General features: G+C 46.0%; 9 protein-coding genes across 23 annotated transcripts in view; all 9 read right to left on the bottom strand.

The window, feature by feature from the left end:
- Positions 1 to 62493: 62493 nt before the first annotated feature.
- On the bottom strand, positions 62494 to 67193 carry HOXA1 (homeobox A1). Of its 3 annotated transcripts, XM_065939321.1 has the most exons (4): positions 66255 to 67193; positions 63794 to 64200; positions 63499 to 63593; positions 62861 to 62985 (listed from the first exon to the last, which is right to left on the bottom strand). In XM_065939321.1, the coding sequence occupies exons 2-3, from the start codon at positions 64142 to 64144 to the stop codon at positions 63534 to 63536; spliced, it is 411 nt and encodes a 136-aa protein (XP_065795393.1). In that variant the 5' UTR covers positions 64145 to 64200; positions 66255 to 67193; the 3' UTR covers positions 62861 to 62985; positions 63499 to 63533. The 3 variants fall into 3 exon arrangements, with proteins under 3 accessions (XP_065795391.1, XP_065795392.1, XP_065795393.1); XM_065939319.1 differs by having other exon boundaries at positions 62494 to 62985; positions 63499 to 64200; XM_065939320.1 differs by lacking the exon at positions 66255 to 67193 and adding an exon at positions 64817 to 65371 and having other exon boundaries at positions 62494 to 62985; positions 63499 to 64204.
- A 1555-nt stretch (positions 67194 to 68748) lies between these two features.
- Positions 68749 to 71563, bottom strand: HOXA2 (homeobox A2). Its single transcript, XM_065939316.1, has 2 exons — positions 70306 to 71563; positions 68749 to 69670 (listed from the first exon to the last, which is right to left on the bottom strand). The coding sequence occupies exons 1-2, from the start codon at positions 70793 to 70795 to the stop codon at positions 68931 to 68933; spliced, it is 1230 nt and encodes a 409-aa protein (XP_065795388.1). The 5' UTR covers positions 70796 to 71563; the 3' UTR covers positions 68749 to 68930.
- Positions 71564 to 75493: 3930 nt separating this feature from the next.
- On the bottom strand, positions 75494 to 90191 carry HOXA3 (homeobox A3). Of its 4 annotated transcripts, none has more exons than XM_065939313.1 (3): positions 90074 to 90191; positions 78339 to 78984; positions 75494 to 76922 (listed from the first exon to the last, which is right to left on the bottom strand). In XM_065939313.1, the coding sequence occupies exons 2-3, from the start codon at positions 78862 to 78864 to the stop codon at positions 76117 to 76119; spliced, it is 1332 nt and encodes a 443-aa protein (XP_065795385.1). In that variant the 5' UTR covers positions 78865 to 78984; positions 90074 to 90191; the 3' UTR covers positions 75494 to 76116. The 4 variants fall into 4 exon arrangements, with proteins under 4 accessions (XP_065795385.1, XP_065795387.1, XP_065795386.1 ...); XM_065939315.1 differs by lacking the exon at positions 90074 to 90191 and adding an exon at positions 86820 to 89386; XM_065939314.1 differs by lacking the exon at positions 90074 to 90191 and adding an exon at positions 86049 to 86805.
- Positions 90192 to 94412: 4221 nt separating this feature from the next.
- On the bottom strand, positions 94413 to 111415 carry HOXA5 (homeobox A5). Of its 5 annotated transcripts, none has more exons than XR_010663690.1 (4): positions 110521 to 111415; positions 109211 to 109522; positions 107508 to 107611; positions 94413 to 94541 (listed from the first exon to the last, which is right to left on the bottom strand). XR_010663690.1 is itself a non-coding variant. In XM_065939318.1 (2 exons), the coding sequence occupies exons 1-2, from the start codon at positions 111413 to 111415 to the stop codon at positions 109272 to 109274; spliced, it is 1146 nt and encodes a 381-aa protein (XP_065795390.1). In that variant the 3' UTR covers positions 108484 to 109271. The 5 variants fall into 5 exon arrangements, 1 of the variants encoding a protein (XP_065795390.1); XR_010663689.1 differs by lacking the exon at positions 94413 to 94541 and adding an exon at positions 98457 to 98917; XR_010663691.1 differs by lacking the exon at positions 94413 to 94541 and adding an exon at positions 98458 to 98772.
- Positions 95988 to 98261, bottom strand: HOXA4 (homeobox A4). The gene is made up of 2 exons (XM_065939322.1): positions 97582 to 98261; positions 95988 to 97028 (listed from the first exon to the last, which is right to left on the bottom strand). The coding sequence occupies exons 1-2, from the start codon at positions 98192 to 98194 to the stop codon at positions 96682 to 96684; spliced, it is 960 nt and encodes a 319-aa protein (XP_065795394.1). The 5' UTR covers positions 98195 to 98261; the 3' UTR covers positions 95988 to 96681.
- A 1703-nt stretch (positions 111416 to 113118) lies between the features above and the next one.
- Positions 113119 to 119765, bottom strand: HOXA6 (homeobox A6). The gene is made up of 2 exons (XM_065939323.1): positions 114745 to 119765; positions 113119 to 113386 (listed from the first exon to the last, which is right to left on the bottom strand). Exons 1-2 carry the CDS (start codon positions 115184 to 115186, stop codon positions 113127 to 113129), a joined length of 702 nt encoding a protein of 233 aa, XP_065795395.1. The 5' UTR covers positions 115187 to 119765; the 3' UTR covers positions 113119 to 113126.
- A 1330-nt stretch (positions 119766 to 121095) lies between these two features.
- Positions 121096 to 128377, bottom strand: HOXA7 (homeobox A7). 4 transcript variants are annotated; one of them, XM_065939748.1, is made up of 4 exons: positions 127801 to 128377; positions 124424 to 124711; positions 123592 to 124179; positions 121096 to 122619 (listed from the first exon to the last, which is right to left on the bottom strand). In XM_065939748.1, the coding sequence occupies exons 3-4, from the start codon at positions 123968 to 123970 to the stop codon at positions 122282 to 122284; spliced, it is 717 nt and encodes a 238-aa protein (XP_065795820.1). In that variant the 5' UTR covers positions 123971 to 124179; positions 124424 to 124711; positions 127801 to 128377; the 3' UTR covers positions 121096 to 122281. The 4 variants fall into 4 exon arrangements, with proteins under 4 accessions (XP_065795820.1, XP_065795822.1, XP_065795823.1 ...); XM_065939750.1 differs by having other exon boundaries at positions 124424 to 124699; XM_065939751.1 differs by lacking the exon at positions 124424 to 124711.
- A 1406-nt stretch (positions 128378 to 129783) lies between these two features.
- HOXA9 (homeobox A9) lies at positions 129784 to 134447 on the bottom strand. Of its 3 annotated transcripts, none has more exons than XM_065938973.1 (2): positions 132244 to 134447; positions 129784 to 131160 (listed from the first exon to the last, which is right to left on the bottom strand). In XM_065938973.1, the coding sequence occupies exons 1-2, from the start codon at positions 132821 to 132823 to the stop codon at positions 130922 to 130924; spliced, it is 819 nt and encodes a 272-aa protein (XP_065795045.1). In that variant the 5' UTR covers positions 132824 to 134447; the 3' UTR covers positions 129784 to 130921. The 3 variants fall into 3 exon arrangements, 2 of the variants coding, with proteins under 2 accessions (XP_065795045.1, XP_065795044.1); XR_010663658.1 differs by having other exon boundaries at positions 131024 to 131160; positions 131584 to 134447; XM_065938972.1 differs by having other exon boundaries at positions 131024 to 132333; positions 132511 to 134447.
- Positions 134448 to 139267: 4820 nt separating this feature from the next.
- The window catches only part of HOXA10 (homeobox A10), a 2533-nt gene continuing 1670 nt past the window's right edge, over positions 139268 to 140130 (bottom strand). The window contains exon 2 of the mRNA XM_065938970.1: positions 139268 to 139553. Within this exon, the coding sequence (XP_065795042.1) occupies positions 139279 to 139553 (275 nt within the window). The 3' untranslated portion in view covers positions 139268 to 139278. The remainder of the gene's footprint in view (positions 139554 to 140130) is intronic.

Genomic DNA, 140130 nt, shown 5'->3' with positions numbered 1-140130 from the left:
AAGCTGAAACTCCAATACTGTGACCACCTGATGTGAAGAACTGACTCATTGGAAAAGATCCTGATGCTGGGAAAGATTGAAAGCGGGAGGAGAAGGGGGCGACAGAGGATGAGATGGTTGGATGGCATCACCGACTCAATGGACAGGAGTGTGAGGAAGCTCCAGGAGTTGGTGATGGACAGGGAAGCCTGGTGTGCTGCAGTTCATGGGGTCACAAAGAATCGGACAGGACTGAGCGACTGAACTGAACTGAACATTCAAACTGACAAAGAAGGAAGTTAAAAAGAGAGAGAAAGATAAGTTAACGGATATACACAGGAAAAAATTTACCAGAGCCAGCAATTTTCCCCATTACTTTCTTTTTATATTCACTGTGACTATAGTCATAGATTAAACCAAACTGTTGTCTGACTAAGTTGTTTGACAATCCCATTTCTGTTGCAGTGTCCTCCTTAAGAGGAAGCATATAATTTTCCCTATTAATTTGCTCTTAGAATTGAGTTTTTTTCCCTTCTCTTAATGTTGGTATTTTAACTTCCCTGGCAGCCCAGTGGTTAAGATTCCACCCTTCCAATGCAGGGAGTATGGATTCAATCCCTGGTCAGGAAACTAAGAGCCCACATGCTGCATGATGTGGTCAAAAAATATCAAGCTAATATTTGTATTTCAACAAAAATTTGCTTTACTCAATTATGAACATCTGTTCATGTCTAAAAATGCACTTTTATCATGGTAAAAATACTTAATGTAAAAGTTATCATTTTAACCATTTTTAAGTAGACAGGTTCAGTGGCACTCACATAGCTGTAAAACCAGCACTACCATTCATCTTGAGAACTCTTTCCGTCTTCCTAACTGAAATTCTTCAATCCTCCCTCCCCTCCAGCCCCTGGCAACCACCACTCTACTTTCTATCTCTGTGAATCAACAACTTTAGTCACCTCATATAAATGGAATCTTACAGTATTTGTCTTTTTGAGATGTCACCGGCTTATAATAATCTCCTCAAAGATCATCCATGTTATGTAGCATATGTAAAAATGTCCTTCCTTTTTAAGGCTGGATACTATTCCATTGGATATATACACCACACTTTGTTTATCCATTCATCTGTCCATGGATACTTGGGTTGCTTTTGGCTCCTGCGAATGATTGCTATGAACATGGGTGCACAAATAGTTGTGCAAGTCCCTGCTTTTTCTTTAGGGTATACACCCTGAAGTGGAATTGTTGGATCATATAGTAATTCTGCGCTTCTCTTCTGGCTCAGTGTAAGAATCCACCTGCCAAGGCAGAAGACACAAATTCAGTCCCTGAGTTGGGAAAATCCCCTGGAGAAGGAAATGGCAACCTACTCCAGTATTCTTGCCTGAGCAATCCCATGGCCAGAGGAGCCTAGTAGACTACAGTCCACAGCATCACAAAGGAGTTGGACACAACTTAGCAACTAAACAACAATGGCAATTCTATGTTCAATTATTTTTTTGAAACATCATACCGTTTTCCATAGTGAATGCATCATGTTACATTTCCACCAGCAAATGCACAAGGGTTTCAATCTTTCCACAACCTCATGAATACTTGTCATGAGTTTTTTTTCCTCTTTTAAAATAAGTCACCCTAATAGTGTGAAGTGGTATCTTATTGTTGCATTTCCCTAATGATTATTGATATAGAGCATCTGTCTCTTCATGTACTTAGTGGCCATTTATATATCTTCTTCAGAGAACTATCTGTTCAAGTTCTTTGCCCACTTTTCAATCAGATTGGTTTTGTTGTTGTTATGGTGGAGTGTAGAAGTTTTTCATATATTCTGGTCAGATGCATGATTTGTAAATATTTTCTCCCATTCTGTATGTTGCCTTTTCATTCTGTTGATGGTGCCCATATTATAGCTTTAAGTTTTAATATTCTAATGCTACAAATTTTTGTTATTTGAAAGTTTAATTATTCTAATTTTTAGACTTAATTAGTTTTATAAATTTTGAGTAACAAATCTTTAATTTTATGTTTTTCTTTTGATCTCTCTGAAGACATAAAACAAAAAATATTATTAAAATTCACAAGATTAAATAAATATGGACTCAAGTAAATGTTTAAAGTGATATTTTTATAAGTTAATAGCATTTTGCTTCTAAAATTATGAAAGCATAAAATAGCACTAAGACTTTTAGAACACTTTAATTTTAATTGGAGAATCTAAGTAGTGAGTATATGGGTAAACTATACAATTCTTTTGAGTCTTTTGCATGTTTGGATATTTTCACAGAAACTATTGGAAAAAAATGGGTCAAGAGATATCATTTAACTATGGTAAATTAACATATATATTAAAAGCTAAGCATTCTTTTGAAAAATGTCTATTCAGACATGCAGATGACAACAGGCACATGAAAAGATCCTCAACATTGCTACTCATCAGGGGATGCAAATCAGAACCATGAGATATCACCTCACACCTGTTAGAATGGCTATCACCAAAAAGAACACAGATAACAAATGTTGGTGAGGATGAGGAAAAAAGGGAACCCTCCTACACGGTTGGTGGGAATGTAAATTGGTATAGCCACAGTGGAAAACAGTATATACATTTCTCAAAAAACTAATAATAAAACTACCATATGACCCAGCAACACTACTCCTGCATACATATCTGAAAAAAAACAACACTAATTTGAAAAGATAAATGACTTTATTTTTTAACATGAATACATTACAATAATCACAACTAAAGAGCCAAAGTGAACCTAATGTAGTTGGTTCACACTTTCAGAAAAACTGGACTGCTAGCCTGTGGAAGAGTAATAAGTCAGTGTTCAAGTAGACTGCCTAGGAAGACATAACTTGATTTATTTCATCATGGATACGAAATCTTTAGGTTCAAGAATAATAAAAGCAGATTAGAGAACGGACTTGCGGACACAGGGGACGAATTGAGAGAGTAGCATTGACATATATGACTACCGTATGTAAAATAGACGGTGGTAAGCTGCTGCATAGCATGGGGAACTCAGCTCGGTGCTCTGCAATGACCTAGAGGGTGGGAGTGAGGCTCAAGAAGGAGCAGATATACATAGATATACATAGCTGATTCACGCTGTTGTAAAACAGAAACTAACACAACATTCTAAAGCAATTATACTCCAATTAAAAAAATTAAACATTTTAAAAATAAGACATTCACTTATGTTTCTGAAAATGGCACCCTCAAATATTCAAATTTTTTTCAAAATCTATAATATTATTAAACATATTTGAACTTCAAATATTTTTCCAGGGTTGTTGGTAAAATTTTTAAAAGAAAAAAACTTTGCATTGGTAAATAACATTTTTTAACCTTATCAGTCTTCATAGAGGAGAAAATAAGTTAGCTGACTTCCTTTCCTCCAGACTTAGTTAGATTTCACAGTTACTTAGAACTTTAAAATATTTTTCTCAGTTAAATTCAGAAAACTTTCCCAAAGAATACAAAAAGAACCCTGATAAACTCCTTACAATTTCATTAACTCCAGATATTAAAGAATCTTGCTATTTCTAATCATTATATCCATAGAACACACCTTCTGAAGAGGATTCTATAGAAAATCAAAGCTAACGAAATCTGACTGCATGAGATCTGTTTCCCAAGCAGAGTCTGAACTCAGACCATATAAGTAAAAGCACTGGATCCTAATCACTGAACCACCAGGGAACTCCACCTTAACCTTTTTTTCACATCTACCTTATTAATATCCTCACTCAGGACCAATATTTATAAATCTGAAGCCAATATGTCTTTGATATTCCTCTCTTTTCATCTGGCTCTTTAACAACAAAAGAACATAAACAGCCATAAAATAAAATAAATAAGCCATAAAAATAAGCCATAAAATAAAATAAGAAAGGAAAGAAAAAGAACCTTTTGAGTTTATATCTGAACATCAACATTAGTAATTTTATGTTTTCTTCCTTAAACATGCAATTCTGAAAATTATTTGTAACAATATGAGTTAATTGTTATCTTCCATTTAATTATCAATCCATATAGCTGCATCTCTGTAACACTGGTATAAATTACACTTGTGCATTTTCAGGTATATTCCATTTTTTTAAGTTCAGTGATAATTGGTAATATCAGTTTACAAGCTAGTCTTTAATAACAGAGGTTAACCATGAATCCACATCAAAACTAAGACATAAAATCCCACATATATGATTATTAACCTTAGACAGTCTAAGATTAAATTGCTTCTTGATCTTGTCATCAAAATAAGCATTTAATAAGCTCCTAAATTTATGTTTAAGATACATCATTTCTATTTTAAATATTTTACCTCTTACTGAGATTTTTTATTTGACATGTGTCCAAGGTACAAAGATAAATCTTCCCTCTTGCTCCTTGATAAGATGTCAGAGCTTACTTAAAACTTAAAGGTTTATGAAGAAAGCTATTAGACTAATTTTTTTTCTATTGCAAGTTACTTATGAGAACTGGTAGCAGCCTGTTGAAAGAACTTTACCTGCGGATAATAGTCCTTATCTCACCTCTATCTATCATGCTATCAATTTCTTTTTTATAGGAGTTCACCTTTGGACAGCTCATGCACCAGCTGTCAATCTGTCCTCACCCTGAGACTTTGCAGCAAACTAAGCTCAGGTGTATTGAAGCTTTACAAGAATCAATTGTTTTCCTTTGTTCTCCAACTAGGACAGGTGTATCAGTATGCAAGCCTCTGGCACTCCAGATGTGCTCCATCACAGTGCAGAGCCAGAACTTTTTTACTCCTGTCTCCTAGGTCACGATTCTTCATCTGGAGATTTCCTAGACTTTACTTCTTGTCCAAGTTTTACATTTGTGAGGGCACTCCTCCTCCCTAAAGGCAATTAAAATGGCAGCTTTGAAAGGACTGAAACAATTCAAATATCCATCAATAGTGGACTGATTAAATAGATTATTTATAGTACTCCAAAAAATGACATAATAGGTTGACCAAAAAGTTCATTTGGGCTTTTCGGTAAGATGTTATGCAAAACCTCAAACTTTTTGGCCAATCCAATACTATGTGTTGTTGAAAGAAAGAAAGAATGTTCTCAAGGGACTAATATGGAGAGATTTCCAGGACATATTAAATCAATAAAGGAAGACACAGAACAGTATCACCTTTTGCATTAAAGAAGAGAAAAACATTGATAATTGCTTCTATATTCATAAAGAAACTCTGAAAAGACACATTAAAAACAAGTCATTGGTTCCTGGGGTTGGGGGTGTGTGGGAACCGGACATGATGAAAAGAGAGTGTGAAGAAAACTTTTCATGATATACCTTCCTATACTTTATTTTTTAATTATATGACTGTATTGCTTATTCAAAAATTTAAATAAAAAAGAAATAGTAGCTTTATTCACTATAAGGAAGCTGAAAGAAAGAAGGAAAATATTAAGAAAGCTTCATTCTTAGACTATTAGGACAACAGTTTGGTGAAGAGAAAATAATAATTATCAGGGAAAAGAAAAATAAAATTTAGAAAAGCATCAGTGAAAGAAGTTAGAATTGCTTTGGCTGAAGAACAGGCTAAAAGATCTCTGAAATTGTCTACTAATTGATTTGCATCTATGTTTTTTTTTTGTTTGTTTGTTTGTTTTTATTTATTTATTGGCTGCAGCATGCAGCATGTGGGATCTTAGTTCCCTGACCAGGAATCAAACTTGTGCCCCCTGCATTGGAAGGTGGAGCCTTAACCACTAGACTGCCAGGGAAGTCCCCTGCATCTATGTTTTAAAAGTGAGCAAAATGCATTTTGAAGAAGAATTACATGATAGTAGGGTCGAATGCTATCTCCTTAAGCATTTTCTTCTATTTTCTGAAAGACAGCCCATACACTGCCTCTTTCACACCTCTGATTCCAAAGGCAGCCAGTGAAATGGGAAGGCCTGAGCCCCAGAGTAAAGCTTAGGAGCCTAATGCCATCTCCACGGCTGTGTGGCTGAGCCCATTACTTAACTGCATGGTACCTTGTTTCCCCATCTGGGCAGTGGGGATAAGAATAGAATCCACCTCATAAGATCACTGTGAGGATTACTTTACACACAAAAGGCACATAGAACAGTGCCTGGCTCTCCTTAAGAGCTGTGTAAATGTTTGCTTTTTTATCTCTTCTTCAACTGCTTTGCTGCTTATCTTTCTTTAAAAGTGTTGCCTCCCTGGCCTAATACATACTCTTTCCATTAACCCTTTGTTCTTTTTTACCCTGCTTGCCTCCCTTTCTTCTTTTTTAATAAAAGGATGCAGTCACTAAAATTTTCCCATTGAGTTTCTGGGACAAGATCATCCCAAAGAAAGTCATTCATAAAGGAAACAGAAAGTACAGTGTTGGCCAGGGAAATTCAGGCTTAAAACAGTGGCATAAAGTCAATTCCTTACATTTCTATACTGCTCTGTAAAACTATATGTTAACTCATTTGATCCTCACAACAACCCTCTGAGAGCATCAGGGCAGATAAAGAATAAAGAGCAAAGGAGGTTAAAAGGCTTGCCCGAGGCTAAAGTACACATCACAAGTTATAGAGGATGTCTGACTAACTCAGTTCAGCAATTTATTGAACACCTGCTAGAGTCTGGGTACTATGCTGACCTCCACATTCCAAAACGCTCTGCGCTTCAAAGAGTTTCTGTGACATAAAGCATCTCTCAAGACGATCATACTACTTAAAAGCTACCACTATACTATTGCAAAAGATCTTGGGCTTTGGATATCTGGCAAACAACTTAACTACTCTATTCTCATCTCCAAATGTGTGCACAATACCACCAGTGGATTGTAAGGATTAAATGAGAAACTAAATATAAAAGAAGTCTGTAAACTGTAAAGTTCCATAGCAGATAAAAGTTACTGTTATCTGATTTAGCAGTGGAAAGCAAGATCAAACCTAGGTGGGGGAAAAAAAAAAAAAAAAAGAAGGTCTGAGAGCAAAACATCCTTAAGTCTCCAGCCCTTAAAAGACCTCCCAGGGAGAGTAGCAAGATTACAAAAACTCACACTGTCTCCCCTGCAGAGGGTACCCACTGAGCCGACAGGGTAGACTGCCGATTCTAGCAAAATGTATTCCTCTCCATTTGCTCCAGTTGGTGGCAGGAATGGAAGAGGGGCAAACCAGACAGCTGGTGCGACATGAAACAGAAAGATCTACATTTTACCTTTTAAAAAAACCTGTGGGAAATAGTGGGAGAAGGAAAGAAGCAGGCGAGTGCTTGGGGCATTTCAGCTGATAAGTGAGAGAGAGAGAAGCTACTCTAAGACAGATGCAGTCCACACCCTCCATCTGTAATCACAGAGAGGCTCACATGTCAGAAAAAGTTTGTCCTCCCTCAGGGGAATTGTGAAAGCTGTCAATGTTCTAACCATGAGAAAACAAAAAATCTATATAGAACATCCCAACATGTGGAGGCCTGATACAGAGCTCAGAGAGATGTTCTGTGGGAGTCTGACTCTTGCAGGCTTCTCACTTGGACTGGGAATGTAGGCATGAGGCATGCTCCACCGGGGAGGGCAAAAGATGTCTGAACCTGCTAGGAGACAGGCCTGCTGCTTATGATTTAGGAAGGCAACAGAGCGAGGCACTTAAGTAAGCCGATTGTCCATCAAACCACCTGGGTTCAAAGCCCAGTTCCTCTGCTTATGTACTTAACCTGCATGAATTTTCAGTTGCTTAACTTTTGCTGCAAAATTATTTAATTTTGCTAAATTTCAGTTTCCTGCTCTATAAAATGGGAGACAATAATAGTACCTTCCTCAGGATGCTGCAATGATTAAGTAGTATGTTTATAAAGCAATTAGGAAGTGTGCACTTAGTAAGCAGCCAATAAATGTTGGCTATTGTTTCAAAAGGCCAGTTTACTAGTTAATCTTGGTTCCTGTGGCTTCAGTTCAGTTTTCAGTCGCTCAGTCGTGTCCGACTCTTTGTGACCCCATGAATCGCAGCACACCAAGCCTCCCTGTCCATTACCTGTGGCTTAGAGAACAGTAAATTAGAGTGAAAGAAAGTAAAAACTTTTCTGTAGCATCAAACAAAAGAAACATAAGAGAACTTGCATATTCACTGGTGACTGAGAAAAGTTTCAAATGTTTCTGTTTTCTGAGCTGAGATAACAAATGGAACATCCGCACAGAAAGGCAGCAAATCCCAGTGTCCAAATACCTAAAGTCAGCACTGGGTTTGTATTCCAGCTCCACTTCTCCACCTTGAACAAGTCATGTATGTGTCAAGTCTCTATTCCATATTTGTGGATGATAGCAAATAAAATGAAATAGTATCTACCTCATAATGTTGGAGAGATGATAAAATGGACAATGCATGTCTTAGTACATTCCTCAGTACAGCCCCTGGCACATGAAAAGTGCTTATTAATTAACAAGTATTATTACTTCCTTCGTTGCAAAAGAAGAATCAGAGGGTTGTAGATTAAATTTAAAGCCCACCTCTTTGAGTAGAGAAAGCAAAATATACTGCTTATTGGGAATCATTTCTTACTTTATCAGAAGTAACTTTCTCTTGTAAGACAAATTTATCTAACAATCTCTCCTAGGAAGAAGTAATTTACCCGGGGTATCAGCATACTTTCAGTTTGATTCACCATATGGTCTTGCTCTCTTCATTATGCTTTAAGTAAACTAAGCAGAAAATTTATATGAGATAATTGAAAATTTTGAATTTTCTCCGAGAGCTATGATTAATATTCTGCTCATATGTATGTATTGCTATTTTATAATTGAATCATAGTCCTAAAAGCAATAAGACAAGTGTATCAAAAATTCTAGCAAAAATAGGGAAATCCCTCGTGGTCCAGTCTGCGCTCCAAGGAGTCTTCGCTCTTACTGCCAAGGGTGTGGGCTCAAACCCTGGGAGGAGAACTAAGATCCTGCAAGCTGTTTGGCATGACCAAAACCAATAAATAAATGAAGAAAAATTCTAGCAAAAATAAAACAAAACACATTTGATTAAAGGCTTTAAAAAAAATTCAGCTTTACAAAAATTCATTCTGCATTGTTTTAAAGTTTACAAGTTGAGTAATGTACAGTAGCAGCAAAATTTTTAAGTGTATATTAAACACATCAGAAAACACAAATACAGTTGATAAGTTCCTGAATGCCTACTACATCAGACACGCCCATCTGTTTTAAATATATTCATTCACTCTTACAAAATTCTTTCATTTATCATCATCTACATTTCACTCAAATTTTCCCATGATCTGATATTGCAACCTGATTGAATCAGTTAAAATATTAAAACCTCTGTTAGTCTAAGAATCTGTAACGTTTTCCATCAACAATCCTCTCTAGTTTTATGTACTCGATCTGTGCTGTGGGATGTAGTAAAAATTATCTGCCTTCAGCAAAACGAACAGAAGAAGTGCCCTGTCGCCTGACAGCGCTTGTTAGGCCATGATCTGCTGTGAGCACACACTATACTAATGATTGCCTTTCAGCTGCCTCAAAGAAAGCCTTTAAGTGGTTCAAAACATAGGAGTTTTGTCATGTTATTGCTGTTCAGTCGCTAAGTCCTGTCCGACTCTCTGTGACCCCATGGACTGCAGCACGCTAGGCCTCCCTGTTCCTCACTGTCTCCCAGAGTTTGGTCATCCAGTACCCCAAATGAGCCCAATATTTTAGCACCATGCTTGGGGCTTAATTTATAAATATGGTGAAAACAATCCTACAATGTTTATTTTTAAAGAAGAGTACCATTACAAATTAATGCTCTACTAAAAGCCAACAACAAGATAGAATGAACAATTCTATTTTTTTAACAAAATCTTTCTAATAGAGCCTGAGAAGAGGGCATATATTTAAAACAAACAAACAAAAAAACACCCCACAAAATCATTGTTTACTTAACTAAAATTTATTGTTCAAATTATCTCCTCTTGCAGTAGCCCCATATCCATGTGCTTGCTCTATCTGAAAAACCCTACCTCACCCCTTCTCCCCCTGCCTCTGTTTCCACACCGTGCCTTCTAAAACTCCTTTCCAGCCTTGCACAGCCTACTCAGGTGTTCTCCTCTCCCACCTCCCCACCCAAAACCACCCCCTGGCTGGAAGAAATCTCAGCACTACAAAATCTTTGGGAAACAATTTGACAATATTCATCAAGGGTTTTAAATGTTTTAATTTTTTCATAATCACTAGATCTAGTTATCAACCCTAAGGAAAAAAAGGGAATAATTTTTTTAAAAAGGAATGTAAACATGGAATAATTGTTTTTGGTCATGGGGTGGGATCTTAGTGCCCCAACCAGGGACTGAACCCCCAACTCTTGGCAGTGAAAGCATGGAGTCTTAACCACTGCACTGTCAGGGAATTCCCTACATAGAATAATTTTGAAACACTGTTGAAATACTATTTATAATAATTCAAAGTGCTAAATAATTTAGACATCCAACAAAGGAGAATGGCTAAGTAAATTATATTTGACAATAAAATATTATACACAAATTTTAAATCATAATTATTTCAGATGTCACAACAGACAGGAAAAATGTTTAATATGTAGTATTAAAAGCAAAAATGACTACCAAATTGTACATGTGATTTAATAAATATGTAAAAGAAAAATATCTACTCACACACAAAAAATTGATTAGAAGGAAGTACTCTAAAACATTAATAATGGTTATTTGGGAGTAAGAAGATAATGAGTACTTTTTTTCCTTCTTTATATTATTTTGTATTTTCCAAACATTGTACAATAAGTACATATCATTTGGAAAAGAAAAATAAACTTTGAACAGTATTTAGAAAGCTACATAAACACAAGCTATTAATATTGTGCCCTTAGATCACATTACTTCATTGCTGTATTAATATGTAGGTTCTGGGATTGGTCATTTTCTTAAATAAATATTTTCTTAAATAACTAAATAAATAAAAACAAAGGAATTAAATTAGGCTATGCCCACTCCAGTTTTCTTGCCTGGAGAATGTCATGGACAGAGAAGCCTGGTGGGCTACAGTTCACAGCATGGCGAAGAGTTGGACAAGACAGACATGCACCAAGGCTAGTGTAAACAACCAAGAAAAAAAATTCAACCTGTACTCAAAAATAATCTGGATAAGTTTAACCAGTGAATATAAAAGGTCATTCGTCCCCTTTTTGTTACTCAGATATCTTGTCAACCAGTTTAAGGACCTGTCTTCCTGTTCATAAATGTTCATGTTATCTTCAGAGTATTTTAGAATCCAAAGCTACCTTTTACTTTCTCTTCTGAACCTTATCCTTCTTTAAAAAGTTGTTCTGTTTGAAAGAATCATCTTTGCCCATTGTTTGGCAAATTTAAGTGCTTTTCTGGGTTACCATCAAATGCCAAGGTTAATAAGATTTTCCAAAGTAATGTAGGCTACTAAATGTTTCCACGCTGGGGAAAACAGTTTTTAAAGGAGAAGAAGAAGAAGAAGAAAAGAAAATGCCCACTTTCTTTGCTCAGAAATCTCATTCCATAAAGTCATTATTTTGAATGTGATTTTATGTTACTTTAAATATAAAACTCAAAATATTCTCCTCTCATTTTCAGGGACTTTTCATGCACCTTTTTTTTTCTTTTTTTTTTCATGCACTTTTAAAAGCATATCTCTTAGTGAAGGTCTTTCAACAGGAAGCAACAGTTAGGACTGGACATGGAACAATAGACCAGTTCCAAATAGGAAAAGGAGTATGTAAAGGCTGTATACTGTCCCCTGCTTATTTAACTTATATGCAGAGCAGTCCATGGGATCGCTAAGAGTCGGACACAACTGAGCAACTTCACTTTCACTTTTCACTTTCATGCATTGGAGAAGGAAATGGAAACCCACTCCAGTGTTCTTGGCTGGAGAATCCCAGGGACGGCGGAGCCTGGTGGGCTGCCGTCTATGGGGTCCCACAGAGTCGGACACGACTGAAGCAACTTAGCAGCAGCAGAGTACATCATGAGAAACACTGGGCTGTAAGAAGCACAAGGTGGAATCAAGCTTGCCGGGAGAAATATTAATAACCTCAGATACGCAGACGATACCGCCCTTATGGCAAAAAGTGAAGAGGAACTAAAAAGCCTCTTGATGAAAGTGAAGGAGGAGAGTGAAAAAGTTGTCGTAAAGCTCAACATTCAGAAAACTAAGATCATGGCATCTGGTCCCATCACTTCATGGGAAATAGATGGGGAAACAGTGGAAACAGTGTCAGACTTTATTTTGGGGGGGCTCCAAAATCATGGCAGATGGTGATTGCAGCCATGAAATTAAAAGACACTTACTCTTTGGAAGGAAAGTTATGACCAACCTAGATAGCACATTTAAAAGCAGAGACATTACTTTGCCAACAAAGGTCCATCTAGTCAAGGCTATGGTTTTTCCAGTAGTCATGTATGGATGTGAGAGTTGGACTGTGAAGAAAGCTGGGCACTGAAGAATTTATGCTTTTGAACTGTGGTGTTGGAGAAGACTCTTGAGAGTCCCTTGGACTGCAAGAAGATCCAGCCAGTCCATCCTAAAGGAGATCAGTCCTGGGTGTTCATTGGAAGGACTGATGTTGAAGCTGAAACTCCAATACTTTGGCCACCTCATGCAAAGAATTGACTCATTGGAAAAGACCCTAATGCTGGGAAGAATTGGGGGCAGGAGGAGAAGGGGACAACAGAGGATGAGATGGCTGGATGGCATCACCAACTCAATGGACATGAGTTTGAGTAAACTCCGGGAGTTGGTGATGGACAGGGAGGCCTGGTGTGCTGTGATTCATGGGGTCGAAAAGAGTTGGACATGACTGAACGACTGAACTGAACTGAACTTTCAAGTAATATCTATAACTGATTTAATTTACTTAGAGAACAGTTTTCACTGAAGAAAAAAGAAATTTAGCCTCGAATTTATTCCAAGTCTAAATCTTCCTTTTAGAGCACCTGAAAAAGAGAACTACTTTATTTGATGATGCCATTGTTCCTTCCCAAGTTAATTTTATTAACCTGCTTTTTCATTGAATTTGTCCACTCATATCTAACTGACCCAAATGCCTTATCATGTGCCCAAATCAGGTCAAGGATAACAGCTGCTAGTGATGCTATTTTTAAGAGGAAACAAAATGCACTGAAGCTAGACCAGCTCCTATTCTGTCAAAATGCACCGTTTCTTTGGCATACACAAGTTATGGTTCACCAATAGGAGAAATGGTGAAAAGTTAACAAACTAGCTCATACTTGGAGACTAGTCTGGCTATTTTGTCTGTGAATATGCACTGAAAACTTTTTAAACAAAAACATGGTTAATGTGGGCTTCCCAGGTGGTGCTAGTGGTAAAGAATACGCCTGTCAATGAAGGAAGAAGACTAAGAGACTCCGGTTTCATCTCTGGATTGGGAAGATCCCCTGGAGAAGGCCATGGTAACCCTACTCCAGTATTCCTGGCTGGAGAATCCCATGGACAGAGGAGCCTGGCAGGCTATAATCCATAGGGTCACAAAGAGTTGGATGTGACTGAAGTGACTTAGTATGCATGCAGGCATGGTTAACATATGAAACTGTATATTTTGATTCACAACTAGGGGCTTTAAAAATTACATGCTAGCTATAGATAGTCATCTATTTCTTTTAAGGACAATGAGTGTGTATTTTTTACTCCTTAAATCCAGTATCTAGCATACTGCCTGTATATAGTAGGTACTCAATAAATATTTGTTAAACTTGTGACACAATGACATAATTAACTTAACTGAAGAGCAACTGCCGAGTTGCATCATCTTGCAATAGTGTGTGTGTGTGTGTGTGTGTGTGTGTGTGTGTGTGTGCGCGCGCGCACACACACACACACATGTGCTCAGTCGTTCAGTCCTGTCCAACTCTTTGCCGTCCCAAGGACTGTGGCCCACTAGGCTCCTACGCCAGTGGGATTTTCCACACAAGAAGCCTGGAGTGGAGGAGCTCTGTCTCTCCAAGTAAAGAGCTGAGGTCAAGGGCTCAGTCCCCAAAAAGGTCTTTGGTCTTGTCCTAGTCGCAGTTTCATATCTTCTTACAGCCAGTCATCTCCCTCACAATGCATGAAGAATCAGACAAGCAGAGAAACAGAGAAATAGTTTTTGACACAGTTTATCACTATTATAAAATAGATAATTTATATGAAGTGTTGATTTAGAAATTAAACTGATCCTTAAACTAATACAAACTAATATTTGACCCCTGTCTCATTTCATTATAACTGAAATAATTTGTCACACAGTTCTATTTCCGAGGACAATAATGTTCTTATGATTACTATGAAAAATCATTTAACTCAAAACATTTCACTAATTAAGGGACTTATATTTTTTAGACAAAGGAATTTCAACAATATGCTTTACAAAATAAGTAATATAAACATATACAAGACATATAGCCTAAAAATAGGACTGCCAAATAAACTTCTATCACAAATGGAGCCTGTTTCAGAAGTTTGAATACTGAAGAGTTTTAATTTGCATTAAGATCTCACTAGCTTTGATTCAATAAAGCCAACCAGCTTTCTGTCTGTACATTTTCTCACTGTGCAAGTGGAGATAATGCTACTTACTGCTTTATAGGAGTGCTATGCAAATTAATTGGTTAATGTTCTTAAAGCACAATGTGCCAAATGTTATCATTAGTTTGCATTGTATATCTCTTTGCAATTATCTGCCACCTTAAAATTCTATGGCTTCAAGGGTTCCTCACTCTTAGAATACTTTAAAAAGGGTTAAGGAAAGTTCAAGAAGGAAAAAAAAATACATTTGGGCTAAGTTAGGATGAAAGAAAGAGAAATTTGGAATCTGGCATATTTTATTGCATACTTCTACTTACATCAAGTTACATGCTTCTTAGAAGAAAAACTATTTTAAATGGGTAAATTGCATGGTATGTAATGATACCTCAATAAAGCTGTTAAAAAATAATAATAAGGCCAACTCCATCATTATACCAAAAAAAGTTATATACTCCTTGAAAGTGTAGATCATTATTCTAGAAGAAAAATTTCTATCTATACACATCTTGAGATAAAATGCTATACAGTTTTAGGAAATCGATTTCAATAGAACAAAGCAGTTAAATTACAGTGACATCATTTATCTCTAATAATTTAATTATTAATTATAATCAGTCAGTCAGTTCAGTCGCTCAGTCCTGTCCGACTCTTTGTGACCCCATGGACTGCAGCATGCCAGGCTTCCCTGTCTACCACCAACTTCCGGAGCTTGCTCAGACTCATGTCCATCGAGTCAGTGATGCCATCCAACCATCTCATCCTCTATCATCCCCTTCTCCTCCTGCCTTCAATCTTTCTCAGAACAGGGTCTTTTCCAATGAGTCGGCTTTTCACATCAGGTGGCCAAAGTACTGGAGCTTCAGCTTCAATTTCAATCCTTCCAATGAATATTCAGGATTGATTTCCTTGAGGGTTGGTTGGTTTGATCTCTGTGCAGTCCAAGGGATTCTCAAGAGTCTCCTCCAGTTTCATCCATCTCATTAGAACTGATTCAAATGAATTCTTTTTAACGGCTGAGTAATATTCCATGGTGTATATGTACCACAGCTTCCTTATCCATTCATCTGCTGATGGGCATCTAGGTTGCTTCCATGTCCTGGCTATTATAAACAGTGCTGCGATGAACATTGGGGTGCACGTGTCTCTTTCAGATCTGGATTCCAGTTCTAATGAGATGGATGAAACTGGAGCCCATTATACAGAGTGAAGTAAGTCAGAAAGATAAAGAACATTACAGTATACTAACACATATATACGGAATTTAGATAGATGGTGGCGATAACCCTATATGCAAAACAGAAAAAGAGACACAGAAATACAGAACAGACTTTTGAACTCTGGGGGAGAACGTGAGGGTGGGATGTTTTGAAAGAACAGCATGTATATTATCTATGGTGAAACGGACCACCAGCCCAGGTGGGATGCATGAGTCAAGTGCTCGGGCCTGGTGCACTGGGAGGACCCTGAGGAGTCGGGTGGGGAGGGAGGTGGGAGGGGGGATCGGGATGGGGAATACATGTAATTATATGGCTGATTCATGTCAATGTATGACAAAACCCACTGAAATGTTGTAAAGTGATTGGCCTCCAACTAATAAAATAATATTAAAAAAAAAAAAAAAAAAAAAAGAGTCTCCTCCAACACCACAGTTCAAAAGCATCAATTATTCGGCACTCAGATTTCTTTACGTCCAGCTCTCACATCCATACATGACTACCGGAAAAACCACAGTTTTGACTAGACAGATCTTTGTTGGCAAAGTAATGTCTCTGCTTTTTAATACACAGCCTAGGTTGGTCTTAACTTTTCTTTCAAGGAACAAGCATCTTTTAATTTCATGGCTACAGTCACCATCTGCAGTGATTTTGGAGACAAAGAAAATAAAGTTGCTCACTGTTTCCATTGTTTCCCCATCTATTTGCCATGAAGTGATGGGACCAGATACCAAGATCTTCATTTTTTGAATGTTGAGTTTTAAACCAGGTTTTCATTCTCCTTTTTCACTTTCATCAAGAGGCTCTTTAGTTCCTCTTCTTTCTGCCATAGGGTGGTGTCATCTGCATATCTGAGGTTATTGATGTTTCTCTCAGCAATCTTGATTCCAGCTTGTGCTTCATCCAGCCTGGTATTACACATAATGTACTCTGCATATAAGTTAAATAAGCAGGGTGACAATATACAGCCTTGATGTACTCCTTTCCCAATTTTGAACCAGTCCTTTGTTCCAATTAATTATAACAGTTACATATTTAATCTGATTGACTGAAAGAAGACTGAGTCTATCTTGACACAAATGAGCCCAGATTCAATAATGCCTATCTCTGCTTTTGCTTTTCCTCTTTGAAGAGAAATTCTTACATGAACAGAATGAAATTTCAGCCAAGTTAATAATGACAATGGTAGTAGTAGTAGTAATACATTTTATACAGCGATTTAGCCAGTGATTTACAATTTATACAATTATATATAATAGTTACATTTATACAGTGTTTAACAGTCGAACCAGGTAGCAAGAAATGTAAAGGATCTGACACTTCACCCATTTTGCACAATAACAAGTCAGCCCGCCATAGCTTCGTGCTTGCTGGCAGAAGACACAAACTCATGGATCAGAGACAAAAGCCAATTTACTAACTGCAGAATAGCAGTAGCCAGAGCATTATTTTCTTGTGTCCGTTCTCCTAGCCCCAATCCCCACAACAAGATACAACAAGGGCTATGAGACATCTGGGCACACAGTGGGTTCTGCTAAAAGACGGGCACCTTGAGCTTCGAAAACCCCAATCTTTTCCTTCTTCAAAAAGAGATGCTCTCTCTTCCCAGGCTGTTTACTATAGCACCATTCTTAAAAAAATAATCCTAAACAAAAGGTTGGCAGTGATTATAAGACATGCAGAAATTTTAGAGAACCAAGGAGAATCACATGCTAACACCATGTAGTAGGGTGACCATGTATTTTGGTTTGCTTGGGACAAGCCTGGCTAGTACCTATTGTCCAAATTTAATTATATTTAATTATTAATAACAACCTCTTTCACACTCACTAGTGACCCAGTTTAGATAAGAAATTATATGGTCACCACAAATTAAAATTCTGAAGGAATTCCTCTGCCTGGTCAGACCTCTGATGATCTCACAGTTAAGGTTTAGGTCAACCAAATAAGAATGGAGGTCAACACCATATAAAAAAAATTAACTCAGATCTTGAACATAAGCCTTGAAACCATAAAACTCCTGGAAGAAAATATAGGCAGTAAGCCTCTGATATTGGTCTTGGCAATGTTTTTTTGGGGGGAGAGGGGGTGAGAATCTGACACCAAAAGCAAAGGCAATGAAAGCAAAAATATACAAGTGAGACTACATCAAATGAAAAAGCTTCTTCACAGCAAAGGAAACCATCAATGAAACAAAAAGGCAACCTAATGAATGGGAGAAAATATTTGCAAATCATATATGTGGTAAGGTAAAAATATCCAAAATATATAAAGAACTCATATAACTCAATAGCAAAAAGACAACAAACCAATTTTAAAATGGGCAGAAGATCTGAACAGACATTTTTCCAAAAGAGACATGCAGATGGCCAGAAGTACATGAAAAACTGCCCAGCATCACTCATCTTGAAGGAAATGAAAATCAAAATCACAATGAGGAATCACCCCACGCCTGTTAGAATGGCTATCATCAAAAAGATAAAGTGCTGGTGAGGATGCAGAGAAAAGGGAAGCCTAGTAAACTGTTGGTGGAAATGTAAACTGGTGTAGCCACTATAGAAAACAGTATGAAGATTCCTCAAAAAATGAAAAAAAGAAGTACCATATGATCCAACAATTCCACTTCTGAGCATTCTCTGAAGGACAAAAACTAACTTGAAAAGATATACACACTTCCATGTTCAAAGCAACATTATTTATAACAGCCAACACATAAAAGCAACTTAAGTGTCCATCAATAAATGAACGGATAAAGACATCATGGTTTATATATGCAATGGAATGTTAATTTGGCCTTAAGAAAGAAGGAAATTTTGCTATTCCTTACAACATTGATAGACCCTGAAGGCCCTATGCTAAATAAAATAAGTCAGACAGAGAAAGACAAATACTCTATGATCTCATTTCTAGGTGGAATCTTTTAAAACAAAACAAAAAATTCATAGATAAAGAGAATAGACTGGTGTTTGCCAGAGATAGTGGGAGTGGTAGGAGAAATGGATGAAGATACTCAAAAAATATGAAATTCCAGTTATAATAAGTCCTGGGGAATGTAAATAATGAATAATACTGTATTTTATATTTGAAAGTTGCTAAGAGAATAAATCTTAACAGTTCTCATCACAAGAAAAAATCATAACTATGTGTAGGGTGAACATTAGTAGACTTAATGTAGTTATCATTTTGCAAATCATGTTGTATACCTAAAACTAATATAATGTTACATGTCAGTTAATCTCAATTTTTAAAAAAAGAATGGAGGCCAAAAAGGCAAAAGTCAAATCATGTACATCACTTTAAAAATCACTACATGAAAGGGACTTCAAGTACTTACCTAGAAAGAAAGATTATTTCAGGAAAAATTAAAAGCTGGTTTGAACAGTAAGTCAAGCTACTAAAAGTGGCAACTAAAGCTTTCACATAGCGCATATAACAATTATTTTGCCTGACTTCTTGTACATCATCAATGAAAAATGTCAGGTGACATTTTTCCTGAAACTGAGAAATAATTTTCTGACCTTCCATTTCATCTAGTGTATTTCAGCCACATCCTTTCAATCTGCTCTTGCCAGGTTTCCCTTCCTCTCTCACCCTTCCAGTAGCTCAAGCTGTTTGACTTCAACTACATCCCACTCTTCTTCTCATCCCTTTTTTCCTACTCCCTCTTGGGCTCAACTCTGACCCCCGTCTCTACAATCAATCCTGACCTCAGACAATAATGATTTAATGAGTTTAACTCAATACTATGGAACCACGTTCAACTTTCTTCTTCTGACTAGTCGAACTAGCAAAGTTTTGTCAATTGCACTTTGGTCTTCATCTAAAAGATGGTGTCCATCAAGAGCTCCATTGATGTTGAGCGAATCCTGGATGGTCTCATTCCCTGAATTTGAGTTGGCATGTCAGTTCCTGGGGGCTGTTACCCAGCCAGGCTCTTGTCAGGTGCCTGTCAGGGAAGAGAATCCGAAGTCCTGAAGAAAGTGTTCAGATACCACAGGCTACTGGATTCTCTGTACCTGTGCTTTCATGCTTGTTGAAGACCACCATTATCCCCACATGAGACTTTCAAGACACATATAATTTTACTGGTAAGTCTTCTACCTCATATACCGTGGAGTGCCCATCAGCCTGGCCTTCCTCTCTAGACTCTCCCAAAGTCTCACAATAATGACCATTTCAAAAACCTCAGTTCAATGAGTTTTGCTCCTTTCCTACCTTGCCATTTCTACCCCAGGTGGCCTGTTCATGCCTGACTATTCTAAAACATTATTGAGAATTTCTGCATTGCTGTTCTCCTTTTCCAATTATATCTAAGGAATTAATTACATGATTCTAGTGGGTTCTCAGTATGAAGTCAAGAAGGTTTAACAAAATAGTCTGTACTTCAATATAATATCAGTATGTGAGAGGTTATTAGAATGCTTGGACTCTGTTTATGAGTTCATGAATTTTCAATTCATATGGTCCTTAGGGAATTACTAAAATCTCAGTGTAAAATAAAATTTGAAAAAATCTGCAATAAAAATTATATGTATATTATGATTGCAATTATGTAAAAAAATTATGATGTGAGCAAAGCCTGAAAGACAATCTACAAACAGCAATGCCCTTTAATATTATTTTTTGCATTACTAATGTATTTTATTTTCTTGAAGGTGAAGAGATGTTTATAAAGAATTGCTTTTAAATTAAAGTAACAGATTTGAACAAAATAGTATTTGTGAGCAATGCACTTTATACACAAGTGAATAGTTCAGTCAGAGTAATGTGATTATGGAATTATTTTCTCTTAAAAAATCCATTTTCACACTTTGATAAGGAAATGGAAATTATAATATTTATTTATCATAAGACAATACTTTGCAATATGTTGAAATAACTCAGTGAAAAATATTGTAGCTATCCAAGCTTCCTTTTTAATGAGCTCTTCCTGAATCAAATTTTGTTTAGCTGTGTATTGATTTAAAACATGTCCCCTTTCATATGCACATGTGTTTTCCAGAGATTCCAAAAGGTTAACAACTGTTATATATCATTATATACTAACAGTGTAGTCTAATGGATAAGAACTGAATCAGCAATCTTAGTATCTTCCTCTTAACACTATGACCCTGGCAAGCCATTAACATCTATCACCCCAGTTTCTTTTTCAAAACGAATAATAGTAATTGTTGAATTAGGAAAATATCTATAAAGTTTATTAAGAGCCTTTAGTGAAAAACGAGAAATGAATGTAAATGAGTATACTATGAAGACACAGTTCAGTCCGTCTACTTTTCTAATACATGAAATCTTAATTTGATAGAAATGTGTTCTTGGATTATAACTAAGATTATTGGCTGGAATGTAAATTAGACTGTTAGTACATTAAAAACATATTAATAAATATCAGAATAATATTTTGACATAAATTTTCAATGAGAGACATAGGATGACATGTAAATATATATAATTCTTTGCATGGCCCAAAGATAGGATTTACAATTGTAAAGAAAAAAAGAAAAAAGAAAAAAAATTGTAATTAAAAGAATTAATTGGTAACTGCTGCTGCTAAGTCGCTTCAGTCGTGTCCAACTCTGTGCAGCCCCATAGATGGCAGCCCACCAGGTTCCCCTGTCCCTGGGATTCTCCAGGCAAGAACACTGGAGTGGGTTGCCATTTCCCTCTCCAATGCATGAAAGTGAAAAGTGAAAGTGAAGTCGCCCAGTCATCTCTAACTCTTAGCGACCCCATGGACTGTAGCCCACCAGGCCCCTCCGTCCATGGGATTTTCCAGGCATGAGTACTGGAGTGGGTTGCCAAGTCCTTCTCCAATTAATTGGTAAAGATGACTGTAATTAGCAAATGGCAATCTCAAACTAAAAATTTTAAACTTCCTTTCAAATGTATAGTAATAATTCCACAGATTCACATATCACTGTGATGATACTTTTACAAAATTCCTACTTTTCCACAAGTAATTGAACAAGTATTGCAGCAAAGATTAATTACCATTCTATTGTCTAAAAGTGTACCTTCAAGCTGTTAAATGAGTGAACAGAGATCTATTATGACTTTAACAAGAACGTTACTCTCCATGGGGATTACTGCCATTAACAGTAGGAAATGTATCATTTAAAGACATTAAAATTAAATGGAAATGTTTTTACCCATTTAAATAAAAGTCCTTAATCTTTACTTCACAATAAAACTTGCTTTCACTAGTTTCTTCATTGTAGGAGTTTATTCAAAATTTTCCTGGTCAAGCCATGTCAGATGGCTTTTATACTTATTAATCTCTATATTCCACTTTCTCCCATCTCCTCATTTTTTAAAAGGTAAAATTTCCTTGCAATTCCCAACCAAATGATTTTTTATGGTTATAAAAATACTCCATTCTCACTATAAAATGTTTAGAAATTACTGAAAATTATTAAGAACCAGAAAAAAATCACCTACAATCTCCTCAATCTAGAAACTACCCCTACTATTTTTTTGACACAGTTCCTTTTGATCTTTTTTAAAAATTCACTTTCCTATCTGCATTCACATTTAGATTATAAAACGCAGGCAGCTTAACTTTATTATTATTTTCAATTGAAGTACAGTCAATTTACAGTGTTGTGTTAGTTTCTGGTATACAGCAAAGCGATTCAATTATACATATACATCACTTTTCATATTCTTATCTATTATGGTTTATTACAGGATATTGAATATCCTTGTGCTATACAGTAGTACCTAGTTGTTTATCTATTTTATATATAGTAGTTTGAATCTGCTAGGCCCATACTCCTAATTTACCCTAGAGCATATGCTTCAGAAGAGAAACGACCACAATAAGAAGCCGATGCACTGCAACTAGAGAAAAGCCCATGCAGCCAATGAAGCCCCAGGACAGTCATAAATAAATAAAAACTTTTAAAAAAAGATATGATATATATACTACAATGGAATACTACTTAGCCATAAAAAGAATGAAATAGTGTAGCAACATGGGTGGATCTAGAAATTATCATACTAAGTGAAGGAAGTCAGACAGAGAAGGAAAAACACCACATGATATCACTTATATATGGGACCTAAAATATGACACTATTGAACTAATTTTAAATCAGAAACAAACTCACAGGGTTGGGGGAAGGATAAATTAGGACTATGGGGTTAGCAGATACAATACTATACACAAAATAGATAAACAACTAGGTACTACTGTATAGTACAAGGATATTCAAAATTCTGTAATAAACCATAATAGAAAAGAATATGAAAAGTAATGTATATGTATAATTGAATTGCTTTGCTGTATACCAGAAACTGACACATTGTACATTGACTATACTCAATTAAAAATAATAATAAAGTTAAGTTGCATGTGTTTTATAATCTAAATGTGAATGCAGATAGGAAAGTGAATTTTTTAAAAAAAGATCTGTGGGAAAAAAAAAAAAAAGATCTGTGTCAAAAAAACAGTAGGAGTAGTTTCTAGATTGAGGAGATTGTAGGTGATTTTTTTCTGGCTCTTAATAATTATCAGTGCTTTCTAAACATTTTATAGTGAGAATGGAGTATTTTTATAACCATAAAAAAATCATTGAGTTGGGAATTGCAGGCAAATTTTACCTTTTAAAAAATGAGGAGGTGAAAGAAAATTCTTCATATATGGTCAAATAGAAAAAACAAACTATTTAATAGTAGATGTACATTGGTTCTATTTTTGCTTTTGCTTTTTTATAACAAATCCATAGAAACAGAAAGTAAAATGGTAGTTACTGAGGGGAGGGAGAATTGGGGAGTTGTTATGTAGGTATAGAGTCTCTGTTTTGCTAGATGAAAAGTTCTGGAAATCTGCTATACAATGTGAATATACATAATACTATTGAACTGTACACTTAAAAATAGTTAAAATGGTAAATCTATGTTACCAGTTTTTACCACAACTTTTAAAAGCATAATTAGATGAAAATTGATATGTGTATGAGTGTACATCACAATAAAATACCAAATTGTTAGCAAGAGTTTTCCCTTAGTAGTAGGGAAAGGGGATGATCAGGAGGGAACTTTTACTTTAAATATTTCTTTGTAATTTGAATATTTTCAGTCAGCCAATACTACTTTTACATCTGTTTTTTCTTAATTTGGGGTAAAACCTAAATCCATTTGTCGTTTCTTGATCCTAATTGCTATAACTTTCAGTGATAGAGTAGTGAGCTAAATCACTTGTATCCAGTTTAGCAGTCAATAGAAGCATGCAGCCTGCAGATCAAAGCAAGACTGGGAAACATCTAAATACATGTATTTTTTCCCTCAGAAGTTGTCTGAACTTTTACACCAACTTTCCAAAGTATTGCATAAAGAAATGATTACAGTACTTAAGGGATAGAATGGAATAAGTGAAAGATATAAAAACTACTGGACTTAATATCCAACATATATAAATAGCTCACAACAAAGTAAGTCAACATCAACCCACATGATTCAAAAATGGGCAGAAGAACTGAATAGACATTTTTCAAAAGAGGAAATGCTGATGGCATTTTAAATATTTCCTGGGCACCACCTGTGTAGTTAGCACTGTGCTAAGCATGGTGGCAATTATTACAGAGGAATGTGGAAAGGCCACTATTACCTCCATACAATTCGCTTTTAAAATAGAACTTTAAAACTAGAAGGAGTATCAAAGCAGTCATTTCTTACTTTTTCGGCGTGTGTGTGCTTAGTCATTCAGTCGTGTTTGACTCTTTGTAACCCCATGGACTACAGCCCACTAGGCCCCTCTGTCCATGGGGATTCTCCAGGCAAGAATACTGGAGTGGGCTGCCATGCTCTCCTCCAGGGGATCTTCCCAACCCAGGGGTCGAACCCAGGTCTCTCTCATCGCAGGGAGGTTCTTTACTGACTGAGAGCAACCAGGGAAGCCCAAGAATATTCCAGTATTCCTTCCCCAGAGGATCTTCTGGACCCAGGAAGCAAACTGGCATCTCCTGCATTGCAGGCAGATTCTTTACCAGCTAAGTTACAACAATATTTAATGAACTGATGATTCTATTAGATGGTATTTATTTTTCTTAAAGCCTTAGTTAGGAAAATAATACATTTGAGACCATCTGAGTTCTCTTATTTTAAACTTTTACAAGTGTATGAAATCAAAAAGTTTAGAAATAATTGTCCTAAAGGTAATCTAGAGAAAACATATGTTTAATTCCATAAGCATCTGGAATGATCTGTAAGTAACAGAATGGTAAGATTGGAGCAGTATAATTGTGACAGATCAGAGGCTCATTATTTGTTGACAACTCCTTACTGGATTTTAGCAAAGGCAATTTAGTGAAATGTAAAAAGCTAAAAATATATAAAAAGGAGAACCTATTGCATAGAAAAATTTAAAACAGAAAATATGAAAGACAAATATAATGACTTGAATATGTTTCAATGGTTCAAATCATTTCTAAACACACCCACATGCACATACACACTCATATTCAGTGGCAATATTGACATTTCAAAATCAACTCAATACATTACGTATATACCCTGTTCAGCAGTGCTGCTCACTAAGCCTAAGGAAAACAGTAAGTCTCGAGGTGTTGCCTCTAATTTTTTCAAGTCAGTGAGATATTATTTGTTTAATATTTTTGTAAATGGAGTTAGTAGTGTCCCAATTTTAATTTTCGATGATGACACTGACCCAAATATAATTTGTCACTGCCTTGGCTTTCTCAGAATAGGCAGTAAGAGAAAAAAGGAAGACTGATAAACTCTCTTACTTATTTTGGATGAAAGTACCAGGAGCAGTCCTACAAATAATGGGATGAATCACTGGATTGCAGAAGACAGCATCTGCCAAAGTTCCATTTTAAAAAGTTAATATTTCTATAGCTCCCTTTGTTCTTCCTTTGCTGTAGGGCAGATGTCTCACACTATTTGGAACATCAAATAGTGGCTGAACATCAGGACTCAATAATTTGACTGTCAAATTGACAGCTTCATTTTTATTTCTGTTCTAAAATATGTACGTTACCTTTGATTTTCTTCTTGCATCATTTTTCTATTGAAAAGCTGCTCTTTTAATTTTTTTCTCTTTACACAAGACTCATCAAGTTATCTGCTCTGGGCTTTGTGATTATACCCTGAACACATCTGTTTATAAACACGAATTTCTGGATATTATATTAATATAAACTATTTGATTCCAGCCTTGATCTTCAAGGAAACTTTCCAGGGCTTGTGATTTCTTGTGTGAACCTGCCTGGAAACTACCAACATTTGCCCACTGGAACCAAGCCTTTGTCCCCAGCAGTAGTTCACAATCTTGATGGCATTAGAATCACCCACGTGGCTACTTTGGAGGAGGAAATGGCAACCTACTCCAGTACAGTACTCTTGCCTGGAGAATTCCATGGACAGAGGAGCCTGGAGGGCTACAGTCCATGGAGTCACAAAGAGTTGAACACAATTGAGTAACTGAGCATTTATGCTCAGTCTTAAACACATGGCTTCTTAAACACATGGAGCCCAACTTCAACCCAGTTCCATTAAGATGAGAAATTCTGGCGATGGCACCCAGGCATATGGATTAACAGTTTCTAACTTTCTCTACTTTGCCTGAACTGAGAAACACTAAAAAAAGAGGTAGATATTAACTAGTATTTCCAAAGTTATCTCATTGAAATGTCATTATTTCTTTGTATGTCTGTCTCCTCTGTTAGAGTTTGAGTCCCTTGAAGATAGTATTTGGTATAGCAGATTTTCAATAATTTAATCAAAAAAATTCCAAACTCTTTACCATGGCCTACAGGGCCTGATGTGATCTGCTTCCTGACTGTCCACCTCATAAGCGCCACCCTCACCCCTGAGTTTCTTGTAAACATTCCAAATTTATTCTTACTTCCTGGCCTTTGCATTTACTACCCACTGCCCAACCCCAACTAGAAACACTCTTCTCCCAGTCCTTTAATTATATGGCTCTATTTCATCATAAAGCTCTCTGATTTGTCTTTAGGAAGTCCTTTCCTGACCAACCTATACAAAATAACCACTCTCCCCACAGTTTCTATCATCTCTCACCCTTATTTCCTTCATGTTACTCACCTCTAAAAAAATTAACATTCTTATTTATTATGTTCTTATTTACTATTTCTACACATTCATTCCATTCACCCCCATACTGGATTCCAAATTTTCTAAGAGTCAGAACTTTGACTTCTTTGCCATTAAAACCCCAGAGCTTACTTATTGGGCTTGGATTGGATAATAAAATAATAAATATTTTTGAATGAACACTGAATAAGCATAGAAGTGTGTAGGGCCAACCAAGTCAGACAGGTCATGGTGGAGAGTTCTGATAAAACGTGGTCCACTGGAGAAGGGAATGGCAAACCACTTTGGTATTCTTGCCTTGAGAATCCCATGAACATGATGAAAAGGCAAAAAGGTAGGACACTGAAAGATGAATTCCCCGGGTCAGTAGGTGCCCAATATGCTACTGGAGATCAGTGGAGAACTCATTCCAGAAAGAAGAGATGGAGCCAAAGCAAAAACAACACCCAGTTGTGAATGTGACTGGTGATGGAAGTAAAGTCTGATACTGTAAAGAATAATATTGCATAGGAACCTAGAATGTTAGGTCCATGAATCAAGGCAAATTGGAAGTACTCAAACAGGAGATGGCAAGAGTGAATATTGACATTTTAGGAATCAGCGAACTAAAATGGACTGGAATGAGTGAATTTAACTCAGATGACCATTATATCTACTACTGTGGGCAAGAATCCCTTAGAAGAAATGGAGTAGCCATCATAGTCAACAAGAGTCTGAAATGCAGAACTTGGATGCAATCTCAAAAACAACAGAATGATCTCTATTCGTTTCCAAGGCAAACCATTCAATATCACACAGTAATCCAACTCTATGCCCCGATTTGTAATGCTGAAGAAGCAGAAGGTCAATGGTTCTATGAAGACCTACACGACCTTCTAGAACTAACACCCCAAACAGATGTCCTTTTCATTATAGGGGACTGGAATGCAAAAGCAGGAAGTCAAGAAACACCTGGAGTAACAGGCAAATTTGGCCTTGGAGTACAGAATGAAGCAGGGCAAAGGCTAACAGTTTTGCCAAGAAAACACACTGGTTATAGCAAACATCCTCTTCTAACAACACAAGAGAAGACTCTACACATGGATTTTACAAGATAGTAAATACTGAAATCAGATTGATTATATTCTTTGCAGCCAAAAAAGAAGAATCTCTATACAGTCAGCAAAAACAAGACCGGGAGCTGACTGTGGCTCAAATCATGAACTCCTTATTGCCAAATTCAGACCTAAATTGAAGAAAGCAGGAAAAACCACTAGACCATTGAGGTATGACCTAAATCAAATCCCTTATGATTATTTAGTGGAAGTGACAAATAGATTCAAGGGATTAGATCTGTTTAGACAGAGTGCCTGAAGAACTATGGATGGAGGTTCATGACATTTTACAGGAGGCAGTGATCAAGACCATCCCTAAGAAAAAGAAATGCAAAAAGGCAAAATGGTTGTCTGAGGAGGCCTTACAAATAGCTGTGAAAAGAAGAGAAGTGAAAGGCAAAGGAGAAAAGGAAAGATATACCTATTTGAATGCAGAGTTCCAAAGAATAGCAAGGAGAGATAAGAAAGAATTCCTCAATGATCAATCCAGAGAAATAGAGGAAAACAATAGAATGGGAAAGACTAGAGATCTCTCCAAGAAAATTAGAGATACCAAGGGAACATTTCATGCAAAGATGGGCACAATAAAGGACAGAAATATGGAGAAGGAAATGGCAACCCACTCCAGTATTCTTGCTTGGAAAAGTCCATGGACAGAGGAGCCTGGCCCAGGCTGCAGTCCATGGGGCTACATCACTGAGCATGTGTGCATGAAGGTGGAGGGAGATGAGTTGGTAGCAATAAATTGGTAGAACTAATTAAATACATAAATAAAGGACAGAAATGGTATGGACCTAACAGAAGCAGAAGATATTAAGAAGAGGTGGCAAGAATACACAGAAGAACTATACAAAAGAGATCTTCATGACCCAGATAATCATGATGGTGCAATCACTCACCTAGAGCCAGACATCCTGGAATGTGAAGTCAAGTGGGCCTTAGGAAGCATCACGACAAACAAAGCCAGTGGAGGTGATGGAATTCCAGTTGAGCTATTTTAAATCCTAAAAGATGATGCTTTTAAAGTGTTGTGCTTAACATGCCAGCAAATTTCAAAAACTCAGCAGTGGCCACAAGACTGGAAAAGCTCAGTTTTCACTCCAATCCCAAAGAAAGGCAATGCCAAAGAATGTTCAAACTACTGCACAATTGCACTCATCTCACACATTAGCAAAGTAATGTTCAAAATTCTCCAAACCAGGCTTCAACAGTACGTGAACCATGAACTTCCAGATGTTCAAGCTGGATTTAGAAAAGGCAGAGCAACCAGAGATCAAATTGCTAACATTCTCTGGATCATCGAAAAAGCAAGAGTTCCAGAAAAACATCTACTTCTGCTTTATTGACTATGCCAAAGCCTTTGACTATGTGAATCACAACAAACTGTTAAAAATTCTTCAAGATATGGGAAACCAGACCACCTGACCTGCCTCCTAAGAAATCTGTATGCAGGTCAAGAAGCAACAGTTAGAACTGGACATGGAATAAAAGACTGGTTCCAAATCAGGAAAGAAGAACATCAAGGCTATATAGTGTCACCCTGCTTATTTAACTTATATGCAGAGTACATCATGAGAAATGTTGGACTGGATGAAGCACAAGTTGGAATCAAGATTGCTGGGGAAATTATCAATAACCTCAGATATGCAGATGACACCACCCTTATGGCAAAAAGCGAAGAACTGAAGAGCCTCTTGATGAAAGTGAAAGAGGAGAGTGGAAAAAGTTGGCTTAAAACACAACATTCAGAAAGCTAAGATCATGGCATCCAGTCCCATCCCTTCATGGTAAATAGATGGGGAAACAGTGGAAACAGTGAGAGATTTTATTTTGGGGGGTTCCAAAATTAAAAGATGCTTGCTCCTTGGAAGAAAAGTTATGACCAACCTAGACAGCATACTAAAAAGCAAAGACATTACTTTGCCAACAAAGGTCTGTCTAGTCAAAGCTATGGTTTCTCCATTAGTCACATATGGTTGTGAGAGTTGGGCTATAAAGAAATCTGAGCACTGAAGAATTGATGCTTTTGAACTGTGGTGTTGAAGAAGACTTGAGAGTCCCCTGGATGTCGAGGAGATCCAACCAGTCCATCCTAAAGGAAATCAGTCCTGAATATTCATTGGAAGAACTGATGTTGAAGCTGAAACTCCAACACTTTGGCCACCTGATGCGATGAACTGACTCATTTGAAAAGATCCTGATGCTGGGAAAGATTGAAGGCAGGAGGAGAAGAGGACGACAGAGGATGAGATGGTTGGATGATATCACCGACTCAATGGACATGAGTTTGAGTAAACTCTGGGAGTTGGTGATGTATAGAGAGGTCTGTCGTGCTGCAGTTCATGGGGTAGCAAAGAGTCAGACACGACTGAGCTACTGAACTGAACTGAACTGAATAAGCATTTGAATGAATGAAAGCATCAACCCAGCAGACTGTTCAAAAGTCATGACTTCTTGGCCTATGTTTTAGTAATATCTTTTTGATGTTACTTTCTTATCACTCTGTTTCCCTTCGAAAAAGTGTCAATAAGTGTATTATTCCAATTATAAGCATTCTTTATTTTAAATCATTGCATTAGATTTTTCTGCAACTTCCTCCCTTTTTTGCCCAGATTAACTTCTGTTTCCTGAAGTCATCAAGAAACACAATATGGAAAACCACATGGCATCCTGCTGTAGATTATTGAGATCTGGAGGCTGACTAATTATTAAGATTATTTTTCTGCTGTACTATAGTCAATCAAGTCATTGGCATCTTTCTAGAATTACCTTTATTTCATTGTCTTAAAAATAGAAATAATCCTAACTTATTTAAATTTATATATTAAGTATACATAAATGTGCATATTAAACTTGAATTCAATTATTATATTTTCATTTCCCTTCAACAGATGTTTGAAAGTTAAAATTTCAAATCTTAAAGACAACAGTGCTTTCAGAAGGATCAATTTCTAATTCTATAGTGAGATTTGGTATGGAAAGCACTTAAAATGTAAAAATTCACTTTATAGAGGAAAGAATTCATTTTGTCCATAAAGCAAACTTTAGCTAAATAGCTCATGTAAGAAACAAGATAGGAAAAAATATTAACAAACTATAGTCCGAGTAAATGTATCATCATGTGGTATCTAGTACTATTTACTATTCTGTAACATAATACTCTGGAGAAGTCAATGACACCCCATTCCAGTACCCTTGCCTGGAAAATCCCATGGATGGAGGAGCCTGGTAGGCTGCAGTCCATGGGGTCACACAGAGTCACACACGACCGAGTGACTTCACTTTCCCTTTTCACTTTCATGCATTGGAGAAGGAAATGGCAACCCACTCCAGTGTTCTTGCCTGGAGAATCCCAGGGACAGGGGAGCCTGGTGGGCTGCCGTCTATGGGGTTGCACAGAGTCGGACATGACTGAAATGACTTAGGAGCAGCAGCAACGTAACACTCAACTATTTTTTTGCAGTTGCTTATATTTTTGATCACGCACATCAACCCTGATCAAATGATCATGGAGGACCTTTCAAACAATGGTAACAAAGTTCAAATTTTATTTTAAGAGCAATGCAGTGCCATTGAGGGGTTGGTTCTTAAGCAAGGAGAATATCATCAGGTTGGTGTCTTAGAAATTTCACTCCACTGGATGGTGAATGGAATAGAAGAGATCAGAACTAAAGGCGGGAAGAACTATTGATCTAGAATTTGATAGTGACAACATGTGTGTGTGTGTAAGTTGCTCAGTCGTATCCAACTCTGCATCCCCTATGGACCATATAGTCCATGGAATTCTTCAGTCTATAATACTGGAATAGGTACCCTTTCTCTTCTCCACGGGATCTTCCCAACCCAGGGATCGAACCCAGCTGCCCACACTGCAGGGTGATTCTCTACCAGCTAAGCCACAAGGGAAGCCCAACAGTGACAATAAACATGAGGAAAAACAAACAGATTCAAGACAGATTTAAGGGGATAAAACAGAAATTAATAATTGCCATTTACTATATCATGTCCCCTTTTATTTATACTTTTTGTGTATTTTACATAAGGGGAGGGTGTTCAAAGTTTGTGAATTAAAGTTATTTTACATTAAAGACTGATGGAAGCAATATCTTATTTTGCTCCCTGTTCATCCCCAAATCTTGGAAGAGTTGCAGAAGCAAAGCTATAACCGATTCACAGGGTATTGATCAGATAAAGCATCAGAATATTTGACATGTAATTTCTTTTGTTCTTTTTACAATGTCCTTGTTACGAATTTTACATAAGTTATTTTTCGAGGAATTTCTAGAAAAGAAAACAATCATGTCAAAACCTTGAAAAAGCAAACTTAAATCCCATAATAAAAAGACTGAAAATGATCAGACCTACACATGTGGCAGCTATGGTATAAGTTGTACCTAGTGCATAAGTAACATATAAGACACAAGTTGACAAGCAGCAATACCCTTGTTTGTCTGTACAACCAAAGGATCATGGCAGGAGCCTCCCTAGGCTCCTCTGTAAAAGATAAAAGGTTCATAATGGTCTTCAGGCCCTTTATTTTCTTTCCTGCCCAAGACTGCCTGACCAAATCCAAAATATACCCCCAGCTCATTTTAAATGCCATCTCTCCGCCCTGCAGCTGTCTCAGATCCCAGAATCTGCAAGTAACAAATCTTTTCCCCTACAGCATTCCCATACTTCTTTTATGACACTTCATGTACTACTTTGTGTAAAGCTCTTTTCTAATGTAGACTATAAGCTACCTGTAACCAGGGTCTTTACCATCTCTCCTACGCCAGGTACTTAGCATAGTGCCTGGCATGTAACAAAATATCCATACATATTTGTCAAATGAATAAATCAATAGCTATTTCCAGCTGCTCTTTCCACGGCTGCCTTGTTTCACCTAGATCAATAGCAATGGAAATGCTGCCAAAGATCAAAGCCTCATGGGATCTTCTGAATTATAGGTTCAGCAAACAAGGTTCACTGGCAACTTTGTACAAACTATATCAGCTATTTAACTTAAAATGATGCTGCTAAACCACCTCTAAACTTTTACTTATAGTCTCTCAGACAACAATCCCAACCAAATATTTTAGCATAAAAATTCTAACCACAAGTTTCTCTTCTCTGGTGGCTCAGATGGTAAAGCGTCTGCCTGTAATGCAGGAGGCCAGGGTTTAATCCCTGGGTTGGGAAGACCCCCTGGAGGAGGAAATGGCAACCCACTCCAGTATTCTTGCCTGGAGAATCCCATGGACAGAGGAGCCTGGCGGGCTACAGTCCATGGGGTGGCAAAGAGTTGGACACAACTGAGCAACTAATACTTTCTACTTTCTTTCAATTCCCACATATCAAACTACACATAAGAAAATGGCTCAGTATAACCAGACTGGGGTGTCTGTATTGAAACCCAAGTGACTATTAACATTAAAGTAAACTTTGAGCTTCACATTTATTTTATAAGTGGTTTCCTAAGGAAAGCAATTTCTAGAAAGGAAAACAATCACATCAAAAACCTCAAAAAAGAAAACTTCCATCCTATAATAAAAAGAATGAAGATGATGAGACCCACACATGTGGTATCTTTCAGATGTCTAGCCTGCTTCAACAGGAAGCTAGCCAAAGTCCTGCCCATGTAGGCCTAGAACATATCTATTTTTTAAATTCCTTTCTTATTGTATGGAATGCTGCAATCTTTCAGTATTATGAATATTCTGTAGGCCTGGTACTGAGTTAGAGGTGTATTTGGCTTCTGTGGTTTTAGGAGAAAGGAGTTTAAGATCCTTAAACCCCAGAATACTTGGGTTTATAGCTGAATCATTTCTATTTGCATTAAATAACAATAACAAAACAAGGCTATTAAAGAGGGGGCATTTGATACTGAAGTATTTAGGGATAAAATGGCATGAATTCAGGATCTCTAAAATATTTCAGCAAAGGGGAAAAGGAGATAATAGATGAAGAAAATTACAAAATCTAGATGGTGATTTAATTTGGGTAGTGAGTTTACAGGGATTCATAACACCACCTTTCTACATTTGTGTATGTTTGAACTTTTAAGTATTACATTATTATAAAAACAATTTTAAATTAAAAACTAAAATCCAGACAAATTGTGCCCAGAGTCCTGAATCATCCTTGAGAACTGCAGGGTGTGTTGCATTATGGGTCACCTCAATATGATTCTAGACTCATGTCTTTAAAGCTGACTCTCAGCTTTGATATCATTTGTTTCATGGGGAAAAAGAGAAAAATAAAGTGCTTTCAGAGAGCCAATTGGACCTGTGGCCCAGAACACTGAAACATAGCCAGAATTTCAGGACAGTTCTTGACTTCATATCTCCCCCTAGATAACTGGGAGTCTCTGTGACATCCAGGATGGGGCTAGAGGAATAGGAGTAGACATTTTCTTAAGATTTCCTCTGGCATGTGACCCTAGAACAAGGAAGATAATTTCCAGAATGAAAGCTGACACCAAGCAACACAATCCCACCAAAGCAATAAATTGAGGGGGACGGGCACAGAGTGAGACAAAAACAAATGGGAGCTGATGGAGAAATCAGGAGCAACTGGGTTGGAACAGAAGATGGAAGATGGAAAGCCTCCGAGACCCAGGTTTTCACACCTGGAGAAGGACTATGAAGGTACTAAGCTGTCTCAGATGAACAGTAAGAAAAATATTGTAGAATCATCATTATTTTAACTATGCTAGTGAAAAAATGTTCATTTGTCAAAATGAAAATCAATTGACATCAGAAAGAGAAAAAGATCACATGGATTTTCTATCCTGTTACACCTTTTTTGCTTCTTCAGACCATGAGGTGAAAAAGGTGGATTAGCAATCAACATCTACCCCAGTTCCTCTCTAGCGTGCCTTCCAGTTGTGCAGAGACTAGAAAACTCAAAAGCATATCTCCCTACATTCCCTTGTAGCAAGAGTTCTGGAATCAGGACCCACCAAACAGATGCAACTGTGTGAGATTTGGAAGGTGGAGGGAGATGAGAGCAATCACTCTGCTCTTGCTTTGCTAGCTGCTGACAAGTAGGATTGGGGGGTTGGAGGGGGGGTGGTCATAGGGGGGACATATTGGGTTTTTCTGCAGCGTAATCCCAGTGTGCAGTCACAAGATCTGTGAAGCTGTTATAGGGTGTTCTTGAATCCACAGTTCCATACTGATTCCCCATCTTCCTGATCAAACAGCAGCTAAAATTTCACGCCAGTTCAGCAGTTCTGGGAGTCACTCCTGCAGGCCCAGCAATGTGCTCACAACTCCAAACTTAAAAAAACAAAATACCTTATATTTACATCTCTCCTTAAAAGAGCAAAATGGTTTCTGTTTCCTGAAATTGAACCATGAAATAGTCTACTTCTTAAAGCATTACAGGTTTGGATGATAAACAAGTCAAGTCAAATATGAATCCCACTTACAGGGAGGGGTTATTTGGACACAAATGATAATACTCATAAAAGAAAAAGCACTGGGGTGTATGCAAATGAGCAAAGCAGCAAAACATACATATCTCTGCAGCAGCTGATAGGGTCTTACTCTTCTATCTTTGTCCTCAAGTAAAGGGTTTCCATGAGGCAAACTTCCTAATGCCAAGCCATCCGTTTAGAAGTGTTAGCCAAGTTAATGAGGTTACTGGTCCTCACTTGTCATTTCCCCATTGTAGGCACTTAGACCCAACGTGGAATATTAATAAATTGAATAGGTTACCAAATACACTGGTCTCATCAAGACGGAGTTGTTTGTAAAAGGTTATGAATCAGATTAAAATCCTCATTTGTCAAAGAGCCAAGGAAGTAATACTCTTCCCTTAGCCACAGATCCCGCCACACTTTTCAGAAAACTAATTATATAAACGCAGATTACAATATTAGTAGAAAACATTGCCAGTTGGAGTATGCAGATCACTACCTGTTTCTCTCATTAAGAGCACAGCAGGGAATAATAACCATGAAATATCCTGGGAAAAGCACAGGCTTGAAAGTAAATACAGCAGTTGAATTTGGAGTCCTGTCATGGCCCTGGAGGGAAAGTAATTCAGCTAAAACTTGGTATTTGTGAAGATCTGACTCAAAACCTATACCATTTTTTAGCACTGCAAGTAGGACACAGAGGGCTTTTTTCTTTTTTCCAGTGGCATCAGATGGGAGCTCCGGCTCTGTCCTGTGTTTAGCACTGGCTCAGAGTCAAGGACCTCTAAAAGACCTGGGAGTCCAGTCCCTACAGTGCTGCTGCAGTGGAATTTTCAAAGTGACTCTGGCAAATTCTAAAAGCAGGGTCAATTTGGGAGCTGCATGGTCTTTGAAAAGCTAAAAATGAGAGAAACTTCAGAGAAACAGAGGATTTTTATGATTATTTTTTGTGTGTGACTAGGGCTTCCCTCACAGCTCAGTCGGTAAAGAATCTGCCTGCAATGCAGGAGACCCAGTTTCAACTCCTGAGTCAGGAAGATCCCCTGGAGAAGGAAACAGCAACCCACTCCAGTATTCTTGCCTGGAGAATCCCATGGACAGAGGATCCTGGCAGGTTATAGTCCTTGGGGTCGCAAGAGTTGGACACGACTTAGTGACTAACCCATCACCACAATTTTTTGTGAATAATTGTTAAGTGCATTTTACACCTGGAAGAGATTGTACATATATGATATTTGTATTTTTACCAATTGATTGTAAACATTTTAGTCATTATGCATATACTAATAATTTATCTTTTTTTTAAGGTGTTGTTGCTGTTCAGTTGCTAAGTCGTGTCCCACTCTTTGCAACCCCACGGATTGCAGCACACCAGGCTTCCCTGTCCTTCACTATCTCACGGAGTTTGCTCAAACTCATGTCCATTGAGTTGGTATAATGCCATCCAATCTTCTCATCTCATTTTTTAAGGTAAGTGTATCTATTTTTCATCCATGAGAATCTGAGGGGAAAAGTATTACAAGAGAAAACAACAGAAAACTCTCCACTTTAGTCATTGAAAGCTAATGCAGTAACCTACATTCCTGTTGCTTAGCTCCTCCAAATGTCTATCCTCTTACTAACAATTGTGCTTTATGAAAATAACTGTTTCACATGGCATTTCTATAGCAGGGGAGCATGACAGTCAAGCCTAAATCCATATTCTGCAGTCCTTGGTATGCTGGCTATGCTTCCCCTAAACTATCATTTTTAACCAGGCTATAAAGATTTAAGCAAGAAATTTAAAATGCAAGCAACTTTGAGGGATAAAGAGCTACCAAAAACAAAACAAAGGCTAAATTTTACCATAAAATGCCATTTGTAATTTTAAGCACCTTAGAATATGTTGTTCCACCACTGTAAAATTAACTCTTGATATATGTATGTGTAAAATATATACACACTCAAGTACAAGTATTTGAAGACATGGTTAAATTAGAATATTTTAAATACACTAAAAACTTATTAATTGTTCCTCTATGAATCTTAACTTTACAAAGCAGGGAGCATCTAAAGTCAACATTAAACCCTCAGAAATTTATTTCATGGAGTTGGCATCCTTATCACCTATGTGTATATCAGGCCTTGCAAGTGATTCTGCAGTTGCCTCACAATGGGGCCCTCCAAGTCTGTTAGATATCTGATTCCTGTGCTCTGAGACACATCTAGCTCCTGCATCCCGCAGAGCTCAGGGTCATTCTTAGGTCACAGTGGTTAAAGATGGCTGTCAATTCACTGCATGGGCAGCGTTCCAAGTCTCCTTTATCTCTGTCATATTGATGATTCCTAGTGATATCTTGGGAACTTAACCACACCATCAATATGCATCTTAATGGTGTGTTTTGTAGCAACAAAGTGAGTGTATTTAAAGCATAGTGTGCTGTATTTGAGCCTGTTACCCTTTGAAAGCTAAGAACTGGAACAAACACACACTTTTGTCTGAATAAACCGTATGGTTCTATGCTGCCTTGCAAATTTTTTAAAGGGGGAGGGTTGTAATAAAACAAGTTGAAACTAGCTGATTTTGCCTTTTCTCAGTACAAAAGTAATTATTATTCAGTCAAAAATATGCAGTGAAAAGAATAATTGCATAAGAGGACCTTGTGTTTTTATTTTGATGAATACCCTTTTGGGTCCTTAGGCCTGCACAACTTAATGGTTGTCACAATTCTCTATGACTAAGGAGAAAGATGAGCTTTAATTGTAAATTTGCACATGCTTTATTGCCAATGCAATGGCATGAACACATTTAATACGATTGTCATTCCATTTAATTACTCCAATTTTGACATGGACCTACCACAGATAAAATTGATGACATGGGTTATGAGCACCATAAAAAATCACTGCTTTCTCCTCAAGGGGTGAGTATTAAGGTGTTCTTCCATATTTTTTACAGCTATCTGCATTAAGAGAAGGGAAAATAAAGCATGGTAATAGGATACCCATCCTCAAACTTCTTCCTTCCAAACTGACCTATGACTGTGACATGACAACGATGCCTGGGTGAGGTCTGTGACAGACATAGAAAAACAAATAAATAAAGGGTCAGTGGACAAAACTGGAAAAAAGTTTTCTGCCAAATGAATCCTATGCTTAATTTCTGACATATTTGCTATTCTTCAGCTTTTTCTCAACAATATTTAATGATACTCCTTATACTTTTGCCTGAAAAAGTGAATAAATATCTCAGGAACTAGGCACTAAGCTTCAGATGTGTACAGATGAACAGGAGGTGTGACATGGCTATGGTAACAGTCATCGCCATAAATTTTAAACTGACAACAAGAGGACATCAGCAGCTCTATTCAAGAGAGAGTGGTGGTGAGGCGCCTGGCATCTTGGCACATGTAGCCAAGTGGAAAGGTGCCAGATACTGGCTGGAGGAGCATAAAGAGCTGGCTTTCCCTTCCACCAGTTGAGGGAAGGGCTTTAGCAGCAAAACATCAATGTTTTATTTGGCCACATTAAACTGTCTGCTACTTGAGTTCACATTCTAGTTTATGACTCACTAAAAATAGGAGCTAGTGTCTTCTTAAATGTCTCCATAAGCCTCCTTCCTCAGCCCATGGAGAAAATCTAAGTTTCTAAGTAAATCTATAAATCGATTACTCAAATAGATGATGAATCAAAGCATTTTTTTTGGTCTTTTAAACTTGAAACTGTCATTGAAAATAAGCTCATATTTATTTGGCTATTGATCAAGTAGAAATCTTCAATAAAAATATTCTGCCATTTGGTTTCATCCCAAGCTTCCTTTGTCTTTCAATTAAGAAATGGTTTTATGCTACACCCATAGAATGAGATATTCAGAGAATTAAATCAATAGACTATAAATTATATGTAAAAGAAAACATCAGGTCATTGCCCTGACACAACAGATTTATTATTAAAGTAGGCAACTCCATGGCAATTCACTACATTAGTTTTTATAAAGTAAGAGACAGGGAAAGATCAATGATATCTCTGGCTTACTGTAGCTTTTAATGGTTCATTTATAATAGCTACTTATCTCCTATTATTTTAGCTTGCTATAATAATGTCAAGCCATGAAAAAAAAAAAAGATAATCACCATTATGGGAATATATATTTAATTCACATCTGACTGACTATTCCTCAATCTGATTCATGTATTTGTAGAGTAGCCAGAAATACACTAAAATGCATAGTGATTCTTAGGTACACATAAAAACTCCATTATACCAGTTACATTAGGTTTAGAGTACAAAAAATCAGGCAGTTTTGGGTGTACTTTCATAGGTATGTTATTAGATGAACAATCACATTGCAAGGCCCACCCACAGCCCACAAACTCAAATCTACCGTGCTAGCAACATCAAGAATAATAGCTGATGGGGACTTACCTGGTGGTCCAGTGGTTAAGAATCTGCATTCCAATGCAGGGGATGTGGGAATTCAATTCCTGCTCAGGGAACTAAGATCCCACATGCAGCAGGGCAACTAAGTCAGCATGTTGCAACTACAGAAGCTACATGTCACAACTAGAGAGAAGACTGCACACCCACAACGAAGACCCAATGCAGCCAAAAATAAACATATAAATACAAAACTTAAAAAAAAAAAAAAGAGTTAACTGCTGAATCCTAAAAGGATCCTTCAGATTCACTATGTTTCTTGGAAAACTATTATCATTGACAATATAAAGCAAATTTTTGCTGCAGACATGCATATGGACCCATACTCCATTTGTGGATTCTCTACCTTTGCTTTGCCATTCTTGAATAATTATTACTCTGATTTCAGTGGAGGTTTGATACAGGCTTCTAAAGACCATCTCAAATGAAGGAGGAATAAACTCATCTATTTCTTTTGATAAGGCTGAAAGAGGGGGATCCCTAGTAAATAACCAACTGCCCAGATATTTTCCCCCAGGGTAAATGGGATTAAATAAATATTAAAAGGGATGAAGTATGATTGAATCAGGGAGGCAAGGCTCACTACCACCACTGTTACTTCTTAGTTACACAAAAATGATAAAAAAAAAAAAAAACCCGGGTCTTCTCGGCACACATGGTAGCTCCACCACGGCTTACCCTTGCCGGTTGTCTTACTACTGATCACTCCAGATTCTCCACATGTCTGAATTGCACTACTGGTGTTGCACATGCAATTTAACTCTATTTAAAAGTAATTGTAACTAATATCCAGATTATAGAGAATTGCTAAAACTCAACAATGAAAAACAATTCAAAAATGAGCAAAGGACTTGGCACACATTTCTACAAAGAAGATATACAAATTACCAATAAGTACATGAAAAGATGCTCAATATCACTAATCGTCAGGGAAATTCAAATCAAAACTACAATGATGGAAGCAACCAAGATGTCCATCAATAGATTAATGGATAAGAAAGCTGTGGTACATATACATAATGTAATATTACCCAGCTATTAAAAAGAACACATTTGAATCAGTTCTAATGAGGTGGATGAAACTGGAGCCTATTATACAGAGTGAAGTAAGTCAGAAAGAAAAGCACCAATATAGTATATTAATGCATATATATGGAATTTAGAAAGATGGTAACAATAGCCCTATATACAAGACAGCAAAAGAGACAGAGATGTAAAGAACAGACTTTTGGACTCTGTGGGAGAAGGTGAGGGTGGGATAATTTAAGAGAATAGCATTGAAACATGTATATTACCATATATGAAATAGATCACCAGTCCAAGTTCGATGCATGAAACAGGGCATTCAAAGCCAGTGCACCGGGACAATCCTGAGGGATGGGATGGGGAGGGAGGTGGGAGGGGGGTTCAGGATGGGGGACATGTGTACACCCATGGCTTATTCATGTCAATGTATGGCAAAAACCACCACAATATTGTAAAGTAATTAGCCTCCAATTAAAATACATTAATTAATTTAAAAAAAACTACAATGAGATACCACCTCACACTCCTTAGGATGACTACTATTTAAAAGTCTCAAAAAAATAAATAAATAAATAAATAAAAATAAAAATAAAAGTCTCAGAAAATAAGTATTGACAAGGATATGGAAAAATTAGAAATCTTGTGCACTGTTGGTGGGAATGTAAAATGGGCCTTTGTGGAAAATAGTATGGCAGTTCCTCAAAAAAATTAAAAATAGAATTATCATATAATCCAGCAATTCCATTTCTGGGTATATACTCAAAGGAAGTGAAAGCAAGGACTCAAAGGAAGTGAAAGCAAGGTCTCAAAGAGATATCTGTATGTCTATGTTTATTTTTAGCAGTATTGCTCATAAAAGCTAAAACATAGAAGTAACACAAGTGTCCAATGATAAATGAATTAATAAGCAAAACATGCTAAATACATATAATAAATACTACTTAGCCCTAAAAAAGAAGATACATGGGTGAAACTTGAGGACATTATGCAAGTAAAATAAGCCAATCATAAAAAAACAAAGACTGTATGATCTCATTTATATGAGAACAGTCAAAATTATAGGGACGGAAAGGAGCATGGTGGTTGCCAGGAGCTGGAGAGAAGACAGGAATGGGAGTTACTGTTCAGTGGGCATAGAGTTTCAGTTTTATAAGATGAAAAGTTCTAGAGATGGATGGTGGTGATGGTAACACAACATTATGAATGTATTAAAACCACAGAACTTTATACTCAAAACCTGTTAAGACAGTAAATTCTATGTTATGTGTATTTTGACACAATATAAAAATTGGGGGAAAAAAGGGTAGTGGTACTCTAATCTACAACTCTGTATAAAGGCTAAAGCATAACTGACAATTCCAAGTGTTGGCAAGAATGTGGAGTAATTATACTCTCATACATTGATGAAGAGAGTGTAAATTGGTACAATCACTTTAGAAAAGTATTTGGCAACATACATTAAAACTAAATATATACCTAGCCCATGATCCAGCAATTCCACTCTTAAGAAAATATCAAAGCGCTATGAGTGTACATTTTCACAAAAGACATCAGCAAGAATGCTCAGCTTTCCTCAAATTAGCCAAATGTTAGAAACAACCCAAATGCCATCACAGTAGGATGGATGAATGAAATGTGGTATACAATGGAATACTATACAGTGATTTTTTAAATAAAAAACTATTATTATTAGTTATAACATGAGGGAATCTTATAAGTATTACATTAGGCAAAAAAAAAAGCCATTATACTACTGTACAATTCTATTTATATTAAAGACAAGACAGATAAAACTAATACACTGGTAGAAGTCGGAATAGTGAGAGGAGGGTACTGACTGGAAAAGCACCGAAGAGAAGCTTTTGGGGTGCTCAGACGGTATTAGATCTTGATCTAGGTGGAAACTATACAAGTATGTGATGAATCTTAGAAGCATTATGGAAAAAAGTCAGACAGAAAAGTCTACATAGGATATGATTCCACTTACACAACATTTTGGAAAGGGCGAAACTATAGGGATAGAAAACAGATCAGTGGTTTCCAGGAACGTAGGGTGGGAGGAGGTGACTGACTTGCAAAGGGACACAAAGGAACTTGTGGGGTTGATGGAAATAGCCTATATTTTGACAATGGTGGTGCTACATGACAGAATACAGCTATCAAATTTCATCAAACTATATATTTTAAAAGGTTGAATCTTCTTATAGCTGCTGAAATAACTTTCTAGGCCCAAGATGGAGCCACTCCTGCCTGGGATGCTGTGTCAGCAAACCAGAACTTAGATAACTTTTGTGTCCGTGTGACTGCTCCACTTGACCAGAAGCTTAGCATACCCAGTCAGCCAACTCCCAAGGGCCAAGCCAACTCTTGGCCTTTTCATCCCAAACAAGGTTGACTATGTGGCCCCAGCCAATCATATAATTTCTATTTGTCTCTTCCTTGTTCTTAATTCTTTACCCTGTTAAAAGATCCATTTTGCAGTTCTCGGAAAGGAGAATATTCACTTCTTGAACTGTTAAATAAGTTTATTTGTACAACTTGAGTTGTCTTTTTAAATTATTTTCTAACATAACTAAATTGTAATTCAATACCTACTTTAAAAATATTGAACAATCTGTACACTTCAGATTAGTGCAACTTATACACTTACTATACTAAGTATATTTTATATTTCAATAAAAAATAGAAAATTAAAAAATTTTTAAGTAGAGGTTAAGTGGATCCTAAGACCTATGTTCCAGTCCAAACTCTGATACCAGTTTGCTGTGTCAAACATTCTAGTTGTTGCAACTGAGTAGAAACAGAATTATGTATGAAATGAGCCTTGAGATTCACACAGGCTCACATCACCCCAGAGAGGAGAAGTGACCTGTGGTGTACCACCCAGCTACTCCGCGTGGAGCCAGAAACTAAAAACTAAGACATCTGACTCTCAAACTGATACTCCAGTTCAATTCCAGTTAAACGGAGATTTTAAAAAGAAAAGAAAGAAAAGTCAAACTGATTATCTGGCACTGCATAAGCTGCACATTTTCAACCAATTGTATAGCACTGGGTCTCTGTTGGCACATATTTGCGCTCCACTTCCAAAGATACTAAGAGAAGCAATCAGAAGTTTGCAAAGTGCCTTGAGCTATTTAAGCAGCTCTACCTGAATAATCTGAGGTATCAGAGATCCTTTGATAACAGCAATTTACCATAAAAATGTACAGGATGGCAGTCCCCATTTAGGGAGCTTCAACTCAAAATCCAGTCTTGGCATATCCCCTACGTGTCCAGGGCCATCTCCAAAACCACTCAGTCAGTCACGCAAAGTACACAAACTGCTCTACTCCTCAGAGAGTTATTTTAGGGTATAATCTAGGTTGTATGAACCTTGATCAACTCCTATGAAAACGTAATTCCTCTGCAACAAAGTCAACTTGTTTACATACACACATGCATACACATACAGACCTTAACAAATCTTAGAAAGCAGTGTTCACATACCCCATAGGGTCCGACACTGTCCTAACAAAAGCACAAACATGCGTAGCCATGCCATGCTTCTCTCTAAAGCTGAGACATTAAGGAAGTGCTCAGTCAGTGACCCCTAGTTCCACTTTCTGTGCTGTGCTTCTACCTAGATGACCCTTTGACCTCCCACCCTTTCCTGCCACCTCTAAGGCCAGAGCGCCAACTTCTAACTTCCACTCCATCCCCGCCCCCACCTTCCTCACCCCCCAATCCCTGTCAAAACAGAAAAGGCTCTAGTATCAGTTATTTACACTTTTTGACTGATTGGTTACACTTTAGCTTCAATGAGTTTTGCTGAGTATGTTAATTCAAGCAGCATTTACACTTAAACCATTTCACATTTCATTGTATAATGAAGCATGAAAGTATTCTGAACTTCTATTTAACTTTAGTAAGCAAGTAAGAAAGTACTTTGGAAGCATGGAAGAACTTGAGATCACACTCTGTGGACTCAGCCTTGGTAAGCCATGAGCCACATTAGAATAGTTGAGAGGCTATAGAAAGAACACAAAGAATTTTTCCCTCACCCACTCACTCATTCACCCATTCATTCATTCAGCAAATATTTATCAAGTGTCTACTGTGTGCCAGGGATTGTACAAGGCAGAGAGAATGATTAATAAGATATGGTCTTTGTCTTGCAGTAATTTATAGAGAAGAGTAACAGACTGGTTAAAAGAATTTAATGCCCAAAAGTAAGAAGTGCTCTAACAAATAAAATGCTGAAGGAGGATGATTCACTCTTTCTGGGGCAGGTTTCACAGAAGACAGACCCATGAGCTCAGATGGAAGGAGTTTGACAGGTCACAAGGCAGAAAGGGGGTAAAATGGGTTCCCTAAATCTTTTAGCCAAATATATTGGGGAGATGGGAGGGGAATGGTAACCTTTTTTTGTGCAAGGAGCATTGAAGGCAGGAAGGGTCTCCTGCAGCCACAAACAAAGAGGACTTGGGCTGTGGCAGCAGCTGGGCCCCTTCCTTTCATCTCTAGTCACCTGACCAGGCCAGTTGATGATAAGCCAAGATGCCTTGAGTCACTCAAAGTGAAGGACAGGTGCAAGGACTGTCATACAGCTCCACACTCAAGCCACACTTGTAAAAATGTGATTTCTCTATCAGGACACAATATTGAAACATAAATTTTATCCATATTCTTTAAAATAATTACTATTTGGGGGCTTCCCTGGTGGCTCAGTGGTAAAGAATGCACATGCCAATGCAAGAGACATGGGCTTGATCCCTGATCCAGGAAGATCCCACATGAAATTAACAGAGCAACTAAGCCTACACGCCACAACTATTGAGCCTGTGCTCCAGAGCCTGGAAGCCCCACCTACTGAGCCCACGAGCCTACAACCCACGCTCCCCAACAAGAGAGGTCGCCACAGTGAGAAGCCCGCACACTACAACTAAAGAGCAGCCATCACCAGTGAAGACACAAACACTCAAAAATGAATAAAATCATTTTAAAACATAGTTACTGTTTTGTTTAGCTCTATTTTGGTCCTTAGAAATTGAAAGCCTTTGTTAGAGTCAAGTCTAAGTTAACAAAGAGAAAAAGTTGGTAATCAAGTAATGCCCTTGCTTCAAACTACTTCCTTTCTGATCAGGGAGTGTTAGTCACTCAGTCTTGTTTGACCTTTTGTGACCCCATGGACTGTAGCCCACCAGGCTCCTCTGTCCATGGAATTCTCCAGGCAAGAATACCGGAGTGGGTTGCCATTCCCTTCTCCAGGGACTCTTCCCAATTCAGGGATTGAACCCAGGTCTCCTACATTGCAGGAGGATTCTTTTACTGTCTGTGCCACAGGGAAGCTCCCTTCTGGTCCCTAACTATAGCAGCTAAAAGTGTGTTTCCGGGCGCTTGCTGAAGACAGAGAATTCATCCCCCAACTGGAACAAAGTCAGGTGCACACCCACGATACACAGAGCTCCCCATGCTCTCTCTGCTCGATTTCTTGGCCTGAACAAATTTCTTAGGCCTTTAAACTCCCTTGTTCCAAAATTTGCAGGTGAATAGGTTGGGTCATGAAACCTATTTGATGTTATCTTAGTCTGTATCTAATGTTTTTGTATCACAAATATTTTTCTAGAGTTCTAAAACATAGCCCTCAAACCCTTATGTTATTCCAACTCTGATAATGTAAGAATGAATATTCATTCTTTCAACATTTAGCCAACAGTGATGCAAATGATTAGTTATTCCCCCAATGCCCATTCTCTTTTTCTTCCATTTTAGATGGCTATGGGCACCAGCCAAAGACAGCATTTTCCAGTATCCTTTGCAGCTAGGTGTGGCCCTGTGACTAAGTTCATCACAATAAAATGTGCCACTTACAAGTCACTTGTAAGTGACTTGAAATTATGTATGCCACTTACAAGTCACTTACTTCGTAGGAAATTGCTTGTCTTCCCCTTTCCCTCTATTACTCTTGCTAAAAACTGAAATGTGAAGGTAACACAGCTTCAACTATGCAGGAAAGACCTAAGGAATGTAGGAACAGCACAGTGGAGGAAACCCAGCTTGTGAATGGCTTCATGAAACTAAAGCACGCCAGCAGTCTGAGCTCTTACATTTTTCTGAAAATGTACATACAACAGAATTAAATTTAGCCACATTTAAACCACTGTATTTTTAGATTTCTTTGTAACAGCAACTTAGCTAGACCATAGTTGATATAAACATTCAATGTCCATTGAGCATTTACTATATGACAAGAACAGTATGCTGAGGAATATAAAGTAATGAATGGATAGAAAAGCTCTCTGTGCATAGGTCACCATGGTCTCGAAGAAGAGACGTGTGTGTGTGTGTGTGTGTGTGGGTGTGTGTGTGTGTGTGTGTGTGTATCCATGGGGTTGCAAAGAGTTAGATATGACTAGCACTAATTAAATATATATATTTAGTTATAAATATATTTTTATTTTATTTAGATGGGCTTCCCTGGTGGCTCAGACAGTAAAGAATCTGCCTGCAATGCAGAAGACCTGGGTTCGATCCCTGGGTCAGGAACACCCTCTGGAGAAGGGAATGGCAACCCACTCCAGTGGGCAGAGAAGCCTGCTGGGCTACAGCCCCTGGGATCACAAAGAGTCAGACACAACTGAGTGCCTAACACTTTCACTTTCATACTTACTAAACATAAATATATTTTTTATTTATATGTTTATTTTGCTACATATATATTTTTAGCTAAGGCCTCAAGATCTTAGGAAAAAATGGGACAATCTTGATTCCAGGTTGCAAGCCCCTGAGACAAGAAAGACATTGGCTCTTTGCACAGAATTCAAGGCAAGTGAACAATGTGAGTAGTGTGGCATCAGAAGGAAAGGTTTTCCTAAAGAGATACCCACATATATGTATTGCTGCATAGATATATTAAATTATCTTGCTTTTAGAGTTGTTCCTAACTCTATGTTCTTTTTTTAAAGCAGGTTTTTTTTTTTAAACTTCCTCTAGTCACTCACATATTTCAGCACTGGATCACCTTGAAACCACAAGAATCCTGTCTTACTCGGTAGCATCCCTAGATTCTATCTATAGAATCTTCCCCAAATTAAATCCTCTTTTTCCTAAGCACACAACTTCACCAGGATCAGTTCCATCTATCTCATCCTCCATTTTCATCCTTTCTAACTCACAAAACCCTAAAACCCCCAAGTTTATACAACTCTGACCCTCTCCTCTTCCCATTCCCTTGGTTGTCACAGTCAAATAGGGGCATGAAGCTTATGTTGACATTTCCCCAACATCTTGTCTTCTCCGGCAAAGGTCATCATAAAACCTTAGCATTTGACCCAAATGACATGTTGATCACAGTCCCAACCAGAATTAAAGGCTTGCTCTCAAGTTACACATTTTGGGGAGATATGAATGTCACCAGCTATTACTCTATGAGACTTTTACAATAAAATCCTAAAAGTTTAAACATATAACTAAATTCTAATAAAAATGTTAATTTAAAATGTTATATAACATAAATCAGGTTATACACTTCATTATGATTTGTAAACTCCTTGAAAGGAGATGGCATCTTCTCTCTGAACTTTTGCATCATCTCTGAATAAACATTTTAATTAGTGAAAGAGCAGACTCATAAGACAGGATTCAAACAGAAGGCAGCAAGAAAGAAACCAGATGACAAGACAGCAGAAGTTCCACGTGGGGGGAGGGATGGAGGTCAGGAAGAGGTGAAGCCAGAGGAATTCCTGGAGCCAGGAGAGCAAAACCAGAGGTATTCTCAAGAGCACCTGAAACTCATAGGTACTGAATCACTCTCCTCCCACAATTATAGATGCTCAGTTAGAGACTGCATAGGATGCCTGTGTGTCATTCTCAAATAAGAAAGAAAAAATTAGAGGATGAGAAAGAGGAAAAGTAAGAAAAAGAACAACTGGATGAGTCAAGCAAGTCAGGAGAAATAGTATATACAATGTTATTAAGAATCCTCAGGAATCAGACTGCAAAGTTGAAAAATAAGTGCTATTTGGTTTTCTAGCTGGGTGACCCCTCCTCTTAGTTTTTCCTTCTTTAAAGCAGGATGGGGTCTAGTATCTACATCTCATAATGTGGAGAGGAGTTTAGGGAGACAATCCAGGTAAACTGCTTAGCCCAGTGCCTAGCAAAACGTAAGCTATCAATATATGTCAGCTACTCTCCTACATATAGGCTCAGCCTCAGAATAACCACTCGAGGTGATAAGATAGGAAAGCTGTAAAATAAAATAGGAAATAAGTTCTGCTCTAGAACTCAATTAGGTAAATTTCTGTTTTCTTGGTGGACAAACAAAGGGCCAACTTTGGCTCTTTTCGTGTACTTGTTCAGATTTCACAAGGTGAAAAGGAAGTGTGAAAAGAGTCCAAAGCTGGGGAAGGAGAGAAAATGGGATTAAAAGAAGTTGTCATCTGGCCTTCTTACATAGATACTCTCTAAACCATTTAGTCCAACTTCCCTCCCACAATCCCAGGCCATAGGTCACCATCTCTAAAAAATTCAAAGCACCATTATTTGCTATGTCACATGGCACAGTATCAGGATTCTTCTTTATAAGCAACAGAAACTAACTATTGATTATTTAATTGGAAAAGGGACACATGAATAGCTCGGAAAATTGCTAGGAAGACTGGAAATCAAACTTCAAAAATGGAATATTTGGCAGCCAGAGCCATAGCTAAACATCCACACAACCAGTCTGGTGAGGAGACAACTACCCTCACCACAAACTCTGATGCCACCAAGCCACTAGGCCTGACTGCTGCTGGATACAATCTCCTGCACCTTCACCATGGCTATGTTGGAAATAGGAGAGGAAATGGAGAAAGTAAGGATACGGCCTTTTCTGGCTCATAGTGAAAAATTCCCTAAACATAAAAGGTTCACAAGCTTGGCCAATCCTACTCAAAAAAAAAAAAAAGGGAGGAGAGGGAGGAAGGAAAAGAAAGAAAAATATCTTATATAATAAGTAATGATACTTCCATTGTTTTACCTAAACATCAAATAAAAATTATACTGCATAAACACAGATGTTTATGATATAACATAAGAGGGGGAAAGTGGGCTTCCCTGATAGCTCAGTTGGTAAAGAATCTGCCTGCAATGCAGGAGACCTGGGTTCGATCCCTGGGTTGGGAAGATCCCCTGGAGAAGGGAATACCCACTCCAGTATTCTGGCCTGGAGAATTCCATGGGGTTGCAAAGAGTCGGACATGACTGAGCGACTTTTACTTTACTTCACTTCAAGAGGGGAAAAAGCAGCATTCAAAATTGTGACACACAATAATTGTCTTTGAGTATGTGCCACGCTTAACTGCTCAGTCACGTCCAGCTCTTTGCGGCCCTATGGGCTGTAACCCGCCAGGCTCCTCTGTCCATGGGGATTCTCCAGGCAAGAAGACTGGAGTGGGTCGCCATGCCCTCCTCCAGAGGATCTTCCCAACCCAGGGATCGAACTCAGGTCTCCTGCATTGCAGGTGGATCCTTTACTGTCTGGGCACCAGGGTAGCCCAAGGAAAGTATGGGATAAGGTCAAACAGTGAACTACAGAAAAAAAGATATATTTGGAGGAATGTGATGGTAACTGGGTTGTTTTCTTTATTAACAATTGTATCTATATGCTATTATAGAACCATGCTATTTCTTTACTAGGCTATGAGCATTACAAGCAAATCATTATTATTCTGACAGCTTTAATAAAACTGTCTGACAGGAATAAAACCCCAAATAGAAAAATTAACTTTTCTCTGTGCATGTGCATAATTATATATTTTTAACAGAAGATCATTCATTGTGTACATATAGACTTATAACAATCTGACACTAGTCTTCTAAAATATAAACATCTTATATCTGAAATTAATTTCAAGGTTAGTCTTTTTTTTTCCCAAGGTTAGTCTTAATTACATTATTACTGTCACATATGAGAGTAATATGAGGCTTCAACACATGAGAATTAAATACATGGGCTGTAAATTTCAGCTTTACTGATCACTCACTATGTAATGGAGAAAAATGTAGAGAACTTCTCTAAGCTTCAGTTTCTTGATCTGTGTGTGTGTTAGTCACTCAGTCATGTCCCACTCTTTGCAAGGCCATGACTATAGCCTGACAGGCTCCTCTGTCCATGGAATTCTCCAGGCAAGGATATGGGAGTGGGCTGCCATTGCCTTCTCCGGCGGATCTTCCCAACCCTAGGACTAAAGCCTGGTCTCCTATATTGCAGACAAATTCTTTACCGTCTGAGTAACCAGGAAAGCCTGTTCTCTATCTGTAAATGGGTATAATAAAATGGATATCATGACAGCCAATAAAGACATGAAAAGATGCTCAACAAAGAGAAAGATGATAATCATAGAAAAACGTAGATCAAAACTACAAAGGAAAAAAAACACAAAAAGAAAAAAAAAGAGGAAAAAAAAACTACAAAGAAGTATCACCTCACACTAGTCAGAATGACCATCATATATGTGTGTGTGTGTGTGTGTGTGTGTGTGTATACCTACAAACAATAAATGCTGAAGAGGACGTGTACAAAAGGTAACCCTCTTGCACTGATGGTGGGAATGTAAATTGATACAGTCACTATGGAGAACAATATAGTGATTCCTTTAAAAACCAGGAATAAAACTACCACATGACCCAGCAATCGCACTACTGGGCATATACCCTGAAAAAAGCATAATTGAAAAAGGAATATATACCCCAGTGTTTATAGTAGCACTGTTTACAATAGCTAAGACATGGAAGAAACCTAGATATTCATCAACAGATAAATATATAAAGAAGATACGGTACATATATACAGTAGAATATTACTCAGCTATAAAAAAGAACAAAAATTTGTCAGTCCTAGTGAGGTAGAGCCTGTTATACAGAGTGAAGTCAGAAAGGGAAAAACAAATACAGTATATTAATGCATATATATGGAATCTAGAAAAATGGTATTGATGAACATATTTACAAGGAAGGAATGGAGATGCAGATATAGAGAATGGATTTGTGGACACAATGAGGGAAGGAAAGAGTGGGACAAATGAAGAAAGTAGCATTGACATATATATCATGTGTAAAACAGATAGCTGGTGAGAAGTTGCTATATAACACAGGGAGCCCAGCCTGGCTCTCCATGATGACCTAGAGGGGTGGGGTGGAGGGAGGAGATGGAGGGGAGGGAGGCTCGAGAGGGAGGGAATATATATATAATTACTGCTGATTTGCATTGTTGTACAGCAGAAACCAATACAACACTGTAAAGCAATTTTTCTTCCATTAAAAAGAAATTTTAAAAACCCACATCACAAGGCTGTTATGAAGACTAACTTAGATATAGTAAAAATAAAATCCTTAGCTCAGCATCTGGTACTAAGAAAATGAGTAATAAATATTAACATAAAAAGAATAAGTTCTCACAACTTGCTAAAGTCTAGATCTCTCTCATAGAAGGACTGTATATGTATTAATAAGATAATGAGTTGCAAATGAAGTCCTTATGGTTCATAGGAACCAGAATGCACTCAACTTCCATGGTGCCTGAATTAGGGAACAACCAAGGAGTTAATGTGCCATCTGAGTGGCTTGGGCAGGGGAATTAGAAGCCTGATCTTTTCTTGATTTGTCTCTGTTTCAATAAAAAAATTTCTGAAATGGAAAAAATAAAATGGATCAGCCAGTTCTTTATCCGTGGGATAGGAAGAATCTAAGCAGTCACCTTTTCTGTAGGATTCTAGGAAGTAAGTAGGAAGGAAGAAACCCTCTGGCCATATATCTAGTTATCCAAACCTACTTATTCTTAACAACTTTTGGATCTTCAGCATTTTGAAATTAATTACTATAATTACAGTACTTAACATAGTAATTATTAATGTTATTAATATATCTAGCTTGAGATTAACTTTTGCCTGCCAGTTTTAATACCCACTTAAGTACATATTAAAGATATATATATATATATATATATTTTTTTTTTTTTTTTTTCTTACCACTAGCGCTGCTAGCACCTTTCTGGGCCTTGGGTTCTTCACCTGTAAAGTGGAGAAATCAAGTTAGGTAGCAACCCACTCCAGTACTCTTGCCTGGAAAACCCCATGGACAGAGGAGTCTGGTAGACTACAGTCCATGGGGTCGCAAAGAGTCAGACACAACTGAGCGACTTTACTCACTTCACTTAATGTCTCTTCTTACCTTATATTCTATGATTCAAAACTAAATAACATCAGTAACATTGTAATGTTTGTCATTATATGCCAAGTCACTGTTCACTTATGGAAGTGAGAAAAGTAAGAGGAAGTAGATTGTAGCAAATGTAGCACTTTTCTACCTACAACTCAGCCTGACTGGCTCTCTTTAGGCAGCGGACACAGGACTGGAAAAGGTCAGTTTTCATTCCAATCCCAAAGAAAGGCAATACCAAAGAATGCTCAAACTACTGCACAATTGCACTCATCTCACATGCTAATAAAGTAATGCTCAAAATTCTCCAAGCCCGGCATCAGCAATACGTGAACCATGAACTTCCAGATGTTCAAGTTGGTTTTAGAAAAGGCAGAGGAACCAGAGATCAAATTGCCAACATCCTCTGGATCATCAAAAAAAACAAGAGTTCCAGAAAAGCATCTATTTCTGCTTTATTGACTATGCCAAAGTCTTTGACTGTGTGGATCACAATAAACTGTGGAAAATTCTGAAAGAGATGGGAATACCAGACCACCTGACCTGCCTCTTGATTAACCTATATGCAGGTCAGGAAGCAAGAGTTAGAACTGGATATGGAACAACAGACTGGTTCCAAATAGGAAAAGGAGTGCGTCAAGGCTGTATCTTGTCACTCTGCTTATTTAACTTGTATGCAGAGTACATCATGAGAAATGCTGGGCTGAAGGAAGCACAAGCTGGAATCAAGATTGCTGGGAAAAATATCAATAACCTCAGATATATATAGATGACACCACCCTTATGGCAGAAAGTGAAGAGGAACTAAAAAGCCTCTTGATGAAAGTGAAAGAGGAGAGTGAAAAGTTGGCTTAAAGCTCAACATTCAGAAAACTAAGATCATGGCATCTGGTCCCATCACCTCATGGGAAACAGATGGGGAAACAGTGGAAACAGTGGCTGACTTTATTTCTTTGGGATTCAAAATCACTGCAGATGGTGATTGCAGCCATGAAATTAAAAGATGCTTACTCCTTGGAAGGAAAGTTATGACCAATCTAGATAGCGTATTAAAAAGAAGAAAGATTACTTTGCCAACAAAGGTCCATCTAGTCAAGGATATGGTTTTTCCAGTAGTCATGTATGGATGTGAGTGTTGGACTGTGAAGAAAGCTGAGTGCCGAAGAATTGATGTTTTTCAACTGTGGTGTTGGAGAAGACTCTTGAGAGTCCCCTGGACTGCAAGGAGATCCAACCACTCCATCCTAAATGAGATCAGTCCTGGTTGTTCACTGGAAGGACTGATGCTGAAGCTGAAACTCCAATACTTTGGCCACCTGATGCGAAGAGTTGACTCATTGGAAAAGACCCTGATGCTGGGAGGGATTGAGGGCAGGAGGAGAAGGGGACAACAGAGGATGAGATGGCTGGATGGCATCACCAACTTGATGGACATGAGTTCGGGTAAACTCTGGGAGTTGGTGATGGACAGGGAGGCCTGGCATGCTGCGATTCATGGGGTTGCAAAGAGTCAGACACAACTGAGCGACTGAACTGAACTGAACTGAGCTGAGACTTCATAACATATGCCTCTAAGTTCCTGTTGAATCTGGTTCCTCTTGTCACTCTCAGTCAACAAGTGTTAAGTGGTAAAGTAACAGGAGTAACCCCTATGGGTGAGGATGAATTTTTCTTTTCCTTTTTTCTTTAGTGCAAACTGTGACGGGATTTTCGGTATATAAAATAAACAAATGCAAACTGAGGTGTGGGACATCATGCATTCAAATGTTTCCAGCTGTATGGATGCTAGCTTTCATAGAGAAAGCACATCTACAATTTACATTAAATATTTCAAATTTTGTCCACATGTTAGGCATGCCACAGACATAATTTGGTATCTTTCCTTTCCTTGCAAATAATTACCTTAACCAATTACTGTAAGATACGAAAAAAACATCTTTTATTCTTAAATCAATCCTCTCACTGACTGAATTGTTAAATTTGACCTCTCTTTAGCTTTGCTTTCATTCAAATATTTGCCACTTGCTAACTTTCCCAAGAATGTATAGCCACAGTTTGCATATACATCTGATATTAGTTTCCCAACTCTCTAATTCTTTACCAGTGAGCAATCATCCATGCTAGTACCTGTATCAAACACTGATAGTCTGATAACTCTTTGCAATGGACTTATGTGGTTAGTTATCTGGAGAAGCACTGCAAAAAAATGGATAAAAACTTAGGCTCTGGATTCAGTGGACAAGTCACTTAACATCTTAGAATTCTCCATTTCCTTATCTGAAAATCAAAATAACAAAATCCTTCCTTCTCAGGCCTGATTAAATGAATTACTGTCTGTAAAGTACCTGACATAGGACCTGGTTCAGGGCAACCATAAATAAACACCAGATTTACAAAACTCTGAAAAACCTCATAAATTTTAGAGACTAACTTAAGTCAACAAAAACATACATCTTATTTCATAATTTAAGAATCTCAAAGCACAGAAACATTAAGTATCCTACCTAAGCCTATACTGTGAAGGAGAAAAGAGTAAACACAGGAGTCTTGAATTCCAGTCCAGAGCACTTTCCGAAGAGACTATTTCATCATTATTAAACGTTAAGAGCCCTGCCCTCAGGAAGCATAAGATCTCTTAGGGGGAGTCAAAACTAGCGTACAACTCCGGTTAGTTGTTCTATAACAAAAGATGGAGTACTGAGGTACTCGTCAGAAAGAGTGGGAAGCAGTTCAGGGAACCTTCTAGAGAGGAATGAGACCAGAAGCAAGGCGAAATTTGACCCTACAACTGAATGAGAAGAGGACATTTGAGAACCAAGGATGTTTCCCTGAGCAGAGAAGTACTTGTGTCTCTAGAAACATTCACTATTGAGGAACTGCTTAGAAACTCACCACACCTGCAAACCCTCACCTCTACCCTCAAAGAGTCTGAGTTGAACCAGAAGGGGAATTAATATATTACTCAATTAAATACACTTTGAAAATCTGGGAAGAGGAGACAGGCCGGGCGTAAAGCCTCCCTCCGCTTTCAAATCAAAAAGGTGAAGCCTAGGCTTCCGACCTGGGTTTCTGCTCCTCGGGGAGAATGTCCTGTCCAGCATCCAGGTGGCTTCGCGGGCGGGACACAAGGCCCTCACCTAGGCCGCGCGGAGTTAGGCGGCCGCCCGCGGCATCGGCATCGTAGGCCGCAGCTCAGCCCCTGGGACTCGCTCCCAGGAGCCCAGACGCAGGGGTGCTGGCTGGGAAAGAAGGCGGAGACGGGAGGCGAGATGCTCCCTAGAGCCACTACGGGACGCGCCCCGACTCCCGCAGCGTCCACTGTCAGCCCCGCGGGCGCTCGGCCGGGATCGGCAGCTCCCCGCAAACCCCGGAGACCCGGCTGCTGCCGCCTCCTGATCCGCGTGGGTCCCGCGAGGACGCGAAAGGCAGCCGCCGCGTTCGCTCCGGATCTCTGAGCGAAAAGGCAGGGAAGCCCAGGGGGAAAAGTAGTAGTAGCCGCGACGGTCTGGGCTCTCTCCACCCCGCAGGTCCGCGGAGACCGGACGGCACCCCTACCCCCCACCTCCCCGGCCTCCGCCAGCCCGGTCCCCGGAGGCCAGGTCTCCGCGCCCGCGATGCTCTCCCCGAGGTTCAGGCAGCTGCTCTCCGTGAGCCTCGAAGCAAGGACCCATTTGCTCCTCAGAATGGAAAATTCCTGTCCAAGAACATTGCTGATATTGGGTGGGGGCGGGGGAAGGATCCCTACCATCTTAAGTCATTGCTTTCGGCCTTTACATTATGGGTCTGGGCGACTTTTCTTTTAAAAGGCAGCAGGTCGTAATTTGTGAAATGTCCAGCAGGGTTAAAATGTTTCCCGACTTAAAAAGAAAAAGTTTTTCCTTTGTTTTCTGTTGCAAACAGTTGCTTAATGCTTAAAAAAGAAAAAAGAAAAAACACCTAAAAACCAAATAACCACCCAAACCTAAAAGGAAACCGCAAAACAATATGATTTCTATTGATTAGCCTTGTGACTAGACGTTTTACAAACACATTTTTAACAAGAAAAATATAATGGGATGTTTTAAAATGGAGACATTTTAGATGTGTCTGGAAATGTTGAAAAAAAATTGACCTTTTCATTTATTTGAAATAAGCTAAAAACACAGCCTTTCTAGGCTCTTTGGCATGGTATAGCTGGGATTTGGGATGGGGTGGGGGCGGACCATAGGCTAGAGTCTACTGAGCAGCTTTGCTTGATTGATACTTGGTTTTCAGTTCTGCAACCGGAAAGGCAGCTATATTGGATAATTGGTTTTATTTAAAATAAGGCTCTAAAACGCTAGGGATTCCAGTTCAGTCCTTCAAACACTGACAGGCATAGATGTTTCTTTGGGCAGCAAGTTCTGCTGAGATCAGAAGGACCCCACTGAGGAAGGAAAGCGAGGTATGTTGTGATGCGAGGAAACCTGATGTTAATTGTTTGGGCTTAGAGTGTGTGCTTGTGTATCTGTATCTGTGTCTGAGTCTTAGGTTCATGAGTGAGTCCTGGAGAAAATAAAGAAGTTTGGACCAGAACCATTTAGGAGGATATGCTTTGCCACAAAACAAACAAGTATACACACACACACACAAAAAAACGAGTTAGGATTAAGACATCCCCTGGAATGTTCCTGCATCTCTAAGCCCTTTCTGAGTGATACCTCTTGCAATTTAAGGGAGGTTGAACTTGGGTTCAGGCAACTCCTTTTTCATTTACTCTTCCCTAGTATAGATTTAAAAACAACAAAAATATATGTATGTTGAACATTGCCTGCTCTACCTCTATCTTTATATTTTAAGAACACATGTGTTTAACAGCAAGTAGCTCAACATTTTGTTGTTCAAACAAGATGGCAAAAACATTCCATCTGCCATACTGGGAGATTTGTTTCAAAGATTCTGTTATCCTGATGGCCTCAAAATAAAAAACTTGACTGAGTGTGTGGTTAGTAAGCCAGCAGTAAAAAAATTTAAACAATATCCAGCCTGAAACTAATCATATTGAATAAAATAGGAAGAAACAAAATAAAATCAGAAATTTAGAATTCAGAGCACTGACCTCAGGTGCTAAGCCACTCTGGTTTTCATTTAGGAAGTAAGAATATTGATATTATGGGCTCTGTGGCAAATCAATACACCGTTGGGTGACTTATCTCTCTGATTCATAAAATGGGAGTTTGGGTAGATGGATTTCTTTCTGTTCTGGTCACCTAGGTACAAGAATTCCTAAGACAGAACTTCTAGGTGTTCTCAGAAATGCAGGCAAAAAGGTGATTATTTACAGCAGAGGGTCACCAAAGTTAGCTGTCTAGTGAGTAGCTTATCTGATAGGGGCATGCTAACTCATGTTCTTGTGTGTATTGAAAAACCATAGTATTTCTGAGAGAGGTATTGTTCAGTCCCAACCAATATAAACAAAGATACTGTTCATGTACCAATTTCGAAATTTTAAAACAGAAGTGTTGCCCGTCATTCAAAATAGTAAATTAAAGACTCAGACTCCTACTCAGACTTCAACTGCAAGGATGATTATTCTTCAGGAAGAAACACAATCTGCAGTGACCGTTTTTCTTCACAGACGTGCTCAGCCATTAGAAAAGCTTAATAAACCCCTATTTAGTATGCATTTATGCGGTGATTACATGAACTTCGACCTCTGAAGAGCTGTAGCAATTAGCTTCAGTGTCCAGCATCTTCTCCCACCATTCCCCACTGGCTTCCTTGCGTCTTCCTTTCTCATTTCAGCAGTTTGTGTGCCAGGAAACAGACAGTTTTAAAGTTGACTTTCCACCTGAGGTATTTGCTTCTGCACAAGTCACTTCCCTCTCTGCTCCCCCACTCCTGTCTAAACAGCCATCTCAGATGGATATTGGGGCTCTGATCGTTGGTATTACTCAAATGCAAATGGATTCCAATTCAATCTTGCCCTGTACTTTCGCAAAGAAGATAAACTCTAATGGCCCAAAGAGTTTCATTTCATAGCTCATGGCATCTGAAATAAATCGGATCTCTTCTGTCAGGCTAATTTAACATTTTTTAAATATTCAATGTAATTTATTTTAAGTCAAATGAAACCTAGTGGCTTGGCAGAAAGCTAGGGGAGGTGGCAGGAGGGCCGCTGAAAAGCCCGTCTCCATGCGCTCCATCCCCCACCCCGCCACCCCCCGCCAAAAGAAAAGCCAGGAAGGCAGAGGAAAGTGTTTTAAGTTTCTAGTAAACACCGTTTAGCAAAAGAATAATAGGAAAGTTATCCCTTTCTCAAAGAGGGATGGAACTATAATTGTTGCCTTTAGCGGAGAGCTCAGATAAACCGCTGGGACTCATTCTACAGTGACCCATCACTGCATTCATCTCTTCTTGAACTTTCGGTGAACCTGAGATTAAACAGGGGTGAGCAGCTAAGCAGTTTGCTGTTAGCAGCCTTTTCAACAACCCTTTCAGACTGAGTAAATATTGATCGGTTTGAATCTGATTGCCCCAGAGGAAAACACCAGGGCATCTGAATAGCCTCCAAAAGTAAACTTTCAAAGGTGAATCCGAGAACAGACTTCAGATTCACAGCACAATTTCAGCTCAGTCTCATTTGAGGACACCCTGAATTTCTGGGGTACTTTGAATGAAGGTGAGAGAAGAGAGGAAAAGCATTTGAAAAGTGGAATTTTATACTGCGATTAGCCCAAGTCCCTAATTGAGACTCCTGTCCTTTTAAAATTTATCATTAAAATGTTATTTTCTATTTCCATCCTCTGTCATTTCAGTTACCATGGCTGTCATTTTTTCAAGGAGCTAACTGTGCTCTTCAGAGACCTAAACAGAAAAAGAGAGACCTTGAAATAAGATGTGTTAAGCGCCTTTGATTTAATCGATAGGGACAACTAAAAAGATACAAATGTTTTCCTCGTTGAAAGGTATATTAATGCTTCCTAAATGCATTGCTTGCTAACTGATTTATTCCATGACCTAGAGAAGGCTTGGGATGTTTTGCCATAATTCATTGTTCTCCTCTCAACTACATTAAAACAAACCAGCACCTTGAAGATTAGAATCTCTGGGATTCCAGTGGGTCGGCTCTGCTTTTAGATATTGAAATCTCAGCAGCGGCATGCAAATGACACTTTAACACATTAAAGTATTTCAAAACCAGCCATCTGTTTTGCTGTGTGGTCTTATACTAATAAACAAAAGATACTGTATATGGCCAGGCGGGAAATGAAAGAAAGAGTTGACTGACTTTGAAGTTCTCTTCCATCCACTTGAGTCTTTTAGAAGCAACCCCAAAACCCAGGAGCTGGGTGGGGGGGATACTGCTGGGTATCGGGTGCTCTTGATATGGCCGCGGCAACTGAGCCTGCAGAGTCCAGGCTTGCTGCCTTTGACAGGGAACTACAGGAAATCTCAAGGATGCTCTAGGAGGCCTGCAAATTATAAGCTTTTGTAGAATTTCTCCCCTCCCACCCAGAACCCCAGCCCATCCTTTGTAAAACACCCTTTGGAAAGGAAGGAAGTCATATGTCTGTATTTGTTTGTGATGCTGTAAAATTTCTGCTCTGCTCTTGACGCTAAATTACAGCCTCCAAAAATGTGTGAAAGTAAAGGGAACATGGTAACAGGTCTGGGAGGAGGGTCACTTAGAACTCTTTGCTTTGCTGGCTTCCTCTATTTGAGAACAGCAGAAACAAGTGTTGGTCAGAAGCAACTTGAATATTGACCAACTTCAGGGCAGCTTCCACAAGTTCACCTGGAAGAACCTGTTGAACCTAGAGAAAATTAATTTTTTTGTCTGGGTTATATGGCATGAAATTAGAGCGGTAGACCCTTTAGAGCCATGAGGGCTGTGAAATCAAAGCTGAATCTGATGGGAATGAGATGTGTAACCCAGAAGGAATTGGGAGCAGGGGTTTAAAAAGTGACAGGAAGGGGTGGATATTGACAGGAGGAATTGGAGGAGGGATGCGGGGTTTACTCATTACAGATCACACTGAGTTTAAACAGTGAAATATTTTGGCATACTGACAACCCAGAAAATAGGAAGAGGGGTGGGGTGGGGACCTCATCCTCAAACAGCTTTATACTGGAGCTAATTAAATGTGAATCTCTTGGTTCACTGATGTGAGGAAAGACTGACTGAAGAGTTTCGCTTTTGAAGGAGATTCTGTTTATATATATGTCAACATTGAGTTGGAGGTGAAAAGGTTAGTACTTGACCCAGGAAGTATCCATGTTTGTTTCAAAAATAGATCTGCTTCATAAATTTCTTCACCATTCATTTTTTTTCCATGATGAACTTTGATTATAATATAACAACTGCTGCTCTTTTAGAGAAAACCAACCTATTTCACAGACAGTGTTAGGTGCAATTACACTCATAGGGGAAGTTTCAGCTGCATGATGAAAAGCTTTTACTTTTTTTCCTCAAGAAAAGGCCCACCTCTTTGAAAATACACACCACGCTTCTCCCCTTACCCAGGTGAAAGGAGCCAACTTGGGAGAAACCAGCAAATTGTAGCCATGCTGAAGCATGTCTGAAACTTGAATATATTTATTACAGACATCTTAAGACCCGTAAACTCTGCTCTGGATCACACCACCCCCAGGATCCCAGAGCTGTTCATGATTGTACAAGAAATGGGAAATATCACAAAAGGATAACTGATAGAACTCAGTGTGGTACTTCGGGGACACCAAAACATTGTGCGACATGCAAAAGACTATTCACGAATCACACAAAATATACATTCATTGTGCCATCCATCACATTAACAATTGAGCTGAAAATACATCATATCCAGCTAAGATAACTGTGGAAGGAAGAAGCTGGTTTGAATAATACTTTTAGGTCCCAGATAATCCAGCACAAATTTTAAATAGAGTGTGGCCAGAGAAACAAGAAAGGGGTGGGGATGGGGAGAGACTTAGCCCAGGAAGCAAGGTTTCTGACCCTTGTATGCTGCAGGCCTTCTTAACTCACTGAAAGAACAAACTGAGGCTACCCTCTGAGGCATCTGATTGATTTTAAGTGAGAACTTTTATTCTTTAACCTATAAACACATACAAAGTTGTACCAGCTTTGAGAGTTTGCCCACCCTGTCTTAATCTAAACATTAATCTAAACATTTCTAGAAAATCTGTATAAAGATAAATCTTTCAGGACAAAGTATTTACAACCAGCAAACTCACGCACATGGAATTAAATTAAATTAAGGGATGAATTAATTGTGTAAACACGCTCATAGAGAATCTCTTCTTCATGAGCTCTTGGACTCTCTTCTCTCTCTCCAGCCTACTTTCAGGGCAAAGTAGGAGAGAACTGTAAATATACAGATAGATAAAGGATGAGAGGCCTTCCTCTGATATATTTCTGCTGGCAAAGGAGACTATTTTCCAAAGAGCATCTGAAAGGAGCAGTAGGTTCAGTCGAAATCTCCTAAAAGTAGGGGTGTTAGGGGCCAGCAGAAAATTGATGCTGGCACTCCAGCTGCATTAGGGAGCTAACACCGCTTCCCCCCCCCCCCCCCCCCATCAAGTCTCTCATCCAGAATTCTCTGGAAACACATTATCCCCAGCCAGGAGTTACCCAGATAGGATCAGAAAGGAAGAGAGAGATTGTAAATGGAAAGGAAGATAAGCTAAGAATGTGCTTTGGGTAAGAAGTCCCAGCCTGAGGAGAAGCCCAGGCTGCTGAGTGGGGCTGGGGCAGCCTCAGTGGGAGGTAGGTAGAGTGTCTGAGGTAGAAGAACCCGGGGAAGGAACGCAGGGCGAGGAGCTGGACTTCTCTGAGGATTCTTCAGCCTTCTCCTCGCTTCCTGTCGGAGTGGCTGGAGAGATGGGCAAGAGACCCTCCTTCTCCCGTTTCTTCTGCTTCATTCGGCGGTTCTGGAACCAGATCTTCACCTGGGTCTCATTGAGCTGCAGGGACGCGGCAATTTCCACCCTGCGGGCGCGTGTCAGGTACTTGTTGAAGTGAAACTCCTTTTCCAGCTCCGTGAGCTGCTTGGTGGTGAAGTTGGTGCGCACCGCATTGGGCTGACCCACGTAGCCATACTCTCCAATTTTCCCTGGGGGCAACGAGAGGAAAAGGTAAAAATGTTTATAATCATATCAGATTCCCTACACGCTTCAGAGCAACCTTCAGGTAAAGGGGGGAATCAAGACTTTCTCAACCTAATCCGGGCTTGGGAGGGTGAGTGATGAGGTGTAAAGTGTTGATCTGAAGTCAACCATTAGCATGATCAGACCGTGATTAATGGAGCCTGGAGATATTAACAGAATGCCCTCCACACACACACACACACACACACACACACACACACACACACACCTACACACACACACCCCTACCCACTTCCTACTTCCTAAACCTCTAAAATTCAGCCCCTTTGGAAACACAACAGTCCCAGATGTTCCTTTGCTCTCAAAGCACCTGGGCAATCTCTCCACACCTTAGAACAAAAGTGGGAAGCAAGAGCTTTTCTTAAGGGGGGAAAAAAAAGGTTAATTTTCCTTGGAAACTAAGCATACCAGCTCCTTCCAGAATCATAAAGGAGCATTCATGGAATAGCAAGACTGACCTGTTTTGGGAGGGTTTCTTTTTACTTTCATCCAGTCAAAGGTCTGTGCTGGAGAAGAGGTCTCTGATGGAGGGGAGCGACAGGCTTCTTGGTGGCTGGCGTGGAGAGGGGACAAGGAGTTATTATACGTGGCCAGGGCCAGGCTCTGGTGCTCTTGTCCATATGAGTGGTGAATGTACTGAGGCGAGCCCACCGCGCCCCCGGCATAACCCTGGTGGTGGTGATGCTGGACCATGGGAGATGAGAGGTTTCCAGAGTAAACAGCGGGAGCGCACGAGGGGTACCCACCACTTACTTCTGCTTCCTGATTTAACGCGTAGGGGCTGTAAGGCGCGCCGAAGTTCTGCGCGCTGTAGCTTGGACCACAACTTGAGTGGGAGTAGGACACTCCCAGGTTCCCAGAAGTCTGATAGGTGGTCGGCTGGGGGTGGTGATGGTGGTGGTGGTGGTGGTGGGGCGGGCTGATCTGCACACCCCTGCCCACTAGGAAGCGGTCGTCGCTGCCACAGCTGTTGGCACTGACCGCGCACGACTGGAAAGTTGTAATTCCGTGGTCGGAGGGGTAGGCTCGCGCTGAGCAGGTCCCCGAGTCGCCACCGCTGAGGATGGGGTATTCCAGGAAGGAGCTCATTCTTGCATTGTCCATCTGTCACTGAGTGACCGGGTCCTGCGAAGTCCTGGGTGACCGTGCCAACTTTCTCACTTCCTCCATGGGGCCCGAGAAGAAAAATGATATGAATGTACAGTGCGCAAGAGGGGGGGCGGGAGGGCGGAGGGCGCTACGGGAGGGGCACGTGATTCTATCAGCCAATGGCGGAGCCTCCTGAGAAAGTTTGTTGGCTCCTGCGGTGATGGATCACCGTTTCAGTGGCATTTAAATCCCCGGCGCTCCTCAGTCTAGGTGACGCGCAGTCGCCCCCCCAGGCAGCCTGGGCGGCAGCAGCAGCTGCGGCGGCCGCAGGGGCAGAAGCGGAGCGCTAAGGCGAAGGGGAGCAGAGGCCGCTTTCTGCGCGCGCCGACTCCGATCGCCCTCCCCCCCTCCGGGAGGTGGGGGCTGGAAGGCATCCCCCGTCACCGCCCCCCTCCCCACCGCGCACAAAAGATGAATTGGCAAAAGGTGAGAAGCACGAAGGGCTCCGCGATCTCTCGGGCTGGGAATCAGTGGGGAGGAGGAGCTCGCTGGGCCGCCACTAGCACACTGGCCGAGCCCGGAAAGCCAGGAACTGAAAGGGTCGCTCTCCGGGCTCTTTCCCTTCCGTCCCTTCTATGGTGCCTTGAGGAGGGCCGAGAACGGGGGCGTAGGACGCGGTTAGGACACCTGGTCTCTAAAGTCGGGATGGAGAGGGAAGTACGCTGAGGCCTGGCTGGGAGGAACCCGAGTGGGCGTGGAGCGTACGAGGGCAAGAAAGGAAACTTCCCTTTCTCAAGGAGGGTCCTGAAGCCTCCTTCCTCCCGCCGCCCCCCCCCCCACCTCCCCATCCTCCCCACCCTCTGGCTATTAATGTGGCAACCGGGAGCTTCTGTAATTCGACGCCCGGAAGAGGGGGTCCGAGCCCTGGGAGCTAGGCTCGCTGGCCAAGGCTGGAGGTGGCCCGGCTCTTCGCCCTCCCTCGCTCCTCGCTCTCCGCCCCTTTCTCCTCCCCACTCAGCTTTGCTTCGGGAGCCCTACGAGATCCGGAGTAACTACACGGCTGGATTTTGAGGGGTAGGAGGAGGGGGAGAGAGATGACGATAGCGACGTGGCCAGCGTGGGGGCCGGGCCCTGCGCTGCAGGCCATCTGCCGGCTCCCTAAGAACCAGGGGCCTGCAGGCTCCCACCCGGGCCTCAAAGGGTGAGACCACAGCTCCGGCGAAGTACGAGGAACTCTTCCTTCCCACCCCCACCCACCCCCGCAAGGTTTCTTGTTTTCTGGAGGGGGACGTTAGAAGTGGTGGAGCCTCTTTTATCTACACTCCCCCCCCCCCCATTCTACTGCACAGCTTATGTGGGGGTGTGAGCTGGCAGGTGGGAGGGGCGGGGGACAGATGGCTGATGGTGGACGGGACATTCTCTTCTTCCCCAGCAACACCTCCTCCCTTTTGTAACTGACTGTGTAGTCCCTTCTGTAAACCTGCAAGTCTACCCCTAGAGAGACACTTGCAAATCTGAGCGTCATCCCAGGACAGCATTCCTGTTCTCCATCACTTTCCTCTTACCCCGATGCCCACGGGGTCGTTAATTGCTCTTTACTATTAGGCCTCCTGTCAGCCTTTGGCTTGTAGAGAGAAAAGGCCAAACAGAGGCCAAGAATTGATGCATTCTTAGGTAAAAGAAGTCCAGACATCATACAAGAATTTCGCAGCCAATGCTGTACAGATTTTACTCTGACCGTGTTCACCACATGGGGATCCAACGGATCAAATTTATCTGATGATTGTGTGTGGCTTTTGGGTTCCCACTCCCCTCCAGCTTTCCCTCCCTGGGTAAAAGAAGGAAGTTTTGCTTGAGGTAGGCACATTTCAGAGGTGTTAGCCTTTCAGGTTTCTGTGTTCTGTTCTCCACCTATAGCAGTTCCATCCTAACCTGTGTCCCCAAGAGGAAAAACGGACAGACGTTTAACTGTGGATTCCCTCAGAAACAAAGGCGCATTTCCCCCTACACATTTCCTTTTGAAAGGTATTTTCCTGTGACCTGTGACCTATCCCCAATCATAGTTGAGAGGGAGGCCCGGAAAGGTCACTCCTGCCCCCCAATTTCAGCACCTGGAGAACCTCACCCTGGAGAAGGGAAAAGGCAAGGAGGCCCTCCTGGAGGTGGCTTCCTTGGGAGTGCCAGGCGTCCAGCCAGGTGGAGAGAAGGGGCTCTTGCGGGGGAGGAGACAGGGCATTAGGGTTCCGGCTGGCTTTGCGGACAACCTGCTCCTCCAGCCGAAGCTCGTCGGTAGGTTCTGGCCCTTGTCTCACTCCGGTCCCTTTGTTGGCTTTCTCGGCCCGGGTCTGCACGGTCCCCTGCGCCGCAGGGCTCGCATCACCCAGTCTGCAACTCTCTCCTTCCTCTGCTAGTTCTGGGCCTCTGAGCTCCTCTCCTTCCACCTCTCTTCCTCCCTCCGGGCTTCTTTTCCCGGCCTTCGTGGGTGGAATGTTTTTCTTGGGATCACACATAAGCTTGCGCTCGCACAGAAGGCCGCTGTACAGCGGCGGGCGACCGACCCGCCTCCGCGCACCGCTCCCGGCAGGCAGGCTCCCGCGGCCGAGCCGACTCCGCCCAGGCTGGTCGCCCAGAGCGCCGCTCTCCCCTTGCGGCTCACAAAGGCATCCTCCTCTGGCCTCGAGCCCGGGGGCTTCCGTAGCGCGGTTCCTTCCCCACCCCCACGAAATCCCAGCGCTCATTCCTCCGGGTAGGAGACCCGAGGTCCGTGGGGGCAAGTAGGCCAGCGCCCCACGACTCGAGCCAAAATCTCTTAAACCGCCCGTGAAGACTGGATGAAAGGCGAGCCCGGTCACTTGCAAGCCGCTTGTTGGGCTCAAAGCGCCTCTTTCATGGCTCTACTAGAAAGGGAAGGAGCGAGGAAGAGACAAAACGCCGCCGAGGCCCGGAGCTGTTCATGGCATCCGCAGCTCAGCCAAGCTGCTGTTGTTTTAAAAGAGCAATAAAAATGAATTATGACTAAACGCCTTCTAACTTAATGCTTTCGGACGGGGATCCCCGGCAAATACGTAAGAGGATTTTTATTTGTGCATGTGTTCCTGCAATTGATCTCTCTGATGACATTCTCATTCATAGAAAGCGTTTGATTTATGAGTGGAGGATGAATCGCAAACAGCAGCGGCTTAGCCCTGGCCGCGGCCCGGCCGCTTGCCCCGCGCCACGCCGCGCCGCGCCGAGGGCAGGAGACCTGCCCGGGTCCTCACTCGCCTCCGCCGCTGCCAGGATTTAGGGGGCAAAAGGGTGGGGGAGGTAGGCTGTAAACCCGCGGAGAAAGATCGCGATTTCCTCATAACTTCCAATCCTTTGCTATTAAGAGCCGGGTTCTTAAATCAACCCACCCCCCCCACACATGTTGCTTACACTCTGCATTTTCTCACGGTAAGTAGCCATCAGAACAGAGCTCAGTAAGGGAAAAATAAACATGGGGAGACATAAGAAGGGAGGGGAAAAAAAAAAAACAGAACAGCCCAGCAACATCCCTAGATCACATTTTATTGATATTTCATTTAAAGTGCTTTTTCTCTTTCTCTAGAAACTGGGTTAATCTATAACCTGGGGTGTAGAAACACTCCACTTTAAATCTCATCTTGCTAACCTGACTTCAAAGCTTTAATGATCCATTATTTGCCATGTAAACAGATTTAAGAATGAAATATTGATTTTTCTGACCCTGGGGGGGGAAAAACAAAGAATCCTAGAATGACTGAACCAGAGGATTGGAAAGAACCCTTTCTGAAGTGCATTTTCCAGCTAGTAACCATTGTTTTGTTTTATTTTTGTTTTTCTGTTTTAGACCTGTTTGCCTGGACCCATCAACAGCTGGGAGACTAATCAACCACACTGAAAATGTTTGGGGATTTGGGGGGGGGGGGGCGGGGGTTGGAATGTAGATATTTGAAACAAACATGTATAAATAAATGAATTGTTATATACTTAGTTATTGACCTGGAGATTGGTAGCTTGTTAAAGAAACTCCATGTTCCTCCTTCCTGGAGTTGGAGGTTTCTATAGGCACTTTATTTCTCCACTTTCAAAAGCTTGGGCTTGGCCCAACTCTGAGGCTGCCCAATCCTGTTTCTATTACCAATTTAAATCTATGGCTTGAACCTCTACGTTGAAAACCTAATCCATTCCCTTAAAAAAAAACAAAAAACAAAACACACTTCTCAGAAGCCCTAACCCTTTTCTGGCTTTCCTTTTTGTTGCTGTTTCTATTGAAGACTTTGAACATGCCCATTCAATAAATATATTAAAATTGGAAAAGAAAGTGGATTGTGACCAGAATTTTATTTACCAAGTTAGACTAAAAGAGGAAAAAGAAACTGTTATGAGCCTTGAGAAAGAGGGGGAGGAAAAAAATAAGCTACTTATAGCAAAGGAGAATTTATTCTACCAAAAATACGAATGACAATGCACCCTAACATAATACAAAAATAAAAAGAAAGTGAAGATACAATTATATATGATCACTTTCTTGCAGGCCTCATATATTGCTTTAAGGAAATCACATAGAGGGTTGTTGGATTAGATTTAAAACAACTAAAACTCCAAAATAGTCTGGAGAAAAGATGACTCTGAAACTGGGTCAAGGGAATCACTAAACAGAAAAATCTTCCAACATTTAAAAGAGGGAGAGGGTAAGTCAAGAAGAAAATAAAATAAAAATTAGAATAAAGGAAAGCAAAACCACCTGGTCAAAGGGTTTTTTTTTTTTTTTGTGATGCTTTGTTTTGCTTTAATGTTTTTAGTAATTCAGATGCTGCAAGTCGATTGTGGTGAGTGTGTCTGTAAAAAAGTCAAAGCTGTCAGCTGAAATATCTACTGGACTGTCGAGGGAACCCGGCAAACTGGGCGAGACTGCATCTGAAAGCTGCAGGCAGGAATCTGTGGAAAAAACGTTAAAGTCCTGCAAAGAGGGGACCTCGAGGGCCTCGGGACTGTCATTGTTTAGGCCAGAGCCACAGTTCTGGCCCATTGTTGACAAGCAGTTAGGAACAGTGGGTGACTGGTGCTGAAAATGTTTCAGATTTTTCTCATTGCTGGTTAAAGGCGAAACTGGGAAACTTTGGGAGTCACCATTGTGTCCATTGGAAGCCTGCTGCTGAGAGAGGGCATTTTGCTGAAAAGTGTAACCTTCCCTCTCCAGAAGGGCCCCAGAGACGCTGAGGGCTTGCTCAAAGAGCGACTTCTCTTCCTCGTCCTCGTCCACTTTCTCAGAGTCTTCCAGGCTTTTAAATTTTCCTTCGCTGTTTTGGTTCTCCTTGCACTGGGTCTGCCTCTTGTGCTTCATCCTCCGGTTCTGAAACCACACTTTCACTTGTCTCTCAGTCAAGTCCAGCAGCGCTGCAATTTCCACCCTTCGGGGTCTGCAAAGGTACTTGTTGAAATGAAATTCTTTTTCCAGCTCTAAAAGCTGCGTGTTGGTGTAAGCAGTTCTCAGGCGCCGAGAGCCCCCGCCGCTGCCATCGGCGATTTCCAGGGATTCTGAGGAAAGGGAAACCAACAAGAGACACGCGCACAGTTGGAGGTGGAGGGGTCCGAGCGGGGTTATTCCACTGGAGAATAAATATAGCAGAAAAGATCAACTGCAACAAAATGGCCGCCCCTGGATGCAGTAAAGCTATTGTGCTGCCCTTCCTGGGAGCCTAGCCTGGGGAGACCCCATCTCTTCCACCTCCATCAGATTCCTGCCTGTAGCTCCCCCCAACCTCTCCATCCGGGAGCAAACTTTATATTAGCCACACCACAATTTATAATTAATGCATCAGCTGCTTAGCTGAGCAAGAGCGATCTATCACTCTTCATTACTGTCAAAAAGCCAAACTCTAGGACAACTAGACAAGAGGAGGTCAGTTCCAACTCAAATAAATCATCCCACATTACACAAGTTAGGGAAAGTTCCCCCACCCCCTTCTTAAAAATATATATATGTCTCATTGTGGATCCCTTGTCTCCACATCAAACCCACTCCTGAGCCCACAGGGGAAGGGAAAGCAGCCAAGCATCTCTCCCTCTCCCTCTTCGCTCCCAACCCACTCTCCCTTCCCCCATAACCGCTCTCGGGGCAGCCCAGAAGGTGAAGAGGGTCCCAGGACCTGGGGCCAGGTCTTTGGACTGACCTTTGTGGCTGAGGCAGGCAGGGCCGGTGGCGGCGGCGGCCGAGGCAGGCGGCAGCACGGTTTTCTTGGCCGCCTTCTTCTCCTTCATCCAGGGGTACTCGGGCGGCTGCAGGGCGCCGGCGGGCACTGGGCTGCCGCGGCTGCCCGCGGGGCTCGGCTTGGGGCGGCCGCCAGCGCCGTGGCGAGGGTGACTACCCGGGTTCAGGCTGGGAATGGTCTGCTCAAAAGGAGGAGGAATCAGTGTCGAGTGTGAAAGCGTCGAGGTCTTGATTGATGAACTTTGAAATGTATCAGCGACAGGGGGAAAAGATGTCAGGCACTCAGCGAGCGACGGCTGGCTATTGATAAAACCAATCTCTCGCTCAAATTCGTAATTCATGGCCTTCTCCTTGGAGCCCCCTCGGAGAAAAAGTTCCCTCTTCTGGAGGGGTTTGGGGGGGCAAGGCCCAGGAAAAAGGCGAGCGCGGAGGGGAAAAAAAAAATCTATCATAGAAGATCGCTGCTGGGGTGTTTTTTTTCTAATTCACTGATTACAGCCGTATGGGGACCGCGCTACTATTAAACTATTGAATTCATGGAGACAAGGTTGAAATTGGACCGAATTGGCTGTCACATGATTGCTTCTGCCCAATGACAATTTGGGCTTTAATCAAAAGAAGCCACTGTCTGTTTGATTGATCCAAAAAAGTCGGGAAGGAACGCCTCATTGGGGGCCAGCGAGGCTTTATTTACACTTTTTTCAGGGCAAAAATACATATATGTGGGTGTGGGTTGGGGATGCGTGGCAATGCGTGAGGGCGAGGGTGCCTGCCTGCCTCCTGATCCACACGGAGGTGGTGTGTGCGCCTGGGAGTGTGTGTGAGTGTGTGAGTGCGTGCGAGTGCTTAGCCCTGCTGCCGGTCCCGCCGGCGGCCGCCCTCTGCCTCCCCCGCACACTCCGCGCATTGTTTGGGACGTCGGGAAGACGCCTCGCACCTCACAAATCATTTAAGCACCTCAGTCTGACGCCTGCAGTCATTAACAAAGTAATCCATTAATCTTCAAAGTTTTGACACCCGAGGGCCACGCATCCCAGCCACATAAGTTCTGCTAAAGCAGGAAGAAGAAGCAGAGGGAGAGGGGAGATGAGACAGAGTAACGGGGGTCGGGGACAGAAAAAGAAGGATTATTTAGGGGGCTCCCCCTTTTTATTTCCCTTTTCCTTCTCCGCTTTTTCCAAAACCAGTTCCTGGATCTCAGAACTGATCTGCCTCTGATTTCCTTCCCGTCTTTCCCTCTTTTCCTCTTTTTTCCCTCTTCTTCTGTCTTCCTCCTCCCTCTCCCCTCTGTCCACCTCTCCTCCCCCCACTTCCCTCAGGCCCTCACCCCTCCTCCCCTCCCAAAGCCCAGCTCGGAGTCCGCGCCCCCCGGACCCCGGACCGGGGTCCATTGTTAGCCGGCTTTTCCACGACAGCTTCGCATCTGGCTCCAGCGGGAAGCGGAAAACGGGAGGCGGCTCTCCAGGCTTCCCGACCCTCCTGCGCCATCAACTTTTCAGGAGTGGCTCGAGAAAGATAGAGGCATGTGCCAAGCGAGACAACAACCCCAGATCCATGTGCCCAAATCCCTGTAGCCAGGGCGGCGGCCAGCCAAAGAAATGCCGCCCCGAGCAGACGCGTGCGGCTCCTGGCATTCTGGGTTTCATACCCGTAGGGCTCGGGTGCGGTAAGTATTTCTGATTTCCAGGAAGTCTGTTGGAAGTTAGCAGCACGGAGGGAGAAGGCGCTTGCTTGTTCTTTCTTTTTCTTCTCCTTCCCTTCTTCTCATCCTTGTCGTTCTTATGGGGCTTGTTGATTCAGATGCAGTGAGTGCTCCTTGGCAGCCAGAATCATCTCCTGAACTGTCCCGCTTCTTGGCCACCAGGGATGTTTGCACTCGGGGTCTGTTGTGGGAAACAGCACCGCGGGTGAGAAAGGGCGACCCAAGGAGGAATTATAAAGGTTCTGTTTCTCTGTTCACTCCTTTTTTCCAACTCGGAGACTTGAGACTGAGCGCATCTTGGACTGTGCTGGAGGGTTCAAAAGATAACACCTTTAGATACCAAACAATAACTCTGCAAAAATCCACCAAGCCAAAAAAAGGGAAGGAGGCTGAGAGAGCAATCTGAAGGTATCTCTTTTCCCCCACACCGAGGATGATGATTCGCTTTTGCTTCCTTTGAAATGGACCAAGTGATCAGACTCCCCCTGGCCGGCAGGCATCGGTGGCAGGAAAATAAATCATTCTGATGGCCAGGGAGAGAAAGATTGTTGGGGGAGAAAAATCTACGTAGAAAACAAGAAAGGCTGAGCAAGCCACAAGGACAGGACTCCATCTCTGAGGCTGGCATCAAAGGGGCTTGGGTTGGAAATTAGACAGTGGCCTCCGTCATTGACTAGCCCAGAGCAATGCCTTACAGATAGAGATGCTATTTTGGAAAATGTGAGGTTTTTTCAGTTTTCTTGCTTTTATTCCAAACAAAGCTCTGAAGGAAGTCTGGGTGCGATCAATCTTGCTCACCAAAAGCCTTGACAGCTTCTGGCCCTTAAGAACACATTTCAGCTTCGAGCTCTTTCCAAGATCAAATGTGGTCGAGCAAAGAGGAGAGCAGGAAACCAAGGAAACAAGGAAAACTAGTCTCTTTAAAGATAGTTTTGGCAGCAGAGTTCGAAGGCTGCTTTTAGGAAAGGTGCTTTGCGGACTCTGGGATGGTGGCTTTTGGCATTTGCTTTTACCAGAAAATATTGAGGGGTTAAGGGGAGGAGGAGTGCGGAAAGGAAGCAACGCTGCCCCCATATCGCTGAGGCTTTGTCAGGGGCTGCGTGGGTGAGAGCTTTCTGCTCGCCTCAGCGGCCTTAATTCAAATACCATCTGGAAGGACCCCCCCCCCTTTTTTTAAACCACTCAACACTGAAATCTTCCCCAAATCTATTACTTTAACTCAGGAGATATTTTAATACAGATTCCTGTTTAATATCTAGAAAATGGAGGTTGAGATTGGTATTTTTTTCTCTGAAAGTCAAAATGAACATCTTGACTGGCAAGATAAGGGAAATCATATTGGAATCTCACTTTAAAAATCTGCCCTGAGGGAAGGTGAACGCCTCCAAACCAGTTCTTCCTCAGCTAAAGAGCAGATTTTAGAAACTACAAATAGTGGTATCCCTGAAAGATTTTTTTCTCTCTGGATGGGTAGCTTTCTCTCTGCCTTCTCTTTCTCCCCTCCCCCTACTGCCCAGGTAATTTTACACACTCCTCTAAAATTATTACTTAACAGAAGCCTCCCTTGTCTGCTCAGCCTACTGTGTTCATATCTGAACAAGCAAAAGGGTGGAAGCTCCAGTCCTCACTGGAGACAACACTGGTTTTCCAACTCTGCATTTCTGGGTTGCGCCATATTTCAGCAGGGATGTTGGAGTAGGGTAGAGAGCAAACTCTACTTCTTCTACATCCCAAACTCTTTTGAAAAGAAGAAAAAAAAAAAAAATGTAGCAGGAGCTCCAGGACAGATTTAGGGGAAGCACCTCTAGCAGTGGAACACCCAGCTCTTTACAGCTGCCTGACTTTGCATCTTCCCACTCTTTTTCTTTTCTTTTCTTTTCTTTTCTTTTTGAGACTTCAGGAGGTTCCCTAAAAGCAGCTCCTCCAGGCCCAGTAGGTAACCCTAAAATGGCTCCATTGCCTGTTTTGAAAGCTCATCTTCTGGAGTTTCTCAGGGGAAAGATAGAGGCCATGATGATGTATATTTTGGATTGCAAACAAAATGGCGACATTTCCCATCTCTGCCTCTGAAAGACACAATCCGGGGAGATGGGGGATACATTTCTCACATCAGATGCTCCTGATACCCAGACACAAGTGGTTCCTCACTTTCTGCTTTGGAAGGGGGGGTGGAGTTGCTGATGGGGATGCAGTTCCGAGGTTTGCACTTTCTGATTTTGGTTTCTTCTCTGAGCAATTCTTTAATCTGAACATGAAAATATTTTCCTTTCCTGTGCCTGCCTTTGCCTCTGCCAGTCAGTCAGTAGGCAGCCCTCTCTTAAATCCAGCAGTAGAAATATAACGTTTAGCTCCTGTAGCATCAAATAAAAGAAGTACTTGTAAAACTGCATTTTTATTAGAAAGATACCAGTCTCCTCTCTCTCCCCCTCCCCCTGGGCCATAAAAGGAAAGCAGGGAGGGAAGAAGGAGAGGAAATAAATCCAGAGAACGCCAAATCCTATATTCCGGGAAGAAGCCAATGCTAGGACTCAGTCTATGGAAGGACTTGAGCAGGCTCCTCGGAGTTCAGCCGTTCTTTTGCTGGAGTCGTGGGTCTCTTCGGAACCGCCCCACTCCCAGGGGCGGTTTTAGCTGTGATTCCTGTGGTTCCTCTTGGCGCGGTAAGGAACAGCGAAGCATCCGCGGAGCATTCGGTTGCTCCTAGAAAATGCATCCTCAGCGCGGCGGGCGATTCCCCGTGTTAAGGCGTTGGCTGGTCCGCTTTGATCCGAAAAAGATAGTGGAGAAGACAGCCCTACCTTACTCCCTGGCGGGGCTGCGGGTCACCTGTGCGCCCCCCGCCGCGTCTCAGCCGGGCCGCCTTTGTTCCTTCCGCACTCGGCACTCCGCCGCCGCCCCTGCGCCCGCGGCTGGCCACGGCGGCAGCTGGGAACCGGGCAGCCCAGCGAGCTGCCAGCTCGGCGTTTCCAGAGCGGCCGCCGCCAGAAGCTCCCACTGCCTTCCCGAGAATTCGCCGCGCTCCCGGGCGAGCCGCCTGGTCAGGCCTCACGCTGGAGCTGGAGGGCTGCCGCGGCCTGCTCCGCCAATTCGCCTCCGCCTGGACTCCTTGCAGACCCTTCTCTTCGGCCAAAGAATCTCTTTTGAACACGGATATTATTCAGAATAAAAACTTTATTATTTTTTTTTGTTTTGTTTCTCAGAATGTGAGCAGCAAGGAATGTAGAACTCTCAAAACAAATCTAGCATTTTTCGCGTTTACAGATTTTTTTTCCCAGTTTCGCCGGATGTTACAAACCTAAATCGCTGTTTTCAAAAGCTGGATCCTCTCTGGTATTATTGCATCATTACCATCTTTATAAAGGAATTATATTTCCCTTTCGAATAAAATTTTTTTTCTATGTACGCCAATACACCATTGAACAAAAGGCCCAAGAAACCTTCTGAACAATCAGGGTACAGAATTTCTTTAATATAAATACAGACGGATGGGGATAAATAATATTTAAAACTTAGATTATTCAATGCTTGCAAAAAAAATATAAATAAATCTGACTTCACCAGCATACACACACGGAAAGACGTACACTTAGTCATCCTTGTACAGGGAGCCCCTGTCTCAAAGCGCCTTTGATTTTTTCTCGCTCTTTACAAGAAGTGCAATAAAAAAAAAACCTAAAAATTAAAAGTAATTGCTTCCCCTCGGGAGCCATAATGTACGAACAAATTCACATTGAACAACTTGGCTAGAAAATTTGTTCATATACCCTGTTTCTGATCAAAGAGTAGAGAAGGTAAAGGGTGCAAGGCCAGCGCCCCAGCGAGGGGCGGGAGCAGATACATATCACTACTGATACCGACAGCCATTCCAGCAACCAAGATTGCTACGTCACATAAACCATAAAAACGTGTTACCAAAGAAAACAAAACGGGTGGGGGGAGAGCGGGGGCGGGTGGAGAAGAGAGGAAAGGGAGGTGCAGAAAGAACCTTAAAACAAAAAAAGCAAATGAAGAAAGATGGTGGGGTGGGGTGGGAAGGGGGGACTCTCCTGGCGCGCAGCCCCAAGCCCACCATCACAGATGGGTAAGCTTGGGGGCTTCCTGAATTCTTCCCTGAGAAGGATGGTGGGCGGTAAGGTCCGTGTAGGTTGGATGCGGTTCCCCTGGCCCGGGCCCGTGATGGTGACCGCTACCCAGTGGCCCAGCGCCCCCGTAGTCCATGGCAGCCGAGGTGGCGTGGGGCAGGTGAGTTAGGCCAAAGAGGGGCGGGCCAGAGTTGCTCATGGGCTCCACATAGCTGCCCCCCACGAAGACGGGGCTTCCCTGTAAGTGTGGAGTCCCATAGCTGCCGTTGCCCTGCAGGCCATGCGCGTGTGGATCATAGTCGGGTGTGCCCCCCGCCGCCGCCCCTGCCGCCGTGTAGCGCTTCTGTGCAGGCGGCGGCGGTGCGCAGCTGGGCAGGGGTGCAGGGTAGGAGGCAGGGGGCAACCCATAGGCGCCCTGAGGGGGCTTGGAGAAAGGCGGGGGCGACTGGGGCTCGTACGGGACGCTGTTAACCAGCGAATGCATAGAGTTCAGATAACCACCAGGGCCGGGGGGCACGGGACTGCGACTTGGGGACTGACCCCCTGATGACGTCAGCATGCCCTTGCCCTTCTGATCCTTCTTGTACTTCATGCGTCGATTCTGGAACCAGATCTTGATCTGGCGCTCAGTGAGGTTCAGCAGGTTGGCCATCTCCACCCTGCGCGGCCGGCACAGGTAGCGGTTGAAGTGAAATTCCTTCTCTAGTTCCACCAGCTGCGCGCTTGTGTAGGCCGTGCGTGCCCTCTTGGATGATGCCTGCCCAGGTGGGCTCTTGTCACCTGCGCAGCTCTCCCCTGCGAGATCAGAGGAGAGAGGAAGAGTGGCATCAGGGGCTGCCCCGCCCAGGCCCCGACCTAACCAGGCCCCTCCTTCCTCCAGGCCCCAAAGACCCCTCCATCTATCAGGGCCCAGAAAGGGGAAGAAGGACGTGGGTACTATTTTCTGTCCTGGTGGGGAAAGTGTCAGCAGTTTCTCACTGACTAAAGCTGCAAGTCATAAGCCTCTCCAAGGGGGCAAGGAACAGAAAAGCAGAACGCCGTTTGCATTCCTAGTCTGTTTCTCTTCTGGAGCTATTCAGTTTCTGATTTCCTGATCCTTTGCCCTATTAGACTACAAGCTCTGCGTGGGCAGGTCTCATCCTGTTTATTCCCTTCACAGTAACTGGAATGTGGGGCACCTAATATACACTCAATAAACCTTCCTTCCATCACTATCTCACTGAAGAATCGGACAGTTGCCTCCACTGGCCTCTTATTTAATCTGTCCAATAAAGAGGACGGGAGTGGAAGCTCCACTGTGGGAGACTTTCTCTGGCCAAAGAAGGAGATCCCATTGAAAAGAGATCCCGTTTCTGGTGGGGAGGCCCAAGCATCTGGTGCCGGATGCCATTAATTAGGGTTCTTCATGTCACCAAGCAGCATGCCCCAGCTATGCCCACTAATTCTGACCCTCCTTTTCCCTCCTTTTCTCCCTGCTCCCCTCCTCCCCCTGCCCCCATTCCTGGCTCCGGATGGCTCCAGATGCTCAGGTTCAGAATAGAGCACCAGCAACTGGAGAAGGCAGTGGCATAGGAAACCAAGATGCTGGGAAGCACAAGGCCCAGAGCCTGTCCTGGAATCTGGTTCCAGAAGGCCCATGTGGTTCCCATTAGGATGACAAGTCTGAATCTCCTCCCCCAGGAAATCCCTGGCGACCTTCATTGTACTAAGTCTGAGTAGGGCCTTCCCAGAGGTAAGGCAGCCACTCCATCTGGTGGAGCAAAAATTAAAAATAGGCTCTGATTATAGGCAGACCATTGATTCTGACTTGGAGGCCTGCTTTTATTCTGCCACATTTCCTTGTGGGGTAGGTACCACTGTTTCTTTAGAAATGAGGAGCTGTGCTAAAAAGAGAAATAGTGGTGCCCATGTCTGTTCTGCCCAAAGGTCCTAACTCTACAAGGAGGTATTCCAAAGTCACTAGGGCCCACTTGCTCTTAGAGAGATCCAGAAAGACTCCCATCAAATCTCCCTCTAGGGTTTCCCAGGCACACAGAGTCCAATCCTTTCCCTAGTTGCAAAGACTCTGGAAACCTTTGAGGGTTGGTGGGAGGAGGAGCAGTGAATTCTGGAAATATTCCAGCACTCCCAGACCCTGCTGGCTGTGGCTGGAGGCGGCTTGGGGGCTGGAAGCCAGGACGGAGGGACCTCTTGCGGAAGGCACCTCTTTACCTGAGCTGGAGCCGCTGGTTTTCTGCTTTGTGTTTTGCCGAGACTCTTTCATCCAGGGGAAGATTTGTTTGGCCACGGTGGGCGAGTTGAGTAGGGGGCTCTTGGCTGCACTGGCGGGAGTGGGGTTGCTGCTGCCATTCTGAGGTGGGGAGACTGAAGAGGGGGGCGGGGGCGCGGCAGGGGTGGGTGCAGGGGGCTGAGGCGGAGCTGGAGGCTGCGGTGGGGCAGGGGGCGCAGCCTGGGGTGGCGGTGGGGCCAGGGGCGCCTCGCCGAGAACCAGAGGCTGGCTGGCCTGACCGCTCAGGGTGCGCAGACAGGCCTCGCTCAGTTCGTGCGCCTTGGGGTGGCTCCCAGCATTTGCAGGCGACTGGAGTGAACAGGCGGGTCGGTGGTACTCGCCATCGGCGCCCAACGCTGTGGATGCCGGGTACGGCTGCTGATTGGCATTATAACCGAACCCGTTGGCTGCCTGGTAAGGGTAGCCACCGTAGATCGCCGAACTGTCGTAGTAGGTCGCTTTTTGCATCGCGTTGTTTCACGATCTTGATCGCACACTCTGACAGGGGCTTGACACCCGTGAGGGCGCACATTGGCACGCCCCCGCGGTCACGTGACGCTCCGCAGCCAATGGCCGCCCCGCGCAGACCTGGGGGGCGAGAATCGCAGCGCCGTGAGGGCTCCGCGCAAATCCATCTTACTCTCAATAGCTAAGTGACATGAAAGCCATAAAAGAAAAAGTGGTCAGCAATATTTAGCAGCACGACTTGGCCCCGGGCGCAGAGAGCCGCGCTATAAAAAGCCGCTGGAATTTACTGGCAGCTACAAATATTTGCTTAACTTGCGTCTGGAGTTGGGGGGTTTTCCACGGAGAGAGGAGGAGAGAGAGAGGTCGGGAAGCCGGGGCTGGAGTTCAAAAGGAGAAAGGCCTGATGGGCTAGAAAGGAACAGCATCCGAATCCCTTATTTTCCAGGGAAGAAGAAACTTGGGGTCTCCGCTCCTTGCATATCTCCCTTCTGGAGATCATGGGGAGGGGCAAAGGAGAGTTTGGGTCGCCAACTTTTCCTCCAGTATTCTCGTTAGGACTAATATTTGCCAAAAGAACCATGACGCGGGGTGACTTCCCATCCAGGCCCTTCTTGGACTTTCCAGCACCCAAGAGAGGTACGCACAAAATCTTTTCAGGCAATAGCCCCACTGGACCCTTGTTGATTTCAGAAGCTGAACTTGTTTGACAATTAATCTACCCTTGTGTAGGGATATGACCCACCTCCTCCTAATGAGACCTCTGTGGTCAAAAAGGGGAGAGAAAACACTGGATGGAACATTCTGGGTGGGAAGAGACAGACAAGACCCACTCCAGAAAGTCAAACTCAAATCTTGGAACAGTTCTTTTACTCCTCCCTCTATTTCTCAGGCAGGTCCTAGCAGGCCACTCCCACCTCTTTCCCCCTGTTACAGAAGTCCCCAGAGCCCCCTGCCTTGGACTTTCTGAGGTCCTGTTATTCAGGACAACTATCAAATTCTACCTGTTAAAACATGATGGATTAGAGAGAAAAAAAAAAAACCATCAGGAACCTGAAAAACCAGCGTCATCTCCATGACCACCGCTTGAACTCTCCTTCCAACTTAACGATAATAGGTTCTGTCTTAGAAACTGCTATGTAATTTGATGTATGGGGGTCATTTGGCTCCGGACGAGGGATAGAAGCACAAGCCATAAAATCCTGCCAGAGTTCTCTGATCTTTGTGTGATGTTGTTGTTGTTGTTATGTGCTACTTGCCCTATTTACCTGCTTCATAAATACAAAGTAAAGGACAAACCTGGAAATCTAAAAGCAACTGAAAGCCTTCTCAATCCCTTTTCATTTAGAAAGCATGTTGTAAAAGTGAAATCTATGTTTTATGTTTTCACCTTTGTATGGTCAACCTCTGGCTCTCAGCTCAGAAAACTTTCATGTGAGTTCATATAGTCACCCTCCCACCACGCAATCAGAATGTTAGTCTCTCTGACCATTTAAGAAAATTACAATAATAAATTCATGAAGAAAAGGGTTTACACTTCATACCTCAGCTATGTGTATTTGTGCCCTGAAGTTATTCAAGATTTCCAGAAATAGCAGACCCTTTGTTAACTAGAAAAAAATTAGTGTAATAAACATCTACCAGTGAATGATTATAATTTTGGTTTTAATAATAGACTCTTTTGGATTTCATTATTAAACCAACAATCTGACCAACATCTGGAAAACAGGCACAATTAATTTTCCAGAACCACAATTAAAAATTACAGCATCCCTTATCCGGAGTTATTGTGTGTGATCTTGAGCCTGTACGGTTTCTCTTTTGGAAATAGATAGGAAGCTACAGATCCCATGATCAAAAGTAAATAAAGGATAAAATAAAATTTAAAACAGAAGAGCAGTTTAATGTCTCTGTTTCCTGTTCTTTCACTGAAAATAGTTCCAATTACATTTGGCAGTGTTAATGTCTGCCATTATAAATTTTTAAGATACTGGACTTGTATCTCTTTGTAAAATAAAACGTCAGGTTAAGAAAATTACTCCAGACACTTGAACAGCAAGATATTAGATAAAACAAAATTAAGCTGATCTTGAACACGCAATATTTCAAGTGACTTGCTAATCCATTATCAAAGGCTACACCCGCCTGCGGCTTACTTAAGTCTTTCATCAAGTTATGCATTGCCTTGTAAAATAATTTAAAATACCTTTAAACCTCTAAGAGCAAACAACAAACTCCATAATCTTAAAATGTGAACTCATCCACCAAAGCCCTTCCTATTGTTTGAGGTCAGCAGATAACCACGGTGGGGCCCACACAATCCACAAACCTCCTCTCTACCCCAACCCAGCCCCCAAAGTTTGCAACCTGGTAAAGAAGTTGGAGATTTGCCAGCTAGGAAACTTTTCTTTGCACCCCCAAGCAAAGGTTGGGGATGGGAGGAGATTCCTCTGAAAAGCTCCATTTCTGGAGAATAACCCCCAGGTGCACGAACTGAAAGAGCTGAGGAGGCTAAACTGACTGCAGGAAGCAAGCCCTATTGTCTCTCTGGAAGATCTGCCCAAATTCAACCTCCTTCCTTCAGACACCGCTCTCTTTTTCCACTCCCACCCCTTCCTCGGCCTGCCCTCACCCCGAGTTCAAGCGGGAACGGCGGGTAAGAGACCCCGCGTCCCCTCGCCCACCCCTTCCTCTCCTTCCTAACCCCGAAAAGTTGAGGCTGGGCTTGCGAGAGGGAAGAGGTGGGGGCGGGGATGGGAAAGCGGCCTGAACTCGAAGTGTAAGGGTATCAGTCACTGCCGGGAAGGAAGCTCCGGCTTGTGAACTCTTCTTGAACCGAGATTTAAGTCTGCAGCCATAAATCACCGAGACGTAAACTCCACCATTCAGCGCTGAGCGCGGCCGGTTGGAGCCCTGCTTACCTTAACTTCTGACGAGCTCGGGCTCGGGCGCAGGCTCGGGCTCCGGCCCCCGGCCCGGCTCGGCGGCCCGGCCGGGTCCCCTCCGCGCGGGATGGGCACCGACCCTCAGCATCGGCCGAGACGGCGGGCGGGAGGGAGACCCCGAGGCCCGGACGTCGCGGTGCAGAGCGTGGCCGCCTCGCTGCTCCGGCACGGCTAGCCCAGGGCGGACTGGGGCGGCTCGGACCCCCCCTCCCACCCACCCCACCCACCCTCCCCTCCCCCACACCCCCGCCCCCTGCCCTTCCCGAGGGCAGCAGCCGCGGCCGGAGATAAGCGCTAGCGCGGCGCGGGGCTCTGCCTGGGCTAGTGGCACCGACTTGGGTATGTTTCTTATGAATATTACACGCGGAGCAGCGTCTGGTCGGGGGGTGCGGTGGGGGTGCTGGGGGCGGGCGGGAAGGAGGCCGAGGCGGCCGGGTAGGGGGGGGACGCCGCCGGCGTGGGGGATGGGGCGGAGGCGAGCGAGAGGGGGAGCTCGGCGGCGGCAGGGGGGAGGGCAGCCCCCCCCAACCCCCAACCCCCAACGCCCTCCCTCTCCCCGCTCCTAAGCGTCACTAAAGTCCAGGAAAATTATGCTAATGAGGACAAACGGCTCTCACAAAGGGGCTCTCTTGCTGGGCTCTATTTCTTAGGAATCCGTTTGAGAAACTACCTTACCCCGTGCCCTGAACATTTGCAGTTGCGGGGCAAAGGGAAGAGAACCAGGAGAAGAGAGTTCCCCAGACTTTGGGCAGTTTACCTTACCTGCCACCCCCGAGCTGAGAACCTCAAAGCCAGTCTCTAGGGGCTGGGACACGGCCTCCTTTCTTGGGAGTCCTCCCCCAGAGCCAACTGGGCTCTCTTTGGTTGTATTTTTTTAGGTGGAAATCCTTGAAATCCTGGCAGCCGGGAGGGAGGTAGCCTGGGGGGGGATACGGTTTGTCCAGGCAGTGAAACGGGCCTCTGGGTTCAGGTACACACAAAGGTGTTAGAATGCTAGGTGTCCAGCCCTCCTGTACCCATTTCACAGTACAAACACGCGGCTCACTCTCGGGCTAAGACAGATAGCTCCGACCCCAATAGGAAACCGCGTCTGTATTTTTTGCCCTAATTAGTGGCAGATAGGGACGCTGAGCAGAGGAAAGGCCCAATATGCCCAGCAATATTGCCAAAACTTTAAGGAGGATAGTCTTTCTCCCTCCTAACGCCTCCCTCAACTTCCCAGATTCGGAAGTGAACTCTGTAAGGATGTGTGTGTGGCAAAAGAGAGAAATAGCGCGTTCGTGCAATTCCAAGGTGTCAACGGCCGGTCCTTCTCAAAAGAAGGTGTTAAAAATATAAGTAGTATGTTTAAACTGTCAGGGATCCAAAGTGTCACCTTAGAGCAAAAACAAAGCCAAGGGAAAGGGAGAAATCAAAAAGCACTTCGGGCCAGGGTGGCCTCATGCATACCAATGGTTTTTGTCATTTATGGCTGGGCAAGATTTATGACTCGGCGCCCCAAAGCTGTAAACAGAGCACAAAACAGCAAACACTTGCTCCTTATGGCATACTGCTGCAGCGCGACTTGAAAGGGGGAGCGAGGCAGCGTAGGAGGCAAGAGCCTGCCGCAAAAATCCGCTCGGCGGCATTTTCTCTTCAAACCGGCTGGGTCGGATGTAGCATTTGAAGAAAGAAGGCGTGGGTCAATAATCAACCCGCACTTTCTCCTCCAAACTGCTGACGCGACTCACCGCCTTCTCAGCTAAGCCAGCTGCCGGGAAGGCCCGCTCTCCGTGAGAACCTGCCAGGGGAGGGGACCGCCAGGGGCGCCGAGGTGAGGGCTGGGGCGCCCGGGACGCAAACCTTTCCGCCGGCGCCCAGAGGGGCCGGGAGCCGCCGAGCAGGGAGCCCAGGGAAAGACAGGGCGGGAACTTGGGCCAGGACCTCCTCTGGGGAGCGGGCAGAAGTGGGGCTCGGACCTCAAGACTAGGGTCTGGAGACCTGGCACGCAGATTTCCCGGGCCCAGGCCTCTCTGCTAAAATCCAAAGGACTGACCTTTGGAGCCAGGCGGGCGAGTTGATTAAAAATAATAATGTATAATAGCTGAAGGATTTTTGTTTGTTACTGCTTTTTAAAAGGAAAATATCGCAAGTCGATTTCCGCCCCTACTCAAGCGCCCTAAGTAAATCGCGCAGCCATTCACCCGCCTCCGCCAAAACCACTGCGGTTCCCTCTGGGGAGAGGACCCCTTGGCTCCCCCAGTGCTCTTACGCCCTGTTCCTGCCCCCACCTCTCACCCATGAAGACTAGAAGAAAACATGTTTTCAGCACTAGAAGAGCGTCTGGAATATCAGAAGTGCCTGGTGCCTTCCTATCCTTTCCAGGAGTATCTTTATGAACTTATCTGGGAGAGACTGTGGGTGGCTGAGCAGCCAGGGAGGAAGGTGGGGAATAACTGTTGGCTAGAAGAGGCACAGAAATCCCAGACTGGGGAAGATATCAATGAGGAAATAAGCTTGCTTCTGAGGATGAGGTTGGCATTTTGAGGGTAAAGGGGGAGACTAACTTTTATTTTTTTAATGGCTGTAGGTTAGCTATGATGGAGAGGCTTTGGCTCTTTCCATGGGGGAAAAAAAACCAACCAGTTCTCTATAAACACCTCTGTTGGCTTCTGTCTGCGTGCACTTTTATACAGAACCAGCTTGGGAGTACATCCATAGATATTTATTCTGTTTGCTGGCACTGAAGCGACAATAAAAAGATGCGTTTATCAAACCTCTATTCCTTCTCTCATTCTTTCTAGTGAAACTATATTATTTATGAGTCTTTAACTGGGTCAAAAATGCGCCAGAACTGGGTCATAAATCATATGAAATGCTGACAAGTAATTGAACAGCAATTAAAGCTTACATTTTATTTCCAAGGGGTGTTTTAGAGCACTTGAAACGGCCTCAGTTAAACACGGTTAGTGCCTGGGCCAGTAGTGGGGAGGGCTGAAGCAGCCCTTCTGTCTGGGGAACTAAATCTCACTCAAGTAGGGGAAATCTGATTTGATTTCTTTCTTTTCCCCCCAGTGCAGAAAGAAGTTTTTTTTGTTTGTTTGTTTGCTTTTTTAAGTCAGGAGTCAGATCCGATTCTCAGCTGCTTTGTAGGCATCCCTTTTCTCTGCTCCAAGAACTTCAAGAGCAGAGGAAAGTGAAGTTTCCCTCACCTTTTTAGGGAGTTTCCATCCTTCCTATGGGGTCCCTAAAGCCCAATTAGCTCGGGCCTTCCCAGTAATTTGAAAGCATACTATTTAACTCTCATCTGCCCCCATTCTGACTACAGCACCGCTCCTGGGAATCTGAATATGTCTGCCTCTGCTTTCTGCAGACTTTGCTTTCAGACTTCCCTCCAGCCCAGGACACACCGGCCAGTTCTCCAACTCTCCTAGCCAGCTGGGGGTGAAACAGGGGGCGCCCCAGCCTTGTGTCTTATGAAGCTCAGCTAGCTCCAGCTCCCTCCTTTCTCTGTCTCCTGAATGTTAGAATAACAGAGCTTCTGGGCATTCAGCATGCTTGCCCCCAGCCCAAGCCTCTCCTAGATTTGAGCTGTCCTTCACCCCTGCTCAGGCAGAGGGTACTCAGGCAAACAATGGCTAGTCCTCAGGGTCTGGCTCCTTCAGTCTGGCAAGTGGGGAAGCGCGTGCAACCACCTAGCACTGAACAAAGTGGCCTGAAGCATCATCAATAAAATGGCAGCGCATCTGGACACTCATTGATTTCTCTCTCCCAGCTGCTCTGGCTGTCCAGGTCAGCCTTCACCCTCCATCCTAGCCAGCAAACATGGCTAAACAGGGAGCAATTCCCCTTCTCCTTCACTCAGCCCCCACCCTCTCCAGGCAGTTCCATCCAGCGAGCTGTGAGCTGCGCTCGGGCCACCTTGGCTGGAGCCGGCAGTACTCCAGGACTCGCGTCCGCCAGGGGCTCAGCTTCTGGGACTCAATTCCCGCTGCAGTGGACAAAGCCACTCGAGTGTTGGAGGCCACTGGGCCCACCTAGTAGCCCCCAAATGCCCTTTCCTTTACACCCCCCAACACTTGCCAGGGAATTAAATTCAGTCTGAGGCGCCACTGGGGATCTTTCAAATGCTTTCGATTCTAAGGGAGAAACAAAGGAAGAGAGGCGCTGAGGGTCCTGTCCATGAACCAGGGTCTCCTCGCCTGACCTTTGTCTCTCTCACAGCCACAACTCACTCTAGATATGAACAATCAACAGAAATACCTTAAAATAAATGCCATTCTCCCGGTGTGGCCTGGAGTCCCATCGGCTAGCTCGCCCAGAACCGCTCCATGAGCGCTGAAAACTGCAACCCGCTAGAAGAGCGCTCTCCGGAGAAGGGGAAGAAGGAGGAGGTGGGTGCGTGGGGGTGGGGGGAAAGCTCTCGCTCTGTAGAGAATCTAGAAAACGTAATCACAGGCAAAGCCCGTCTGGGTCTCCGCTCCAAATGCCACAATAATGCGCTGTATTATGTGCTCACGTGGTCATACGTCAACTTAAATCCTTTTATTTGAAATAGGGAATCACTGAAGGAACTAGGTTTCCAATCAGAACATTTAGCTTTCAGGGAGGTGAACTGGGGGACCTTGGCCAGCAATGGGGAAGTTTTATCCAGGACAGTAGGACACTGGGGGCATTCCCCCCCCCCATCCCAACATGCGTTACACAAGGCCACTTAGCACCATTTACATTTCTACACACAAGTCAACACAAGGGAATAGCAGTTCTGTTCCCATTCTCATAGTCCGCAGAACTTTCCTTATAGTCTCCCACTCACACACAAGCTGAACCCCAAACGCCCAAGCACTCCAGTCTCCCCTGGCCAACTGGCCAGTACACCAAAAGGCAAAAGGTGCTGGCCCTGTTTCCAGAAGAAAACCCAGTACTGACTGGCCTAGTCAGTGGACTCCCTAATGGCCTGCCATTGTATGGAGTTTGCTAACACCCACACCATACACCACAGCCACTGGAGAAACCCAAAAGGCCCATAATTACCTGACAAAAGGCCGAAGCACCTCCTCCAAGTCCAGCTGGTTTTGTTTGTTGGGATCCCCCTACAAGAGAGATGCTTGGCTCTAGAGTGGTGGGTCAGGGTTTGCAAAATCTGGAGGGACCAAGAGTCCTGGCCAAATCTGCACTTACACATTTCCTTAGTGCATAGCTGAGTGATACATGAAATTATAGGCTTCTAATGATGAAAAATGTAAGGGGAAATGATCTAATTGTCTCTGCAAGAGAGGGAAAAAAAAAAAAAAAGAACCAATGTTTGCTGGCATCCCTTGAATTAACCTACAAGACAATCTAAGACCCTCTCTGCAGATAAATGTGTCCACTCTCCTCCAAGACAACTCTGTGTCCACCATGAGAAACTGAACAGGACCAACTCTGCTCATGAGGAACCTGGCATTCCCCCTCCTCATCCCACTCTAATTCCTGCCTTCTGCTTGGGGACTCTGTCCACTGACTTCAACACTTCATGTTCTCAGAAGCCATCGAAAAACTCCCTCTTTTCAGGTCTTTGTTTATAAGCTGAGGGAATGCTCTGAGGTGGTAAGATTCTCATGCCATATTCTTTTATTCCTTGAGAGTGGGTCTTCAGCTGGCTATGATTCTCTAAGCATGAGAGCTCACTTGTAGCAGTTGTAGAAAGCTGTGCATGGTTCCTTCCCTCCCCTTCTCCCCTGCAGAGGGACAGAAGGGGCCTGGTGAGAAAAAGGCCCTCAGCAGAGGCCTGGTCATGGGGGTGTCCAAATAAGAAGGGCAATAAAAAAGGAGGAGACCTAATTCCTTGGAAGTAAGTCTCGGCCTAAGCTGGATAAGGTTCTGTCTATGGAATAGCTGGGAGAGAATCTCTATGTGAACCTTCCCAGCTCTGACCTAAGTCACAGGCTACAAAGTGAGAACCCAAAGTGAAAACCACCTTTTCTCAGGTTTGGGGGGGGGGGGGGTGGTAGCGGACAGGACCAAAGGCTGTTTTCAAAAGCACTCTCTGGTTTTGCAAGGACTCAGACAACTAATACACTGTCCTCTGCTCCCCTTACTCCATCCATCCGTATAATTTCACCCCGAGCTCTCCAGATAGCCTGGCAAACTCCCTTGCTTGCCAACTCAAGTTTCTGTAGAGGCTTCAACTCAAAAATGAGAAAAGGCCCCCTTTAGAACTCTCAGAGCAGTCTGGAGCAAACCGAAACTCCCGAGGCCATAAATCAATGGGAGAAGTCTTTGGTCCTGCTTCAGAGAAATGCCTTAACGCCAGCAAGGCCCAGCAGCATCTCAGCTTCAGCTAGGAGCCTCTATACCTCTATTAACAACCCAGTTAATGCTTCAACTGCTGTTTAACAATTAACATTAACGACTTGGGGTGGGATGGGGTGATTGGGTGAGATGTGAAGGGAAAAATCTGAACAAGTCAAAGGAAGTGTAACTTTTGAAGCAAAAATGGCTTCCTTAAGAGAGATCTTGGTCTTGGTCTGGGCAAGCCCCCAGGGAACCAGCAGCTGAGAGTCCTCCTTCACCACTCTGAAACCCACTTTCCTGTAGCAAGGCTATGGGCCTTTTATGGTTCAGTTTTGTTCCAGAGAACAAGAATAGAGATGCTCAAGTATCTAGGCCCAAGTTGGGCAACCCAGCTGCCAATTCCCCCTTTACTGACTCCTCCACTCAACCCGGCCAGGGCTCGGACACATGCCCTAGATCCATGCAGTGAAGCCAAAATAGCACAAAGTTGTCTTAGAAGGAGCAAGTGACCAAGGATACAGAGCTTTAGTCAATATTTGCAAGGCTGTTGGCAGATTAGCTATATCTGTATTCAAACACTGTAATCTAATTTCTCTGTCAAAAATACACTTAACATTTTTCTCCCTTTACTTAAGTGTAGTGGTTTTTTCTATTCAGTGTCAGGTAAGGCCCTTAGCCCACTGTGTGTGAGGGTGAGGGTGGGGGGAGGTTTTAGATCATTATTTAACATGAGATATTTCCTGTGGGTGCAACTACAGTACAAATGGGCTCCAAGTTCTCTTGGATGTGTATATCATTTTATACACATGGCCACAGACCTCTGCAACTATTTACACATGCGGTGGTTCTGTTATGTTCCAAAATGCAAATCCTAAGTACACCTGAGTTACAAATTCCTGAAATGCTCAATCTATACTTGGGATAAATAAACATACAGTAGCTGAGAAAGTACCAGCTTTACTATTACCCTGTTTACTTCCTATCTGATAAAGTAATAATTGTATCCAGAACACCTTATCAGCCCCAGAGCATCACTGAATAGTGTTTCAATTAATTAACAACCTGATATCTATTGTAGGAGCAGAGTTTAGGGAAGACTGAGGCCTAGAGAATAGAAGATTTTAAAAAAGCCTCAGAAAACTTTTTAAAATAAATAATTCCTGAAAGAACAAAGCAAATCCATTCCTTCATCCCATGCTTTTGAAAGCTATTCCAGCGGCCCCTCCCCCAAATAGGCACGAAATTTATGGATCTTTTACAAGGTAATAAACCACAGTAATTACCTCCCTGCATCCCAAACTAAGAGAACAAATTAAGCCAGAACTTGGAAAGAATTTTAAAGAGTTTTCTCTTGTTCTAAATAGGAAAAGAAAACGCCGAGACACAGAAAACCCGTGCTTTTCCCACAGGAAGATCAGTGGATCAGTCCGCTAAAGAAACCGAGAAGCCCAGTTGCCAACGATTGTCTACACATTCGAAATACAGCAACTTCCCTCTTGCCAAGGAAAGGCAAAACGATAGGAGAAACTGCTAGGCGGCGAGGTACGTTTTCTGCGCACAGAGCTGAGGCTGACCACAACGGCAGAACTCCCAGGCTCCGCAGGCGCCACGAACAGTCCACAAGGAGAGCGACCCACGCGGCGGCCACCGCGCCCGTGGCCTCTATGGCTTTGGCCCTGCTGTTCCGTGGAGCGGTTCGGTTCGGCTGAGGCATGCCCGAAGGAAAACACACACCCTTCTGAGCCCCCCACCCGCTCCCGCCCCCGCCCCCCAGGAACACAGAGTTTTGGTTTCTGCAACCGCCCCTCCGGCACGAAGCCGGTCTGGGGCAGAGCTTTGTCACCGAAGCCCTCGCTGGCGGGGCGCGCAGCTGAGGGGAACTCCGAAGTTACATATTGACCAGCACCTCTTTCAATACTAACCAGCTGCAAGGGGTGGCAGCTGCCAGGGAAAGTAAACTCCTTCACCGGTGCGAGGGCCGGCGCGGTGAAGAGTTGGGACGCAGCGTTTACCTCGAAAGATGTCCAAGGCTGAAGCCGACAGTGTCTCCAGCTCCGGGCGCTCAGGGACTCCCCGTTTCCGGCATCCGGTGGCTCTGCGGACAAACAAACAGCAGAGGGTGAACGGCGGCCGCGGAAGAAGGGAGTTGGAGGAGCAGAGTTGGAGGCGCCGGCGGTGCGGGTGCCGGGGTGGCCCCCGCGGTGACGCGGACACGGAGGAGTCGCCAGGATACTCGTCCATCTAGCGCACTCATTGCTCGAAAGGTTCCGGTCTACAAATGGCCTGAAGATGGTGATTTATTTTTGTAAAATAAATACATACTCCATCTCCGCACCCACACTTTTTTTTTTTTTCCTTTCTTTCTTTTTATTGGGGGGGGGGGAGGGTGGACCAGGCGGAGGAAGACGGGAAGGTGGCAGAGGCTTTCTGTTGGTGCCCTCACTCTGCCTGGAGAGCTGCTCTCGCACCTCAACTTGGGAGTGTGAATGCACGCTTTATTTTCTTCTGCTAACAAAGGGAAGCCTTGCCTGGGAGCATTCAATCACGGGCTCTCCTGAAACCTCACTAATAGTGTTCATTTCTGTTTGGCGCGAAATCAGACTCCGGCTCAGTCCATGAGCCAGGGGCAGTGTTGGAAGGTTTTGTCTTCTGGTTCATTCAAGCCCTGGGGCGCCCTCTCAGTCCCAGTGGGCTGGCGGGATTACCACAGCGCCCAGTCCCTCTGAGTAGGCTAGCTATGGTTGCTGAAAGTGGGGAAAGTTGGGGAGGACGCAGGTATTAGCCAATAAATACCCAATCTGGGGACCCTATCCAGCCTCCCTTTGCACAGCAGCAGCCAGTCCCTCCAGGCCCTAACTGCTGCTGCCGCCTCCCTCCCGATATTTGCAGCTCTCTCTTGCTCCCTAACTGGCAAAGACGACACTGAGGAGGGGCAAAGAATCCTCCTGGGCGCTGGGTCCCTGGCTTAGAGAAGTCCTCTGATGGGCTGGGATTCTGAGGTCCAGTTGCTTCCATAGCCCTGATCCTGCCCCACTATCCTTTCACCCACGTCACGGCAGCCTCCTCCTCACACTCCAGCCTGCCCAAATCAGCCCCAGTGGCTGTCCTGCATCCATGCAATCCTGCTAAGAGTGCCAAAAGGGGCTACCAAATAGCCGACAAGTCCCCTGACCCTCAGGCTTCATGGATCCCTAATAAACTGAACAAGTGGCTGCACACCAGCCCCTAGCTGCTCTCTGCCACCACCTCGACCTGCAGTCCCCAGTGTCCATCAAGCACTTGGAACTCCAAATCCATGCTGGGCCCCTTTCCTCTATTCAAACTTGTTCTCTGTGTCCCCAAAGGGAGTGCCCCCTGGCCTTGGGGACAGTGGCCTGACCCTAAGCAAGGTGGGGCTTAGCTACTCTGCAGTTGCCACTCAACATAGTCCCAGAAAGATCCACTATGCCGCCATCCACCGCCACCCACCCACTCACCCCCTGACTCTTAGGAGCATTGTAATTATTATGGTTATTATTATTGTTGCTGTTTCCTTATCCCCAAGTCAAATATTCATGGCTGCTGTTCCACCATAAATCGTTCAGACTAATGAGTCACAAAGAGACGCTGCCCAGGTCTCTCCCCTGCAATGGCTGCCACTGCCGCCGCCGCCGCGGCCTCTCTCTCCGGCGTTTTTGGCGCTCGCTTGCTCCCTCGCTCGCCGGGCGCGGGTGATTTATGAACACCGGGAAAATTGAACAAAGCCGCGCGCCCGTCCTGTGGTATCTCTGCAGCCTTCCCCAGTGTGAATCAGAACATTACCAACTGTCTGAGCATCAGTCCCACTTCATCACAAAAGCCAAGATGTGACCGCAGAAATCCCGAACCCGAACTCACGTTTCCCCGGTCGCGCCGCGCTCCCCAGACTCGCAGAAACCCTACGGGAAAAGCCCACGACCCAGCGTGGGTCGGCCAGCTCCGGGTCCTGCCCGCTGACGGGCTCTCTCCACCCCTCCTGAAGCAGTTAAAAAGCTTTTGGATATAAATCTGACGGTGTGTGTTTTTAAAAATCAAATAGGAAGTTGGGGGACTCACTTCTGAGATTCATTCCTAGTGAGGCCCTGATGACTCCGATCCATTCCTGACGATCCACATTAATTATTTAATGAGCCACGTGACCACAAAGATTACAATTTCAATATCTCCCTGGAACAGGCGCTACACCTTTATCTGCTGCAACCAGGGTCCTTGTTTGGCTTTTTTAGTTCCTAGGCCTCCAGAACCCAGACGCCCTTGACGGGCTCTGAGGCAGCACCACCTACAGAAATCTCAGGGCTAGCATACTAGAAATAGTCATTCTAGGACTAGGAGAATTGTGGACAGTCAGATGTCCTGACATCCGTTCCCTCCTGAGTCCAGAGGTCAACCCACCTGTCTTAGCACACTGGCTACAGCAGTTTGGTTACATAATTTCCCCAACTGCTTTGATGGCTCATCAGGCAAGAAGCCACCCTTCTTCCCTGGCCCCTGGACACCTGAGGCCCTCCCCTCAGTTTCAAGTGAAGCCCAGATGCACATGCCCATTCCAGGCAGAAGAGGCTTCTGCAGAGACAAGATGTCTGTACACTCACCCCATCCAAGATGAGACCAAAGACTCTATTCAAGCTACATACAGATTAACATAAAGAACATAAAAGGGAAGCATTCAGCTGCCTCAGTTTCCTTATTGGTAAACTGAGAAGACTGAACCAAAATGGCATCCAGATCTCTTTCACCTTGGACATTCTTTCAATCAAGGAATCTCTTTTAGCCCCAGGAATCAATCACAGAGAGAGTAGGGCTGGCCTGAAAGTGGGGGTAGGAAGAGTGGTTATTCCTGGAGTTTGGGGCCTCCGGAAGAAGAGATGCCAGAGTTCCAAGACTGAAGTTTCAGGCTAAAACGCTTTACAGCAGCCCCTGCAGCCTCCCTGCTACTGTCAAGGAGTCAGAACACGCTCTCTTCCTCCTCCTTCCCAGCCCATACTCTTTGAGAAAGGAAGAAGAATTATTCTCAGGCTGGTGCATAGTACATAGAAGGGGCAACAGGAGCAGCTGCTGGGAAAGGTGAGACTGAGTTGTTCCATACCTGATGGCAGCTGGGGATGCAGAGACTAAGGAAGTACAAAGAACAGCCTATTGCCCCACAAAACCAACTCATCCACACCGGAAGTCCCAGGTTTCTGTTGGCTACATAGATTCTTTGGGGCTTTCTTTCTTTCCATTTCAAAGAGCCTGTTTCTATGTTGAAAGGGTGGTAGGACAGGCAGTGGTGAGAAAAGCAGCACAGTTTGGAAGCTCAGGGAATGGAAAGGGATAGAGGGAGAGTGATACCCACTCCAAGGGGAGGAAGCTGAGAGGTGGGGGGAATGTGGGCATCCTGGGACAGCTGAATATAAAGTCAGAGATGCTGTCTGGAGGGCCCACTCACCATATATCTAGGTAATCTTCCCAGGAGCTCCATCCTGGGTATTAAGTACTCTACTATGCCTGTCACAGTTGAATTCCTGCTGTAATAAAACACCGGGTATATCGTAGATTTCAGCAAAACTAGGAAAGAGAGCCTGCAAAGTGCCATTTTTCTTCAGGGGGGATAGTGTTAAGTACTTAATTCAAACTGTGACCATTAAAGTGTCTCCAATCCGATTTAGGTTGATTTCAGATGTTGACAAAACTTTTATCTCAGGAGTCATGCACAGTGTGGCTCTGTGACTAAAACTGATAAGTGTGTGTTAGAGGGAAGGCGGGGGAAAGAGAAAAAGAAGAAGGGAGCATGTTTAAGGGTCATTTTGGTACGAGACTTACAGAGCTTACACAAAATACTGTCTTTAAAGGTCAAGGGTTTGTGGGGCCCATAGGGTTCACTTAAAAAAAAAAAAAAACAATTAATGAGATAGAAAATTTGTCCTCTGGGTGAACTCTTATGGTTGCCCTAGCAAGGGGCAGACAATGCAGGATTTTGAAACACAAAATGGGATTTTCTAAGCTGTTATAACAAGCTCCCTTAAAGACCAAATCTGAAGCAGGTAAATTATTTGAAGAAATGACATAATCATTGTGGGTAATTTTGGCTTTCTAAACCTTACCAATACCTTAATAATCAAGACAGCTTGGGCAAAAACTGACATTCGGTCAGGGAGTATTAGAAAAACAATCTTGATCTTCTCTCTTTTCTTGAATAGATTAAGAAAATCTCCTTCCACCCCAAAACAAGTGCCACCATATGAAGTTAATGAATGCCCCCGTATCCCTCCTTTCCTACCAAGGAGAAATATAAGAATTTACCTTAAATGATGATAATCTGCCAATTGAGGTTTTGCAGCTCGACACTCAATTTCCACCAAGAGTCTAGGCATTTTTTGAGCAGACAGCCAAGATGCTGAGTCTTTGCCCGAGACCACATTATTTGCAAGAAGATCCCTCGCTTCTCCACAGACTTTTCCCAGAGAATGCCTTTCAGAATTGCTGTTGAATTACAAAGAAGTATTTATTGTATGAGGTGATTAATGATTCCTGGGAAAATTGCTATTTTCAGCATGATTTAATTTCGTTTTACAAGTGCATGTAGTAGGGGGAGGGTTAATAAGTTTTAGCGGTAGTTGCAGGGCTTCCAGAGCTCCCTGGCACCCGTTCACTGTTCACACCTTATAAAATGCATTTTATGCCAGGTTTGGCCTGACTTGGGAAGGAATGTATTTGTTTGCTCCTGAATTTTCCTGGGGAGAGAAGGAGGCCCCTCAGAGACTGGTGTCCACTTTCCTCTAAGATCTGGTTTGTTCCCAGGTAGAAAATGGATCACCCTTGCCTGTGGCGCACAGACCAGTTGAGGAGGAAGGTCTAACAGCACTGACCATTGGCTAAGGGTAGTCAGCCTCTGATGGGAAAATGTGACTAAAACCCCTTTGATACTGCAGAGGTGGGTGAGACCCCTTTCCCATCTCTGCTAAAATTATTACATGAACTAAAAATCATACTCATTCAAGGTCAGGTGATAGTTCTAATATTCTGGGACTAGGGGCTGTTGGTTTTCTCAATTTTGTTGGAGAGTACTCCCTTCAGTGACAATCAAGTCTAAATCCTCTTTACAAATTTGTAAATCAGTAAGCAGATACTAGGGCTATAAAGATTGAGAAGTGGGGTTTGATTTCAGCCTTTTGAATCTAGATCTCTAGGTTACACAGTGAGAGTATTTAAGGAGTATTTAAGGAAGATGTCCCTAGTTCAGAGTTTGGCTTTCTTCCAACACTTAATACTCCCAGATCTACCTTGCTTAAGATGTCATTATTCTTTCCTCCAAAAAAACTTTGGAGGGTGAACCAGAAAAATTCAGTTTATTTTTAAAGGTCTTGCTTGGGAAAAAAAAAAAAGAAGAAACAAAAAAACAAACAAAAATCCCAACTTGCAGTTAGTGAAGAGAACCTTAAAAACATCCAAGAGACAAAAAGCAATCTCAACTCTTTGCACAAACTATTTTTTATCTCCAGGGAAACAGGCAGATTAAGTGTGAAGGTGCAATAAATACCAAAGGGACCACTTCTTTCCAAGTGTGCTCAGAGTTCAGCATGTAGAACAGCTGCAGAAACTCGTGGGCCCGCAGCACTGCGCGGTTTCACCTTTCATTGCAGAGAAGGACACGTTTCTATGCCTTACAGAGACTTGAAGCTTGAAAGCCTGGCCAAGTTTGGGAAGAAGAGGAGCCCTCTCAGAGCTCAAGAGCTTTCCTGCTCTTTGGAACTTTTCCCACAGTGGGTCAAACTTGACAAGAGTTCAGCTCAAGTTGAACAAATTATGTGAGTAGTCAGTCCAAGTGAATGCAACCCAAACCATCTACAGGATTTTTACACGAAAGGTCAACCATTTCAATTCAGAGAACTTTTCTTTAATTAAAAGTAGGAAACACACAAATATGTCTTAGAACTTTGTTTTTTAAACAGAGTTTATTCTTAGCACATGGCTTTCTACAGAGCCACACCACAATTTGTACAGCTGCACGTGGGACTAAATGCACTCTCCCTTCCAAGATTGTGCCTCAGAATAAGACACTATCTCCATAACAATATTTTAAATAAATGAAAGGAAGGGAAACTAACATGTGTCACATCTACCATCAAGGTCTATACATTTTTGAGAATTAAATAATCTTGTGAGGTCCACAGTGGCTACTCATTTATTCAGTTCAGTACAAGCTTTTATGAGCTGCCTTAAGGAGGGAGGGGAAGTTAAGGAAGGTAGGAAAAGGGTCTGTTTTCTTCTGCTTGCAACAAATGTACATGTCCCCAATCAACATGAGTTGTGCGACTGGCTTCAGCCATCTCAAAAGTATTTGATGCCAAGTGGTCCTTCTCAGGTACCCAACGCTGGCAGCCTTGTCCAGGCCAGCAGGTTGTCCCACCAGCCAGCATCCTGGTCATTGCCTTCTCTTCCGTGGCAACCAGTTCACACGCTTTCTTACCCGCAAAACAGCTTCTTTTTATTATCCTTTTCACCAAATTGAGTTTTGTTTGGGAGTCAGTCGTAGTCCAGATGGGGACGGGTGGATGGGGAAAGGGGCAGAAGAGAGGAGAAAAGCAGGTGAGTGACAGAAGTGGTCTAGAGCTCTAGAAGATTACATAGAGGAAGGAGTGAGTGCGGAGGAGCCCTGGTGTGGGTGAGGATGCGAATGCGGGCTCTGAGTTTGTGGTTTTCCTGGCGGGCCTGCTGAAGCCGAACTGGAGTTGGAGGATCGCATCTTAGTGTTGGGCAGTTTATGATCTTTCTTCCACTTCATCCTTCGGTTCTGAAACCAGATCTTGACCTGGCGCTCAGACAAGCAGAGCGTGTGGGCGATCTCGATGCGGCGACGCCGGGTCAGGTAGCGGTTAAAGTGGAACTCTTTCTCCAGCTCCAAGACCTGCTGCCGGGTGTAGGCGGTTCGGGAGCGCTTGGGCTCCCCTCCATTATAACTGGGGTTGACTGAAAGCCCATAACCCCGAAGGAGAAAGCCAAGGAGGAGGGAGTGGAGGAGAGGGAAAGGAGGAGGAAAGAGAAGGTGGGGTGGGGAAGAGCAATTGGACATCATCATTATATAATAACCTGACACCAAGTTCACGCAAGATACATAAAACGGCAAAGAAAATGTTTCACAGGCTATTGACAACGGGAAACACCCGAGAGCCATAAAGAATAGTGCTGGGCATTGGGGCTGAAGAAAAGCTTCAAAGACACATGGCCTGAAGCCTCTGCCAGGGCAATTAAATTTATGGGGGCTATAATTACTGCCCTAACAGTTTGTCGTCTCGTAAATCTCCAGATAAAGGGACCCCGGGTACAAAAGGGTTCTCACACTGGAATCAGGCGGTTGGCTGGCGCTCACACACCCACATCCCACTGTAGCTTGGGCCAGTTGGGTGCTCCCCTCCCGAGGCCCTCTTCCCCCAGGGGCCTCTTCCCCTGACCCCCGCCCCGGCCCTGGAACCCGGCTCGGCCCCAGCCCACCATTCCGCGCCTCCCCAGCGGCGCCACGTACCGGCGCTGACATGGATCTTCTTCATCCAGGGGTACACCACGGGCTCCTTGCCCTTCAGGCCCGGCGGGCTCTTGTCTGCCAGGAGCAGCGGGCACGCGGGGGCGCTGCCCCCTGACGGGACGCCCAGGGTGGCGGGAGCCGCCTCGCAGCGCCGCGGGGGCGCGGGGGCCGCCGCACGATGCTGCGGGGGAGGAGGCGGCAGGACGTGGCTCGCGTGCAGGCCGTGCGCAGGAGCCTTGGCGTGCGCCGGGGGCTGCTCGGGCTGCGGCGGCTGCCCCGGACTGGCGCCACCGCGGTAGCCATAGGGGTAGGCGGTGTCGGCCGCCCCGTGCGCGGGGTAGAGCGCGGCCGCGGGATAGGAGGACTCGCGGGCGGCCCGAGGCGCGTAGTAGGAGGCTGGGGGCTCGCGACTGCCGCCCGCGTGGGAGAGCTGGGGCGGCTGCTGCGGCGGCGGCAGGTGCTGGGCCGCGGGCGCTGGGGGCTGCTGATAGCCGGGGCCCCCGCCCGGGCCGCCGTCTCCGCCGCCCGGGCCGCTGTGCTGCGCGTACTCCTCGAAGGGAGGGAACTTGGGCTCGATGTAGTTGGAGTTTATCAAAAACGAGCTCATGGTCATTAATTTGTGAAGTGCAAAAATACTAATTTTTCTCGCGTTGTCGTTTTTCTGGGCTCGCCGAGGCCCCTCCCCCTCCTGCCTCGTTTCCCATCCCCCCCTTCCTCCGCTCTCTTCCCCTCCCCCGCTGTCAAGCGCCCACCCCTCCCCCTCCCTCTGCCGCCGACGCCACAGAAGTTCGCGCCGCTCCTCCCCCCGCGCGCGCGCGCGCGCGCGCCCTCTGTCCCGGTCGGCGCGCGTCCCGGCCGGCGCGCGTCCCGCCCCGTACCTCCACGTGACCCGCCCCCGCCAATGTGCGCGCCGCGCGCGCGGACCCGGATCAGGAAGCGCGCGGACGGGTGATGGATGCTGCTGTCCCACTTCAGCCGAAGGGAGGGAGCTCGCGCTTTGGTCCTCCAACCCCCCAACTTTGAGTCCCGCTGGCAATTCGGGGAGCGCAGGCTTCTGGTTCTCTCGCATGCCGGGACCGAGCCCTACGCGTGCCCTGGCCTAGGCCTCGGGGCAGTCAGGCGGCCGCGGCCCAGCGCTGACCTCGGGCCCCAGCCTAGCTTGGCTTGGAGTCCTCCAGAGTTCGAGGCCGCCTAGGGGAGGGAATGGCGTCGGGACCAAGGCGAGATTCCGTTTTTCATCCTGACCCCGGAATAAAACGAATGGGGCCAACAGACCATTTTTCTCACAACTGATTCCTTCCCCACATCGTGCTCACCGCATCCTCGCCCGTTGTACCTTGTTTGAGAAGTCAAGCAGGAGCCAAAAAGGGTGGGTGGGTAAGCAGCTGAGGGAAATCGGCCCCTAGATATGAAACAAAACTATTCCAATAGAAGCGGATGAGCTTTTTTTTTTTCCCTTTTAGAAGCAGAATTGATTTGGTTATTTCCCTAAGAAAAACCAGAATTTCCTAATAGCGTCTCATTTGATGGAAGTGTCAATTCAGAATTAAATATGCTTGAATGGAGTAGGTGCAATTGTGAGAAAGAAAGTGGCCCAAGGGTGGGGATAGATAGAAGCGACGATGCCTTCACCAAATCCACCATTGAGAACAATTATTTCCTACTTCAGAACAATCTCAAAGCAAAAACAAGCTAAGGATAGCATAGGCATTGTGTCGACGGGTCTTTTCCCGCTAAGAATTTTGTTTTGTCTTCGGGTGTTGCTTTTCCGGCTGTATCTGACGTTAAAGTTATATTTAAAGATAATCTATAATTTCTGAATTGCTGAAAATTAGCATATTAACGATGTCAGTAGCTTTGGAAAGGAGAGAGAGGGCTGTTGCCTGCCATTTGGTAATTGAAATTTGATGGGTAAACTAATTACGCCATTATTAACAAATAAATTACTTATTAATTCCACCTAATGTTGATCTTTGAAGTAAATGCTGATGCCTTCCTCACAGTGTGTATTTTCCCTTTCCTTTTCTGAGTAATAGACACACCTAGATCCTCTTTTCAGCCTAGATTCAAGCAGTGCAAAGTACCATAGTCACCATTCTAAAAATACTTTCAAATTGGCATGCAAAGCAAGTATTTTTCAGCTGGTGCACCTCAGTTGATTTTTCAAAAAGCAATATAAACAGCCTTCTCACAACAGTCTGGAACGCAGACAAGGAAAGTTATAGCCTAAGCCTGGAGACACTTCAAAAGGAATGTCAATTCTATCTTCATTTATATGGGTTACTCATATGAGTTACTAAATGCTGGAATATATCCATTTGATGGATAGTCTTTAATGCCTAGCCACATAAAGCCTATTATATGGGACTAATCTTTAAACTAATTTAGGAAAAGAGGTTTAAAAAGGGATCATGTTAAACTTTCTAGCTGCAGTCATCCTGAAGTGGTACAAAGAGGTTTTCCACATTTGAAGAGAGATGTCCATCGACATGGGGCATCCTAAAAATTTTTACAAATGAAACCTAAGCCACAGACAGAAATCAACACTGAGTGTAACCTTTAGACATCCTCTTTAGACTCAAGGGAAATATCTAGCCTGTGATAGAACTGCCTAAACCAATATCTCTGTACCGCAAGGAAAAATAACATATACATATGTATACTATATAACATGAATAATATATACATACATAAAGTAATTAGCAAAACTGTTCACTGAGCTTCAGGGAAGAAAAAACCTGACAAGGAAATGTTGCCTCCCTCCTCGTGTCATCAGACTAGGGTTTAACCATGTCTGTTCAATATTATTTACAGACACTAAAACACAAAATTCATGTTGTTTAGCCTCAGAACCTTCCACCCAGTTTCTATTTAAAAGTATTAAGGAGGCTCAGGCACTGTTTTGTATATGGTTAGCCTAAACGAGTTAACTGTGCCTGTGTTTCGTGTGGCTCTATTCCTTTAGGAAGATGGGCTTACATAGAATCCCCCCAAGGCCTGTAACTTGTCTTTGTGGTTCCTATCATAAACACAAACGGAGCCAGGACCACCAAGTGTTATCTCCCACACCGACATTTTGACATTTTACTGCAAGATTTATGGCTGTAATAAACAATCTCAGTATCTTTTTTGATCCTTCCACAATCTCTGTTTGCAAGCCGTAGCATCATTCCACTGAATGAAATAATCTTTTGAAAAAACAAACAAACAAAAAAACCTCTTGCCTTCACATGAGATTCAAGACACCAACATAAAGCCAGGAAGAAACTAACTCAATTAATAAATAAAGTGAAGTTTACCGGCAGAATTTTGCCCGAAAAAAGATGGGATGCCCTGAAATCAAGCAGAGTGGGAACATGCTAATCTTCGCACACCAACTGGCTCCAGTCCCAAGCACGGTGAAAGCGTTATCCTTTTCTTGGGAAACTGGTAAGCATATTTCCTCATTTCCATGTGCAGGGATAATATATATTCCTAACCAAAGCGTTCTTAAAATCCCATTAAGTGAAATAACTTTTCATCATGTCCTCAAATCCCAACTGGAGAAGGAAAGCAAAAGGAGTCCGAGGGAGAGAGAGGGTGAGAGGGAGGCAGTGTTTTGCAGCCTAGTTTGAATTTGATTTGAATTATTTTGAATATATTTGGAACAGCCTTCCCTCTTGAATGCAACCCTGTCCCAAGTTTCAAAGTGACCGAACAGTGACACCGTGTGCATTTTGTTTCTTATTAATCTTACACATTGACAGTCTTTGTTAAATCACAAGGCGCGCCCTTCACCAGCCGACATTTTCATATTTGTTAGACGCGCTGACCTGAAGTTCACCTCGGCCTTGGACTTTGCGCTTCTAAAAGGTCTATACAGTGCCTTTTAGAGAGCAGGATGCTTTGCCCAGGTCACTCCTTCTCAGGGAAAATCAAGGCGGGGGCGGGGGTGGGGGGAAGCAAAGGAAATGTAAACGTTATGGAATGTATTGACTGTATTTGTCCTTTGTTCTCTAGAGCTAGAGTCCCTCAGACTGACTGTTCGCTATCTGAAGCACGTCTCTGGAGCGCTCAAGAGAGGGACTGAATTTCAGAATGCCTGATAGTGGCATTTGAGGGCTTCCCCTCTACCTATACTCGATAGGATTTTGGAGAAGCAGTACTTTATCAGCCATTTGATCAATCAGTTGTCTTGAAGTAATTTCCTTAACAGTAGTTTATACTAATGAACACAACCCAGGCGTAAGGCATATGAAACTCATATTCAGATTAGATATAAATTTTAACCAGGGTTGTGTCAGAGGCCTAAAGATTAAAATCCTCCAAATTAAAAAAAAAGTAAGCACTCTAAAAGTGATAACTTCTGCAGGTACCTTTTCTTTGACTTGAAAAACTAGCTAAGAGGTGTCTGTGGTTATCGAAGCTGACATGTTCCTAAGGTGTGGCACGTTTTTAACCAATAACAAGGTTTTCTCGAAGAGACACATACTTGTCTTAGTGAGGAATACAGGGGGTTTCTGCTTTCTTCATCTCACTGGCCCAGATGTGGTGAAGGGTTCGTTGCTGTAATAGCAGTCACCACAGTTGTTCCCTTTCCTCTCATCTGGCACACCCCCATTTGGCTTCAAGCTCTTGGCCAGAGTAAAAACTTTACACATTGCACAGTGGAAACAATCTGACTACTTCCAGGAAGGCAGTGTTTGGGAAATATTTGCTTTATACCACTGAAGGTACCTGGCACCAGCAAACCCAATCAACCAGATTATAGTGGGATGATCTTAAATGTCCCTGCAAAGATCTATATTCTGAGTAGCTGAATTAGCTTATCTCCAAAGTTAAAAGAAAAACCTAGGGAAAAAATTTCATTTTTCTCTTCTGTTTCTCTTCATAGATTACTTTGAAGATCAATACATAGAAAAGGAAACCATGTCCCCCAGAAAATAGATGCTAATGGCACCAGCACTTAAGGTTAATATAGGTGCATGAAAAATAAAATATTGTTTAGCTCTCCAGCTGCAACGCACACACGAGGCATGGTTCCAGTTGGCTTCCCTCACACACTATTCCCTTTCTTTCCTATTCTCCCACCCTCCCTCCTTAGCTTGCTTCCCCTCTCCTTAGCTTTTATTCCAAATGTATTTTTAAGGAGTATTTTCTGGAGAATAGAAGTCTGTCACAGTGGTCTCACTAAGTGATCTGGCATTTGTGGATTCCATCTTCCAAATGGCATATTATTTACAGTTTATTCACCCATAAATTGTAGCATTTCTCTCCCGTTCAGTGTAGGGTTAACAATAAGCATAAAGAAAAGCGTTTGACAACAGGAGTATTTTCCTGGTACCAATAAGCATTTTTTTCATTGGTGGGAAGGTAGTGGGTTTCCACTTCCTTTCTCCCCTTCCGGGCTCTTAGCACTTAGTGAGTGGAAGTTTCAGGAAAAAAAGCATTCTGTGCTTGAAAATGGCAAAGGATGCATTTTGCAAGCAGTGCCTGTGTTTGCCCTTGTTTTCACACACTTTAGGGATCATTATAGGTACTAAAAAGGAAAAAAAATTAGCCCATCAACATCACAGGTTTCAAAGAGAGGAAGTTTCCTTCTCCACTCTTTTCCCTTTGAAGGTATGATGGAACATTGGCAACTTCCTACATAATTTTTTTAAAGGTCCACTAATGCGTTTTCAGCTTTTTTTATTTTGAGACAAACCCACAGATTCCTGGATTCTCCAGCATCTAAGTGTTGGTGTTTCAATAATCTATGCCTATTTACCTACTGCTATTCCCTTAGAATGGGAGTGATCATTCAAGATGAAATACAGCATGTATTACTCTTGAAAAGAGGAATTTTCTATCCTTCTCTTCGTAATTGAGGTCATTCAACCACTAGGGTTCACCTGGAGTCCATGCCGTGATACACGCGTCACTCCGAGCCATTTTATCTTTTGTGCTGATAGTCAAGATCGCAGCTCTAACATTGACATCAAACTCTGTCTGGGCAGCTGACTAAGAGTGCCGCACGATGTAAACTTTTGACCCTCAACTTTCTGACCTGCAGTTACAGCCACAAAGATACACAACTCTGTACCTCTTCTCTCCAGGGGAAGCGCCCCCCACCACCGGAGCAGCTCAGGGACGCCCTGCTTCTGCCACCGCCTTTTGGAATAAGAGGGCGAATTGGATATTTCTGTGTGTTTTTAACTGTATTTCCTGTTGAATCGGCCTCCTGCCTCCTTTTGTCATCACTTAAAATAGGAATGAGATGATTTTAAAATCACTCATCATTACATTTATTAGGAAAATTTGGAGCAGAAGACTTTTTCGAGAGCACCCTCGCACAAAGTGAAAGAAAAAAGATGGGGGAGAAAACAGGCAATGGAAGCTGGAGACTTTTCCTTTATTTAAAAATAAAGACGCAGCCCTAATTGTTGGGAGAGCTGGCCCAGGCAGGAGAGTTGACTGTGAACTTGTACTAAAGCGTGCTCTGCTGGCGATTCCTAGGGTGTGCAGATTTATCTTCTCTGCATTTACTTAACCCGGCAGTGAACTGCACGGGCGTCATTTGTTAGGCGATGACAGACTTCACCTCCAGCAAGGGCTGCTTCACAAAATCGCAATAATTACCCAATAACCTTCATAACAAATATTATTATTGAAAAGACCGGTTTGTGGGGAGGGGAACTGATGGGGGAAAGGCAGCTTTCTTTGCAGGAAAAACACCAAATAAAACAGACCTAGGCAGACCTTCTAGTTCTGGAGCTTAGAATGGCTAGGACTGTGGCTCCCCTCTCCAGTGTGGGTGGGAGCCTAGGCAGATCCCCTCAGCCCAGTCTGGAAGCCCCGTGTATAGTTTTGTCATTGTCTAGAAAGACATGCCTTAGAAGCCAAAGGGATGGCGCCCACAACGTTCTGCACTCTCCATGGTGGGCAAACCTCAGACAGACTCTAGAGTGAAGATGGGAGACAGGCTTTGAAGGGCATCTCTTAAGCTAAAAGAATTGTTTTCCTCTTTAATAGCCTATCTTTCAGGATGTATTTGCTCTCCCTCATTAATTGTTTGGATATAATATTCTTCACATCTCAACAACTGAACATGACTCCGTTTCTAGTAGAAATTTCTGTGTTGTTCTCTCAGAATGCCAACAATGAAGCAGGGGGAAAGAGTGGTGGTAGGGGGAAGGAATCTTTGCATAATGTTGTGAAATTAGACCATGGAAACCCTAACAAACCCCTAAGTAAGTGTGACCAGAAACTTCCTATTATATTTATAGTTCAGGAAATATTGTCTCTTCAGCCTGTAGAAATAAATGGGCCCCGGCACATTTCGGATGCCTTCTCCTTTTACAAGGCTAGGATCACAGACAGACTCTGCAGCCATCGGCTGAGGCTAGATGTCTTCATAAAGCCCTCAGGGTGACAGAGATTTTTTTTCCTAGGTAAGTTCCTCTGCAAAAACAACCCCAAAAGAATGCACAAGAAAAAAACAACTTTATCTACAAAACAAGCAGATAACCAGTCATCCTCTTTATGATGCTTCCTATGAAAATAGGAAGAAAAAAAATTCCTCCAATACCGCTCACATAGGTCTTCCTGGATGCTGTATTTTTTAAAGTCGTTTAACCCCATGTGTGTTGGCCTGCTCTCTTAAACTCTAAAGTTTTATGATAATTACAATAGAAATAAGCAAGCTGACAATATTTATAGCCCATATATTTTTTTAATGCATGGGAAAGATTCCCCCATATTGTGTGATACTGGTCCAGAAACTTTCTGCCCATTCCCACACCCCAGGGTGGGATGCGATCACGGAAGTGGTATGGACACTTCCTCCAGGCAAGTTACCTAAATGAACCTGTCAGGATCCCTATCCCTCTTTTTTCTGCCACTAATTTTAGTCACCAAGAAATCACTCATGCAGGATCACCAAATGAGTAACTAAAGTAAAACCCTTAACCCAGTGTTTTCTATTAAAGAACCTGAAACTCAGAGCAGCAGAACAAAGACTCCAGAATTCTCACTAACACATAATAAAAGAGAACCCAAATAAAGTTAATATTCTGGTTCTGACTAAGATACAGACCCAGCTTCCTAAGTGCTGAACTATCAATGCCCACTTTAATAGGTTACATGAAAGGACTTCAGAGATTTGCCTTCCCACTACTCAAGAGGAGTGGGACTTGTGGGAGGGTTTCAATTTTTCAAAAAACTTCTGAGGTTTTGCTTTCTGGACCTCTGAGTTTGGGGATATCTGTTGGACTTAGGTTGAGTGAAAGTGGCCTCTGCACAATAAAATTTGTGGAAATTCCAAGTTACACATTAAATGTTTCCACTTGAAGGACTTCATTTTACAGTCAGCACTTGCAGAAAATTTCCCTAAGGAGAAAAGCATTTGGAGACAGAAGATCCCAATTTCTGTTTCATTTCTGGATTGGGGGAGTTGGCTTAGTTCTTCATCCAAGATGGGGAAAATCTGCTAAATCCCTTGTGGGTACCCATTCAGAGAAAGGACCCAGGATAGGCCACAGGGTCCCCAGTCATGGCTTTGCCACTGAAGAATGTAGGGGGTTGGGGCCAAAAAGGGTGGCTGAGACCAAGCTGCAACTGTACCCAGGAAAAATTTATCTCACCCATTGGTGCAATATTGGGAACTGTTTTGGAAATCATAGATTATGTAAATTTCCTGGGATCAAACAGAAAGAGCAGCTAACAAAAGAAAGGCGGAAATCTCCTACTGACAAACGACCAATTTCTCCCCTAAACTACCCTTTATGATGTGTGAGGAAAAACAACCTAATGGCTCTGGGGGCTTTTAAGTTGGGCATTGAAGACACTTCGATTTCCCCTCAAACTTCAGGGCACAGTTTGCAACAGAGACTTTGCCTGTATATTGAGGGGGAATAAATTTCTCTAATCTTACGTGTTATCTAGGGAGATGGCTAAGTTGCCTTTTGAGGGTCCTGTGCCTGGATGGTTTAATTCTGCAAAGGAGGAGAGGAAAAGGAAAGAAGATAGGGCGAAGAAAGGCAAGGCGGAAGAAAAGAAAGCGCTGTAACTCCTTTCATTTAGACTGGGGATTCAAAGACTAAAGTTAAATCCGGCCATAAAGTTTATTGCTTCAGACTCACAGGCGGGTGAGAACAATCTCCCCGAAATAAAAAGAACGTGCAGGCGAACAAGGTTCAGGGCCTCATCCCGGGTGGGGGCGGGGAGGGGGTGCTGAGCCCTCCCCCCAGGTGGGGACCTGCGGTCCCCAGCGTCCCGCGGGTGCCCGCGGCCTGGCCTCGGCCTGGCAACCCTGGGGCCCAGCCCGGAGGTGTGCCTCGCTGGCCCCTGCCACCCTCGGGCTCTACCGAGCCGGCCTGCGACCCGGCCCCGAAGGCCGTCGCCTCGATTCAATGCTGCCAAATGACCCCGGCCCGCGAAGACGTATTGCCACAGCCCCGTAAGGAATCCCGCCAGAGTCCTCCTCGGCCCTGCTCGGGCCTTTCTTTCAAACTCCCCAGCGCGCCCGGGCGCAGCGCGGCCTCGGCGCCCGCGGCCCGCGCCCCCCGGTGCTCCCAGCCCCCACCCAGGGCTCCGCAGACCCCGCAGAGCCCGGCCCGCCAGTCCCGGGATGGGGGCGACCCTGCCCAGTCTCCGCCTGCAGGCCCACTCACACACAAAAATCATCTTTTTGCACGCCGGCGAGAGCAGCGGAAGTCATTAACATCCGCGCTGGTGCAGCAATTAAAGTTAGGCCTGGGGATGCGGCGCGGCCACTGGCGCCTTGCACCGTGGTGCCTCCGAAGCTAGCTCCTGGCGCTGCTCCTTTGAGCCGAAGGAAAGTCTGCTCTCCCCTTTGGAATTCTGAGGCAACCCCAGAGTTGCTGAACCAGAGAGAGAAAGAAAGATGGAGAAAGAAAGTTTTCAGAGTACAAATAAACTTGAAAGCGCTCAGGGGACGAGCTTACCTTAACTCGGAGGTAGCCATTTTTCAGAGAGTTTTGAGAACTTGTGGTTTGGACACTTCTGGACCTAAAATTGACAATTTGAATGACCAGGCGGCACACGTAGCCTGCAAAAGAGTCAAATGGAGTCCAGCGTCAGTGAGATTATATGTTATGTGGTATATAATGTTGGATGTCAACTCCCCAAAACCATAAAACTTACTTTAATGGCCCCACGTGACGTTTTATAGCCAGTGAGCCGATCTGTCTGTGCTATGGATGATTTTACGATCTAATTCATAGACAAAACCCTATTCATTTGGCACCCAAATGTCATATAGCCGGAACTGGGGCTTATAAAGTTTACTGTTTTATAACTTTTAAAAGGAAAGACGGCATCAGTGTAAGCAGTCGGTAAATGTGCAAATCTCTAGTTGCTGCTTTAGCTGCTCTGAGGAGTTTCCCACTCAAGCTAGGATGGGGTAAGTACCTTCCATTTGTAGCAAATTAATTGTAGCAAAAGAAGCCAGCTGGGTTCAGGAGGGCGAGGAGTGGGAAAGAGTGCCTGGGTGGGTTAGGGGTAGAGGGTCTGGGGGCCACAGCTTGACACAGTAGCCTTTTCAGCAAGTGGAGGCCTAGGATGGCCTTCAGAGAGAGGCAGCAACTGTGTGGGCCCCTGAGGGCCGCTAACAAAGCCCTGGGCTTTTTCTCCTTTCTCTCTCTCTTTTTTTTTTTTTTTTTTTTTGGTACCCAGCCAGTTAACTTGATTTCCTCAGAAACGGGCAGGTTAAACTCAGGCTTTACAAGCACCTAAGGCTTTTCTACCTCCTGCCCTGAACTCTCTGCTGGGTCAGAGTTAGGGAGGCCGCGGGTCAGGCTGCTGGTTTGAGGTCCCCTTGCACAAGCAGGCTGCTCAGGTAGCCACAGACTCACTGCCTCCCCGCATCAGACAGACAGACAGAAGAGCAGAAAGAGCCGCTTGCTATTTGGCACAAACCAGACCAAGAGAACTTACAATAGAAAGTTTATTTTTTGTTTCCAGTCAGTATTTTTTCCTTAAAAACAAATACCAAAAAAAAAAGAAAAAAGCTGATCACAGTTTGCTTAAACAGCCAGACTTGGACAATATTTGTAACTTTGTTCACAAAAACATACATCACTGAAGCTGCGCTTATAAGAGCCACTTCCAGAGTTCGTGCAAAGCGTCCTACAAAGGCACGCAGGGACACACCGCTCAGAGTCACAGTTTTCTCACAGAGTCACTAGTCACTACACGTCGAACAAGTTAAGTTGTGTCTCATCAAGTCACCTCTACAACAGCATTAATTACACAAGGAATATAGGTAGTTTGAATAAAAATATCTTTAACAGCTTGGAGCTATTGAGACAGGGACACTTCCACTCACATGCACAGTTAAACAACTGGAGTGCAACACACAACATTGGCACTAAACGAGGTCGAGGGGGGACTTTTTGTGTGTTTTTTTCTCTTTTCTCTTTTGTTATAGTTACTTCAAGTAACACAGCTTGCTTCATATAAATAAGTTAAAACATCTATTTTTTTTTTCAAGACAAAGCCATTCAGGACAAAGAGATGAACAGAAAAGCATATCTACTTATACAGGCGCTATAATGGCAATAAACAGGCTCATGATTAAAAGATGAATTAGAGCAACGAGAACAGGGCTTCTTCACAGAAGGAACACAAGGGGATTTCAGAAAGTCACCTTAGTACTGACACTACGCGGGATCCGCTAACACTGCTCAGTACTTTAAACGCCCAAATACTCAGGGGCGGAAGGCCCCTCCCGCCGCCGCCATGCTCATGCTTTTCAGCTTATTATCTTTTTTCCACTTCATTCTCCGGTTTTGGAACCAGATTTTAATTTGTCTCTCCGAGAGGCAAAGAGCATGTGCTATTTCAATCCTTCTTCGGCGGGTCAGGTAGCGGTTGAAGTGGAACTCCTTCTCCAGCTCCAGGGTCTGGTAGCGCGTGTAGGCCGTTCGGGCCCTTTTGCCTTCCGGGCCGCCTATGTTGTCTGCAACAGAAAAGTCAGCGGTTTAGCCACCCACTCCTCAGCCTCTGGCTACCAAAAAGTCCACCAGCTGGAACTGCCAGGGTCCCGGACAGGGAACAGGGGGGAAAAGCTCAACAAGTCCTCCCTCCTCGCCCGCCCACCCACCCCTCCCGAATTTCCTTCCCTCTTCCTTCCTAGAGAGAAAACAATACGGTTTGGACTCTGGGAACAATCGGCCCATCCGAGGTTGAAGCCGCTTCCCCGGAGTATCACCCGGCTTTCCCTCGTCCCTCTCTTGCCCTTTGGACCTGCCTCTGGCGTCCCGAGGCAGGGCACAACCCTCTCAGGCTGCCCGACACTCAGACATCCACCAAAGCAAGGCCCGTTTCTGTGCGCCCAAGTGGCCTCCAGGTCACCCTCAAAGTTCCAGCCCCGCGAGGCGCCTCCTGTTCCAGCCTGCACGCTTGGGGCTCCTGCTTTCTTTTTCTTCCCTCCCCCTTTCCTTTCCTTTCCTGCTCTTCCTCCTGCGCCCAAACTTCAGAATCTCGCCAGCACTCGCCTCGATGATTTCCCCCCCAAGCCCCTTTTCGGGGACTCTAATTAGTAACGCTGTTTCCCCAGCGTAGCCCTCCTCATAAATTATCCGCCCTGACAAGCCCGATTCACGGCCCCTACTGCCATCCTCTACCCCTCTGCTCCCTGCTCGACTGGCCTGACCCGTCAGCGCGTTCCGAGGCGCTGGGGTTCGATATGTTTTTGTTTTTCCTTTCCCCCCTCTTTCAACGTCTAAACTTGCCTGACCAACGGCCCCTTCCCCCGCAACCCCCCATTTGTGAGCGCCCAGCGCTGCAAAGAGGAGGAGGAAGGAAGGCAGGGGAAGGAGAACGGCGGGGAGAGGCTCCACCGGGCTGGGAGAGGGGAAACCAGGAGAGACCGGGAGAGAGAGGGCGGTAAAGGAGATGGGAGGGGGACCGAGAGTCGCACCCCCGCGGCTGGATTTAGGAAAAGGCTGGCTTTACCATGACTTATGTGCAGCTTGCGCATCCAGGGGTAGATCTGGGGTTGGGCGGGCGGCGCCGGGCTCGGCTCGCTCTGCGCGCTCGCCTGCTCGCTGCTGGCGGGGGCGTCCTCCTCGGCTCCGGACGCCGTGCCAACCCCCTCTCTGCTGCTGATGTGGGTGCTGCCGGCGTTGGCCGAGGCGCCGCTGGAGTTGCCCAGGGAGTTTTTCCCGCCGTGGTGGCTCTCGCTGCCGGGCGAAGGGGCCACGGCGGAGCAGGGAAGCGGGTCGGGCGGAGGCGAGTGCGTGGACGTGGCCGGCTGGCTGTACCTGGGCTCGGCGGGCGCCGCGCTGGCGCCGGCCGCGTAGCTGCGGGCGCGCTCCCCGGAGCCAAAGTGGCCGGAGCCCGAGCGGCCGACGCTGAGATCCATGCCATTGTAGCCGTAGCCGTACCTGCCGGAGTGCATGCTCGCCGAGTCCCTGAATTGCTCGCTCACGGAACTATGATCTCCATAATTATGCAACTGGTAGTCCGGGCCATTTGGATAGCGACCGCAAAATGAGTTTACAAAATAAGAGCTCATTTGTTTTTTGATATGTGTGCTTGATTTGTGGCTCGCGGTCGTTTGTGCGTCTATAGCACCCTTGCACAATTTATGATGAATTATGGAAATGACTGGGACATGTACTTGGTTCCCTCCTACGTAGGCACCCAAATATGGGGTACGACTTCGAATCACGTGCTTTTGTTGTCCAGTCGTAAATCCTGCCTGATGACCTCTAGAGGTAAACTCGTGCACTAATGGGGGAGTTGGGTGGAGGCGAGAGGGGTGGCGCGCGCGCCCCAGGCGCGTGCCCGCCGCCCGCCGCCGTCGTTCAGTCGGACTCGAGCGCCACCCGCTGGAGGCAGAGCGCATCGCTCCGCTTCCGACCCGGGGCTGCAAGGGCCGGGGTCGAATTGAGGTTACAGCCCATTATGGCAAAATTATTGCATTTCCCTCGCAGTTCCATTAGGATGTACCAATTGTGAGGCCGTCAGCTGCCGATCGCGTGCCCGGCGAGGTTGCAGAGGACTGGGGGAAGATGGTGACTTGAATTTTATTTACAACAACTTTATTTCCCCGCTGTGTAGCCCCTCTTATTTTTTGTAGCGAGATAGGGGTCGGTTCTGCCCGTCGTGCCGACAGCTCTGAAATTTGAAAATACAGATATCACCTTCGGGGAAGGGGGGAGGCCATTTAGCCAATTGGAGAAATAAATCCTACCCGCAGCAGCAGTTACAATTATGGCTCTGTTTTTTCGAGCGCGTGAGGGGCAGTGTTCCTGCCGCTCTTAAATGACAGGCGTCTATTAAAGATAGCTTTTGTGTAGTGTTTCTCCGAGGCGAGGTCAAATTCCATACACTTTTATAACCAGGGTCGATTTTTCTTGCGTGTAAATATGGTTCTCCTGTCATTAGTTTGCTATTTGATTTGCTTTGAGTATCCAGCTTGAAGAATCTTCACCACCCAGTCCCTTTCCTCTAGCCAACCGGGCCCCAAGTCGGAGGGTTCTCGGTGAACCCAGAGAGTGGGCCCAGGCTCCTCACAGCCACAGAAGCTGTTTGGGGCTGGGGATCCGTGGGCCGAGTTATTAGGGTCTTGCTTAGACCTCCAGGAGTAAAATGAGGGCGCTAATGAAAGCATTTTGTGGCAGTGCCTAGTACCTCCGTGGTTATCTTTCTGGGTTCTGAAAGACGAAAGTAAATCACAAATATAGCCTAAAGGCGAGGCGGGGGAGTCTCCCCGGTGGAGGCCAAGCATCTCAGGCGCCCCTGGCACGTTTGAAAACCAGGACTCTTGCGGCTCCCACGGCTCTGGGCCGTCTCCTTAGGTCCTGAAAGCTGTTGCGGTGGCAGCGCCGGCGCTGTCGGAGGCGGGGAGCCGGAATCCGGAGCTCAGAGCCTTCGGGGAGCCCAGTCGCTTCCAGGGCTGTGAAGTTCCACCCGTGCCCAGGTTGGCTCGGCTGGGCTGAGGTTGCTTCTTCTCCACGGACGGTTGCGTGCGGGGCCGAGAGACAAGCCTCTCTCTCGGTCCCTCTTTGTTCCTCGCGCGTCTTCCTGTCTGGGAACAGGCCTAGAAGGCCACGGCAGAGCTGGGGCCCCAGACTTTAGGCCCCCTCTTCCCAGTGGTCGGGGTTGATGTGGTGATCAAGATCTCTGGGACTTGGTGGCGAGGAACTGAGGCGGAAACACGCCCAGACACCAAAACGGGCTCGGTCCCCGGGTTCTTTCCTCTCCAGTAACCCAGCGACCCGAGCTCAGGGCCGTGCAGAGGCGCTAATACAAGAGCCGGGGACAGATTCGGGGCGGGCCCGGAGATCCGGATCCGGCTTGGGCAGCCTGGGAGATCGGGACTGCGTGTGCAGTGCGTCTCGCTCTACCGCTGGGATTGGCTGTGTGGGATTTTTTTTTTTTTTTCTCCTTGTAAGAAATAAATGCTCAGGCGTTTGCAAAGCGCCAGGCTCCCCTGAAGCTTCGAAAGCCCCCCGTATGAGAGCAGGCGGGAAGAAAAGTTGGGGAGCAGGCGAAGGCAAGGGGGCAAAGCCAAGGGAGGTTGCAGCGCGCGGGCCTGGTCCCTGCCCAGGCGTCTATTCGCCCGCCTTTGCCTCAGCGTCCTCCCCGCTGGGTTGTGTGGAATTGATGAGTTTATTTTCCTTTTTCCACTTCATGCGGCGGTTCTGGAACCAGATCTTGATCTGGCGCTCGGTGAGGCAGAGCGCGTTGGCTATTTCGATGCGGCGGCGCCGCGTCAGGTAGCGGTTGAAGTGGAACTCCTTCTCCAGCTCCAGCGTCTGGTAGCGCGTGTAGGTCTGGCGGCCTCGGCGCCCGTGACTCCCATACACAGCACCTGCGGGCAGAAATGGCCGGACGCCAGTAAGCCAGGATCCAGGCCGCCTGACCAGTCAGCCCTGAGCCCCGCGCCCTGGTCTCGGGACTGGAAACCACCCGCCTTTCCCACTATGTCCGGGGCCCGAAAGCGGACTGGATGGGAGAAGATTATTTCATACCAAGCGAGATATTTTCCACCTAAAACGACTTGGAGTGGGAAATGATTGTTTTTGCAAAATCTGCTCAGTAAAAATATTACAAGAAAAAAGAATAGAACAGCATTCTTAAATCCGGGCACCTAAGTCTGTTTTGTGGGGGTACAGTGTGTGTGTCTGGAAATGATGGGTGTGGAACCCTGTGAGTAGGGTACACACTCCCAATTCACACACCGACCTCTGTGGAGTTATTACTGTGGTCAGTACTTCAGGACACAACATACTTTTTGGAAAATTTTAAATGGTCAGCCCTCTTAGATCTTTGCAAATGCTTTCCCATTGTATGGCCCTTCTGAGAAAAGCAGAGCTCTTGAAAACACAAGTGAATTTTAAAGCAAAAGACTGTAAGTTTTAAAATCTGCATTAGGCTCTGTCCTTCTCCAAGAATTCCCTGTGGAGTTTTTGGAAATTAGGGGCAAAGAGATGGAGATATGGGCCATCTGGGGCTTCTAGAATGTAGGGCTGTGATGGGCTATCTATTCTGATGCCAGAAAGACCCATGGGTTGGGGGCTCCCCCCAAGTTGGGTTTGTGAGACTCAGGCAGGGCCTCAGAAGGAGGCAGAAGTTGGCTGTGAGTGAGCAGTTGAGTGGAGGGGGGAGGAGGGGAGGGAGGAGAGAGCGGAAAAATCCTGAGGCCAGGGATGTGGCCCTCCAAGGCTTTGGGGAGACACTGCAAGGGGCCAAATGAGGGCCTCTTTCTAGATGGGTTTCTGAAGGGCAGAAAGGTGAGGAGCCAGTGAGGGAAAGAGGCGTTCTCAGGCCCGGTGCAGAAGGCCCTCACGACTGGGGGAAGCTCGCAGGGTGTTACCAGGGTGCGGGGTGGGCAGGCACCCTGCCACCCAGCCTGGCTCTCTCATCAGACTGCCCCGCCACTGGGTCTCACAGAGCATGGAGACCCCCCCACGCTCCCCTAAGGTGTCACCTTACATGGGTACCAGCGCCCTGCCTTCACTCTTTCACAGCTTGATTGTCCCATTGGGAATGGGTTGGGTTTATTTTTTTTAAAAAAACCTTTTTAAAAGCCCAAGAAACTTTGTTCATTTTTTCCTCCTTTCTTTCTGTGTCCTCTTTCTACTCTGTCTCCTCCTTCCTTCCTTCTTTCCCTGCCTCCTTCCCCCTCTCCCTCCAGTCTCTTTGAGGGGCTGCAGGGAAACACCTTACCCGCGCAGGAGTTCATCCGCTGCATCCAGGGGTAAACAGGGCTCGTGTACTTCCGGTCGGTGCCTTCGTCATGGAGGGCTTTGCCCGGCACGCTGCTGCTGTCGGGTTTGTACTGCTGCTCGGGAGGAAAGTGCAGGTAGTCCCCGGGGCCCCTCTGCTTGCCACTGCCCGAGGGCGAGGCGCCACTGAGGTCCTTATCAGAATAGAAACACGAGGCCCCGTACTCGTAGGATGCCCGGTTGCAGGCCAGGACCGAGTTGGACTGTTGGTAGAAACAAGGTGAGGTGTACGTCTTGTCCGGGAGGCTCGACGCCCCGTACGAGGCCGGGAAGGGCCTCAGCGCGTCATAGCCGGCCGGATAGAGGGGCAGCTGGCCCAAGAAGGAGTCCTGGCCGCTGGGCAGGCTCCCGGGGAAAGTGGGATTCACAAAATAGGAACTCATTTGCGCGCCCCTCTGCAGGACTGTGATTTGTTGTGTATTAGTACATCTGGCTATAACTATTAGTAGTCATCGAACTGGTTTGTTTCTGGATGGCCGAACGCCAAAAGCGACAGCAGCAAATCGCACCAGCTGACGCGGCGGCGGCCAATGGGAGCGAGCGCCGGAGCCCGCTCCCCGGGGACCGCGGCGACCGAGGCAGCAAAGTTACAAACAGCCCCCAGTCCGCCCGCCCGCCGCCCGCCCGCCCGGCAGATTGATGGGCGCGCACAACCAACCCGCCCGGCTCTCTCCCCCAACGCCGGCGGCGGGCACAGCCCGGGCAGGGGCACCGGTGTCCCGGCCGCCGCAAAGGCCCAAACAGGCCCGCTCTCTCCTTCCCTTTTGCCTTGCTGGATTTTGCTGGTTTTTCTCTCCAAACAGGAAACCTGACAGCCCCGCGCCGGGAGGGGCGGTGACAAGGATGACTCTACTCCGGGCGGGCCTGCCCTACCAGCAGGGCCCCGAGTTTGCCCCCTCCCCCTGCACTCCTCTCCCCCTGGGTGCGGGTTACCGACATGCAGAAGGGATCTGAGAAACCAGGCCTGCGCCCCAGTTCTCTCCTACGCCTTAGGAATCGGTGCATCATCTCCTCCTCTCTTTCCCCAGTCCCACCAAGGGCCTGGGCCTCGCCACTAAAGGGAAAGGCTCACATCCAGCCAACCAGGGCTAGGATGAGGCTAGTCTCTTCCCCTGCCGGCCCCCTACTCCCACGTACAACATGTCTCCTTTGAGTCTCCAGAGGCCTCCTTACAATGGCCAGCTATTGCCTGGCCTCAAAGCGCGCGCACACGCAGGCACACACACACACACACAAGCTGTGAGTCCCGCTCTGGCTGCCTCTGAACCCAGGAACGCAGAGGCTGGAAACCACTGGTTTCAACAAGAAAGAAATCTACAGAGGAATGAGTTCCAAAGCCAGCCCTAGGACCTGCTCCCCTCTCGCGCTCCGGGCTGGGTGGCAGAGATGAGACAGATCCAGATGTGGAAACTCTGCCCTCATTTCAGAGGTGCTAGTGACCCAGGGTGCCTGGCTCAACCCAGCAGAGAGGGCAGCTCTGCTGGCCCAAGGCGGTGGCAATAACGAACGTGCTTGGTTTCTGGGTCACCTGTCCAAAGGGTACTGTCCTGGAATATCCCCCTTTCCTGCCTTTTCTGGGACTTTGGGGGAACCTGCCACCACTGTGGCTCCAGAACCAGAAACAGTTGTCTCCCCAGCTCCAGAAATTATCTGAATTGCGTTTACCACGGTCGCAGGCCTGGCCTTCCCCAGACAGGACATGAAAAGCCTGTCCTGGGCTGTGCTCTCTTGCCTGAGAGCTGTGCCTTCAAGATAGTTGACTTTTACAGCGCATAGATCAATCTCATTTTGTACAATGTGGTACCATTCCAATGGCATTTTTACAACTGTATTTGTTAGGCTTGTAAAACCCTTGAATTAGCTTTAAAGTCCTCAATTCCGTGGAGCTTGAAGAAAGACTTATTTATATGATTTGGTTGAATTTCCAGAGGATGTTTATAAGATCTGTAAAACTGGTGAATGCAGGCTGATGGGGTTCAGAACTTGGGGGGGTGGCAAGGGTCCCTGAGGAATCTGGCAACGACTTCCTTAATCTCTTCCTTGCTTTTCAATTTTTTCCCCTCACTTCCCCCAAGGAAAAAAATTTGAGAAAAGACTGGGCTCTGATTGGCCTCCCCAGAGACTATGGTGCATCCTTGAAATCAGCTGCTGCCCACTGAATGGGGGCTGCACCCAGAAGCCTTCTGCCTGTGCCCCAATCAATTGAACCTGGGAAAGTTTCTCTTTTGCATATATAAATAACAGCCTGGTAGGAGAGGATATAATTTTAACTTGCCCTCAAATTTCTTTAGGAGAAGGATCTGATAGGTGAAAATTAAAACTTGAGAGTCGAAATTTTTAAAGGGAGTTTTAAAAAGCTGTGTTAGAAGAAAATGTTTGAGTTCTTTAAACAATGCCATCAGATGACAGTGATTTCGAGCAAGTTATTAAGATGAAAATAATCATTTGGAAATGTTGATAAATGTTTATGTTTATCATTTCTGCTTTATTCTTCGAGGTTCCACATAGTGTTGGGACTGGGGGCAATTTACTAGTATTATTAGTATCTGTTATGGTTTGACCTGAGTTCTCAATCTAATCATTGTCTCAGTCAACAAAATATTTGATCTCTCAGCTAACAGCGAAAATAGCGTATTTCTAGCTTCTATAGGCACTAAGATGGAAAAAATATATTACACTGAAATCTCTCTAGGTGTTAGCCAAGGCTGGTACATATCATGTTGGCAGCTGCCCAATTTATTTCTCCAACCAGCATTAGCTGCATATATATATATATAAAGAGAGAGAGAGCGTGCGCACTCCTTTCAGGCAAGAATAGAAGCCCCAGACGCTGGAGGGAGCCTCTCCTGGGAAGGTGAGAATGGCCACCAGGGTTCTTTCCTCGGTCAAAGCCACACAGAAAACCCACTTACCTTTCGCTGTTCTTCAAGGCGGACGGGATGGTGAGCAGAGCCTCACACTTCGCCCTTTCCCTGGGCTGCCCACTGAGCTCCTCGACCTCCGCGGGTGTGGAGGGAGGCCTGCTGTCGTGCGGGGGGCTCCTTGAGGGCCCCCGCGTCCACTGGGCTCGCTCGCCCAGGCCAGAGCCCATAGCACACAGGTGCGGCCTCTGCTTGTCACAGGCCCTCGCGTGGAGCCAAAGCCCGCCTTCCTTGCCATAGCCAGTCCTCCTCAGAGTCAGCCAGGCCTGCAGGCCCCAGGACTAGGAGTGATAGCTCCAATTTCTAAATCCCAAAGCGCGCGCGTTTCCCGAACCAGCGTGCGCCCCCGGGGCGCCTTGGAACGCGCAGTTTGGAGAGAAGCAGCCATGACGTGCCAGGCGGCCTGTGCGACCAGTCTCCATGGTTGCTGGGTGGAAGCAGGACCCGAGTCTAGTCGGGCGTCCAGCTCCCGTCAAGGGCGGTCAAGGCGGGGGAGGTTCCCGGCCAGTCAGGCCCTGGGAGGCCGCCCTTCAGGTCCTCCCTCGCCCCCCTCTCCTAGGGTTGCTTGGAAATCTCTGAGGGGCCCGCGCAGCAGTCGCGCCAGGCTGCACTACGCGGGGCTGCGATTGGCGTCGGTTCCAGAGACGGCCACAGCGTGGCAGCAGCGAGCGCCCGGTGCGGTCGCAATAAATTATCTGCCCGCGGCAGCCGCAGTCAGGCAGCCCACGGCCCCGCGATGCAAATACGCCGCTTTATCCGCCTCAGCGCATCTCGCCCCACCCCCGGCGCGGGTGGAAGCCCCCAACGTCCACAGACCCTTCTCAAGTATCGAATGCATACCAAGGCATCATATTCAGGTGGGGAAAACAATAACCACCAAAATCAAACAAACAAACAAAAAGAACTCGGGCCGAGAACGGCAGGGTCATTTCGCTGTCCCAGGAAGCTACCGGGACAAATCTGGCCGAGGTTCACCTAGGCCAAGTCAGCTCTGCGCCACCGCCACCGCTCTCCTTCAAGCCCACGCCCGATGCACCCTCCGCGCCTCCTCCCAGGCGGCTGCACAGTTCTCTCCCGGCTCTCTCGGGAGATGGGGAGCGCGGTCGCCAGACATCCCGCTGCGCCGAGGTGGTTGGGGAGGGGGGTGTCCCCCTATCGCCCAGACTCGGTTTGTGTCCTTCCTTCAACCTTAGCTGCGGCCCCTGCCACTCACAATAACACCACTACATCCTCTGCACCGAAACTTCCCGCCAAGCAACACCCAACAATTAACCCCATCCTCTCCTTCAACACAGAATTCCACCCACGAACCTGTTCCCTCTCCCCGCGCGCTCCAGACATCTCTCTCATCGGAAGACCACGCGAAGCGAAGCAGGCACTCAGCAGAGGATTCTGGTTGAATTAGTAAGTTTTTGGTTTTTTGCTCATTCTACCTTTACTGTCTAGAAACCACTTCCCAAGGAATATGTTATAAAAACGCCTGTCGATGAATTCACTTTGCCCTCCTCACTTACTGTCTTCCCACCTCGGGAACTATCTCCAGTTATTGGGGGGGGGGGGGGATTCAATCCTGCCAGTTGGGTCATGAATGAAAAGAAGAAAAAAAAATCCAAACCCGGGAGGCTGGTGGGGAACGCAGGGTGCAGGGTCACTTCCTTTTGGGGGCTCTGCGAGGTCGCTGGGGAAGGGGAGAGAAGCCCTCAGTTGGCGCTGCCCCGTGCCAGGGAGCTGTGGCACGGAAGGAAGGTGAGCCAAGGTGAGCACGCCGGGGAGAGGGGAGGGAGGGAGTGTGTGTGTTGGCGTGTGGGAACTGTGGTGTGTGATGGGGGTGCGTGTGAACGGGTAGGTGGGTGGGAGAGGGTTAGGTCTGCCCCCTTCCAGGGCCGCCCTGGGGTGCTCTCTCCCAATGCCGCCGGCGCCCGCTGCCTCCTCACCACCTTTGCTCCTTTCTCCCCACGTGTCTCACCTTCAGATGGCGGTTCCCAGAAGCTCCAGTCCCTCTGACAGCTGTCGCTTGGGCAGCCCGGGGAGACGAATTGTCCTTCGTGGTGCTAGAGGACGCAGGAAATTAGCCAGGTTGCGAGTTGCAAAGCGGCCGCCGCGGCGCCAGGAACTGGGCACACCCCACCTCCAGCGGGAGCGGCCGGGCCGGGCCGGGCCGGGGCCTCATCTCGCTCGCCATCGCCGGACAAAGCACAGCCGAGCCTGGCTGGAAGGCTGAGCTCCGAAGCAGGCAGGACGGAGCGGAGCAAAAGAATGCGGCTCTATTCTCGCAAGGGAAATTATAAAAAAGTTCATGTTCACGGTTCCCATCCACATGACCGACAGCGGCCAATGGAAGGGCCGAACAACTCATAAAGTTGTATTGCAAAGTTGTAAATTTTCATAAACAACAACGGATTTATGACCCTTTCCCCATCACTAAGAGGAGGCAGCTCCTACACCGGCGCCATCTTACCACCGAGGCGGCCCCGAGTTGGGGCCGCAGGTTTTACAGACCTAGTTGTGCCGGGGGTTTATTAAAAGAGTAATCAGAAGCGGGTCCAGCCCAAGCAGGAGACGGGAGTCGAGGTCTTCGCCCGCCGAGCTGCCACTGTTCTGCGCTGTCCCCACCGCCCCTCGCCTCTTCCCCAGCCCCAGCCCCTCATTTTCCGCATCCAGATGCCTTTGCCAGGGTTTCGCAGCGGGGTCTGTGGCCAGTGCCCCTTCCTACCCCCTTAGCTTCAGTGCTGGGTTCTGGGGCCGCCTCGCTTTTCCTGAATGTGGGGCTGGGGGCGGCATCAGAGGCCCTGAATCCTACGTCCTTTCCTGGGCTGGGTTCAGGGCTCCTGGGGAATTCGGAATCAGTCGCAGGATGATATACCTGCTGGAACCCATTCTATAACCTTAGAGGAAAGGGTGGACTTGGGATTCTCTCCTGGCATCCATGGAGGGTTGGGGGAGGTTCATAGAATAGACTATAATGTATCAATCGAAGATTTCCGTTTTTAAGGGATCTGGAAGATGTTTGTATACACACCCAAACCAGACAAAAATTTCCACACAGAAATGTATATGTACAATTATGGACACACAGAAATGTGTGCACACAATTATGGACACAAATACATAGTTGTGGACTCACAAAAATACACAAAGGTACACACACCTATATAAATCTCCATAGCAATCCATGCGAAAAGGGAGTCAAGAGGCATATACACTAGTACATGACACCCAGCACTTGAACCCTATCCGTCCTTCCATTTTGCTGTCCCAAAGCCCCTTTGGCCATACGGACCTAGCCAGGGCTTGCTCTCCAGCCATGCTTCACTCTCTCTTCCCCAGCACACCGCAACTCCCAGATAAAGCAGTCCACAGTTCTTTGTCATCAAGCATCTTTATTTTTCTGTTACATAAAACACTGTTAACTGGGCAAGACGGGAAGTGTAGGAAAATGTACCTTCCCGTTCCTGGAAGCCCAGGCTAGAGCTGAGAGGGATGAGGGGGACACAGGACAACACAGGAGATGAAGGGCACTGGGGAGGGCATCAGTCCCCTCACCGGCTATGGAGTTAGCTCAAGACAACACACCATGCTACAAAGTCACCCCATTGACACATCCTTCCCAAGTCAGGACATTGCCTTACAAATGAGCTCCAAGACTATATAAATGACCAAAAAAAAAAAAAAATCGTGTTCAAATATACAACATTTGCCATTGTAGGAAAAGTCAGGGTACACATGTTCAGCATGGCTGGACAGGAGGACACAAGGGCCAGGGGAGGGGCAGGGAGGCTGGGAGCATCTCTGCAGTTCTACTAAGCAGAAGCGAACCCAGAGGCCCAGGCAGCTAGCTTGGGAATGCTCCAGAAGGAGGGGATGATGGGCCTGAACATGAGGTGCCCAGACCAAAGGAGGAGGAATTCTAGATTGTAGCACTTAGAATGCTTTGGAATAAATATATTATTTTCCATTTAAATAGAAGCCAATGCCCTGGTCCCCGGATCCCAGCGCCTTCTCAGCGCAGCCTCAGGGACCCCAAAGGCTACTAGCCGGAAGCAGCAGAGGCCTGGCCGAGGAGGGGGGAGGGTTCCGCACTAGGTAGCAGGCGAGCCAGCGAGCACAAAATAGGTAGTTTGGGGCGAGTAGGTAGTACTGAAAGTCAGGTCCTTGCCGGTACCGGGGGAGGTGCTGGGGTCTGACAGTGTTGGGACACTTGTGGGCTTCCTGGGAGTGGAGGCCCTCTGGGCTGGGCCCATAGGTAGTTTGGGAGTGCCTCTCCCGGAGGAGGCCTGTGCTAGGTAGTATTTTAACCGTGCCAGCGCAGAGCTGGCCGGCCTGGGGTTGGGGGTGTCTGTTGGGGGTCCTCAGAGGCAGAGGGGATCCCCAGCGGGACCCAGTCTGGTGACTGCTCAGTCCAAAAAGAAATTGGGAGCTGGAGTGGGTAATGGGGTAGACTGGATGCAGGTTGGGGAGTGGGTGTTTTTTTTTTTAACATTTTATTTCTTTTTCCACTTTTGTAAATAAAATCAGTCTCTAAAGACGCTTCCCAGACTGTCTGTGCAGCCGGGGCCCTCATTCCTCCTCCTCCTCGTCCTCGTCGTCCTCCTCCTCGTCGTCGTCCTCGTCGTCGGCCTTGTCCGCGGCGGTGGCGGCGGCGGCGGCTGCAGAGGCGGCGGGCGCGGCACCCTCGGGGGCGCCGGAAGCGGCCGGACCCTCCTCCTTATGCTCCTTCTTCCACTTCATGCGGCGATTCTGGAACCAGATCTTGATCTGGCGCTCGGTCAGGCAGAGCGCGTGGGCGATCTCGATGCGGCGGCGCCGCGTCAGGTAGCGGTTGAAGTGGAACTCCTTCTCCAGCTCCAGCGTCTGGTAGCGCGTATAGGTCTGGCGGCCCCGCTTTCGGTCCGGCCCTGCGAGCAGACACATGGACACATGGACACAAGGACAGACAAACCGACAGGGACACAGGCCAGGGCATCAACCCGGCTGCCATTCAGGAGCGCGCATCTCCCTCCGGGCCCTGACCCAGCTCCGAGTCCCCCTCCGCCCTGCGCCCCCAACCTGAGCCGGGGGAGGAGCGGGAGTCTTAGCGGAAGACCCCGACTGCGGTGCCAGACGCGCAGGCAGCTCTGTGAGGGGGGAAGGCGCAGAATCCCAACTTTACAGCCGCTCTTTCCAGGCGGCTAGGCTTCCACAATGTCCTGCTTCCCCCTGACAAAGGGAAATTGTAAATATAGAGTGTGGGCAAGTGGGAGACGCTGCGCTTTTGCCATTCAAAGGCGAGCCAGCCGCTTCCCCGCCTAGCTAGGCAAGTGGGAGACCCTCTCCGGCGGCCCTCACTCCAAGGGCGCCTTTCCTCCCCAGCAACCCGCGCCCCCATCCCCGGACCTTCCTAGGGCACTGGGCTCTCTGTCTCCACTCCCACCCATCCGTCCCTCCCTACCTTTAAATGGCCCCTGACAGAGGGGCGCAAGAGGGACCCTAAAGGGTTTGGCTCTCCTTGCTTTTGAGAAGAAAAGCCAGGCTGAAAGGAAAAGGAGGAGGGAGAGAGAAGAAAGGGAGGGAGAAAGAGAGAGGATAAGAGAATAGCGAGCAAACCAACTTAATGTTGAGATTCCAAGGCAAATGGAGTTAAATAAATTTACGAGGATCGAACCCATTAATTGGGCCATAAAAAGTTTTATGAGCCTCATTTACATACAATGCTACGAGCTCTCCAAGCTATGGCGCCTCGGCTCTAATTAAAACCAGAAAGGCAGCGCCGCCAGGAGTCACGGGGCCGCCGGCTCGCAACCGCTTCGTTCCGCGCTCCGCGTCCCCAGCCCGGCGCTCCCAGCTCCCAGTCCGCCCGCCCACCCGGCCCGCCTAGCGGCTGCGCCTACCTGAAGACCGCATCCAGGGGTAAATGCGGAAATTGGCCTCGGCTGAGCCGTGCAGCCCGCCTTCGTCTGCCTTGTCGCAGGCGCCTTTGGCGAGGTCACTGCAGAGCCCCGGGATGTTTTGGTCGTAAGAGGCGCAGGGCAGGTTGCCGTAGGCGTCGGCACCCAGGCCGTAGCCAGACGCGAAGGGGTTCTGATAGAGGGGGCTGTTGACATTGTACAAGCCCGGTACGGTCGAAGGGAAGGCGCCGGCGGCCGCCCCGTAGCCGCTTCTCTGCGAGTTGGGCGCAAAGGAGCAAGAAGTCGGCTCGGCATTTTGGAACAGAGAAGCCCCCGCCGTATATTTGCTAAAAAGCGCGTTCACATAATACGAAGAACTCATAATTTTGACCTGTGATTTGTTGTCCGGCAGCTTTCAGTGTCGGTTTTACGAGGTAGCGTGATATATGATAACATTACACCCCCAGATTTACACCAAACCCCATTTTCTTTTGGACGGAGCTCGCCGCAGCACGTGACCGCCCACATGACTGCCTCCGCCAATCTCAGCCGCCCTCACAGGTGGTCTCGCTCGGCTGGGCCCGCGGCAGCCTAGAATGGAAGGGAAACAGGCTCAAATATGTGGCCAACGAATCTGTCCGCGCCCGGCTGGCCTGGCGCATCCCGCGGGAAAAGGACTCCCGAGGCGCCGCGTGGAGGCTCCGCGCGCCGCCAGCCCGAGCCCCTGGCCGGCAGAGGCCGCGTGAAACCGGCCGGGCGCAGTCCTTCCTTGCTTATTCCCGGACGCTGGACCGAGCTGGCGGGTGCTCCCTGCCCCTCTTTTCTACCCACTCACCCAAGCCAGGGAGGGTCTCTGCGCTCCCAAGTGCCGGTCTTGTACTCGGTGGCCAAGCGGACAAGTCTCAGCTCTGGGCAAATCGACTCTTTGCCTACGTTCCCGTCCCAAGTCCAGTGGCCCAGAGGCCGACTTAGACTTCGATCCAGATGGGGCCGGCGCAGCGTCGCTTGCAGCTGCAGCAGGAAGGCCACCACAGACTGGAACCATGTGGTTGGAATAAAGTCAAGGTCTCCCAGCTTCCTTTCCTAAATCGGCGGCGCACTGTTTATCCTCCTAAAGGAAACACTGAAATATTTATCTATTAATGAGCCTCATTTGCCAGCAGATTTATTAACATGAGCTTTCTCTCCCTCCTCCCGAACACCGCTGGCTGGGCAGGCTCTGTGCGTTCTCTCCTGGGCACCTGGCTGGCCTCTGGCAGCCGAAGAAATTCGTGGACAGTCTTGTCCTCCGTGCAACTCGGTTCCTCTTCGCTCAAAGAGAACCAAATCTCTTTCCCCCAGCTTGTTGGGACCTCAGGCCCACACCTTTCCAGGTGCCAATGTTAGTATAAGGTTTCTGGTAGCCTTCACTGGGGACATCCCTGGGCCTCGGCTACCTTCTCCTGGGCGCCAAACATGCTTTAGAGCCAATTTGGAGAGCAGAGAGGCCCCAGGGGCCTGGGGACTACAACCCCTATGTTCCTCCATTTCTTTTGGAGACCCCCAAACAAAAGGGGAGACCCCCCCCCCTTCAGACCTTTTCCAAAAGGCAGCTCTGGCAGCTTCACCTTTCCAAGTTATGGCTTTACTTTTCCAAGACTGGAGCACAAAGTAGTCTCACTCACTTCCACGCAGGGCCCCCACTCTAGGACCTTACTTTCCCAACCCTCCAATCTCCAGCACAGGGTTGGAGCACCCCAGAGGGTGGTGGGGCGACCCTTCCCCTAAATGCCTCATAAACTGCCCAGACTGCGATGGAAGCCCAGCGGCCGGGTTAGTATGCCTTTTACTGCTCAGCTCGATTGCACACCATAAACCCGACCTCACAATGGAATTGCCCCGGAAATTCTCCTCTGAGTTATAGAGTTTGATTCCTTGTGTACAAAGCACTTCCCATCACTTTCAGAGGGTTCGGGCTGTCCCCGTTCACCGCACGCTCTCAGGGGGTCCCAGAAACACAAAAGGTGACAGGAGGGTTCACGCTTGGATGAAAATGGAGTCCCAGCTCTGGCCTAGCGGACTGCCTGAGGCATAGGTGGGGAAGTGGGGGCTGTCTGAGCAGGTGGGTGCCTGGTGGTTTTCCCTGGGGGCGCAGGGGCCATGGTGTGGCAATATCCAGGGATGCCCTTTATGGAGGACCAGGGTGACAGCGTGTCCCCGTTGGGGAATGGAGGGCGTAAGACTGGTAGGAATGAAAAAAACAAATATTCCAAATAGCATTACTTTCCGGTAGGAAATAAAAACCTAAGAAAATTAAAGAAAGACCAAACAAACAAGAAGGCTAGGAGATCAAAGAAGCGGAATTAGACAGCTTTAGACCAATAAATTGTTCCTCGGGTGACACAGAGCAAGATGCAAAGAGAAAGACTGGCCCCGCCGCCGCCGTCTGTCTAGACTCCGGGGGCTGGAGCAGCCGACAGCTATGGCGTTTGTAGTAGAACCTGCCCTAGTGAGGCGACCTGACAGACCGAGGGGGAGCGATTTCTGGGAGTGCAGGAAAGGGCCCGTTCCCAGCCAAGAGGTCTGGGAGCCCGTGCCACAGGCTCATCCCTGCCCGAGTTTTGTCGGGAGCAGGTCCAAGCCATCCTGGCAGAATGCACTGATTCTCCTCCTGGGCCAAAGAGGATCCAGACACTGCCAGCAAGGCCTCAGTCTTTCTGGGCCCAAGTCAGCTAACCCGGCTGAGCCCCACGGGTGCTGAAACCTCCCTTTCGTTTCTGAGCTTCTCTCTCCTCTCTTGCCTTCTGCGGCGGGGTTTTAAAACGGAAAAGCCAGACAAGACCTGGCTTTCAATATGGCCTCTTTAAATGCATGTTCGCAAGCTTCCGGCTTTCTATTTATTTGGCCGGACAGACACACATGCACTGGATTAAATGTGATAATATTCACACAAATACTCGTTGACGCTCAATCTGAAGCAGGCCACGTGAAGGCGGGTTTCTTATCAGCCGAGTCGTCTTTAGATAAAGACATTTTCCTAGGGCCCTCCTGGAGCTGGGGTCCTACCTACCTAGCAAAGTGTTTCCCCTGCTTCTCTTTACCAAACGGTCCTCAATATTGAAATCCAGTTAAGAAGGTAAACCCAGCTCTGGGGCGGTGAGTGGAGCCTGCCAGGAGTCGGGCGGGTGAAGATTTGCTTCTATAAACGTTGCCACACGCAACCCGCGCTCAGGTTGCGCGCCTCTTACGCACCCAATGCGCAGTTTTCCATCGCGACTCGGACACCGACTCATCGGAGTGCAGAGGCGCTCCGGCGGCCGCGGGGTCCCGTCTGCGCGCCTCCCGGACACCCGCCGGCCAAGGGCAAGAGAGGCCTTGCCCGGGGTAGTCCACGAGGCCTCTGAGTTCCCGACCGGCTTGCACCTACCTGGGGCCTCCGTGACCGGTAACCACCGATCTGCTCCTTCGCCGTTTATTTAAAGTTACATAAATCGAGCTTTGTATCTGCGGCTTGGAGACATGGCCACGGGTGACTCTTGGGGAAGCTATAAAACCCCTTTCACCAAAGGCTGTGAAATTTTATGTATTAAGTAAGGAAATAAGTAAGGCGTGTGTCTGTAATACCAACGTGTGTATATAAACAGAAAAAGGAGGGGAGAGAGACACACGGATAGTGACGCCCAGGAGAGATGTCAGCCAAAAAAACGCAGTCCCGGGTTTTACAGCGTGTACAGCGCGGAGAAGCAGGTTGTAAACATTTTGTGGGCTTGGCGGAGATTATTACAACCCAAATAAACGCACCGCGTGGCGTGTTCACAAGGGCTCAGGACTGCTTCGGCGGGGTTCCCTGTTTGCTTTTGCATTTTCCTCCTGAAATCATTCTGTACCCGGGGCTGATCCTCGCAAACGCGGGAACGCACCAGGGCCGCCTCCTGGAAGGGTCTGAGGCGTATACCCCCGCCCAGGGTCGAGGGTAGGCTCGAATGGGATTGGGGTTCCCTCCCCGTCCTCGCCTCTGAAGCAGGGGACGGAGCCAGAGTAGCCTTGATGCCTCCACTACCCAGGAAATTCGGAGGCGAGAGAAAACAAGGGCGGCTTTCACCACGTCAACTCTTGTCCTGGAGCTGGGATGTAAATATAATTATTTTAAATATGTATTTTAGAATAACCAAAGCAGTTCCTGGTCCCGGTCCCGGGATTCCCCATCCTTCCAGACCCACACTAGACAGTTACCAAGATACGCCTTTACGCCCAATTCTCAGCCGCCTGATTGTCCCGTGACGTTTTTAAGGCGGCCGAGTCCCGGGGTCCCGGCTCGCCTCCGAGTGCTGACTCTCCCTGCACCAGGACGCAGCCTTCGGGGGGTCTCTCGGGTCGCCACAGGACCCTCGGCCACTGTGTGTGCCCTCTGCGCGCCCTCTGGAGGGTCACCAGGTCCACGGGCTGTAGGCCTTAGTCCTGGTGTCTGTCCGCCGGTCGGTCGCGTTCTCCGAGTGTCGTGAGGCCCCGAGGCCTGCCCCAGGGTGGGCCCGGTCGCCCTAGATCGGTCCCCGCGACTGGAGCTACCGCCCCGCAGCCTCGGGACAGCTGCAGCACCGCAGCGCTAGGCCCCCGCCCAGGATGGGGAGAGACCCGGGCGCGAACTGTGCAGATCAGGCGAGACCCAGTCGCTTGCTTTTTTTTGTCTCCCAGCGAGGCTTGTGGCCAGGCGTGAGCGGCACCGAAAATATACGACCGCCGTTCGCTCAAATCTGGGGCTCCCATTCCAGAAGAGCTTGCATCAAGTCGACATTTTAGGAACTTCCCGGGGTCGCGGCGGCGGGAGATGGCGGCGCGGGTGCCTCTTGCGTGGAGCCATACTGCCATCTGCTGGCCTCTCCTTGACACTGCAGCCCAGCCGCCCGGCCTGAACTTCGTCAGCAGCCGCCGCGGGTCGGGGGTACCACTCTCCACGCCGGGCAAGGGCCCATCCCCGGGGGGTCTGCACGGAGCCCGGAATCTACGCTACCGAGAGGGCAGTGCCCATAAAAAAGAGCTGTTTCCGCAGCCGCTTTATCGGCGGCAGACAGAGCCAAGAAATGAAAGGGTTTTGGTGGAAAATCTTAATTGGGGCTGGACAGTTGTAAACCCATTAAGGGCCGAATTCCAGACAGTTCGCAGACCCGGCCTTTATGGCACACCCTCACTGCCCATTCTTTGAAGTTTCCTCTGTCTGCAACAACAGAGGGCGTCCCAACCTGGCGGCAGGGTGGGGGTGGGGGTGAGCGGACGCCCCATCCTCCGTTGTCCCCATTCCCCTTTTCCGCGCCCAAACACAGATAACTCTGCAAAAATCGAGGGCCGAGGGCCGAGGGCCGAGGGCGGGGGGCCGGGGGCGGGGGGCGGGGAGGCGAGAAAAGAAAAGTGGGGTAGGAGGCTGAACCTCCGCCACATCTAGAAGGCGCTCGGGCCTCCGAAGTTGTGGCCGTTCCCCCCGCAGCCCTTTACACCCCATAAACGGTAACAGCCCTCATTTTCTTTTATGGCGCTTAGGGCTGGTCAGTTGCCTCGGCTCTGCCTCTGTCAGGACTTGTGCTCGGGAGAGGTGTGCGGGGCGGGCCCGCCTGGCAGGATGCGGGGGGCGGGGTGCGGGGGCGCGGGCAAAATCCAGTCCCCTGGGAGCCGCCAACTGTCCGTGCCCGCGGCCACGTTGGGGCGGCCGGGCTCCAGATTCCCTCCTGGTAGAGGCCTTTAGGAGGCAGCTCTCGGTCCTGCCACCGCCCTCCCAGCTCCTCCTACCCACCCTGCCGGGGAAGATCCAGGCCCCCCTCCAGTCGCGGTGGACCCGGGTTTGGGGAATTCTTGGGGCGCCAAGACGAAAGAATGGCCATTCCCAGCCACTGGACAGCCGTAAGCGACATCCCAGCCCGGCCAACTTCTCTGAAGCCTCCCCGCAGTCCCGCAACCGGACACAAAGCCGGGAGCAGGGCCTCTCCGCCGCTTGTTGTCCACCGTTCCTCTGCTCGCTGCCTGCACTCGCCAGGCAGCCGGCGCGGGAGGCAGAGCGGAGGGCCGCCTGGGTCTGGCTGCTGCAGGTTCACGCTCCCAAGTCAGAGACACAACTGAGCTCCGTCCTCCTGCATTTCAGCCGCTCTGCCACCCCCAGCCTACCCAGGCTCCCCTGCCCCGGAGAAGAAGGTGCAAAGAGCTGACCCGCAGAAATTAGAAAAGAATCAATATATTTTATTGGCAAAAAGTTAAATATCATTTCAACACAACGATTTGGTCAGTAGGCCTTGAGGTAACTATTGCAAAATATACAGTGTGCGTTCAGCTTGATGCAAACCCCAGATTCATTAAGGATACAAATCTACAGTAGCCCAATGGCGGTTTCATAGTGTATAATTTATTATCAATAAAATTAACTCCATTACAATAAGCATTCATTTTTCCCCCAATTAAAATTAAACATAAACCATAGGTAGTAACCATCTGCACATACGTATAGCTCCAAATTTCCTCACTGTTTGGTGCAAAAACAATATTCAAGCTTGTTTACTTTTTCTTTAGTATGTGGATTGTATATATACAATGGACAAGACCAGTCTAGAGTGTGTGTAGAAACTAAAATGTCCGCATTTCAAAAATGAAGAAAACCATGAATCTATGCGTCCCGGAGAATGCTTTCTTTCTTGTTTTAAAATTTTATGTCACTGGGAAATCCTTACAGCTAGTTTACAATCAAAGGTTAACAGCCTAGTTACACAGAAGACATATTCCACTACAGAGCTATACTCTATGCAACTGCTTTCTCCCCTCATAAACAACCTGAGTTCAAATCGAATTCTAGCTTTCACAATCACAACGGGTGCGTCACCCATCACAGAAGTTTGAGTCACAAAACATAATTACCACAATAAAACACAGTATTCAAGTATCTGGGCAGATCACTCTGCCGCACAAAGAGCAAATTAAATTAACTACACTCAGTCTAAAAACTATACAGCCCGCCGTCAATAGTTGTGCATTATAAAAAGGTAGTTTTTTTGTTTGTTTGAAGTCAGGAACAGGTAGATTTTTTTTTTTTTAATATATACAAGCTAGCACATAGAGCCATCAGTGCTAATGACCCCACCTTTTTTTTTTTTTATCTTATAGAAAATGGAAAGCTTACAATACCTCCTCCATCAAAGTGGCAGGCCAAGGAACCAGCCTGAACAGGGTTTGCCTAGGACATGAGGCCTGGAGTTTCCAACTGCCTTGTGTGGGGTGGTGGAGGCTGGGGTAGGCTGGGGTGGGGTGGGGGTAGGAGAAGGGGACGGGCAATTCTTTCTCTCTAGCTCACTCTCTCTTTTCTAAATGAACTCGAGTCGCATCACTCGTCTTTTGCTCGGTCCTTGTTGATTTTCTTCATTTTCATCCTGCGGTTCTGGAACCAGATCTTGACCTGCCTCTCCGTAAGGTTGAGCAGTCGGGCCACCTCGTACCTGCGGTCCCGGGTGAGGTACATGTTGAACAGAAATTCCTTCTCCAGTTCCAGCGTTTGGTGTTTTGTATAGGGGCAGCGTTTCTTCCGCGTGGAGCGAGCATGGAGCCAGTTGGCAGCCGGGTTACCTGCGGGTGGGGGACAGAGAGGGGGGATTTAGGAAGCGAATAAGCACACCCACCCCCCTCCGCTGGGGGCTAGGAAAACTCCTGGGGTCTTCAGCCAACGTGCAGGGCGCTGCTGAACTGGTTAGGGAAGGCAGTCGAGCCTCGGATACAATGGAACCCTGGCAGACAGACGCAGGGACGGTCACTTACAATTGCACGCCGGAAAACCTCGACTCCCCCCCACCCCCACCCCAGACCCTCCTTTCTCCTCCTCTGTCCTCCTTTCCCCTCCTCTGCTTCCTCCCACTCTCCACACGTTGTGTAAGAAGTGAAATTTGCAAACAGATCTCTTTCTTGCCACACTGGAGGAAACCACGCTGCCCTGTGTTCCTTAGCAAGCTTAATATTCTATTCTCCCTCTCACTGACTCTCTTTCCTTCCCACCTTTCCATCTACTCTCCCCATTCCTTATTTTGACCTCCCGGGAAGGCCATGGGAGCTGGCCAGGCCGGTATGGCGCCCCTAGGCACCCCAAGGCCGTTGATCACTTCTCCAGTTTATTTGAATAATCTAGCACGGGGACCCTCGCATCCCGGTCGCCTGCAGCCGCATCTTGGGCAGGGTTTACGCCGCCTCTGGCTGAAGCAAGAAGTGGAGAGAATCGGCCGTCTTCCCCAGCGTCCCGGGTCAGGCTGCCCAGGCTGCAGTTGCTACCGCCGCTCCCGGACAATCTAGCCGCACAAAAGGCTTTCTCTGGCGCGTCGCTTTCGAAGAATCTCGCCCAGAGTATCTCTGTCTTGGTCCCGGGCAAGCCAAGGAGAGGGTCACCAGGTCTCGGGTCGTCCCGAAGCGCCTGCCCCGCCCCCTCTCCAGGCAGCCGCCGCCTCCCCTCCCCCGAAGCCCGGCGGGCCGGCTTGTCACTGCTTTCTGGACTTGGGGGGCCCCATCCGAGGGGGCTTCCCAAACAGCAACTTCTGGCTCCCGGCCTTTGCTCAGGAGGCTCCCAGCGAAGGCGAAGGCAGGCTCCGGAGAAAGCTGGAGGGCCGGCAGATCCGGGTGGCCGGCGTGGAGGCGGTGGCCGGCCTGGAAGGAGGAGACACTTACTGGGATCGATGGGGGGCTTGTCTCCGCCGCTCTCATTCTCAGGATTGTTTTCGGAGAAGGCGCCTTCGCTGGGCTGTTTTTCTCTATCAACTGGAGGAGAACCACAAGCATAGTCAGTCAGGGACAAAGTGTGCGTGTCAAGCGTGGGACAGTCACCCCTTCTGGCCGACAGCGGTTCAGGTTTAATGCCATAAGGCCGGCTGGAGGGCAAGCCCGCGAAGGAGAGCGCGCCGGGCGTGGGCTCCAGCCAGGAACGCATGTACCTGCCGTCCGGCGCCGCCGCCGCCACGGGCGCCTGGGGGTGCACGTAGGGGTGGTGGTGATGGTGGTGATACACGGCCGCGGGCACCGCGTTGGCGCCCGCCGCGTGCACCGGGTTCCACGAGGCGCCAAACACCGCCGCCTTGGGCTGGAAGCTGCAAGGGCTGAAGTCGGGGTGCTCGGCCAGCGCCGCGGCCTGCCTGGGGGGCTGGCCCAAGGCTCCCGGCGCGTAGCGGCCCGCGCCCAGCTCATCCGCGGCATCGGCGCCCAGCAGGAATGAGTCCACGTAGTAGTTGCCAAGGGCCCCGGTGGTGGCCATCGCCGTGCCCCGCGCCCGGCCGGCCCGGCCCGACCCGCGGAAATTATGAAACTGCAGATTTCATGTAACAACTTGGTGGCACCAGTGGGGGGGGAGTACAGTCACCTAATAAGTTGCCGGCGCCCGCGCCCCCATTGGCCGCGCGCGTCACGTGCCCGCCCGGCAGAACAATAACGCGTAAATCACTCCGCACGCTATTAATGGCCCGGTGTTTTGCAGTCATAATTTTTATAGCAAAAGCCATATGTTTTTATGCAAAGGGATCGCGGCGCTCCGCGATCGGGTTTGTTTTAATTGTGGCCAACGAAGATTAAAAGATCAAATCTGGCCTTGCCTCTGTACTCCCTCCCCTCCCACCGCCACCACCAGACACACACTTCTTAAGCGGACTATTTTATATCACAATTAATCACGCCATCAGCAAGACGCGGGTCCCGCGCGCGAGTGCGGCCAGCAGAGCCCCTCACATAAAATTAGACAATAATTGAAGCCATAAAAAGGCAGCCAAATCGCATTCTCGCTCTACTGTATTTAAATCTATATTTATGATATTTCATAAGGAGTTATTGTTTCAGAAGCCACACAGGCTGGTGGGAAATTGGGAACGACCAACAGATTCGTTTGCCTCCTCGTGACTCCCAGCTGTAAAAATTTACGAGGACTTGGAAAGGTTAAATTAGACTGTTGTGTTTGGTTGGCGAGCTCCCTGTAAATAATCCTTGCGGTCCCTAGAGATGCGAGTTTACCCGGGGCTGGTCGAGAAAAGTCAAATTCAACGCAGTATCCGTCCCAGACTGAGCCACCACCACCTCTGCCGGAGCGCGCTGGACAGGGAGAGGCCACCGAGAAGGCAGCATCAGTTGTGAACGCCCCCGGCATCTGCCCAACTCGAGCGCAGGGCGCCCGGGCAGCTCCCCAAATCGCCGCTGAGCCTCCAGCGAGGGCCCCACCGAGGAACGGCCAGGGAGACAGCGGCCAGTCCTCCCTGGGGCGATGGATTTGAGGACCTGATTGCGCCCCGCGCTTGGCTCCATCCCCGCGTATACGCACGACCACCGCGCCCCGCTCGCGGTCCGCCGGCATCACTATCCACACCCCCGGCAGACCCAACAGGCGTCCCAGCCGTGTGTTCCGACCTTGGAGGCCCTAACGCTGAGCTCTGCAAGCCTCGGAGCTTCTATCAGGGTCATTCCCTGAACCCGAGCTGCGAAAAAACACGAGGCAGGATCAATGAAAGGCGAGTTCTCTGGCGAAAAAGCAGCTCCGCCTAAGAGACCTCTTGACTCTAGTAGCTGGGAAGTCGGCACCGGAGCGGTTAGCCTCTGAGCCCCCTGTATGAGTTCTTCTGGGCTCCTTGGTCAGAAAGCTGACCACTATCCTGGACCCGCCTAGGTTACCCACCCGACCCACGGCTCTGCAGTTACAAGGCCCCAAACTCCGGGCTGCAGATCAAGTCCAGGGCTAGAAATTAAAACAGGGAGGGGCACAGGACATTGACTTTTAATCCTATTTCTCAGTTTGGCCAAATTGAGGAAGGTATTTCTTACTCCTTAGAGTCTTTCAGAGGTAAATTAAAAGGCCTCAGCCTGTATGTTAATTGAGAAAAAAAACAAAACCAAAACAAAACCTACCCCCAATCCGAACAGAAAGAGGCGACTCCTAAAAAGGGGTAATTAAATTCACGTGTGAACATTGTGCCTGCAAGAGTGTGTTTCTCATTAGCCCTCTTCCCTGGCGGCGAGGGCGGGCGGCATCGATCTCTTCCATCTTCTGTTTTTCCTTCATCCTCCCCAACAGTTCCAGTAATCCCCCCCCCCCCAAAATCCTGATATATCCCTGTCCCAGGCGGGAACCCGCAAATGCCAGGCTCTCCCGGAGAACGAGGCTGCGGAGCCGCGCAGAGAGTCACCGGGTGCCCCTTCCTCTGCCCGCGCCGGAAGAGGGAAGTGGCCGACACAATGAACTCCGACGTGGCCGATCCTGGCCGCCTCAGCCCCCTCCTCCCTAATATTTTCCTTTCCTTGTAAATTCCTCCGCCCCTATCCCCACCCCCACTGCAGCCCAGGGTGTCCTAAATATCGACCCCTTAGATTTTCATTAAGAAAAATTAACTCTGGAGGAAACCTTCACCCCTAATTGTAATTGCCTACAAACAGACTGGACACGCCTGGTTGCCTTTTCCTTTTTTTTTTTTTTGGTAACCAGAGAAGACACCAATTATTGTTAGTAATGTTTAAAATAAAACAGGCTATGTTGTTTTAAATAACCTTAGACTTTCCCAATAGAATGGCTTCTAAATAATTATCCCGCGTTGAGAATTAAGCAGTCCTTACTGGTGTGAGGAAAAGGGGGAAATCACAAAACTAAATATTATCCCTATTTAGCCCACACGTTTGGGGAAAGAATATTCAGGCTTTTGTGTTTGCTTTTATTTTGGAGGTGAAAGACATTATGTGTGCATAAAGAAACAATAAATGGGTGTAATTACAAACTGCCTTTTCTAGCTTGAGAGTTCAAAAACCTTGGCCTCCAAAACGAATCCACTACTCAAGTCCTGAAAATGGCAGAGAGGAATTGAGGAGAATGCCCTGTGACAGCCTTTCCGATAACAGGAGGGCAGGCTGGGCAGTGAATAGTTTCTGGGCTGCTGGAGCTGGGGAGGGAAGCGCTGTTCCGTGCGCTTGAGCCTGAAGGCCCGCAGGCGTGTTGGATTCCCAGGGGTGGAAATTGTTTTCAGTTCTCGGTAGCAAGAATGGCCCCCTTGGCTTCAAACCGTGGCCTACAACTTGGAATGCGGACTCGGTGTGTAGAATTTAGGCTTCCTTTCCCCTGTTATTTGAAACACACTGGCACTGGAACGATTCCCTTCTCTAGTAATGTCCCCACAAGGATGCCATATCTAACATCCTCTGACCCTGATAGAAGCTACTGGCAAGCAAACAGCCAATCTTTGCCCTAGCGGGGCCCCCTTATCGCAATTAAAGCGAGAGCCTGGACCAGCAGTCCGGGAAAGCAGAGGAAGCTTTGTGGCAGTTCCCTGCGTGTCGGTCCCCCGGGCCTGGCTGAGCCCAGGACTCAGCCTCATCTCCCCATTGAAGTCAGCGAAGGCCTCCTTGCCCTCGGAATGGGCACACAAAAACGACGAGAATTCCCCCCAATCAGATCGCCTAAGCTGCCGTTCAGGACCCGCGAAGTAGGAACGCCAGGCCGCCGCCATCCGGTCGTGATCATAACCGAGGCCTTGTCTGGGCCACGGCACACCAGGCCGAGATCCACAGCCCTAGACAGCCGCGCCCCTCCAGCTCTTCCTCAGCAGATTCCCACCTCTGCTTGAACACGCATGGAAAAATAAGACACCCCACACCCCGCTCTCCCTAAACAAGCCCTGTATCTCTTCCCCCAGTTCCTCCCAAAGGAATAGTTGGGGAGGAGACAGAAAGAAAACTGGACACAGACTGAAGATGAAAGAAAATTAAGGAAAGAAAAAAGGAAGGAAGGGATAAACAAGAAAAAAAGAGGGAGGAAGGAGGGAAGGAAAGAAGGAAGAAAGAGTCCAAGGCAACTCTTGGGAGTAGACAGGGGTTTACAGAGAGAAGGGTAAGTGACAAGGCCAGTATCCCAGCCCCTGTCAGCCCTGTCCGCTTCCTGGTTTAGGCTGAATCTCCACTGGCAAAGCGATCTTTCCTCAACTGGTACCCCAGATTGGGCTGGAGGTGCCCCGGCCTTGCAGGAGAATGGCAGAGTCCCCGGCCAGGCGCAGGCCCCGAGCGGGAGACGCCCAGGACAGAGGCGTACGCCCCTGACCTTGAATGGCCCGGGGCCCAGAATTCCTACCACGCCCCTGGCATCCGCGACGGAGCAGGTAACCTGACCGTACCTGCTCCAGGCCAGGTAGGGGGAGTGGGGGAGGGGTGTGAGGCCGGCAGCCTGGCAGAGCGTTGAGGAGGCAGGGTCCAGGCTCCTGTGCGGGGTAAGCCGAGGTTGCCACCGCAGGCCTGGCACGACCAGGGGTTGGATGCCCCGCCCGGCCCAGCCCGGCCCGGCCTCCGCGCGCACAGGTACCTGGAGACGATTTCAACTGAAGTAATGAAGGCAGTGTCGTGCTGTCGAGAGAAAGGTGGATCCCAACAACAGGAAACTACCTAAATCACCGACCAGTTCTGTTGCTGCCCGCTTGGAGCTGCCTCGCCCGCCGCCGGCGCCGCCGTTACTGCCGCCGCCGCCACCGCCGCCAAGTGAGAACCCTGCGATCGCGCCTGGCCCCTCGCCAACCTGCTCCCGCCGCTGCCGCCGAGCGCTTCCGGGGCTGCCGCTAAGGCATCGCGGAGGAAGAAGCCGCCGGCCCCGGTAAGGTAAACCTGGGAGAAGGAAGGTAAAGGAGAGAGGAAGATGGAAGGAGGAGAGAAAGCCAGAAGAGAGGAGGGAACGAGCAGCGTGCGCGCTTGTTTCCCAAATCTTGCAGCCCAGCGAGCCGGCGCGGCGCCGAGCGGCTGCAGCCCAGGGCGATTCGCATGCGCCACGGACAGCTCGGAGCCCGGCTCCCTGTCTGGCCTCGGCCTCCCGCGCTCGCTCCCCGCCACTCGCTCTCCCCCTCTCTCCCTCCCCGCCAGCCAGCCAGCCGGGGCGCACGCTCCCGCGCCCCCTCCCCCCTGCTGTCGCCCCCCCCCCACCCCGCCTCCCGCGAGCAGGAAACGCGTGGCCCCGCCGAGAGCGGTGGGGGAGGCCGTGCTGGGGGCGGCAGGACCCATGCAGCCCCGCCGCGGTCTACCTAGCCGCTGCCGCGGACGCTAGTGACCCGCTGTGGGCCCATCCTGCTCCCCGGAATCCTAGTCTGGGGGTCATCGAGGACCAAGAGACCCACGAAATAGCCAGCCTCTGCGAACCTCCCAGGGGGATCCCGAAACAAATCCTGTTTGGCTTCCTCTGTCTATGCAGCTCCCCTCTCAACTGAAACCACTGGTCCAAGACAGCCACAATCCAGATATACTAGCAAGTCATAAAACTGAACAAAAGCCGACAAACCTTACGGCACCAGGGCTATAGGGCCCAGACAAATTACGACCGTCTAGGTAATATTTAAATAGATGCCTAAAGTAATTGCAGGGGGCGCGGGCTAGTCCTCCTGTTGTAAAAGCGGTGGACGGGATAAAGTGGAAGGTGAAGATAAGAAGTCAAAAAAAGAGGTAAAATTAAAAAGCTTCATTCCACAGCTTTTATTCTTCTATAAGAACATAAACATCATCTTTTTTTTCCACGCACAGCAGCATTACAATATTAATTTATTCTGATTTAAGATTAGAAGTAAATAGAGCTAGAACTAACATTTATAATAATGATAGAATGCATTTGCATAAAACAAGATTGGCAATTTTTCATAATAATAGACATTTATACAGATTTGTATTTTATAGTTTTTTCTTTTTCTGCACCTACAGGTTTGACCCTTTTATGCATGTAACTTCACAGTATAAAGGAAACCCAGCAATGTCTCCCTTCTCTAGTCTATTCCGCTTGCTCCAGCCCTCCTCGGCTTCTGTGAATTTTGGAAAGAAAAAGGGGAAGGGGGGGGAACCTCTGCAGAATAGGGAGAACTGTGGTGTGCTTGTCGTATGTTACCAGTGGTAACAATTATTTAATGACAAAAAATGCACTAAATCTGCATGTATAAACAAAGCTACATTCTATTATTTATCTACAGCCAGAAGGACATGGAAATTCAAAGTAACTGAAATAATTTAGTCCCACAATGCAAGACCTTACACAAACTGGAAGAGACGTTTCCTTCTCCTGGTCATTTCTTCTTTTAAAGCTGAGCTATCTTACAGAGGAAGGAAAAAAGAATCTTTCTGATTTTCTCAATTTTACCAATCAGCCAAAGTCAAACCCTTTTGCCAACCTGCATGTCCATTTCTGCAAGCCCTTCTCTTTGCCAAAGAAAAAAGAGAAAAGAAACCCAGAGGCCTGTGCCCCCTGATTAAACACAGCCCTGCACTCCAGGCAGGCAAGTCCGGTGGCGGCTCCTTGCACCATTGACCTCAGGCCAGACACCTCAGCTGCCTACAATGGGACCTCCGCCTTCCGGCTAGGTCGCCGGCCCCGCAGGAAACCAGCTGCACCCGGAGGACAGAGGCCATTTCAAGCAGTGGAACCCCGAGATAGCAAACCATCCCAGTCACCACTTGACACTGAGGACAGCATCTCTCTATAGAATTTTAGCGCAATATGGCTTTTTCCCCCAGAAGACAACAAATAAACCAGCACCAAGCAGACAGACAAAGAAACAAACAGTCAGAACAAACCAGCCCTGCACAGATGTAACGGCCAGCGAGATGGCGAGCGTGGGAGGGAGGAGTGGGGGGCTCCGGCACAGGTGCGAGTTCCTGGGCAGAGCCGAAGACAAGAGGGAGGAGAACGGTTCTCTGGACACGAAAAGAACCACATTGCCTGGAGCTTCATCAGGAAAAATTAAAGTTGGCTGTGAGCTCCCGGATCCGGTTTTCTCGGTTCATTTTCTTCAGTTTCATCCTGCGGTTCTGAAACCAGATTTTAACTTGTCTGTCCGTGAGGTGGACGCTGCGGCTGATCTCTAGGCGCCGCTCTCGAGTAAGGTACATGTTGAACAGAAACTCCTTCTCCAGCTCCAGCGTCTGGTGCTTGGTGTAGGGGCAGCGCTTCTTCCGGCCGCTCTTTGCAGTGAGCCAGTTGGCTGCGTTTTCGCCTTTGGAATTGCCTGGCATTTGAAAGAATAAAGAGGGGAAGGTTAAATCGAGGCCATGCAGGCTGCACGCAGGGGGGAATTCGGGTCGTCTCTACAGTAAGAGGGATGCCCTAAGTCACCCAGAGAGAGTTATGCCCCCCTCCCGCCCCTTTTAGTTTTCCCAGGGAGAGCAGTTCCTCCAAAAGTCATGTGTAAAATCGAGCGGGCCTCCCATCTACACCTACTCTCTTACATTTTCTTCCACTTTTCCCCCCAAACACCTGTTTTAGCACAAAGCTGCCATGCGCTTGAAGAAGGAACGGACTGGGAGGGCAGGCTGTATATCTTGAACTTAACGCCTTTTTTTTTTTTGCCTCTCGCCCCAAGGCAGACAAGCATTTCCTGCAACCCCCGGGCTGGGGGGACAGGGATGCTGACTTGGAAGGGAGGCGGGCAACGTGGCTGTGTCTCACTCCAGCCCGGTGGTTACCCAAGGCCTGTTGAGGAAAGGGAGAAGGCCAGAGCTGGGAGCTAGGGAAGGCACACAAAACTGATTGGGGTCAAGGGCCCTCCCTCACGTCTCTCCAGGAACCAGGGACGTGCAGTCTGG

The sequence above is a fragment of the Muntiacus reevesi genome, chromosome 6, assembly GCF_963930625.1.
Source record: "Muntiacus reevesi chromosome 6, mMunRee1.1, whole genome shotgun sequence".
NCBI classification, from domain to species: domain Eukaryota; kingdom Metazoa; phylum Chordata; class Mammalia; order Artiodactyla; family Cervidae; genus Muntiacus; species Muntiacus reevesi.
The sequence above is the reverse complement of the archived record's forward strand: the minus strand, read 5'-3'. Positions and strand labels throughout refer to the sequence as shown.

Excerpts from the sequence above, each read along its gene's own strand:
- HOXA7 (XM_065939748.1), bottom strand. The coding sequence starts at position 123,970 with ATGAGTTCTTCGTATTATGTGAACGCGCTTTTTAGCAAATATACGGCG. Across the intron at positions 122,620-123,591 it reads CCCCTGGATGCGGTCTTCAG|GGCCGGACCGAAAGCGGGGC; the intron begins GTAGGCGCAGCC and ends GTCTGCTCGCAG.
- HOXA6 (XM_065939323.1), bottom strand. The coding sequence starts at position 115,186 with ATGAGTTCCTATTTTGTGAATCCCACTTTCCCCGGGAGCCTGCCCAGC. Across the intron at positions 113,387-114,744 it reads GCGGATGAACTCCTGCGCGG|GTGCTGTGTATGGGAGTCAC; the intron begins GTAAGGTGTTTC and ends TTCTGCCCGCAG.
- HOXA2 (XM_065939316.1), bottom strand. The coding sequence starts at position 70,795 with ATGATAGATTTTTTTTTTCCCCTCCGCGCTCGCCTTTTTCCTGGGCCT. Across the intron at positions 69,671-70,305 it reads TGCCTGCCTCAGCCACAAAG|AATCCCTGGAAATCGCCGAT; the intron begins GTCAGTCCAAAG and ends CCCTTTCCTCAG.
- HOXA9 (XM_065938972.1), bottom strand. The coding sequence starts at position 132,823 with ATGGCCACCACCGGGGCCCTTGGCAACTACTACGTGGACTCATTCCTG. Across the intron at positions 132,334-132,510 it reads GGCGGCGGCGGCGCCGGACG|TTGATAGAGAAAAACAGCCC; the intron begins GCAGGTACATGC and ends GTTCTCCTCCAG.
- HOXA1 (XM_065939319.1), bottom strand. The coding sequence starts at position 64,144 with ATGGACAATGCAAGAATGAGCTCCTTCCTGGAATACCCCATCCTCAGC. Across the intron at positions 62,986-63,498 it reads AAGAAACCCTCCCAAAACAG|GGAAAATTGGAGAGTATGGC; the intron begins GTCAGTCTTGCT and ends CGTTGCCCCCAG.
- HOXA3 (XM_065939313.1), bottom strand. The coding sequence starts at position 78,864 with ATGCAAAAAGCGACCTACTACGACAGTTCGGCGATCTACGGTGGCTAC. Across the intron at positions 76,923-78,338 it reads AACCAGCGGCTCCAGCTCAG|GGGAGAGCTGCGCAGGTGAC; the intron begins GTAAAGAGGTGC and ends CTGATCTCGCAG.
- HOXA4 (XM_065939322.1), bottom strand. The coding sequence starts at position 98,194 with ATGACCATGAGCTCGTTTTTGATAAACTCCAACTACATCGAGCCCAAG. Across the intron at positions 97,029-97,581 it reads GAAGATCCATGTCAGCGCCG|TCAACCCCAGTTATAATGGA; the intron begins GTACGTGGCGCC and ends ATGGGCTTTCAG.
- HOXA5 (XM_065939318.1), bottom strand. The coding sequence starts at position 111,415 with ATGCGCTCTGCCTCCAGCGGGTGGCGCTCGAGTCCGACTGAACGACGG. Across the intron at positions 109,523-110,520 it reads CAAGCTGCACATAAGTCATG|ACAACATAGGCGGCCCGGAA; the intron begins GTAAAGCCAGCC and ends TTTCTGTTGCAG.